This window comes from Balaenoptera acutorostrata, chromosome 10 (assembly GCF_949987535.1).
Source record: "Balaenoptera acutorostrata chromosome 10, mBalAcu1.1, whole genome shotgun sequence".
Lineage (NCBI taxonomy): Eukaryota > Metazoa > Chordata > Mammalia > Artiodactyla > Balaenopteridae > Balaenoptera > Balaenoptera acutorostrata.
The window spans coordinates 41,568,455-41,707,771 of record NC_080073.1 but is presented as its reverse complement, the minus strand read 5'-3'; the positions used below and the strand labels follow the sequence as shown (position 1 = coordinate 41,707,771).

The window sequence follows — 139,317 nt, the reverse complement described above, 5'->3', positions numbered from 1 at the left end:
AGGAAAAAAATTTTGGTGAGAATTCTAAACTACAGTCATGTCTACAAGTCTAAATCAGAATCCCCTACCCTAACACGGTTTCCAGTAAATACATCAGGACTATGTCGTCTTGTATATGGTGAAGTCTCTTGAATAAGTTGCCCAGAATTTGGCACTGCTTGGAGTACTTAGGATTGACTTTTTTTTCCCTTCACTGTTGCGGGGAGGGAGTATTCTTTGTTGTATTTCCTGGCTCAGGCTAGGAGGCGCAATTTGTTTTCCTTTGGAGCTTCTCAAAGACCTAGTCCACGCCCGCTCCACCTTCCCTTTTAGAAAGTAAGGCTGAAATGTAACGCTGAGTCAGCCACAAATGTGGCAGATGGAATAAGATTTAGCCAAAAGGAAACCAGCACAGGCAGACACTGCACTAGAGGCTGGGGAAGCGAGATTTCCAGAAGACCAGGTTTCTGGATCTCCCAGTCTGAGGGATAAGGCATAGGGGGAGGGGCTGGTGAAAGACAAGAAAACCAGCAATTTACCACAGTGTTGACAAAATGAGGGAAACTCCAGTTCAAGTTCCCTCTAAGAACCACCTGCCAGTCCCCAGAAAAAGAAATACAAGCATCCAATAAACGTAACAGTGCAAATCCAAACAACAACAGGATACTATCTTCACATATAGAATTGGCAAAAATTAAGATGCTTCCTGCAGCCAGCTGGTAAGGACCTGGAGGATATGTGGGGAAGGGAGGAGAAGGGAGGGACAGGAGACCGGTGCTGCCTTCTAGGAAAATAATTTGGAAATGTCCACCCTTTAACCAAGCAATTCCAGTGCCAGAAGTTTATCGGCTAGATATATTCCCAAGCAATCACCAGGATATACATATAAGGGAGTTCACTGCAGAACACAGAAACACACCAAGTGATTCCTGATAAGATAGTTTATGATATGTCTACATAGAAGTTCATATGATACAGTGCCCACCCCCTGCACACACATACACAAATGGAGCCCCATCTTAAGCCCTTCTCTGTCCCTCTGACCCAATTTCTGTAACAGTATAGCTCTAAAATGGCTCGTTTGAGCAGTCTTCCCTACTGAGATTGAAGATTTTTGAGAGCAAGAATCTATTCTTCCAAAACCCACACAGAGGTCCGGAGCAAATACAGAATAGGTTTCCAGCCGCACAACACAGAATAGGGTTTGTTAACTGGTGAAAACAGAAAGCCATTCACTTGATGAACGGGCGAGGGCTCCACTTCTGACAGAGTGTTACTTGAGTTTTATCAGAAGCTGTTGGGCGCTGAGCTTGGTGGGATAAGAGGCCCCGCATTCCTCAGCTGGAGAAATTCCCCAGCCTGGCTTGCCGCTCTCCCCCATCCTCTGGCCTGAGGGGACAATGACAGGAGCAAGACACAACGTGTCCCTAGGAACCCTATGATAGAAGTAGGCTTTGACCTTAAAACCTCCTCATTGTGCTACAGAAATGGCTGCTCTGTTTATTAACTATTCAGTTGGGGTTTAATTCTAAATGGTCTCGACCACTGAAATGTTCGAATTGGCTTTCTAAAACTATCCTACCTCCAAATGTGTTTTCTTCCTTGAATTTGAGACACACACTGGAAGTTTCTCTTTTGATTACGATGTTTTTTGGTTTCGACTATTCTTGGTTGGTTGCATGGTTTTAAGGCAAATTCTTACTTGTGTATTTTAAACACACACAACTCTGTCTCTCTTGCCCCAGTGTTTAACACAGGACAGCTCAGAGTTGTCGAAGCCAAGTTCGTGTGCCCAATGCATGTTTCGGTCTGTTTGGCCCCTTTGTGCGTTGGCACACAAACTTGGGTTTGACAACAAGAGGGCAATACCGAACCGTCCTGAGACCAAGACCATTTGTTTTTCAGTGCCCTCCATAAGGGAGGAGGTGGGCTGCCGGTGACTGGAGAACCCGCATTCCAGGGTCTCCCATCCCCAGGCCCTCCATGGGTCTCTAACACAGTACTCACTGGCCAGATGCTGGGTGGCATCTGTCAGTCAGCAGTGACTGAGCAGAGGTGTCCAGTGGCCGTCCTAGAGTCACCAATCAACTCCCCACCCAAAGACAGCCGCACAACTACCATCATTGATTATCGTCCTTTATGCCCCCACTATACAGTGGGGTCACCTCTCACCACTGTGTCCCCAGAGCCCAGCCCTTGACCGGTAACATAGTAGACTCATCAAATACTTGTCGAAGGAACAGTCTGCGGGCCGCCAGCCGGATAGCAAATGTCTGGCCATTCAGGCACCTCTGCCCTCCCCTCTCCCTCATCTTCTTCCTAACTCAAAAGTTTGCCCAGATTCTGTCTAGTGCATACACTTGCCTTTCTCTGCCCTCTGTGCCCATGGGGAATGCAGATCTTTTCAGTGAGTTCCAGTCTTTGGGTACGCAGAGATTCTGTGTGGGCTGCAGGCTGAACACACCAGCCATGCAGACTCAGGGCCTTGGTTCCCTCCTGAAAGTGGGGAGGTGATTTCCAGGGATCCTAATTCAAGTTCTAAAAGTTCCACAAGAGCCCCTTTAAATAAGGAAGTGCCAATGCAGGGGTGGTGTCCTGCTGCCAGTTCTGCCACAGACCTGCCCAGCCTCTGTGGAAAAAGACATTAAATACACAGACGGGATTCTTTGTTTCATCCATAAAATGAGACTAATATTGCCAATGCTGTTATCTACTTAGCACACCGGATTGTTGAGGACTGTGAAGCACAAAGTGCACTAAGAATGTACTGTACTTTCTTTAAGCCTCCGTGCAACTCCTGGGGTTGGGTGATTAGCTTTCTCCTCTGCACTGGCCTTCCCCATATCCAGCTTCTAGAGCTTCAGGCCAAGTTCCCCATTCTCTCTGAATCTCAGCGTGACACTTGAAGCTTTTTAACAAGTTGAAGGGCCACACAGGGAGTTGAAGCACAGCAGGAATTAGTGAGCTGCTGTGGAGTAAAAATGCCACCAGCTATAAGTAAATGGGCTGCATCGCATCCCACCATTGCTTTGATGGAGACCTACCTCCCATTAAAAATAATTTAAAGTTTAATTCTCCCAAGATGCAGGTGTAGAAGCAAATAACGGCTCTTCTTTAGCACCTGTGGACCTGTTGCCTTCACAGAGGTAGACACTGATGCTGAAATGGCTTCAGATGCTGCTGCCAATTCGTTTTGCCACGGTGTAAATCCAATGGACAGAGATGGGTGACAAGAGAACTGAAACAGGAGGGAAGGGGGCAGGGCACAACCCTTCAAGAATACCACAGTGGTCGAGAAAAGCTGGAGATGACAAAAACTGGTTAGATAAAGATGCAGATGTAGAGAATGGACTTGAGGTCACAGGGAGGGGGAAGGGTAAGCTGGGACGAAGTGAGAGAGTGGCATGGACTCTCTCTATATACACTACCAAATGTAAAATAGATAGCTAGTGGGAAGCAGCTGCACAACACAGGGAGACTAGCTTGGTGCTCTGTGACCACCTAGAGGGGTGGGATAGGGAGGGTGGGAGGGAGACGCAAGAGGGAGGGGATATGGGGATATAAGTATACGTATAGCTGATTCACTTTGTTTTACAGCAGAAACTAACACAACATTGTAAAGCAATTATACTCCAATAAAGATGTTAAAAAACAAAAAAAAACTGGTTAGAGCCGACCAGGCCCAAGATGGCAGAAGATCTGACTCCGGTAGACCTTGAGCTCATTATGCACTCATTGTAAACATTAGCATATGCTAAATGTCACACCCACAGGCGCCATGACAGTTCCAAGGCTGACCATAAAAGGCCAAAATGTGGGCAGTGGCCCAACTCCTGGAAATCCCTGCCTCTTCCCCACTCGTTAGCCTGTGAAATTACCCAGCCCATAAAAACTAACCAACCCATATTTCGGGGCCCTCTCGCCTTTTGAAATGGACTGCATTCTGCCTATGGAATGTGTATCTCTGCTTTCACTTTACTATGGTTCGCCCTTGAATTCCTTCCTGCTCAAAGCCAAGCACTCTCACTCGGTGGCCCATCCCGAGACCTGGGACATGACCATCCTTTCTAGCTCCGTTTTCCTGCAACCTCTTTACATTAATAAGTCTACTTCTTACCTATCACTTTGCCTCTCGCTGAATTCCTTCTGCGCTAAGACATAAAGAACCTGAGCTTCATTAAGTCCTGAGACAAGTTGTGCCATTTCAGCACCAGATAAAAGCTCCACACTTGTGTGCCTGGCAATATTAGGTAAACACTGGGCTTTTACTTTAGAAATTAGGAGTGAATGATATTGAGAAACTACTTATGACTTTGGACATGTTTAATAACGAACTAAATGATCTGGAGCACTCAGATGTTAGGTGAGAGTGCTACCAAACCCAGGCTCCGTGGCTCGTTGCTCAAGAGTCCAGTACTGAAAGACAAGTGTAGGGTAAAAGGAAAGATAGCCTTATTGAGGAAGCCAGAAACCCTGGGGAGATGGTAGACTCATGTCACAAAGACCTAAACCCCCAGGTTTTGCTCGGGAAAAGAGGGAAAGGGGTTACGTGCAGGGGAGGGGTCAGTCTTCTATTTTCAGAGATGATTGTCTCCATCACGTGGTTCCAAGTAGCCGTCAGGTCTCGCTTGTGGTTGGAACATTATCTGACCCATAAATCTTTGGTCACTTAGTCCTGGAGAATAAGGAACAAGGGTGAAGCCTATAGAAAAACTAATCCTCAATCTCGATACACATCAACAGCTTTCTCTATCAGCAGCAAGCTAAGCTAAGCTAATGGTAGAAGTCAGGCATAGTAATAATTAAGAAATATATTGGGGGGAACTCCCTGGCAGTCCAGTGGTTAGGACTACATGCTTCCACTGTTGGGGTCATGGGTTTGATCCCTGGTCGGGGAACTAAGATCCCACCAGCCTTGTGGTGTGGCAAAAAAAAGAGAAAGAAATAGATTTGGAACAATGCTGAGTTGCTGACAGTCCCTAGTTACAGTCTCATCTCCTCAGTTACAATCCCCACTGCCAGATTTTCCTTCCATGTCTAGGGAAAAGGGGTGAAGACGTCTTCTGTAACTTCAAGCTGAGCATGGGCGACGAAGGATTCTTAGAGTGGAAGGACCTGATATGGTGTAAGAAATATTCTTTTGTTCCCTTACGTGCCTGTTGACATTCCAAAAGAGGCATCTCATTACTAATGTTTTAAGTAACTGTTTTGCAAAGAGTTGGCGTGCCAATTATGATCCCTTGACTAGAAGATAAAATCCCAACTTAAGGATTCCTTCAAGCATTGACCTAATCCCAGAGGGAATCCAAGAAAATAGGTTCATAAACCAATCTCATCCACCTTGAAATAGGGGAAGTATGGTGGGCTAAGATCTGTTGGAGCCAGGTAGCCTGTTGTGTCAGCATCATCTTGATTGTTTTAAGCACAGTTAATCTTCAACTCCAGGGTCAGTTTTTTCCCATTCTCTTGAGGCCAGTTCTTGGAATTGTGCTAGCCATAGATTCAGTGCTGCTCAAGACAGAGCAGCTTACGTCATGGCTACAGTCTGGTCATCATCATGCAGTTAGCTTGTACCCTCTGGTGGCAGTTATAGTATCTGCAACACAGCTCAGGAATGTGCATCAGACACGGTGTCCTTCAGGGAGGAACTGAAGATTCTGTGACTCTATTGTCCTAATCATTAACTGCTTGAGCCTGCTCCTTTGTGACTCAACAGGAGACAAGGGACATGGAGGGGCTTTTTGTACCTGGGAAGGCCCCTCAGGGTCCTGCTTGGTTTCAAGAGGCCATGGGCTAAGTGACATGCCTCTCCAGCAGCAGCGTCTGGGGCTTCAGGGAACCACCAAATAAATGCTTATAGGGTAACAGGGGACACAGCTGAATCTGGGGTTAATTCCCGTGTTGTTGGGGGCAGGGCGGAGAAGGGATGGAAGAGGCCACACTGTGGGCGCTGGGAGACTGTTAAAATGCAGTGAAACCCAGTGGCAAGGCTGAAGTGGCCTCCCAGGCCGGACTGCCATGTTTCCAGAACTTTTTCCTAGAGCAGGCCTGGCACCCCGATGCGCAGGCCACCAAGAAGGCACAGGCCCTGGACGCACACTCGCGCCTCCCTGCCCGCCTCCCCTCGCCCCACACCCCACCCCTGGCGCCGGCTCCGCTTCCTTCCAGTTTCGCTTGCAAATTCAGGTGCTCCTGGAATTTACACCCACTCACTCCTGAGAGGGAAGGAACCCCCTCCTGACCCTGAACTTCTATTTGGACTACCTGCTTCCTCGCCTTTCCCTCCCACCCACTGAGACACACCCTTCTCGACCACCTGAGTCCGCCTGGGGCGGAGCACGGGCTCAACACACCTTTCTTGGAAAACCAAAGATGAAAGCAAATTTCGGGAAATAAAACTTTTCAATAAAATATCAAACGCCTTGGGAGAACCATACATGGTGTTCAGGTTTTCCCGATTACAGCAATACTTTCCACCACTCCTCTAACTTGGAATCACCACCCCGATAAGAGTAATTGGTTTGCTCTTTTTTTTTTTTCTTTCTTTCTTTCTTTCTTTCTTTCAAAGAGTAAATCTGATCTTTTTAACTCGAAACTAATGATAGAGACATTAGGGCTAATTAACAACAGTTTTACAAGAATGGCCTTTTCCATTCTTTGTTTGGCCGCTTCACCACCTCTCACCTCCACCCCAGAGTGTTAACGCATTGTAATGCGAATAGGCCTCCGCCTCCCCGCCCACCAGCGGGCTGTCCCCGCCACCCAGGGGCTTGTGGCTGAGGAAGGAGAATCTCCCTGAAGGTTTTAATCAAAGCGTTTATTAGGACCGACCTGTCTGAGGAACACCCCAGTTTCTTCCGACATCCTGGCTCCTGCTTCTGAGACCTTCTGGGGAGACCATATTTCTCATCTGGGATATTTTTCTCATTAAATGCCCATTTTCACTTCAAGAAATTAACATTTTCCTTTGGGTGTTTTGGCAATGACTGCGAATTAAAGCCAGGCTAATATCTTTTTCTTTCTAAATTGTTAGGAGCCATGGACCAAAGAAAGATGGAGCGCTTTTCTTCCAGGTATGAACCAATCTTGAGTGTGAGCTTTTGATTACTAGTTTCCCAGCTTAGGAAACATGTCCTACACCTCTCTGTTGTTTGATTTCATCTCGTTCAAACCTTAAAGAGCTGCCAACAGTGCTGCTGTTTTTCTAAAAGACCTGGAACTTAAAGTTGCATCCACCTTTGCTATTGGCTTTTAACATCTTCAAACAGGTTATTGGCTCTGCCTCTGAAATGACTAGTGTTTTCCTACTCTTTTGTGAGAAAAGGTCAATATTACAACGAAATTAAGAAACTGCTTCTGAGAAGGTTAAAGGTATAGGCAGGTTTTCAATATTTGGGAACCGTTAAGAATAATGGGAAATTTTTTTAAACCTTGAATATCTTTTAAATGACTGGTTTAAATGAAATAGTTTGTAAAATGTGATTCATAAATTACATAGCATGTCATCCAGGCATTTAAAATTCCTATATGAAAACTATGTGCAGGAGAAAAAACATGTGAAATAGAAGATAAAAGATTTATACCTACTTAAAATTATGTGCATATGAGGACAGAGCCTAAGAAGTAATAATACATGTTGGAAAGAGTTGGAGATTAGGTGGACTTTATTCTCATCATCTTTCTTTGTGTTGTTACATGAATTAGTCAGCCATTTTAAAAGAAAGGAAAAGAAAAAAAGGAAAGTGGTGCTCTACGATTTCTCCCTAGTGGTCTGTGGTCCTGTGATGAGAAGACCCAGGTGTTAACTCAAAGGGATTTTATTTGCTTTGTTTTGCTAATGGAGGTCTGATTTCCTCTTCCTAGTGTGATTTGGATCCTGGCCCTTTCCAGAGCATTTGAACTGGGATTAGTCACTGGTAAGAGACTTTGTTTTTTTGATCACTAGCAATTTTCACATGGCCTGAAATAGAGATGCAAGGAGTTAATTTTGTCATTCAGGATTGGGCCACTGTGAACTTGCCCGTCCGTCACAGGGAGACCTGACTTTCAGAGACGATGGCCTTCAGTCCCGGGAGGAGCCTGCAATTCGTCATCGGCCTTCCCAGTTTGTACCATCCACGGGAATCCAGAACAGTAAGACGTACCTGCCTTAGATCTACAGTGCGGTATTGCTATCCTGGTCCTTCACATGTTTCCTGAGTATCTTTTAGACCCTCTTTCACCTAAGAGAGTGGGCACCTGATTCTGGAGCTGGGCAGATGAATAGTTGGACTGGTTTTGATTCTGGGGGCCAGACAGGCATTGTGTACTTCACCTCCGCAGAATGCAGTTTCCCTCACCTGATCCCACTTCATGCTGGGGACTCCAGGTACCACCACTGGCTTATGCGTGAAAAAAGATTTCTCTGATCAAAAGCACAGGTAGCCAAAGGAACACTAAAAAGGAGAGTCTTATTCTGTGAGGTTTACAATGTTTATAGACATCTGTCAACACTTTGGGGAAATTAAGTCCTTACCGCCATATTAACCTTGGCTTACGGGAACTCAGTTTTTCAGTCCTTCCACCCTCAGCCACCCTTTCCTACATTTCAGGTAAGGAGCTAAACAGAACCTGCTGTCTGAATGGGGGAACCTGCATGCTGGGGTCCTTTTGTGCCTGCCCTCCCTCTTTCTATGGACGGAACTGTGAGCATGACATGCGCAAACAGTAAGCCACTGAAAGGGGCTGGGGGTGGAGAGGAGAGGGAAGGAGAGGTGGGGATTTAAACTCCGCATGTCCGTTCATCCTCAGGAACTGTGGGTCTGTGCTCCATGACACCTGGCTGCCCAGGAAGTGTTCCATGTGTAAATGCTGGCACGGCCAGCTCCGCTGCTTTCCTCAGCCGTTCCTACCTGGTTGTGGTAAGTGGAGGGTTGCCTCTTTTGCCCTCTCAGGTTAGTTAGTTGCCTGTGGACACTTAATTAACAGGGTCTCTCCTCTTACCTCATGGCTTGCTGAAGACTGGCAGCCAAAGCTCTGCTTGTAAAAGCATCGAGGACTCCAGATGGGATGGTCGCCCTGGTGTCCTTGATATTTACTTCCTCAATATGTAGCCAGTCGTGCTGCCTTTCAGGTGGAGAGTTATTTCAAGTCTATCTGACGTTCTACAGTATGTGAAATTCTATAGAGGCAAATAAACAAGAAAAGACTTGGCCTCTTAAACACGAAGAGACACTCTCTGGCGTTCCTTTCTTTGGGCAGGGAGACCCAGACAGGCTCTAGGGGGGCAGCTCAGTTAGTGCCCACCCCACAGCAGGGTTGGGGGCACCCAACTCCAATTATTGCCCTTAAATTCCACCAGAGGAATTGACCCCACTCTCCTTTCTTAGGAACTTCTTCAGGGATCCTAAAAGGCCCCTCTAGGGCGCCCCCTGGTGATTGGTCTCATAACTCTTTCACCTCATTGATTTTTACTGATTTGAGGAAAACAATGACAAGGGCAGGGACCTAGAAGAGAACAAGAGGAGAGGGTTTGCTCCCTACCCCAACCTGAGCCAGATTTCTAGGGCCAACTCAGTTCAGAGGCCTCTCCTACTTCTGACCCTGCAGATGTCAGAAATTGAAAATGTTCAACAAATTGAAAATGAAAACAAATGCTTCACTGAGTACAAGATGGGACCCCAATCCAGGCAGGGATTGTCTTTTCCTTTTGCATTGGGTATCAGGCCCAGGATAGGAGACTGGAAGGCGTGGGTGGAATGGCTGGATAGGTGGGGACCATATTTTCTCCCTGGAACTCGGGACGCAAAATGTGCTGTCTCCTTAGCATCAGAGCCTAACCAAGTTCTGCCACACGCCAGCAATTATAGGCGTCACCGGCTGGGATAGGTTACCAGGTGTGAGAGCATGTATCCAGGGAAGATCAAGTTAACAGTCTGTCAAAATATTTTCTCGGGGGAGTCTAATCGCACATAATCGGTACTATTGATCCCATAAGCACATTGTACTCATCAAATCTTGGGCCCTAACTGCTTTTGGGTTCGTGTAGATGTGCCACGTGTGTGGGCAACAGGATGGAGTGCCAGAGGGATTTCCTTTAATGACCAAGTGTCCCTACCTTCCAGATGGCCATGTGATGGATGAGCACCTCACAGCTTCCGGGACTCCAGAATTAACACTGTCTGCATGTGCTCTTATGCTACCTGGCATCTGCCTTGCTATACAAAGTTATTATTAACCCACATTTGTGTGCAGCATTTGCCATGCAGGTTTCATGACCTTTAAAGGCTGTCTCTCCAATGTCCCAACTGAGAGATGATCATTTGTTAGTAGCCTTGAAATGGTGACTAGATTTCCCTATGGTCCCTAACATTTCCTTGAAGTACCAACTACTTTCCTCTTCCCTGCCCTCTCCAAAACACTACTTTAAAAAAAAAAAAAAATGCCATATCTTGTTCCCAAGTCCTGTGTTTCTTGATACATGTAACTCTACCAGGGCTTATTAATAGTTTCCTTTAAACAATTGAATTCTATCTTCAGATTATTAAAGGTTACTCCCAATGTGGAACTGAGCATAAAGCATTGAATAGAGTTGTGATCAGAATCAATTAAGACAGTATCTTAAGGGCTTCCCTGGTGGCGCAGTGGTTAAGAATCTGCCTGCCAATGCAGGCGACACGGGTTCAAGCCCTGGTCCTGGAAGATCCCACATGCCGCAGAGCAACTAAGCCTGTGCGCCACAACTACTGAGCCCAGGTGCCACAACTACTGAAGTCCGCGCGCCTAGAGCCCGGGCTCTGCAACAAGAGAAGCCACCTCAATGAGAGGCCCGCGCACCGCAACGAAGACCCAATGCAGCCAAAAATAAACAAAATAAAATAAATTAATTTTAAAAAAAGATAGTATCTTGAAAAGGAAAGGAAAGGAAGCATTTGTAAGGGGAGCAAAGGAGAAGGGAGGGGGCAGACATCAGAGGTGAGAGACAGGATGCTGAAGTAATGGAAATGTGTGTGTATCACTGGGAGACTAGGTAGAAAAGTGGGAGCAAATGAGAGATTTGAGAAAATAAAATGCATTACTTGATTGATCAGATGGGTACAGAGAAGCAGATTAAAAAGCTAAGTTGAAGGGCAAGTTTCTATCATCAGTAGGAATCTGTATAAGACAAGGACACCTCTTTTCTCAAGGATTTGGAAAGAGAATAAAGTTTCCTTGAAAAAAAATTATATCTAAATTCCCTCAATGTATTAAGAGTGCTTAATACCTTATGATTTCTCCATACTATGCAATTATTTTAACAGTGGTAAAAGAGAAAATGTTCACAATATATTTAGTTGTAAGCCAGGTGATAAAACTATACATTGTAAAGCCCATTTTAAAAATATGTATCTGATGTATCTGGTCTGCCCAGTAAAAGTGGGAAGTACATTGACCAATGTGTGAACTGTGGTTATTTCTAGGTGGTGGGATTTTTCCTCTGCACTTCTCTGTTTTCCACGGTGAGGGCGTATTTTTGTTTTCATATGGAACGAGATGACTACAACAGGCTTAAAACTGAGGAAACTGGAAGAGCCAAGAGCTCAGAGTGGTGCCCAGTTTTGTTTCTGGCTTTAGTGTGTGTGTTCTGCTGTGAGGGACAAGATTTGGTTCCGTTATTTATGTACTGCTGGATCCACAATTCATGTTTTTCCAAATTAATGCCCTGCAGATGGAAAATTCCAAATGAGTGGAATTTTTTTTTTCAATGTCCAGTGACAGAAGGTGAAAATGGGATAGGCAGAGAAGCAGTGAGGGATACCCCAGAGAGCTCAGAGCGTGAGGGTGGGCCGCCCAGTGGGGAGGGCTGTTCTGTCCACTTACTGGCAGTGGGGCCCAGTTTCCCAGTTTGAACCCGGTTAGTCCCTACACCACAGTGTTGTTAGAATGAAGTGAACAAAATAAAACACTAGCACAAAAAGTTTCTCAACAAATGTCACATTTCTTCTCTTTCTACCTTCTTATTTACCACAAAGTAGTGTAAAACATTTTTTAGCCCAGAAATGGAACAATTTTTTTTAAAACTTCAGAGTATTGAAAGAAGGCTTCTCATTTGCATGCAACTACTGTAATCCCTAACCACACTGTGGGCAAGGCTGGACTGTGTTTTCCAAAGTTGGGCATTCACACTCTACCTTATACGGGCCACATCACCTGTGCTTAATTTTTTTCTTTACATCAACTCATTTGTGTATTGCAGTAAAATATACATAACATAAAACTTATCGTTTCAACCATTTTTAAGTATAAAGTTCAGTGGCATTACGTACATTCACATTGTTGGGCAACCATCACCACCATCCATTTCCACAACTTTTTCACCTTTTCGAACTGAAACTCATTAAACACTAACTCCCCATTCCTCCTCCCCACAACCCCTGGCAACCACTAGTCTACTTTCTGTGTCCATGAATTTATTCTAGCCACTTCACATAAGTAGAGTCATATATACCCTTTTGCGACTGGTATATTTCACTTAGCATACTGTCTTCAGGTTCATGCATGTTGTAGCATGTGTCAGAACTTCATTCCTTTTAAAGGCTAAATAATATTCCATTGTATGTATATGCCACATTTTGTTATCCATCCATTGATGGCATTTGGGTTGTTTCCACCTTTTGGCTATTGTAAATAATGTGCTATGAACATTGGTGTATAAATATCTCTTCCAGTCATTGCTTTCAGTTCTTTGATCTATATACTCACAAGTGGAATTGTTGGATCAAATGGTAATTCTATGTTTTAATTTTGTGAAGAACCACCATACCGTTTCTCATAACAGCTGCACCATTTTGCATTCCCACCAGCAGTGCCCAAGGGTTCCAATTTCCCCACACATCCTCACCAACACTCACTGCTTTCTGGGCTTTGCTTTTATTCTTTCAAAACAGCTATCATAGTGGGTGTAGAGTAGTATCTTACATGGTTTTGATTTGCATTTCCCTAATGACTGGTGATGTTGAACATCTATCCACTTAAGTGCTTTTTACTCATCCCAAACAATAGCATTTGTGAAGCCCTGGATAATTTACACCAGTCTTAAAATTAAAAAAAATAATAATCAATAATAATAACGTTCACCTGTGTGCCATCTAAAATCATGAACCAGAGGTACATTTTGGGAAATGGTGTGCAAGGGATGCAAAAGACTCTAGATTCTACCCTCAAAAGCCTTACAGACTTCTCAAAGCAAAGTGTCCACATGGGAACCAATAAAGACACACCTGGATCCACACCGACTGGAAAGCATTTTGGCCTTTGACCCTGTTACTCCATGTGGGTGGACTTGCCCTGGGTCACTCAAATCACTGTTGCTGACCTAGAGGCCTGACATCAGAGAACGGTTTATTGCACAAGGACTCAGCCTTAACCTTGGAATACGACCACCTTTAAAATACCATCTTTAGAAAGAATTTTTAATGACATGAAATGTATAAAACACAATGTCAGGTGAGAAAGGCAGGGCACAGTGTGACCTTAACCAGAATTCTTAAAAGGTAGGAAACATGGAAATACTGAAGTGGTCATTTCCAAGTAGGGGGATTATGAGTAACTTTTCATCCTATTTTCTAAGCTATCTACAATTGCATATAATTGATTTTATAACTGGGAAATCAAGGTTTTGTAAAGAGGAAAGGCAAGCGTTCTTTATGATGTTTGTATTTGTGAGGTTACAAATAATCCTAGTGAGGTCCATGGAGGTGTTCATGGGAGAGTGAGGCAGTTAGCCAGGGACAACTATGAAATTACAAGGAAAGAAAATCAACTTCAAGATGAATGGCTAGATGGAGAAGAGTTGTCTCTTTTTCAGTGAAAATGATGACAGAATTATGCTATGATGATGTCAATAAATAAAAGGAAACAGTGTAGGGGAAAATGGTTGCTCTGGGATGAGTCTTAGGTTCCCAGGAAGCTGCGCTGTTGGTGTGCAGGAGGGGATTCCTGGGGGGAGCTCCCGGGAGTAACACTTGAAGGGAGAAGGGAGCTGCCTCCAGGAAGGAGAAGTTAATTGCGATGTTGCAGCACAGCAGCGATGCTACGTGTAACGGAGGCCTCGGCTGATGCCATGGGAGCTCCAGGGCTGGTTGACCCTTCAGAGCCATTCCCAGGTGAAGCAAGGGGCTGGGCCTTTGGACTCCTGAGTCAACAAGTCAGTATGGAGGTTCCTCAAAAAACTAAAAATAGAGTTGCCATATGATCCAACAATCCCACTCCTGGGCATATATCCTGAGTAAACCATACTTCAAAAAGATACACGCACCCCTATGTTCATAGCAGCACTATTTACAATAGCCAAGACATGAAAACAACCTAAATGTCCATCGACAGATGAATGGATAAAGAAGATGTGGTACATATACACAACGGAATACTACTCATAAAAAAAGAACAGGGCTTCCCTGGTGGCGCAGTGGTTGAGAGTCTGCCTGCCAATGCGGGGGACACAGGTTCAAGCCCTGGTCTGGGAAGATCCCACATGCCACGGAGCAACTAGGCCCGTGAGCCACAAATACTGAGCCTGCGCGTCCGGAGCTTGTGCTCCACAACAAGAGAGGCCGCGACAGTGATCGGCCTGCGCACCGCGATGAAAAGTGGCCCCCACTCGCCGCAACTAGAGAAAGCCCTCGCACAGAAATGAAGACCCAACACCGCCAAAAAAAAAAAAGAACAGAACAATGCCATTTGCAGCAACATGGATGGACCTAGAGATGATCATATTAAGTGAAGTAAGTCAGAAAGAGAAAGACAAACACCATATGATCTCACTTATATGAAATTTAAAATATGACACGAACTTATCTACAAAACAGAAACAGGCTCACAGATGTAGAGAATAGACTTGTGGTTGCCAAGGGGGCAGGGTGGGGGAGGGATGGATTGGGAGTTGGGATTAGCAGATGCAAACTATTATACATAGAATGGATAAACAAGAAGGTCTTACTGTACTAACTATAGGGAACTATATTCAATATCCTGTAATAATCCATAATGGAAAGGAAAAAAAAAATGTAACACCCACCTTGGCAGAGATAGAGCTGTGCCTGTATAATACAAGTATCTTGCATGAGGGGTGGTGGTGAACACAATCTGAGCCTCCACCCTTCCTCCCCCTCCCACTTTTCCTATCTCCCCACCCCCACTCCAACTACTGTGGGGGAAGGACCACTCTGTGAGCTGAATCCCCCCACAGGTCTCTCATAGATCCCATAATACTCCAACACCCTGATTTGTTTTCATGTCTGTCTCCCCCGCTGGTCTGTCAGCATCCTCAGCCCCTGGGTGCCAACCTCCAGGGATCCTAGAGCTGGTCTGTGGATGCTGTAGATGGAGGAGGGAGGACAGGAGAGGGAGGGAGGGAGAAGGAGGAGGGAGGGAAGGAGGGAAGAAGAGGGGGAGGAAGGCAGGAAGGGAGCTAGTTCCTTATCTTCTCGTTTCTCATTAATGGCTGTGTTAAAGACAATTAACACTTCTTGAGACCATCTCCTACATCCCCACATAGAGGGAAGATGATAAAGAGAGGAAGAAGAAAGCAGCCTGCTGTTTGACAAAACTGTCATCAGCATGGTCTGGGGCTCCTTCAGAGGAGAGGGTCCTCTCCAGTTCTGGTTGCTTCCAGGAGCCTCGGCATCTCCCAGGAGACTTGGGCAACTTTACCCACTATGTCAACTCTGAGAAAGAAAGGAAGGAAGGAAGGAAGGAAGGAAGAAAGAAAGAAAGAAAGAAAGGAAGGAAGGAAGGAAGGAAGGAAGGAAGGAAAGAAAAGGAAGGAAGGAAGGAAGGTAGGAAGAAAGAAAGAAAGAGTGAGAGAGAGAGAGCGAGGGAGGGATGGAGGGAGGGAGGGAGGGAGGGAGAGAGAGAGAGAGAGAAAGAAAGAAAGAAAGAAAGAAAGAAAGAAAGAAAGAAAGAAAGAAAGAAAGAAATGAAAGCAGAAGAGGGAGCTCACAAATCTTCTAAGTGATACAGCACTTCTAAGCCACACAATTATGTCTTATGCTCAATGTGTGATGTAAACGAACCCATCACAGATTAGTCCCAGTTGCACAAGGAGCCCTCCATGCACGAGGAATCAAAAGACAAGGGAGAGGGCTTCCCTGGTGGCGCAGTGGTTGAGAATCTGCCTGCCAATGCAGGGGACATGGGTTCGAGCCCTGGTCTGGGAAGATCCCGTTGCCGTGGAGCAACTAGGCCCGTGAGCCACAACTACTGAGTCCGCGCGTCTGGAGCCTGTGCTCCGCAACAAGAGAGGCCGCGATAGTGAGAGGCCCGCGCACCGCGATGGAGTGGCCCCCGCTCGCCACAACTAGAGAAAGCCCTCGCACAGAAACGAAGACCCAACACAGCCAAAAATAAAATAAAATAAATTAATTAATAAAAAAAAAAAAGACAAGGAGAGATTATCTATTGTAATTCCAAATCACTCTGGTCTGTTTTTATTTGGAAAAAGAAAAAAAAAAAAGCCGTGATAAATCATGTAATCAACATCAATCAGAAAAACTGACATTATTACAGGATTTACCAGACTAGCCCATCAAAATAAAATCCATGTGCTATGAAAAGAAAATCAAATCTTGTTTGGTATTGTGAAAAGTAAGATGTTCATTTTTCTATAGTACTTGGACATTTGGATAAAGGGTGTTTCCCCCTCTAAAGTGTGTCCCGGTTGTACAAATGCATCAGTTATAAACAGAAATGTCGACAGTCCCACCAGATAAAAGATGGTTAGATCCTTTGCATAAGACCCTTACCTTGAAGCTTCGGCTCTCTCTCCACTCACAGCTGCTGAGTCTTGGCTCCATCTCTGTCAGCACAGGCACAGCCTAGCCAAGGGTCAGTGTCGTCCCCAAGTCCAAGACTCCTCCGTCTCTGGGCAGGGGAAGGAGGAGGGAAGTCCACAGAGGGAGATAAGACTAATTGCTTTGTAACTCCATGAGCCCCTAAAAGCCCCAAGTGAGAAGCATCAGGCGATTGCAACGGGTGATGTGCCCTCCAGCCTGGGAAATGCATGGAAGCTTACTCTTTTCTCTGCAAGGGTCACTCAGAGCAGCTCTTTGGAGCTAGTTCTGAATTCAGCTGTGCCTCATCTCACTTCTTAGGAGAGGGCATAACAGCTGCCAGGTGTGCGCTGGTCTGCAGGGCAAGCAAGCACGCCTAGTGTGCAGAGTTGGAAAGACTGCACCTTCTCCCCATATGGCCATGTTACCAGTCCCTAGCCTCCTTCCAACTTGAAACTGCTAGGTGGCCAGACCTGACTGATGTTCTTTGAGATGGATGTGGTCCTTCCCTTGGCGTCTGTCAATCACTGGGGCAGGTGCTCTCACTGGGAAGCAAGTTGTTCCAACCGCCCATTGAAAAATGGCCAAAAGGAGGTTCAGAGCCATAGGCAGCTCAACAGATACATACATACACCCATTCAAGCGTGCTCCTGGAGATCATGTAGCGGCTCGGATAATTTTTTTGAAGGGCCAGTTTCCCCTTTGGACCTGGAAGAAATCAAGTGAGCCCTTTCCTGGCACGCAGGGAGAAAAGCCTCCTTCTTAGGTGGGGCCTCTGCTGGGAAGAGGAGGAGTGGTGAGAAAGAAGGGCCTTTAAACAGGATGGAGGAGAGCAGGAAACCGCAGACACACCTTTTCAGGCTGCCAAGAGCTGGCCATCCAAACCTTGGTCTTTTTCCCAACACAGTGGGTTTGGACTCTGACAGCCTAGAAGCAAGTCTCAGCCCCGCCCATTGCCAGCAAGTCACCTTAAAGGCCTGTGCCTCCAGGTGCTGTGGGCAGAATGAGGGCCCGGGCAGTCTGTTCATCGTTGTCCCCGTGGTACTGGTACCAGCATGTAAGTGGTGCTCAAGAAATGTTTTGGAAGGGAGTGGGGGAGGTCCTACCACCATGCTTCCCAGTAATCACCTCTCTTCCTGTAAGTCTCTTCCAAATATTTCCCCTGGGCTGCCTTGCTGCAGCGTGTGCTAAACACTCCTCGCCAAACCACAGGGCAGTGCTGAGCACGTGGCCTGGTTCTAAAGCAATGGCTTTAGAAAGTAGGCAGATTAAAGGGGGGAAAGTGGCGGGGGGGGTGGTGGTGGGATGAACTGGGAGATTGGGATTGACATATATACACTAATATGTATAAAATGGGTAACTAATAAGAACCTGCTGTATAAAAAAATAAATAAAATAAAATTCAAAAAAAAAGAAAGTAGGCAGATTAGGTTCTCATTTTAATTGGATTATTAAGAGGGTTGTATCCCTTTCTACTTTCCTTCCTTTTGTTTATTTATTCTTCTGCAGTTGTTTTGGCAAAACATTTGAGCTCAACCCCCACAGAGCAGTGCTGAGTAACTTGAGTTCACACCTCAGGGCAACTCATTCAGCTCCCAGCGCCCTTCTGCTCCGCTCCTGAGCCGGAAACGTGGCGTGGCAGGAGGTGGCCAGGCTCACCCAAGCCTTTCTGTGCCCCGCCTCCACCTCGGGAGATATTTGGATTAAAATCCAATAGCTGATTTCCCTGAATATGTCAGGGGTAGCTCACTCTTTGTTGCTCTTGCCTGAAAACAATGTTTGCACCTGCCCAAGGTGGTGGCCCCAGCAGGTAGAGGGGTTCATCCTTCCCCAAGGTGAGGGCAAAGACCAGGCCCACCTCCTGGCTCCCAGGCTGGAGGCAGGAGGAACAGCAGCTGCCTGGGACCCCACTCTCTGCCCCAGCTGGTCTCTTCTGACCCACCAGGATAGCAGCCCTGTGTCCCGGAGCCTGAAAGCCCAGCCATTCCCTCCCTGAACTCAGCACCCCAACTGTGGGCTCCCCCATTTTGACGTGAATGGGGGTCCCCTCAATGAGGGCTCACCCTCACCATTTGGGGCCCCACTGAGAGGTTTTCTTTTCAGAGACCCCTGGCCTCTCTAAGGTCACCCCTCCCGACACCTTCCATCACAAGGTCTTTCTCATCCTAGTGTTGGTTTATTGTCGTCATACTTACTTGTGTGTTGTCTGTGTTGCTCCACAAGGACAGGGATTTGAGTTCCATGAGGCTGAGATCTCTTGTGCTTTGTTCACTGCTGTATCTAGAAAAATGCTTAGCACATAGTAATGTAACCAAGCAGGACCCTATGGGGCCTTCCCGGTACAGACCCTCCCCCATGTCCTCCACCTGCCTCTTGTTTGTAGTAAAACTTTAGGCTCCCAGGCCTTCCCCGAGTTCCAAAGAATAAATTTAATCAGAGAAGTGAGAAAATGCAGAAACAAAGGAAAACAGTCAAGCAAGACAAAATAATAATAGTTTAGCCATTAAACAGTCAGGGAACTTTAGTTCCTTCTCAAGGGCTATAGATAGTATTCTGAGCCATGTCCTTTGAGCTGTTTTGCAGACATTGAAAACCTCACCAGGGGGAAGAAGTTAACTCTATGCTGACTACCAGCACATAGACCCTAGACCCATAGGAACCAGAAGGTTGATGATGTTGACTCCCAATTACCTCACCACCAACCAATCAGAAGAATGTCCATGAGCTGACCACACACCCCTCAACCCTCTCCCTCACCCTGTCTTTAAAAACCTTTCCCTGGGGGCTTCCATGGTGGCGCAGTGGTTGAGAATCTGCCTGCCAACGCAGGCGACATGGGTTCGAGCCCTGGTCTGGGAAGATCCCACATGCCGCGGAGCAACTGGGCCCGTGAGTCACAACTACTGAGCCTGCGCGTCTGGAGCCTGTGCTCCGCAACAAGAGAGGCCGCGACAGTGAGAGGCCCGCGCACCGCGATGAAGAGTGGCCCCCACTCGCTGCAACTAGAGAAAGCCCTCGCACAGAAACGAAGACCCAACACAGCCAAAAATAAATAAATAAATAAATAAATAAATAAATAAGCTTTAAAAAAAAAAAAAAAAAAACCTTTCCCTGGGGCTTCCCTGGTGGTGCAGTGGTTGAGAGTCCGCCTGCCAATGCAGGGGACACGGGTTCGAGCCCTGGTCTGGGAAGATCCCACATGCCACGGAGCAGCTGGGCCCGTGAGCCACAACTACTGAGCCTGCGCGTCTGGAGCCTGTGCTCCCAACAAGAGAGGCCGCGATAGTGAGAGGCCCACGCACCACAATGACGAGTGGCCCCCACTTGCCGCAACTAGAGAAAGCCCTCGCACAGAAACGAAGACCCAACACAGCCAAAAATTTTTTTTAATTAATTAATTAATTAATTTAAAAACAAAAAACAAAAAACCTTTCCCTGAAAGCCTTCGGGGAGTTTGGGTTTTTTAAGCACTAGCTGCCTAGACTCTTTGTTTGGCACCCTGCAATAAACGTTGCACTTTCCTTCATCAGTGTCAGTAGATTGGCTTTACCGTGCAAGGGCACGGCTTTACCGTGCAAGGGCAAGTGGACCCAAGTTTGGTTCGTTAACACTAGGTGACAAACAAATCATTGAAAGAGCAAATGAAGGAACCCCGTCCCATATTGTTATCTTGAAAGGTTTTGTGTTTGGGGCTCTTACTTCTTTAATCAGGGTTTCAGCTGTTTATTCAGCTACCTTATAAAACAGTGTTAGGCCCCACCAGAGCCCTCAGCCAGCTGAAGGGGCAAGGCAGGTGGCCTAAGCTCATACTCAGAGTCACACGTTACCTTTCCTCCAGCTGCTGTCATGACAACGGTACAGCAGTGACTGAGCATCCACCAAGTCCCCTGGGACCCTGGAGAGGCCTGGACCAGGCACAGGTGAGGAGTAAGGAAGTTGGCCAGATCCTGAGCCCACCTGGCCTCCAGGGCTCGGTACTGCCTGCTGCTTCTGAGCTGAGTGGCTCAAGGTAACTGCCGGAGCTGCTGCTGTCACCTGCTGAGGGAAGATGAGATGTGCCCAGCAGGGAAAGTGCCTGGGGTTGCCATCGGTCATCGGTAAACCAGCTGTCCTTGTCTTTATCTTCATTGCACATAAAACCAGTCTTTATTAGGCAAATGCCATGGATAAAATGTGTGGTATCACAAATATATAACCAGGCATACAGCCAAGGAGGCATTCGGTCACCAAGCGGCCAGGCAGTGGTGACTGATCAGAGTTTCGAGTCTGTACTGCCTAGTACGGAAACTTTCTTAACAAGGCAAACCACCTCTAGAAACTCTGAACAGTAATGGGTTCGCTGTGGAGAAAACCCAGTGGCTCCGTGACCGTGGACAGACATTAATTCTCTAGATCTCACTTTCCTTGTGTCTATACTGTGGATGATACCAATATCCACGATCGAAGGATTATTGTGAGGATGACGTGAGAGCAAGAGCAGGCAGGGGCCCCACTAGACTGAGTCCTGCACCCAGTAAGGACACAATGCCTCATTCAGAGTCACGACTCAGGACAGTGCAGGGCAGGGACTTCATGCCCAGCAATGCCCAGGATCCGCCTCCAACGCAAGAGACATGGGGGTGGGAGGAAGTGACTCAAAACCTAAAACCAGTTCACGACCCCTCTGTCCCTCCCTGGCCATGAGGCCCCAGGGCACATCACATCACTTCTCAATCTCTTACCAGTGAGTTGAGACCAGCTGACACACGGGCTCCAAAATCGCTGTGGCTCTGACTTTTTGCATTTCACAAAGCGTTTGGAACTAAGTGCAAGATGGTTTCTGACTTGTCGCCCAAGAGCCCAAAGCCAACGCCAAGTGACCCCAAGTGACCTTCACAGACCCCTTTCTGCCTTCTCCCCAAGTTCCTGAACCTGACAAGCTTTCTCACTGCTTCCCAAGGCTTATTTTCTTTCTGTTTCCTTCCTGACTTCTTCGGCTGCTCAACTTTCCTACTTGATGTGCTTTTCCCAAACTCTCATGTTAGCACCTTCATGGCCCCAACTCCTCTCATTGGAGTTTTCCATCCACATTACACTTTTCCCCCTTCTTTTTCAGAGTGAGATCGAGATGCTGTTCTCACCCTCGAGATCCTGTTTCAGCTCTTTGACTGCTCCTCTCTTGAAGCGCCTGGTGTTTGGACCACATTCTAGGCGTCTCTGGTTCGTGCCGACTCCTTTAAGATATGCCGTAAAATATGAACTAGAAGGGGATCAGCTGGCAAGTGGGTTTTGCGGTTTCCTTTTCCTTCTGTGGTCTGTAGTTCTCCCAGTCAGCTTTCTGTAGGTTTGCTGAACGTGGCCTGGCAAACTGGGACCTGTGCTGGAGGACCAGAAGGAGCACCCTGGGGGTGAGGACCAGGGGCTGCTGTCCTAGCAGTGAGGTCCTGGAGCAAGTCAGTCCAGCCCCGCAGGCCCCTCCAGGTCCCCCAGGGTCACCAAGGCCCCTCTGGGCAGCAGATAGTTTGTCTCCTGTCAGGGAGAGACATGGTCTGACCAGCTTGGACTTTGCCCCACACCCAGAGGAGGGGCAAGCCCCCCCCCTCATGGTTTCTGGTCAACTGCCTTCACCTGGAAGTTTAGAGAATGAAGCCCAGATCCACTCCATTCCCTGTGCATCTCAGGAGAACATGATGCCCAGATAGCCTTCAAGGTAGCGGTGTTACCCAAAAAAAGTGCAGAGAGGACAAGGAAGGCAGGACAAACATGTGTGCCACCATCTTCCCAGAATCCAGGGCTGCCGTCTGTATTCTTCAGGGCAAACTGACCACCCACCTACCTCACCACCCTGGTGTCTTGCCCAGACTGCACGGTGAGACTGGTCTTTTCATTCTCTGGGGCAGGTGAGGCCCAGGTACCTGAGGAAGTCCTGGTTTGCTCCTCCTCTAGGCCTTGCAATGTGATGGGAGATAAAGACAAATTATTTAAGTTCCTAACACCCTCTCTCCCCACATATTTTAAGGTAGAACTTCATAGACTAACTAATGAGAGTGCTCTTCATTTATTTATTCTTAGGGTCAGGGCTTTCTTTATGTGCCTGTTGCATTTTTCCTACTTCCCTTCTTTTTTAAAATTACAAAAAAACTTGTGCCTGCCCAACACTATTTGCAGTGCGCGGTTGTACGCGAGGCAGGACTGCAAGGCAGAGCGGGGAGGCTTCCACAAGCCGTATGGACTCTACTCCTAGTGGATTTGGGTTTGTAGAGTGCTTTCACCACTTTCCCTGCCGTGTTGCTGCGGCAAACCCCGAGGAAGGGACCGTGGAAATAGGACAGGTGGTGCTCCTACCGCAGGTGAGCCCGACCCTCTGTTTGTTCTCACACCACAGGGGCCTCTGCAGCTCTGCGAATCCACAGTTCCCGGAGAGCTGGATTGAACCCCTGCCCAGGCTTCATCTGCCCAGTCCTGAGCCCACCCAACAAGTCACCAAACTGTGGCCCCTGATGGCTGGTGTGGGATCTACACTGGGTTGGCCCCATGCCCCCATCTCAGCATAGAGGGTACTGGGCGTGTTCAGGGAGAGACCCAGAGGCGCTGGGATTCTGTGAAGTTCAGCACAACGAGGGTAAGGTGCACGGGCTTAAACAACCCCTCCCTACCCTGGGGCTCTCCTGACACATCTAACCATCCTTACCCTGCACACAGGACAGAGGCTCCTGGAATTTTTATCTTTTGTGGGGTGTTTGGTTGGTTTCCAGCTCTTCACTGTCTCTGCAAAGATCATCCTTGTGCCTGTATATTTGTACACTTGTGTAATTGCTTTAGTGGAATTGTAAAAGTTGGACACGAACTACCAAATTATCCTTAAAAATATTTTTTTGATTATAAAAGTAGGCCTTCTTATAAGTCTGTGGTGAAAATAAGTTCCTAGAGCCTTTGTTTGGACAACCTGGTGGGATTGCCCCCAATTTACGTGGGCTACACTTTGAATTTATCCCCCCCCCCAAAAGAATTGCACATGTACGTATAAAATTCTAGGAATAACCTAAATGCTTATAAATAAGGGAACGATTAAACAGGTATCGTGTATCCATAACAAGGTATATGGTACATCTTAACATGTACCGGTTAAAAAGACAGCATGAATCTATATGCATAGACTTGGAAAGAACTTAAGGGTAAAACATGTGTGTATAACATTGCACTTATATTTAAAAAGCCACATGTCTTATTTCTACATATATTTGTACATATACCTAGAAAAAGGACCAGGAGACACATCAAATTCAGGAGTGGTTGTACCTGAAAAGGAAAGCGGGATTGAGTTGGGGCAAAGGGATGTGGTGGTGAAGGGGGGCATTCATGTCTAATTCTAGTTATCTCTGTGTTCTTTCAACATTTATACCAACACAACAAAACAAAAAACAAACAAAAAAAGCATGCATATATTACTTATTATAAAAATAAAGCAACTCATTAACCCTAATAAATTGATGTAATAGTATGTTTTTAAGCTTACTTTTCCACCAAATGACTCTGAAAGTGCCTGTTTTCCCACATCATCTCAACATTGGGCATCAGCCCTTTTAATCTTCAGCAAATACTTTAGTCTAATATTACATTATTATTGTCATTAGCATTGTTTGAAAATGAGGCTGAACGTCTTTTTGTGTGTTTATTGACTACCCGTACGTATTTCTCCTTCATGTCCTTTGCTTAATTTTGTATTAGATTATCTCTTAAGGATTTACATTAACCTTCTGTCTGTGTATATGTAGCCTCCAGGCCTGTGCTGCTTTTCTATTGGCTTTTTATCCCCACAATGCAGTGTAATGAAACAAATACTACTCATTGGGGCAATTCATTTAACCCCTCTGGTTCTTAATGTTCTCATAATTGCTTCTAATACGCATCCATCTATTGTGGGCTTACTCTGCTAGGAACTTTGCTAGAAAACTTGTACACACATGATCCCATTTGATGCTTTCAACGATAGTGTTGGGTAACTATTATTACCTCTATTTCACAGAAAAAGAAACTGAAACTCAGAGAGGGTGACTAACCTGCCCAAGACCACACAGCTGGTAGGTGAAGATAGATTCCAACATTGATTCCACATTCTAGGCCTTTAAATCCCATACTACATTATAACTCTTCATCCCCAGCCCCATCTCATCCCAAACATGTGGGCTTGGATCAAAGTAAATCTACTGTTATTAATTTTCTTTAAGCTAAAAACATTTAGTAGGGGGAAAAATAAAACATGCTCACTATATGCAAAGCATTGTCCTAGGTGCCTGGGGCAAACACACCAGGACACACAAGACATAACCCCCACAGACCATGGTGCCCGTAGCCTGGGGTGTGAAGAGACAACTACACAAAGGGAAAAAGCACAGAGCAGGAGGTGCTGAGTATGGAGCAACTGGAAATAGTCAAGTTCACCATTCAAATCTGAAACAATAGTATTATCGCTCTGTGGGGTATAAAGCCCCATTTCATGCAGCAGGTCACATCTCATCACTACAGTGAGCAGACCATTGACAGGAAATCCTGGAGAGCACACGGTCCTGACTGTGGGTGGAGGGAGGGCCTCAGGTCCAACTGCTGGCATCACCACTGTGCAGAGGCAGCCCTGGCTGAGTGCTGGCTCACGGATCACCAGCTGCACTCCTGACAGAGGGCATCAGCACGCTGCTCCCCGCACACATGTTCTCACTCACCCACATCCTGGGCGGGGAGTGGAGGAGGAGTTCCATCACACTGTTACCAGCCCGACCCCCTCTCCATGCAGCCAGCCTAGGGGCTTTTTAAATATAAGCTGATTTAGCATCAGCTCTCTAGCTGCTGCTCTGTGGGCCGCCTCCACCTTTCCCGAGCTGTACCCTTGAAACAGTAAGGACGTGCTTGGCAAGAGGTGCCTGGACTCAGCAGCCTCATTTTTAGTGTCTGGAAAGACCTCATAAAATCCTTGCCCAAAATAATCTTCCCCATGCCACTGCCAGAAAATCTTCCCCTACTCTCATTTTTCTTTAGAGGATGACAGGGAAGACTGGTGAAAATGCTGGTGTAATCCAGGCAGCTCACTCACTGGCACCCCCTCCCTGCCAAGTAAGAACAGCTTCTCTGAAGGTGATGGAATATGGATCAGATTCATAAAGGGGTGGAAAAGGTCAGGCCAAGAGAGACACAAGCCCAGGCCCTGTCAATTTCACAACTCTTATCTTCTGCAAGGCATGTTTCTAAATGAGGTTCTTAAAGGTAAACCTCCAGGGGGACAGATAAATGCATCACAAAGCGAGCCCGTGGTCCTGACCACATGAAGGCATTTGAAGCCTCAGAGGGAAACTTCTGTCAGCATTTGCCGTGGATGTCTCTTAGAGAAATTCCAGTTCCCGGCTCTGTATCAGTTGGCGTCTGCTGTGCGCAAGGGTCTTGGAAAATCACTGACCTATGGGTCAGTGATTGTCAAGTCCTGTTCTGCTTCTGCCCAGGCTGCCTGGCACTCAGGGGCCAGCTCACAAACATTATCCTCCTTCACCAGAGGAGCGGCATCGTTTAGGTCACTTCCCAAGCTCATCTTACGCCTTTTGTCATCTTTGCCACACTTCTTATCACTTCTCCTCACCCTTGTTGATAACCCATTAGACAATGTGATTGAAAGCACTTTGTAAATTAAAAAATGTCCTACAAAACCAGTATTAAGCGCTTAGCTATGCAGGATCACAATCATGACTCAGGGCTCCTGACTGCTCCACTAGGTCAAGTGGAGCCTGGAAGTAAGGAATCAAGCCTGGGAAAGGAATTGCTGAGAGAAGATAGAGGGAGATGAAAGATGTTCAGCTGCTTCCTATTTAACAACCCATGGGTCCTGGTAAAGGAGCACAGGTTTAAGGTTAAAGCCACCCAGAGATGGCAGAGTCAGGGACAGAGCCCTGCAGTAGACTCCTAACACAACCTCCAGACTTCTTTTGGATTTGGCCCAGCCATACAGAGACCTCTTTGCTTATGGTGACCATATTTCACAAACTGAAAAAAGACAGATCATAATCTTTAAGTAGCATCATCCTCAAGGGATAATAGGCTGGAATATTTGCAGTCAGGACTTTCCTCAAGATGCTGTGTGGGAAAGTCATCATACCTTTGTAATCTTGGCCATGTGCACCCCTTTTAACTGTCTGTGCTTGGTGGTATGGTCTTTGGGCTGTACACTCATCAGAGTTTCTTGTTTCCCATTCAATGCTCGGCCATAACGGAGATTGCACAGCTAATGGAGATGAGCTGTCAGGAATCACTTGGAATAAACTGGATTCCAGAACCCACAGTGTTAGAATCCAAGCCCTCACTTTCTGTTGATCAAACCCCAACAATCCCACTCTATTTGGACATTTATTTGGTCATCTGTTTTTTAAATTGACCACATTGGCTAGAGTCGTTTTCTATTTAAGTAACAAAGATTTAACTTTGAATCCCCTACCCTCCTCCCTATGAAGATGCCCAGGGATGTTGACATGTCTTAGTCAAGTATGGCTCAAATGACACAATGTTAATCATGTTTTATAAGGCTAGTTACTATTTATATTCTGTGTGCCTAATATATGGCCCAATTTCAACCAGATACAAACATACCAGCTTTAAGAGCACCTGCAGGCTTTGAGGTCAGACTGCCATAGGTTTGAGCCTCAGCTCTGCCACTTACAGCTGTGGGATCATGGTCATGTTGTTCAGTCTTTCCCAGACTCAGTTTTCATGTCTATAAAACAGGGACAAGAACCTCATGTGAGGACAGTCAGTGAAGAACCACAATATAACATCAAATGCTTCACAATATAACATACATAAATATTAGTTTCATCTTCCCCTACCCTCTCTCATAGAAAATTAGTCTCCTCTACTTAAATTCAAACATTCTATCTTCTTACTAATTTTACATTCCTTCCAAATAGTAAACAACGGGATAACTAATATGTCATGTGTAAAGCATTGTGAGCTTTTGCAGGGAATGGAACTCACTCCATGGAGCATTAGGAAGAGAGACCATCATTACGTTAACAGGAAAGTTCGGGGCTACCAGCCCTGGGAAGGCCTTTCCTGGTCCAGTCAGCTTAACCCAGAAAAGCAGCCAAATAAGGGCTAGAAACATCATGCAACCGACATAAATACTTCCAGTGTTGCAAAACCCAGGTTAGTAAGAGGTTGGGATCAGCTAAAGAAATGCGTTGGCTCCCCAATTTCTGCCTTATTGACCTTGAACTTGCCTGTAAAAGGCCTAACATTGTTGAGGGGCAGTACTTGCAGCTCAGCGTTGAATGAAAGCACCTTCCACTAACGAGGGGCTTCTTAGAGCCCCATTGCAAATGACAGAGATGGCCCTTCCTGGGGGCTCTGCCACTTCCTCAGTCTGGGCTGCAAGTGTGTTTCCTGCCAGCCCTCTTCTGACGGATGACTCATAACTTCTTTGCTTCCACTCAGCCTCCAAGCTTAGTAAAGCAGCCCCCTTCCTTATAAATGGGGTGTCTCACAAAGTCTCATTTGTGAACCTGATGGCTGGACCAGGTCCCCACTTGCCTGGAGCTGAATGACTCTTGATGGTTAGGGTTCCTGGTGTGCAGCCTGGTCTCTCTAACTGGGTTTCCCTTGGACTGTTTGGCGGGAGGGTTTTTTAAGCTGGGTTGTTATCTCCTGCAGGAGAGGCATGTTTTCATGCTATTTATTTCGCTCTCTCCCTGCCCATCCCCACCACATCTAATAACACAGTTCTCAGAGCCAAGACTATATGCTGCACAGAATGCAAACATCTCAAGATTCAGTTGGGCCCTGACAACCCCTGGAATTCTCCTTCACCATTTTGGGACAACCCATCTCAAAAACTGAATCAGTACAAATCCCTTGTTTCCAAGAAAGGAGAAAGACTGTGTACGATGATAGCGGAAGCAAAAACATCTCCATCTATCAGGGTCTCCTCTGGGACAAGAGCTATGTGAGGAGCAAAGCAGCTGCATTTTCCAAATGCTCTGCCTGGTGGCAGAGTCTTCTCCTAGGACTGTGGCCTCTGCTTCTCTCCTGTCCTCCAAGGACTGCTTCAGGCACACGGCTCTTGCAGTTGCCCTACTAGGTCAGGCCAAGTTCAAGGAGGGAGTTGTTCAAACCCTCAACTCAGAAAATGTCCCATTTCCACTGTATTGGGCTGTCTTAGGAATAAATGCAACTAGAAACCAACCAAGCAGCATCAGGCTCTGCAGCGTCCCCACGACTCGCTTCAGAAAGCCTGAAACCTGGGTGCTGAGAGGGCTCGGAAGCTGTGACTCTTCCACTGCAAGCACACCCAGCACCCAGGTCTTGGTGCATCAACACCTTTCTCCAGAAAAGGAGCCAGGGCTGCAAAGAGAAATGGCTGATTCCAGTGCAGGGGCAGGAAAGGTACAAGATGAGCCAAAAAGTAAGGAGGTCCTCAAAGAAGGATGGGGACATGTCAAAAGACACAGAAGCCAGCTTGAAGAGGCTCCCCCTGGCCAAATCTGCAACAATCTGGGCATCAAAGTTTTAAATGGTAGTATGGATTATAATCCATTGAATAAAATAATAATCTATGAATCCATACTGACGATATATAGACAGACCAATAGACTGAGAGATAGTTGAGAAGAGCAAACTCTACTGTAGAATGCCAACTAATACATGTAGAAGGAAAGATGGTATTAGAAAATTACAGTTGCAACCATTATAATAAAAAATGTTTCAGGCAGGAGTCATCAGTGGGTGCTAAAACTGGAGGCTGAAAGTTTGATGAGCAACAGGATATTTACAGTCTCCTACTTGTTCCCCACAAAATACTTATTAATTAAGGGAGAAATAATAACTTTACAGTGGATAAAACTGGCAGACACTACGTTAATCAATGATCAACAGAGACACCACCAACGTAGAAACAAATGGCTATCTGTGCGTCCTGCTAGGGTGCCCTGAGCAGGAAACATCACTCCAGTGGTACTTATGCCAAAAACCCATAATCTGATTCTAACGATGACAGGAGAGCAAACAAAACCAAGTTGAAGGGTATTCTACAAAATACTGACCTATAGAATTAAAAACTGTCAGTGTGACGAAAGACCCAAATAAATAAATTAATTAAAAGTTTGAGGAAGTGTTCCAGATTAATGGAGATGTGACAAGTGAATGCAGTATACACACGATCTGGGATTGGATTCCAAATTGCTATCAGTTGCATTGAGAAAATCTGAAAAACATTTGTAGGTAAGATAATAATTTTAAATTTCCTCATTTTGACCACTATATGGTGGTTATATAAGTGAACGTCCTTGTTCTTAGGAAATACACACTGAAGTATGAAGTATTTAAGAGTAAAGGGGCAGGATGTCTGCAACTCACTTTTAAACAGTTCAGAAAGGAGATGATGTATGGATGGATGGATGGATGGATGGATAGAGATGATAGGTATAGAGAGAGACAGATGCAGGAAATGCTACAGCAAATGTGGCAAAATGAACATTTGGTTAATCTTGGTGATGATATGGAATTCTCTGTACTATTCTTACAAAGTTTCTGTTAAGTGTGAAATTATTTTAAAACAAAAAGTTTTTAAAAATCAAAGCAAAACATGACAAGTGAAAAGGAAGATACTAAAAAAATATATGCAGGATGGGAATATAAAGTGGTACAGCCACTCCAGAAAGTAGTTTGGCAGTTTCCTAAAAACCTAAACATGTACTTACCATATGACCCAGCAATTGAACTCTTGGGTATTTATTCCAGAAAAAGAAAACTTCTGTTCATAAAAAGCCTGTACACAGATGTTCATAGAAGCTTTGTGTATAACAGCCCCAAACTGGAAAGCACCAAAACATCCTTCAATAGGTAAATAATTAAAGAAGCTGATGCAGTCACATCATGGAGTACTACTCAGCAAAGGAACAAACTATTGATACACACAACAGTTTAAATGGATCTCAAGGAAATAAGGCTGAGTGCAGAAAGTCAATGTCAAAAATTTACACACTGCATGATTTCCATTTATATAGCATTATCGAAATGACAAAATTGTAGAGATGAAGAACAAATTAGTGGTTGCCAGAGGTTGTGGGTGGAGGGAAGGAAGGAAGTGGCTGTGAGTATAAAAGGACAACACAAGGGATCCTTACGATGGAACAAGTCTGTATCTTGACTGCGATGGTGGACACATAATCTGCACATATGATAAAACTGCACAGAGCTACACACACACACACACACACACACACACACACAAGTGCGTGTGAAATGGGTGAAACTTGAAGAAGCTGTGTGGATGGTACCAATGACAGTTTCCTGGTTTTGCTATTGTACTATAGTTATGCAACGTGCTAACTCTGGGGGAAACTGGGTGAAGGATGTGCAGTACCACCCCGTACATTTCTTTGCAACTCTCTGTGAATCTATAATTATTCCAAAATAAAAAGTTCAAACCAAGAAAACAGCAAGCCCCCGACAGAGCTTGTATGGGCTGCCCTGCTGACACTGCCATGACCTCTGCTCCCAAGAGATGTCCCTTGGGGAGTCTGGCCTGTGTGGTGTCCTTTCTTCTCACTTTATCTGGCAGCCCCACAGCTTTGCATGAAGTCTCAACCCCCTTCACTGTGTAACTTATCGCTGGGGAACAGATGATGGAAGCATAGGGCAGAGACCCAGAGAAATCTGGGTATGACCTTTAACAATACTGGAGCTCACATTGGATTAAGGGCTTTGAAGTCAGGCTGCTTGGGTTCAAACCCCAATCTGTCTCTTACTATCCATATGGCCTCAGATAAGATGCTTAACCTGTTGTGCCACAGCTTTCTTATCTATGAAGTGGGAGTGATGATAGTCCCTGATCATAGGTATATGATGTATATCATACTGTGTTTCTACCTATAAATCTTAGAACAGTACCAGACACCTAGAAAGAGTTAATAAATGTTAGTTGTTATTTATAATACAAATAAAAACAATTGTTTACCATTATTATATCTCTCTACAGGTTTACTCATTCCTATTTTACAATGAAGAAGCTGGGACTTAGCAAAACTAATTAGCTAGTGTGGGTTGACTAGTGACAGAGCTGAGATCCAAATCCAGAGCCTCCAAGTGCATGCCCTTTCCAATACGTCTGTCTGAGTCAGTGTGTGTGGAAGCCTTACCAGAAAGAGGAGGAGGGGAAAAATTCAGAAAGCAGAGAAAAGGAGAAAGAATAGATTATATTCTAGGAAGAAAGATGTGAAAGAACATCTCAACTGACTGAGACTATAAAGGAAATTTACGTTCCCACTTATTATGAGTTCCTAAGGTAGGGAGCCTCTAGGGTTGGTGAATTCAGTGGCTCAGCAATGTCATGGATCATATGGGTCTATCTTTCAACTCTGTGCTGTCAATTCAAAATTCAGTCAAATTAGGAAAATCATAAATGTTTGTCCTTTGGAGTAAACAAATTATAGAGGCTGTGAAATTCCACGCCAGGGCATTAAGTAGGTTTTCAGATCACTTGTGAGCACAGAGGAAATAGAAACATTTCAGAAGCTTAGTTTGATAAGTTTTTTTTTTTTTTTTTTTTTAATTTATTTATTTATTATTATTTTTGTCTGTATTGGGTCTTCGGTTCGTGCGAGGGCTTTCTCCAGTTGCGGCAAGCTGGGGCCACTCTTCATCGCGGTGCGGGGACCGCTCTTCATCGCGGTGCGCGGGCCTTTCTCTATCGCGGCCCCTCCCGTTGCGGGGCACAGGCTCCAGACGCGCAGGCTCAGCAATTGTGGCTCACGGGCCCAGCTGCTCCGTGGCATGTGGGATCTTCCCAGACCAGGGCTCGAACCCGTGTCCCCTGCATTAGCAGGCAGATTCTCAACCACTGCGCCACCAGGGAAGCCCTGATAAGTTTTTTCTTAAAGGACTTGCTAATGGCTTCACTAAAATTTGAGGAAGCTCATGTAACCAAAAAGGTTTTCCCAGCATATAACATGTCTGTAAAGAACAACAACAACAACACTTTCAAGTTAATCTTTCACCTATTAAATATTGTTCCACTGTGGATTTCTCTTAAAGAGGAAAACGGTATTAAAAACTTACAGTAGAAATATTTTACTAGCTTTTTTACCCTATCCTCTCTGTTTGCATATAACATGTATCAAGAGAAAAACACTAAAAGCAAAATGGGTATTTTTACTTTACATATAATCCAGTGATATCAGCATTGCTCTTGCTATCATCTTGAATAGGTGATGCTTTGAGGGGTTGCTTCCAACTCTACCTCCCTCTTTCCCCGATGAGAAAACTTCCACTGCACTATCTGGTTCTGCTGCTCCATGAGGCATTCATATTCAGAGAGAAAAGACTTATTAAAATACCTCTGCAGATTCAACATCAGCAATTCCACTTGCTTCACTGCCCTCAGATTTTGCAGTGGAGGTTTGAGCTTTGACACTGAAACTCATGTAACTAAGTTATAAGCATGCTTACTAGTAGCCTAGCAGGGTTTGATGATGACCTGACTGTTCTCAGACAGGGACCATCCCAGATGTTTAACCCAAGAACACAACAAGCTCCTTGAAATGGCTTGAAGGCCCCTTTCAACTGAGAAGCCCTTCTCGGTTTAATGCCTTTGCTGGAAGATGGTCATGGGTGTCCAGTTCTTGCTCCTGCTGGGGGACAACTAAGCAAACTGTGAAATGTTATCACCAAGCTCCCCGAGTGGATTAGCAGCTCCAAAGGGCAACACACATCTCTAAGTCGTCCTGTAAAGTGACCCCAAAGTGTGACTTGTCACACCATCCTGGGCTCATTTACCCTCTGAAGGGCAGAGGGCCGCTTTGCCTGATGCACAGCAGGTTTAAGCTCACGGATAATCCAGAGAATGTTCTGAACAATAACTGTGGTTCCAGCCAAGTCATGGTCCCTGCAGGGTCTGCCAGGGCAGAAGCTCGCCTGCCCTTGGGTGGGCAGGGGAAACAGGCAATGGGAGCTATTTTTCAACAGGAAGCAGGTCACCATGTCCCTGGAATGAGACCTCTGTGATTCTGCTACTAATTTGGTGCCTGTAACCTTGAAAGGCTGAGGCATTTCTGAAACACCTTCACTCGGCATATAAAGGGTTGAGGCCCTGAGGTTTCAGGACAGGCCGTGGACTTTGCAAACTCTAGAGCTGCAATACTCACCCTCCTTGACACTGTATCAAGACAGCAGCAGATTCATCTCAAAGGTAAAGGATTTTGAACTTGAGTGTGCCAGGGATGGAAGTTCATCTTGAACTTCTTGGGGGAAGCAAATGGATAGACTCCTTGTAACCCTGTCTTTTTCAGCCACTGGGGTTCATCTTTCCCTCTGAACGCTCACCTTGCATCTGCTTGGGAATGACTTAGAAATCTTAATGGGGCTTTTCCATATCTAATTTATATATTTAAGTGATGCATTCAAAACAAGCTAAACTCTGTGAGAGCGCCAGAAATCAGTGCCAGTGTTCATTTAACACGGCACTGATAAGATGAAATCTTGTAAATGAAAACAGTGCATATGGAGGGAGAGATGCTAAAACCCCCAGAGGAACCAGCATCCTCAAGGAATGTTCAGATAGAGACCCTCAACCACAGTCGGCTCCTCAGAAGACTGATGCTTAAGAGGATGTGCTAAATTCTGGTCTTTGTAATTCTGAAGCAGAGCTTCTTGAACTTTCCTATGCACGTGAATCATCTAGGGATCAGCTTAAAATGCAAATTTTGATTCAGATTTTGGTCTTGATAAACTCTGCATTCATAACAACTCCTAGGTGACGCCAGTGCTGCTGGCCCATGCGACAACTGAGAAGCAGGGTTCAGTGGTGTTTCAGGGATGGTAAATAATCTTTAGACTTTGCAATGACTGAAATCTTATCAAACAGCAAAAAGTCAAAAATATTTCCGCTCTGTTTTTAAATTTTGATTTTTATATTAACATAGAGCAAAATGACTCTTTTGTGTGTTCCCAGTTCTAAGAATTTACCACACATTCAGCTCTGTGTAACCACCATCACAATCAGGATACAGAACAATTACATCACCCCTTCCCCCCACCCCACCAGTTTCCTCATGCTATGGCTTTGCATTTATACTCTCCCCCTACCTCTAACCCCAGGCAATTATTATAGCCTTGTCTTTTTGAGAATGTCATATAAATGGAATCATAGAGGGTATAGAGTCTACTGAGATTGGCTTCTTCCACTCAGCATGAATGCCTTTGAGGTTCATCTAAGTTATTGAAAGTAGCAACAGTTTGTTCCTTTTTATTACTGCACAGTATTCCATTCTATGGATGTTCAACAGTTATTCACACATTCAATGACTATTGGTTGTCTCCACATTTTGGCAATGACAGATAGAACTGTGTGTGGGTGTATAGGTTTTTGCTAGAACGTAAGTTTGCATTTCTCTAAGTTAAATAACTAGCAACGGGATTGCTGGGTCATATGGTGGGAATATGTTTAACTTTATAAGTTATAACGTATGAGAGTTCCAATTGCTCCATACCTCTCCTCTCTAGCACTTGATATTGTCAATATATAAATTTTTATTTTGGCCATTCTTATAAGGATGTAGCAGTATCTCTGCACTTTCCATTTAATTTGTATTTCCCTAGTGGCTAATGATGTTCAACATCTTTTAACATGCTTAATTGATATCTGTGCATCCTCTTTGGTGAAGTGTCTGCTAAAGTGTTTTGCCCATCTTTTAACTGGGTTGCTTGCTTTCAAATTGTTGAGGTTTGAAAGTTCTTCATATATTCTGGACACAAATCCTTTATCATATACGTGATTTGCAAATATTATTTTCTCAGTTTGTATCTTGTCTTTTCATTCCTTTTGGAGAGCAAAGTTTTCTAATTTTGGTGAAGCCTAATTTATTAATTTTTCTTTCATGAAGTGTGCTTTTTGTCATGTCTAAGAATTCTTTGCCTAGCCTCAAGCCACAAAAAAAATTTCTCCTATATTTTCTCTTAAAAGTTTTATAGCTTTACATTTTATATTTGATCTATAATCCATTTGAGTTAATTTTTATATAAGGTGTGGGGTTTAGGGGGGTTTTGGTTTGGGTTTTTTTTTTTTTTTTTGCATATTGGTATCTTGTTCCAACACTATTTGCTGAGACATATCTCTGTTGTGTCTTTCTTTTTTTTGCCGATATCACACATCTTCATTATTGTAGTTTTATAGTAAGACTTAAAATCAGGTAGTGTAATTCCTTCAACTTCATTCTTCATTTTCAAAAGGGCTTTAGTTACTCTAGTCCTTTTGCCTTTCCATAAGTTTTATAATCAGTTTGTCTTCATCTATTTTTAAAAATCCAATTTGGATTTTTATTAGAACTGCAATAAATCTATAGATTAATTTCGGGAGAACTGATATCTCTGCTATGTTGTCTTCCAATCCATTAACATGATATGTCTCTGCATTTATTTAAGTTTTCTTTTATGTCATTCATCAGCATTTTGCAGTTTTTAGCAACCATATTTTGCACACGTTTTGTTAGATTTATATCTAAGTATTTAACTTGGGGGGAGTTATTGTAAATGGTATTGTCTTTTTTTTTTTTTAATATTATTCCTCCCCATATTTATTTATTTATTTATAAGCAGATGTTCATTTTAAATTAATTATTTATTTATTTTTGGCTGTGTTGGGTCTTCGTTTCTGTGCGAGGGCTTTCTCCAGTTGTGGCAAGTGGGGGCCACTCTTCATCGCGGTGCGCGGGCCTCTCACTATCGCGGTCTCTCTTGTTGCGGAGCACAGGCTCCAGACGCGCAGGCTCAGTAGTTCTGGCTCACGGGCGTAGTTGCTCCGCGGCATGTGGGATCTTCCCAGACCAGGGCTCGAACCCGTGTCCTCTGCATTAGCAGGCAGATTCTCAACCACTGCGCCACCAGGGAAGCCCGGTATTGTCTTTTTAATGTCAATTTCCAATTGTCCACTGGTAGCATATACTAATTTCCATGTATTAAACTCATATCCTGCATCTTCGCTAAACTCACGTACTAGTTCCAGGAATTTGTTTTTTGTGATTTGCTTCATGGACACTTGAAAAGAATCTGTATTCTGTCGTCACTGGGTAGAGATCTACCAACTACACTTAGATCTAGGAGGCTGCTGCTGCTGCTGAATTTTTCTATATTGGTGATTTTCTCTCTACTAAGTTCTGCTGTTTGGGATCAGATCCACACATGTGCAGCCCACAGGCCAGCCTAGGAGCTCATGAGCAATTTTTAAGGATACCCACCTCCGTGGTATCCCTGGTAATTTCCAATTCCCTGGACTCCCCTTTTTCAATCCTCCGGCCAGAAACTTAGGGCTTTAGTTACCTGCTCTGCTGTGCACTTCTGGTGGCTGCACCCACACCTGGGTCGTGTGCTGAGAGGATAGAGAGAGAGAGAGAAAAGCAGCGAGGGTCTGCTCCATCCAGTAGGACCACAGCTCCTCCTATCAGAGCAGGTGGGTTTTGCGTCTCTGCAGGCCCTGCTGCTGGTCAATTCCATTGCTGCTGCCAAGCTCCCTCGCCTTGGAATATCCTGGAGACCCGCAAGAGTGGGGAAAAGGAAAACTAGTGATTTCCCTCATTCTCTGAGCATCAGGAGTCTCCTTCTTCCTAGAATCAGAGGACTGCTTGGAGCTCTCTCTGTCCACGTTCCCACTTCTGAGTTTCCTGTTGACTTGAGTCTAAACTGGGGATACCAGGATAAAAACAGAAAACTTAGTGCCATTCAATGGTAATTGGAATTCTGGCCTTCTTCTCCAATCTACCTGCTACTGTTTACGTCTTGGAGTCCACAAGCAGTTGCACTGAGTATTCTGTCCAGGCTTTGGAGCTGCGTTCTTTGGAGAGACGGGCAGAGTGTGCCTTCCTCCATTTTATCTGGAACTGGAACCCTATTTCAAACCATGATCTTTATGAAGCTTTTTGAAATGTTGTTAAAAAAAAAAAGAACCATGAAATAGTTGCTCTTAGGAGGTGTTGGGTATGCAAGACGTACATTGGTGGCACACACAGTCGGCTGGGATGCAGTAAGCCACACTAGCCGAGAGTCACAGGAATAATTGATACGTCAAAATTCTTCTTAAAATAACGCTCACATTCCTCAATTTGGGTTTAATACTCTGAGTGACCAGAGACTTAGGAGATTAAATGGTTGGCACAGCAATTAGCGCTCACAATGGACAAATGTGCCTTTGTTTCAGTTGACTCACTAACATCATTTGGCACTTTGTGCAGCACAAATGCCTCACAGACGGTGACAAGTTCAACACACTTTGTTTAACTGAATTCTGTGAAGGTGTTACACACTGTCGTTCTCTTTAAGCACTCATTAATTTTGTGAAGTAAAGTTCATAATTGTCATTGAAGTTATGGCTTTTCTGGGTTGGTGGTGATTGACTGGAAGGAATACTATTGATTCTCTTGAGAGGAGTGCAGTCTGGTGGATGGTATTCTTGGCTGAGCAGATACAGACGAATAGAGCCATTTATTTATCAAGGACAATCACCTGTGTTTCCAAAAGGCTTTCCAACTATTGATATCTTCCTCATCACATTTCTGCAAGGTGGAGTAGTTGTCCACATTTTAGAAGCCAGAAAACCAAAACACAAATGCTCCCAGAAACATGTATTACCCGTGAAGGAGTGGGCTAAACCCTAACAATGAGATGCTGGGTCTCCCAGGAGGTTAGAGCTGGGGAGCTTGGATGAATCTCCAGTCCAAAGACAGAAGACAATTTTTCTCTACGCTTATTTTATTTTATTTTTAAAATATTTATTTTATTTTATTTCTTTTATTTTTGCTGTGCCGGGTCTTATTTGCAGCACACAGGATCTTTTTGTTGCAGCATGAGGACTTCTTAGTTGCGGCATGCATGCAGGATCTAGTTCCCCGACCAGGGATCGAACCCAGGTCCCCTGCATTGGGAGCACGGAGTCTTACCCACTGGACCACCAGGGAAGTCCCTTCCTACGTTTATTTAGGCATAACTTGTGTGTAATAAAATCCACCTGCTTTAGATGTACAGTTTGATAAGTTTTGGCAGTTGTATACAGTTGTTTAACCATCATGAGAAGCAAGATACAGAACATTTCCACAAGCTTAAAAGGCTCCCCAGGCCCCTTTGCAGTCAGTCCCCTCCCTCACCTCGACCCCAGGCCACCCCATCTGCTTCTGTCACTCTGGTTCTGTGGGGCTCCCACCACAGGCCTCTGCACAGTCCACTTCCTGCACCCTGGGTGCTCCTACCCACTCATCCTGCGTGTCCCTGCCCTGAGGAAGCACCCCGAAGCCCTCAGACCAGGCCAGGTGACTCCAGGGTGCCCCTCACTGGCCCCACAGACTTTCCCTCAATGCCTGAAGCACTGCCACAGGGATCACTGCCACTTCCAGGCCAGCTCTTCAGGATAAAGATAACTTGGAGACGGGGGCGCATTTATTCAATTCAACAAATATTTATTGAGCACCAGTACATGCTTTAATATATTTAAATAAAACATAGGATAATCACATTTCCTAAAAACTCTGGGGGCTTACTGCAAGGTCAGTTGGATCTCTGCTCTTTTGCCAGGAAAGTATGAGATCACTGAGCACTTCCAGGGGATAAGAAAGTCACTTTCCTCCTCCCTAGGGGACAGTTGGGGGCAGTGGATGGGGCCTGGGCCCTGAGTACGACAGCTGCCCCACTTACCAGCTGTATGACCTCGATAAAGCCAAATTGCTACTCAACTTTCTTACCTGCAGAATAGTGCTTACCTTGCAAGATGGCTGTTGCTGTGACCTCCCTATGCTCAGCCCTCACTACCTCAGCATCCCTGGGGCCAGCTCTGACCCAGACGTGACCATCGCATAAGAGGACAGGATCAAAGACCGAGTTCTCACCTTGGCTGCACATTAGAATCACAGGGGGCGCTTTTAAAAATCCTGACACCCAGGCCACATCCCAGGCTGATGAAATCAGACTCCCTGGGGACTGGCATTTGTTTTTTGTAAAGCTCCCCAAGTGATTCCAAGGTCAGCCAAGGTCAACAGACACTGATCCAGAAAGAAAAGAGAAGAGAAGTAAAATTATTTCATGTCTATAGAAAGAAAGTTGGGGGAGGTTGTGATAATTACTTATTGTTAATTATTACACTATGTCCTATACAGTTTGAGGTTTTAGAACTACAAAAGTTATATTTATTCAGAACTTTATAAACTGAGAAACAATTGAATATTCATGATCAAATTTAATCTTCAGAGAAATTTTAAAGATGAGGAGTCTGAGGCCTGGAGAACTTATTGTCAAACAGAAGGTGCATCAAGTTAATGGACAAATAGGTCTGCAGTGAATGTCTGGCTTCAAATCCCTCTCCGCTTCCACCCTGCCCTTGTCAGTCCCTCTGGGAGAGCTGTGATCCAGACCTTCATGTTGATTCCAGACCCTGGTGTCCAGACGCCCCTTCAGTACTTCCCCTTGGATGTTAGCGCCCAGGCAACTCAAACTCTGTCCAGTACTGCTCAAGGTCACTCTGCACGGCCCTCCTCCTCTGGTTGCCCATCTTTGCACAGGCACAGCCAGTGCAGCTCCACTGACATCCCTCACCTTTTTTTACCACATGGCGCTGACCACCTCCAGAATGCCTTCATTACCCTTGCCTCTACCACCTGGTCATAGCTCCTCCCTGGACATTTCCAGTAGCCCACTAACTCCTTTCCCCGCACCCACTCTCACCCTCCAGCCCCTGCTTTTGACCTGTCTGCTAGACCAACCAAGGTCTAGGAGTTGGGCAGGGGTTTCTTCATGTAAAAAAGTGAGCATTTTTGAGTATCTGATATGTATGATTTCACACACAAGCGTGTGCACACACACAGGTATGCACAAACCTCAAAGCTGCTTGGTTGGTTGTGTCAGATGTTGGGACCATTTTCTGTGACAAACCTCTTTAGTAAAGGGCTTGAAAACATTCAGAAGTGTGAAGCCTGCCTTCTGCCAGTTACAGTTGTGGGACCACAAGCAAATTCTATCACTCCTCAAATGTCTCACCTATAAAATGAGGAAGGGAATGTTGACTCATGAGGATGTGGTGATAACTAAAGGCACAAAATGCCTGTCACACACTACTTGCTGATAAAAAGCTGAGGGGTCATTCATCTGTAAGGAGGAAGGAAGGACAGAGATATTTGCTAGGTGCCTGTGACATGCCAGGCTCCAGCAGGGAGCTTCTGCCTTCACATCCCTGGATCCTGTCAACAAACCAGTGTATCCCCCCATGAGGTTCTGTGCCTGACCTGGGTCTCCCTCAGGTAAATAGCAGGGTCTGTACCTTCCAGAGTCCAAGAGAACGTGTTCTACAGGGGTTCGACTGGTATTTTCTTTTTCAGGGGATGAACAATCAGTACGTCCGCCGGGAGGTCTTCTGCCGGAACACCTGTCACGAGCTCAAACGCTTCTGGGAAAGAGAAATTGGCAAACAGACTTATTACCGAGAATCAGAAGAGCATCGCCTGGGAAGAAGTGCACTGGGAAAGTATGTGGCTTGTCTATTTTTTATTATTGATAATTAATTTTTAAAAATAGACTTTAATTTTTAGGGCAGCTTTAGGTTCACAGAAAGACTGAGCAGAAAGTAGAGAGCTTTCATACACCCCCTCCCTGCCATACACAGCCTCCCCTACCAGCAACATGCCCCACCAGAGAGGTGCATCTGTTACAATCCATGAACCCACATGGACACATCATACCCACCCTTATTTGTCTGTTTTTTAAAAGCAAAATTGATTTCCCCAGAAGAATGTCAGATGGGCATCCTAAAGGACATAATTATTTTGATTTTCCATGCATATGGTCCTGTCACCATCTATGGTTATGGGTAGTAATTTTAAAAATTCTTTAGGACTTCCCCGGTGACTCCGTGTTTCCACTGCAGGGGGTGCAGGTTCAATCCCTGGTGGGGGAACTGAGATCCCACATGCCGCACGACAGCAAAAAATAAATAAATAAATAAATAAATAAATAAATAATAATAATAAATTCTTCTAAGCTAACAAATGTACACTCTAGTTCTTATCTGTATAAACAGAAAAATCTCTCCTCTCTGTCACCATTTCTAGTGTGTGAGGGTTACACTAAATTTGGGGAGCAGATCAGCAGATGTATCCGTGAAGAGCAATCAAGCAAAGGAGACAATGACCAATTAATTCTCAGTGCTCGTTTGGGTAAAGACACAGGATGTCCTGCGTGTTCTAGGAGGAGGGCCAATGGGCTCTCAGTCCTCTGGTGTGCATCCCTGTTCTAGCCAAGCAAGTCGAGTGGAGAGCAGTAACTCACGTGAGCAGACCAGGGTTGCTGTCTCTGGAAACAGTGGCACCTCACCACCCTCACACATACTGCCTCTCGATGACTGCAGGGGGTCACCCACAGGACACAGGGAAGGACAGGCCGGGTCGTCTACCCCCTCATAGGGAACAGCTCAGCCACTGTCTGTTCACTAAGACCACAGCTAGTGTGTGGCCAGTTGCTGGTGGGGCAGGTGTGTCCTGGCCCAACGGCAGGGCCCATGACCCCATACTGTCAGTCCATGGTTGCTGGGCTGAGAACATGCATGAACTCACAAGAGTTAAATTCACTGTTACCTTCCAAAACCCCGTCCTGAGCCCTAGAGGCGAACCCAGCCTCTTCCACATGCAGAGACCTGCTCAGCCATATTCCTGGCCACAGGCAAGAAAAAGCAGACTGTCCTACCTGCTGAGGCGTTGTGTTAGGGCATCTTGTCCAGGGATTCTCAGAGAAGCTGAGTCAGGTGGCCAGTCATCTGGGGAGTCCCTGCCATCTTCTTCCCCCGAGGCCAGGCCACTCAGCATGCTGCACACCAGAGGCCACACTGAGGCCTGTACCACGTGTGTGTGTCCCGGGACAGTACACAGAAGGCCTCAGGTGGAGTGAAACTGACCTGCGGAAGATGCAAAAACCTTGTCTCTAAGCAAGGAGTAAGCCAAGGGGTGAATAAAATAGGCTCTGAAACAAACTGGGTTTATTAAAACATTAAAATATATGTGTGGGGCTTCCCTGGTGGCGCAGTGGTTGCGAGTCTGCCTGCCAATGCAGGAGACACGGGTTCGAGCCCTGGTCTGGGGAGATCCCACGTGCCGCGGAGCAGCTGGGCCCGTGAGCCACAATTACTGAGCCTGCGCGTCTGGAGCCTGTGCTCCACAAGGAGAGGCCGCGATAGTGAGAGGCCCGCGCACCGCGATGAAGAGTGGTCCCCGCTTGCCACAACTGGAGAAAGCCCTCGCACAGAAACGAAGACCCAACACAGCCATAAGTAAATAAAAAAACAAATACTTTAAAAAAAAAAAAAGTAAAAGTCTATAAAAAAAAAAAATGTGTGCAGGATCTCTCCATGCACATAAAAAAGACTGCAGGAAAGACACTTTCTGGTTGGTGGGGTCGCAAGACTCTAATTTCTTATTTATCCTTCTCCTGCCTCTTCTAATCTGAACCTGGGTAGTCTGGCTCCAGAGGGTCTCTGCTCCTCACCACTACTCCATGTTGTCCCTTCATAAATTGTAGAAGACAGTTCTGGTTCATTAGGTTGTTCTGAGGCTTGAAAAAGAAAATGTGCCTAGAGACTTCCCTGATGGTCCACTGGTTAAGACTTTGCCTTCCAATGCAGGGGGTGCGGGTTTGATCCCTGGTCCGGGAGCTAAGATTCCACATGCCTCGTGGCCAAAAAACCAAAACATAAAACAAAACCAATATTGTAACAAATTCAATAAAGACTTTAAAAATGGTCCACATCAAAAAAATCTTAAAAAAAAAAAAAGAAAATGTGCCTAAAGCACCCAGCATGGGGCAGGGCCCAAGGTCAGGGCTCACAAATGTCAGGCCCCCTGCCTCCTCCACACTCCCACTTAATCCAGGATTGAATATAGCAGCAGCAAGATGCTAAAGGAAGAGCCCTCCGGATGAGTAGCAAGTCTCCCTGTGCCTCAGTTTCCTCCTTGTTATTTTTATCATAGAGAAACAAACACTGACAGAAGAGGGATGTTGGGGAGTTACTGCCTTTAATTAGTGGGGAGCAGTAGGTTGATAGTGTTGTTCAACTATATCCTTACTGATTTCTTGTGTTTTACTGATGGTTGAAGTATCGGTACTGAAGATTTGCAGATTTGTCTATTTCTCCTTACAGATCTATCACATTTTGTTTCATGTATTTTGAAACTCTATATTAGGTACATAAATGTTGAGGATTATTATATACTCTTGATGAATCAAACCTTTTATTACAAAACAACCCTCTTTCTCTTTGGTAATATTCTTTGCTATGAACTCTACCTTGTCTGTTGTTAATATAACCACTCCAGCCTTCGTTGATTAGGGTTAAGATGGGATATTTTTCCACCCTTTTACTTTTAACCTATTTGTGTCTTCATATTTAAAATGAGTTTCTTATAGGCAACATATATTTGGATATTTTTTAATGCAATCTGTCAACCTTTGCATTTCAATTGGATTACTTATGTCATTAACATTAATTGGTATGATTGGGTTTAAATCTACCATCTTGTTATTTGTCACCCGTTTCTCTCAACAGTTATTTACTCCCTTTCTTTTTCTGCCTACTTTTGAATTAAATATTTTTTATGATTCCATTTTATCTCCTCTTTTGGCTTTTTAACTATATCTCTGTGTGTTATTTTAGTGGTTGCTTTAACATTTACATATACATCTTTAACAGTGATACTGTCTACGTTCAAGTGATACATTATTTCCTGTAGAGGGTAAGAACCTTACAATCATATAGTCCCATCTCTCCGCTCCTGGTCTTTGTGTTATTATACAAAGTACAATTTGACTTCCACATACGTTATAAACACCATATTACATCATTAACAGTTTTGCTTTGAACTGATTATCTTTTTTTTTGGCTGTGCCGTGCGGCTTGAGGGATCCTAGTTCACTGACCAGGGATAGAACTCGTGCCCCCTGCAGTGGGAGCGCAGAGTCCCAACCACTGGACCGCCAGGGAACTCCCATGAACCACTGACTATCTTTTAAAGAGATTTAAATAGTAAGAAAAAAAAAGTATTAATACGCACACACACAGCTGTCTTTCCAGGTGCTCTTCATTCCACTGTGCAGATTTCCATGTGGTGTCATTTTTCCATCTGCTTGAAGGACTTCCTTTAACATGTCATATGTGACAGTCTGCTGGTAGTGAATTCTTCCAGTTTTTGCATATCTGAAAACAACTTTATCTCACCTCTGTTTTTGAAAGATAGCTTTGCTGGGTAAATAATTCTAGATTTAAGGTTATTTTCCCCCTCCTGTACTTTAAAGATACTGCACTTTCAAGGGAAATTTCAGAGAATTAAGACTAGAATAGTGCTCAAACAGAAGTGAGAGTTCAAATATGTATATATTTAAATTTGCAAGTCTTCTGCACACCTTTTAAAACCTGAACACATGCATGCACACACATGCATACACAGAAACCTTCAGAATAAAAAGGAAGGAAGCTTCCCTGAACCAAAAGCCATGGAGATGAATACTCCGTTTGTGTATATTTTGTTTCTATTTTCAGGCTCAGAGAAGAATGGAAGCAGAAACTGGAAACAAAGCTGAGACTACAGAACAATTCAGATGAGACAGAAAAGCGGGCCAATGTTGGCCAAGAGCTTCACTGACACAAGAGGATACAAAGCACGGAGGTCACTCTGCCAGGACAAGCCAGTGCAAATCCCTGAGTCCCTTTGCTACACCATACAGATCCCATACTATTGTTTCCCCCACCTGTAAATCCTGTGGGGATTTACCTGTGAATCCTTCCCCACTGCTGAGTGGAGATTATTAGCCAAGGCAGTCCTCTCTGCATGGGGACCAGAATATTATCCCCAACATGTCTAAAGATGAGATTATCTAACAGCAAAGCTCCATGCAGCATACTTTATTTCCATATAATTATCTTCTAATTTTGAAATCCCGATATTTGAAATTCTAAGCACATGAGGGGGGATGATTTTCACGGTCATACTTTAAACATCGCACATTAGTTTTGCTCCACATTTCTCCTAGGAAACAGCACCATGTAATCCTTTCTCTTGTTTTCTCTTTATGAGAAGAGATATGCACCTATCTGCAGAAATAAAAATATTGTAAATAGTCATTAAAATAAGGTTTGCAAATTAACTGATCTAATATTATTTTTCTCCACATGAATTTAATAGGCTTATTCAAAAACATGTTTACGTAGAACCATTCAATAAGATCGGGATAATTTTAATAAAACTTGGTTGCCATGCCATCACTGGTATACGTGCTCTTCATTTTGTTGCTTTCTTTTAAATCTCCACATGCTGGCACTGGTTGGCTCTCTGTCAGCTCAGCTAAAGTATATCTGGCCACCCCAACAAAGTGCTTGTCACGTAGATTCTGGACTTTGAAATATCATTGTCACTGCCCAGCAATCTCTCAGGTCCCCATACAGGGTTGCTGCTTCTAAAAGTGCAAACTGTAACTAGGCCTGGTGCAACATTTCCCAACCAGGGCAAAGGAGCAGAGAGATACATGCTGTAAAGTACTTGATGGTTGTAGGCAGTGCCTGCAAAGCCTTACATATTCAAGGGGCAGTGTTACCAGGAGACACAGAGAGCAAGGCAGAGGCAATTCTGAACAGAGCAAGTGTGGTGTTCCAGTCCTCTAAATGCCCTGATGTGCCCTAAGGTGCTTCCATCCACATCTCCAGGGAGCCCAGATGGGAGCCACCAGGAGGCAAGAAGAGTTGGGGGAGCATTTCCTCAGGTTCCACACTTATATGATTCAGGAAACAGGGCTTAGAGCCCTCCTTCCTGCTATGGTCTCTCATTCAACCTGGGATTCAATTCAACTAATAAACCATGAATCCCAGCTGGGTTCATTTGAGATTGATGAAAGAGGAATTTTTGTTGGGTATAAGAGGGAAATAGGAATTAAATAGAAGGAGAAGAAAAGACAGAGCTTTCAGGCTGAGAGGCTCTCAGAAGAAAAGGCCTACCATCATGAACTGCAAAACGCTGCTGCTGGAATCTAAATGCAGTCAAGTGGGGCAGATAATGCCTGTGAAGATTCGTTGTGCATTAATTCATTCACCGCATACCTGGCACTGTGCTGTATGACCAAATACAGCAGAGTAAACCAGAAGTGATGACTCTGGAGGCTACAGTCTAGGGAAGATGGCAGAAAAGCCAAGGCAATAAGTGTGAGGGACTAAATAGCACTGGGAGCCACAGCAGGCAAAGGTGCCCACCTGATATGGGGACCCATTCTGGTCTAGGGAGGGCTTCTTAAGAACAGGGTAGTTAAACCCAAGTAAGCATGATCCAGTGAAGGCAAGATTCAGGCCTCAGGTCCTGGGTGCCTTGAGGGAATACATTTAGCTAAGCTAGAATGGGAGTGAGGAGAAGGTGTAGCAAGAGCTGAATCTGCAGAAATCAGCATTCAGGGCCTTGCTGGCTGAGAGTATGAGCTTTTCCCAAGGGCACAGGAAGCCACTGTAGGGTGTTGGCCAGGGGAGAGCCACAGTGGCCATGGTTCAGGATGATTACTTTGCACAGAAAGATGGGAGGACAAAGGTGGGAAGGCCAGCCAGGAGGTTCTGCAGATGCCTCCCAAGAGGTAAGAAGGCCCACAGAAGAAGAAGGTCCTCAGTGCCCTGGCAGCAGGGACTGGGGGGGGGAAAGAGACAGGGAGAGAAGCATGAGTGCCTTTTCTCACAATACTAGAGGCTTGAGGTCAAAGATCAAAGTGGCAGCATGGTCGGTTTCTGGTGAGAGCTCTTTCCTGTCTTGTAGATGGCCGCTTCTCACTGTGTCCTCACATGGCATGAGGAGAGACGGAGAGAAAGGGAGAGAGGGAGAGGGGGAGAGAGAGACAGAGAGAACAAGCTCTCTGGCGTCTCTTCTTATAAGGACACTAATCCCATCACAAGGGCCCCACCTGCATGACCTTATCTAAACCTAATTACCCCCCAAAGGCCTCATTTCCAAATACCATCACATGAAGGGTTAGGGCTTCAGCATATAAATTTGGGGCAGGGTAGGTTTTGAGGGGCAGGGAGGACACAATTCAGTCCATAGCAGAATGGGATGCTTTCAAACTATGTATCAAGTCCTGGACACATCACATTTATAAAATTGACCAGGCTCAAACAGCAAAAACTTTGAGAGCTGAACTATGGTGTGGAATACCATAGGTTTCAAACTGGCCTCTGGGTAGCACACAAGCAACAGACCACAAAAGCAAAGGCTTTGAAAAGTAATTGACATTTAAAGTGTAGCCCACGAAAGTGGGCCAGGACATGCGTTCTTAACATAAACAGATTGACTGCCTACTAAAATAGATACATAAAAAGGAGAGTCTCCTAGCCTTGTACTCAAAATGTCCAGGATACAGTCCAAAATGACTCATACCAAAAGCCAAGAAAATCTCAACTCAAATGAGAAAGGATAATCAACAGACACTTAGTACTGAGATGACACAGGGGTTGAAATTATATGACAAGGATTTTAAAGCAGTTATATAAATGCTTCAACAAGCAACTACAAGCACTCTTTAAGCAAACAGAAAAAGTAAAAATATCAGCAAAGAAACAAAAGATGTAAAGAAAAATCGAATGGAACTTCTAGAAATGAATGCTACAATAACCAAAGTAAACAAACAGACAACAAAAATAACAGTGGATGAGCTCAACAGTAAAATGGAAAATACAGAAAAAAGGATCAGTGAAGTTTCAGATAGTTAATAAAATTATCTACTTTGAATGAGAAAGAGAAAATAGTTTTCTTTAAAAAAAAAGAAAGAGTGTCAGGACCTGTGGGACAATAAGAGAAGATCTTAAATTTGTGTCACTGGAGTCCCAAAAGAAGAGGATGTCCACTTTCACCACTTCTATTCAACATAGTACTGGACGTCTAGCCAGAGCAATTAGGCAAGAAAAAGAAAATAAAAGGTTTATCTCTGTTCACAGGTGACATGATCTTATATACAGATAACCCTAAAGATTACATACACATACAAAAGAAAGTGTTAGAATAACAAATGAATTCAGAAAAGTTGCAGGATACAAAATAAACACACAAAACAAAACGTATTAGTTGCATTTCTAATACACCAACAGTGAAATATCTGAAAAAGATTATGAAAAAAATTCCATTTGTAATAGCATCAAAAAGAATAAAATACTTAGGAATTAACCAAAGAGGCAAAAGACTTGTACACTGAAAACTACAAAGCACTGCTGAAGGAAATTAAAGAAGATGCAAGTAAATGGAAAGACATCCCATGTTTACGGATTGGAAAATTTAATATTGTTAAGATGTCAACACCACCCATAGCAATCTACAGATTCAATGCAATCCTATCAAAATCCCAATGGTGATTTTTACAGAAATAGAAAAACCTGCCCTAAAATTCACATGGAATCTCAAGGAACTCCAAATAACCAAAACAATCTTGGAAAAGAAGAAGAAAGTTGGAGTTCTCATACTTGCTGATTTCAAAACTTTCTACAAAGCTAAAATAATCAAAACAATGTGGTGCTGGACACATAGGCCAATGGAATAGAATAGAGAGCCAAGAAATAAACTCTTGCATATGTGGTCAGATGATTTTCAACAAGGGTGGGAAGACCATTCAATAGGGAAAGGACAGTCTTTTCAGCAAATGGTGCTGGGAAAACTGGATACCCACATGGAAAAGAATGAAGTTGGACACATACCTTATACCATTTACAAAAATAAACTCAAAATGGATCAAAGACCTAAACATAAGGGCTAAAACTATAAAAATCTTAGAAGAAAACAGGGGGAATCTTTATGACATTGAATTTGACAATGATTTCTTGGATTTGACTTGGATATCCTAACAAATAAAAATAGATAAATTGGACTACATCAAAATTAAAAACTTCTCTACATCAAAGGACACAATCGACAGAGTGAAAAGGCAACCCATGTGATGGGAGAAATCATTTACAAATCATATATCTGAAAAGGGATTCATATCTAGAACATATACAGAACTCCTAGAACTCAACAAAAAATAAACAACTTAATTCAAAAATGGGTAATGGATTTGAGTAGACATATTTAAGTAGAAATTCAATAGAAATCTCCAAAGAAAATATGCAAGTGGCCAATAAGCATGTGAAAATGTGCTCAACGTCATTAATCATTAGGGAAATGCAAATCAAAATTACAATGAGAGGGCTTCCCTGGTGGCGCAGTGGTTGAGAATCTGCCTGCCAATGCAGGGCACACGGGTTCGAGCCCTGGCCTGGGAGGATCCCACATGCCGCGGAGCAACTAGGCCCATGAGGCACAATTACTGAGCCTGCGCGTCTGGAGCCCGTGCTCCACAACAAGAGAGGCCACAATAGTGAAGAGGCCCGCGCACCGCAATGAAGAGTGGCCCCCACTTGCCACAAATGGAGAAAGCCCTCGCACAGAAACGAAGACCCAACACAGCCATAAAAATTAAAAAAAAATAAAAAAAAAAATTACAATGAGATACCACCTCACACCCATAAGATGGCTACTATCAAAAAAAGCAGAAAATAAGAAGTGTTGGGGGGCTTCCCTGGTGGCGCAGTGGTTGAGAATCTGCCTGCCAATGCAGGGGACACAGGTTCGAGCCCTGGTCTGGGAAGATCCCACATGCCGCGGAGCAACTAGGCCCGTGAGCCACAATTACTGAGCCTGCGCGTCTGGAGCCTGTGCTCCGCAACAAGAGAGGCCGCGATAATGAGAGGCCCGAGCACCGCGATGAAGAGTGGCCCCCACTTGCCACAACTAGAGAAAGACCTTGCACAGAAACAAAGACCCAACACAGCCATAAATAAATAAATTAATTAAATAAACCCAAAGTTTAAAAAAAAAAAAAAGTAAGCTGAAATATTTAAAAAAAAAAAAAAAAAGAAGTGTTGGTGAGGATGTGGAGAAATTGAAAGCCTGTGTACTATTAGTGGGAATGTAAAATGGTGCAATTGTTGTGGAAAATATATATCAGTTCCTCAGAAAATTAAACATAGAATTATCATATGATCCAGCAATTCCACTTCTGTGTATACACCCAAAAACTGAAAGCAGGATCTTGAAGTGATGTTTGTACACTTATGTTCATAGCAGCATTATTCACAATAGCCAAAAGGTGGAAGCAACCCAAGTATCCTTCAATGAATGAATGGATAAGCAAAATGTGGTATATCCATACAATGGAACACGATGGAGCCTTAAAAAGGAAGGGATGTCTGACACATACTACAATATGGATAAATCCTGAGGACATTAGGCTAAGTGGAATAAGCCAGTCATGAAGGAACAAATACTGTATGATTCCCACCAGGCCTACATGGAATGGGGAAGGATCAGTTTCTCAAATAAAAAGTGAAGAGTGTACTGAGTAGAAAATAATTAGCCCCCATAGATCCAAGGGGACCATGACCAAATGGCAAACACCCACAGGACCTCAACAGACCTCCTGTTGGAACCCAGTCACGCTTCCACCCTTAACTGTTCTGAGCACCGTCTGCCCAGAGCTAAACTCAGAGGAGAAGTTTCTTTCTGGCTATTCCTCTCCAGATCTGTGGTCCCCACAACAGCCATGCTTGTACCACAAAATCCTGTCCTGACTCGGGTTCAGAAGAGAGAATGGCACAGATCCAGCAGACATTTCCCCAGGGTGGGGTGGGGTGGGGCCAAGGAAGAATCCATTTCCTTCCGAGCATCTGAACTAATAGCATGGAGATCTGAGAGCTCCAGGGGCCACCACTGCCCTCAGACTGGAAAGTCTAACTGCTAGGAAATGAGAGGGAAGTAGACACCTGGTGAAAAACATATGGGTAACAAAAGCGCCCTCCATGGTTCTTGGCAGCCTTCCACTCCCACTTCTGGCCCTTCTCAGGGTCTGGCCGCTTTCCCAACTTGGGCTCCACGAGGTACTGCTGCATTTGTATAATAAATTCCCTTACTGGGGCTTCCTTCAGGGCGCAGTGGTTGGGAATCCGCCTGCCAATGCAGGGGACACGGGTTCAAGCCCTGGTCCAGGAAGATCCCACATGCCGCGGAGCAACTAAGTCCGTGCGCCACAACTACTGAGCCTGCGCTCTAGAGACCACGAGCCACAACTACTGAAGCCCGCACGCCTAGAGCCCATGCTCCACAACAAGAGAAGCCACGGCAATGAGAAGCCTGGGCACTGCAACAAAGAGTAGCCCCGCTCGCCACAACTTGAGAAAGCCAGCATGTAGCAATGAAGACCCAGTGCAGCCAAAAATAAATAAATAAATAAGGGAATTTATTTACTTATTTTTTAAAGTTTTAAATAATTTATTTAAAAGTTTTAAAATAGTTTACTTAAAAATTTTTTATAAATTTATTTATTTAAAAAATTTTAAATACATTTATTTTTTACAATTTTAGATAGATTTATTTATTTATTTATTTTTGGCTGCTTTGAGTCTTCATTGCTACACACGGGCTTTCTCTAGTTGCAGAGAGCGGAGGCTACTCTGCTGCGGTGCATGGGCTTCTCATTGCGGTGGCTTCTCTTGTTTCTGAGCATGGGCTCTAGGCACGTGGGCTTCAGTAGTTTTGGCGTGCAGGCTCAGTAGTTGTGCTGCATGGGCTTAATTGCTCCAAGGCATGTGGGATCTTCCCAGACCAGGGCTCAAACCCGTGTCCCCTGCACTGGCAGGCGGATTCCCAACCACTGCACCACCAGAGATAAATTCCCTTTTTTAAGCTGCCTGCACATTTCTCTTATTCACAAAGAAGGTTACAAATAATATGGATTAAAAGGAGATTTCAGAGTCTGCATCAGGGAATGGGGTTGTTCTTTAGAGACAGGGCCTCCCACATCACCTGTAAAGTCTGCTGGGACCTGAGGCCCCAGATGTGAGCAATGCTCTAGAATGCCAAGTTACACCTCTAGGGGAAAGCATCAGTCTGAGAAGTTAGATACTGGGTTACTTACTGGGAGGAGAGCACCCAGAATCCACTCAACTCAAGGACTAAATTCTGCAAAAAAACCGCTCCCAGTTTTATCTCAAGGGCAGCCTAATAACCTGGGCTCTCCGGAGCAGTCCCAATTTCAAATGTGCTGCCAATATCTGATCCCGTGTCACCATTTTTGGTGAAGAAATGTGGTCATCATAAATATACTCCAACAGGAGTCCAAGAATTTTTCAAAGACATCTCTCTTAGATTCTCTTTGCTCAGCAAGTTAAGTACTGTGCACTCACTGGATAAAGGATTTAGTGACCAGGAAGCTACTGGATGAGGAAGCACATATTCCACAGGGACCAGGGAGCTGGTGCTGTTTGTTTTGAAGCCACAAAGCACCTACTGTGCTGGGCTAACTTTCCATGTAACATATTAACTATACAGAAAGAGAATTCTACTGTGCATAATTCTAGCTAGGTAACCTTAGTCAAGTTATTTAAAATGTGAGCTTCAGTTTCCTCATCTTTATAATACAGTTAATAATTACCTTCCTCATAAGTAAAATACAGTGCCTGACACATAGTAAGTTATGGTAGGCAAATAGATGGTGCAAATGGTGGTGTAAAACAACTGAATAGATTGCTAAGCTTCTAAGAGTGATAATTTCTAGAATTACAAATGGGCTTCAAGTGAGTGCACTTAAAGGCTGTTCCTACATTTAAAATTTCAAGATCAAAGCATTCCTTCTTCTAAGATTTTTCCAGAAGGCTTCTCCATACCCACCCCCATCTTCCACCACCCCCCAATCTCATTATCTCCATAAATGTTGCCCCATTCACCCTGTTACTCAGATTAAAACCTAGTCACCCCGTCTCCTCTCTTTTTCTTAAACCTTCCATCTAAGCCACTCACAAATCCTGCCAGTTCTACCTTCAAAATTCACAAGGTTTAGAATCAGACCACTACACCCTAGTTCAAGGGTGACAGTAATTTTAACACAATTAAAATTTATCGTCTTTATACTGCTTAATTTATGAGGTCAGAGTCTCCCCCCCTCCCCAAGGTCACCTCCTCCAGGCAGTTGCTGCCCCCTTTCCATGAACGATGGCTCACTCAGGGTGGGTACAAGGGAGCTGGGTTGATGGGTTGTAGGTCACTCAGAAAGCTTGGTGGAAGTGGTACTTTTTAAATGGAGTGTGAAACATAGAAGGAATTCTATTCCCAGGTCACTGCTCAGATATTCCGGAGCACTACCTCCTCAGGACTTTTTAGATACTGTAAAAGTGGCTATCTTAGGACCCTCTGTTCTGATGTCTATCTGGTCTTCTAAATGGGGGATAGAGACTTGGTAGAAATCTTGGCTGATTCCATGCTGGTCTCCACCCAGCCGAGAGAATGACGAATTCATGGTCAAGGAGGTGATGAGTGGGAAGAAGAGGTTTTGGACTTGGAGATCCCATTTCCAAGGGGAGAGGTTTTATGGGTGTGCTGGCAGGTGAAACAGTCTGTGAATGTCTCATCTCCGAGTATTAAAAAGGGATGTCTCTCCTTGGAAATACCCAAGTGTTACTGACTGGGTGGGGCTCTATCCTATTCCCAGGCTGAATATGTCCTGAAGAAATTTTTATTGATTGGTGTGTTTTAGTTTAGTGTTTTTGTAAAGCACGTGAATACAAACAGAATGAAACTCTTCTTTTAGGATTGATCATAAAATCAACTTGTCATGTCCACCTATACAGATGTAACTCATCATTTTTAAAACTCCAATGGAATTCTCTTCTAGGAAAAACATGTGATTTTGGAACCTTGTTTAGTCCTTGAAAATAACAGATGTATGACATAGGATTAGTTTGTTCAAGGTCAAAAAAGAGCCTTAGGGGATGAATCAGGCCTTGAAGCTCAGCTCTCAATCCATTCTTCCCCAGTGGCTTGGTGTCCTCTCAGAGATCTGAATAGTCCTAGTTGTTGTTCCTTGGAAATGAGCAGACACTGCTTCCTTTTCTCTAATCTATGGAAAGGTCACCAGGATAATGCATCCACTAGGCTGGAGACCAGCTTTGGGAGAACTTGAGAAAGGCAACGGGAGAAGACCATGAAAGGAAGGTTCCAGCTACACAGTCTGGCTATGGGAAAGGGTAAGATAAGTTAGGGCCAGGAAGACCCCGGACCCACCTCAGGGGGCTCAGAGGCTGAATATGAAGGCAGAAACCTTGGCATCTGGTACAGCCCTAGGATCTGGAACAACACTCATAATATGTTATGAGACATGAAACTTATCTGTTGGATGAATGAATGGAGGGTTTGCACAAGCACACTGCTCTATGAGAAACTCCTCAACAATACCCCATTCACAGCAGGGCAGAGGAGACTGAACAGTTGTCACCCCAGGCTTATTTCCTCCCCCTTTTAGCAGAGAACTAGCTCAGCTTGTCTGAATTAGTCCACATAAAACAGGCTGATGTCAGTGGCTAAGCTTCAGAGGCTTCTTTTTACAAGGGCACTTCCTGACCAGGAAGATTTCATAATTTCATAATTGTCCAAGTGTTTCCATTCGGCCTATAAAATGAAGGGCATTACAGGGGTGTGGTGCTTCTGGAACCTTCTCACATGTGTCCAGTCCAGCTGTGCCAGGCCTGAGCCCACCTCTGGGTGTGCTCTGTGGCTTCTCTGCTGGTAGTTTCTCCCTAATAAACATTAATTGTATATGTATGCCCTGAGTCGCTTTACTGATGGGTGGTCCCTGCCCCTTGTTCATGACAGTGGCCCCATTCAGATCCTCCCAGCCCCAGAAGGCTATCTTGGAGGACAGCTCCAGAGTCTACAGAAGACTTGGGACAAGAAGAGGGAGGGATACAAAGAAGGCAGAGAACGAACCGAGGGAAGTAAAACCCACAAACGAGAGAGACAGAATAGTTTTTTGGAAAGAATCATGCAAAGGGTTTAGAAGAATTTATTCCTGATCTGATACATCTGACTGACAGGCCAGCCAAATGCATTTTGTTTGATTCACACAGCAGTTAATTAAGCCAACTGTGAACAGGACCTCAAGCTGCAGGATGAAACTCTCCTACAGTATTGACTCAACCATGTACCCCAGGGTCCAGGATCCCACCAGCTGAACAAATCCCACCAACCATGACAGATCTGTACTCTAGAAAGCCAGGTGGCTTCCCCCTTAAGTCTCTGTATTGACCTTTCCTCTTGGCCCAAGGCATTAATCCAGGTGGGCAGGGTGTATTAGCGATTGCAGACCCCACTTTCTCCTATAAGGAGGAAGCCTAGGGAGATTCTGTCATCCATAACAACCTGGCCTGTGAGCTGAGGCTGCCCTGAATGCCTTCCAGAGCCGAGGTGGTGTCGTTGGTCACTTCAGCTGAAATCAGGGACAAATTTTCACACCACCTTTTCTAATTGGATGATTCCCATTGCGGGGAAAATGCCCTCAGGGTGCACATACATAGTGAGTCTGAGAAAACAATGGTAGCCTCATTTTGAAGAGCTCTTGGCAGTTGTCTGAGGGCTACAGGAGCCACTGGTGGCATTTCTTTAAGCACTCAAAGGTCTCTTATGACACCCCCAAGATACAAGTCACCTACGGGCCTGACAGGATGGAGACAGGTGTCTGTATCCAACAGAACTATGAAAGATTAAGTCTTTCCCTTCCCTGAGTTTCCCCAGCATACTTGGAGAGGTGTGTATAGCCTTTGATCCCTCTTGGGGAAAGGGAGACCTCTGCCCCACCCCTAAGAATCTTTCTCCTTAAAGGAGCTTCAGTGAGGACAGAGGGGGATAGAGGGATCAATATCATGTCTCACTGAAATGCAAATCAAAACTACAATGAGTCATCACCTCACAACAGTTAGAATGGGCATCATCAGAAAATCTACAAACAATAAATGCTGGAGAGGGTGTGGAGAAAAGGGAACCCTCTTATGGCTGTTGGTGGGAATGTAAATTGATACAGCCACTACAGAGAACAGTATGGAGGGTCCTTAAAAAAATAAAAATAGAATTACCATATGACCCAGCAGAGAAAACCATAATTCAAAAAGACACATGCACCCCAATGTTCATTGCAGCACTATTTACAATAGCCAGGTCAAGGAATCAATCTAAATGTCCATCAACAGATGAATGGATAAAGAAGATGTGGTACATATATACAGTGGCATATTACTCGCCATAAAAAGGAATGAAATTGGGTCATTTGTAGAGACGTGGATGGACCTAGAGACTGTCATACAGAGTGAAGTAAGTCAGAAAGAGAAAAACAAATATCGTATAGTAAAGCATATTTGTGGAATCTAGAAAAATGGTACAGATGAACCAGTTTGCAAGGCAGAACCAGTTTGCAAGGTAGAGAACAAACGTATGGACACCAAGGGGGGAAAAGGGGGACGGGATGAATTGGGAGATTGGGATTAACTTATATACACTAATATGCATAAAATAGATAAATAATGAGAACCTGCTATATAGCACAGGGAACGCCACTTTGCTGTACAGTAGAAACTAACACAACATTGTAAAACAACTATACCCCACTTAAAAAAAAAAAAAAAGCATGTCTCATTGATTTACTCCTGGTTTGCTGGTTTCCTGTGGTGGCAATCTTGGTGCTTTATTAACATTATTTTTGTAGACTTTTAAATTCTATCCTGTATTTTCTGATGGATTCTTGGATGAAAGACTCAAGTAACATACACTGATTATCAAGTGCATAATTTATCAGCAGAAATTTAGTTGTATAATATGTAAGAGACACAAAGGACTTGAAGCAGTGTAGGTAGACAGACATAAAAAAAGTTAATAAAAGTGGGCCTGTCTTATGTCAGTTTATGACAGATAACATTAAAACCTGGAATAACTGTGTGCCTACTTTTAAAGGAATTTTGTGTTATTTTAACTCAGTGCTTAAATTTGGGGCTCTGGAATGAATTAACAATTTTCCACTGAAATTAAACTTAATTATGATTTTAACTTAGGAGAATTTGCCCCAAATGATGTCTATGGTTTTTTTCCTCTTCTGATCTTTATGTTACAAGCATTTTCAAATTTAAAGTATAATGAATATGCATATATATGTGATTAAAATTTTAACTGCTAACATTTTGCCATGTTTGCTTCACTTATTACTGTTCTGCAAATGTTTTTGAGAATAAATTACAGATATATTGACATTTCACTCCTTAGGTTTCTCTGAAAACTTCTCTGAAAATATGACATTTTCCTATATAACTAGTACAAAATTATCACACCTAACAAAACCAACAGTCATTCCTTAAACTTACCTAATACTCAGTAAAAACATGTTTCTCAAGAATAAATTACTCACCTAAAGTGGGGAAACACTGTAATCCGGGATATAACCTGAAGATATAATATTTATATCTCTAAGAATCTATAATAGTTTTCCTGTGAAAAGAAACAAAATAGCTCCCTTACACATAGGAAATGATAAGTGACAGAAATTTTCATTTTGTCCAAAAAATCTTTAGACAGCATCAATGGAAAATTGTAAATTTCACTGCTATTGTCTGAATGTGCATCAGGATGGACAATATGTCCAAAGTTCCCAAAGGGGACTCTTTTTCTTAGGACTTAGTAGGAGTCCCTGAACTGGAGACACTGCACATCTTTTCTCTTCTCGTCAGATACACACCAGTGTGTGAGGTGCCCAGACCATCAGTACTCAAACCCAAATCAAAACCACTGTCTCCCAAAGAAGGTGACTTCCCTACCTTATCAAGACCCACTGAGGATGGCTCTGGCCTGCACTGCTCTGTGCTTCTCTGTTCTCACAGCTGTGGTCCTTGGGGTCTCTGGGAAGCACAGAGACACTCCCATCATCAAGGCCAACAACCAACCCACAGCTACATCCTGCTCACCTCCTTCCTGGGTTCCCTCTGTTTCTTACTCTCCATTGGCCTTCCCAACACAGGCATTTGCATACCTCAGCAAACAACATTTGCATTTGTGTTTACTGTGGCTACTTCCACTGTTTTGGGTAAAATCATTACTGTGGTTTTGGCTTTCAAAACAAAGGGAAAAGGATGAGGCAGTGGTTGATATCAGGCGCACCTGACTCTGTCCTTCCCATCTGTGCCTTGATCCAAGTCACTATCTAGAACCAGATTGGGACTCTCTCCTCCTTTCATTGAAATGAACACACACTCTGACCCTACACACATCACTGGTTGCATTAAGGGCTCTGTCACTGCCTTCTACTGTGTCCTGGGGTACATGGGATCCTTGACCCTGGGGAGCACTGCCGTGGCTTTCCGGGCCAGGAATCTACCTGACACCTTCAACGAAGTCAAGTTCAAGCACTCTGGTGTTCTGCAGTGTCTGGGTCACATCCTTCTCTGTCTATCACAGCACCATGGTGGCCGTGGAGATCTTTTCCATCTCGGCCTCCAGGGCAGGACTACTAGGCTGAATCTTTGCCCCCAAGTGCTACATTAGTCTTCTGCTGAGTCCTGATAAGAACATCTTGCAAGGGATAAGGAGTAAAACAGGTCCTAGAGCCAATAAGCATTCCAAAGATTTAACTCATGGCTCTCAAATAGATGAGTAACAGACGCATGAAAATGAATCACTGTTTTTATAGAGACAGCGAATCAAAGCCAAATTTATAATTTCTCTTTCTCAATTAACAAAGGTTTTTTTTCTATGTTCTCTAGTAATACCAGGGGCACAGCCATGCTCAGTCAACAGTTCCTGAAACTTCAAGGTCATCTTGGATATTCTGCTCACCAACATTAAATCTATTGTCTATTTACATGTACAAGAACTTCATTTTACCCTCCACTTCTTGAATGAATTTTCTAGCTTATGCACTGATAGTTGGTACAGTCTACCAGGTGGTCTACTATTTTAACTTGGTCCCCAAAACCATTAGGCAGCATCAACAGGAGTTCATGCTCATACTTAAATAAAATGATCTTTCGCATACTAATTTGGGGACTTATTCTGCTATCTCTTCTTCTAATATATTTAGTTTTATTTTTACCTTTTAACTATTCAGTTTATCTGGTGCTTGTTTTTGTGGTCTGTGGAGGAAGGTACACCATCCCTTTTTATGAGAGAGAACTGGAGGGCGTGTGATTTGTTACCTGCCCTGAGTGAGTTGGGTCTACGTGACCAGAAGGGCCTAAAGTGAAAGGCTGAAGAGGGTTTGGGGCCAAAAGCCCCAACTCTGGGGAGGCCCTACATGATGACAGGGTACTTTATAAGTTGAAGATGTCACAAGCAAGGAGGGAATAGAATCTTAGCTTCCTGGGAGCCTGGCAATCCTGTGGGGTCTGCGCCATCCAGGGGCCAGTTATAGGACACACAAGATTAGAGACACACAGAGCCTCATCAGAGGGAAGAATTTCCTGCACGTCAGAGCCACTCAGCATGAGAGATAGAGGTAGGAGAGATGGGATCTGCCCTGAGCTCACACTGCCCACCATCTGGAGTGACAGGAACATGCAGGACGTGAGGGAGTTGGAGGGAGTCTCTGAATTAGCCCAGGGCAGGGAGGATGAAACCTCACCAGTTATTAACAAAGAGAATTTAATATAAGAGCATTAACCAGTTATGTGTTTTTTATTGCTGCGAGAGCAAATTATCACAAATTTGGTCACTTAAAACAACACAAATGCATTCTCTTTCATTTCTGTAGGTTAGAAATCCAACACGGCTCTCACTGGGCTGTGTTCCTTTCTGGAAGCTCTAGGAGAGAATCCATTTCTTTGCCTTTTCCAGTTTCTAGAGGCTCTCACATTCCCGTGCTCCACCCCTGCATCTCCCAGGCCATTCCTCGGTGGTCACATCTCCCTCTGATTCTCTTCTGTCTCCCTCCTCAACTTCTAAGGACCCACATAATTAGATTGAACCCACCCAGGTAACCCAGGATCAGCTCCCCATCACAAGGTCCTCAACTTAACCACATTTACAAAGTCCCTTCTGCCATGTAAGGTGACCTATTCTCAGCTTCCAGGGATTAGGTTGTGGACATCTTCGGAGGACAATTATTCTGCCTACCACACCCAGCAACTGAAGAACTAAAAAGGCAAAAAAAAGAATGCTCAAACAGTTATATAAAGCAGCTTCCTCTCCCTAGGGCTGAAGGAAGAAATGGGGGAGGCTAAAGATAACGAAAACATAGAAACTTGGAAGATGGGCCCTATGGGGAAGGAACCCAGAACTCTGAGAAGGGGGTGCCTCCCTCGGGCATCAAGAAAAGAACTGCTGTCCCTCACAAGGTGGAGGAACCTATGTTTCTGATGCAGAAGCTATCACTGTGTGCTGGATTTGTAACTCCAGTCAGAAGGTTGTCTTAACAGGGAAAAAAGCCACACTCCACGGGGCTGTGGCCCTATATGCTCCTGATGAGATCTCTGGCCGCTCCTCTCCAGGCAAGGATAGTGCTTTAGGCTGTCCTTTTTAGGTTACAAAGGTGCCGTTTCAGCCAACACTGGCCCTACCACGTGCTTGAAACTAACCTGTGTTGTTTCATTTGGTGGACATTCCACACACCCAGGTAGCTGACCCTGCTGAATAATGCCTTGTGGAAATAGAGGTTTTAGGATGAGAACTACTTCTCCTTACTGTGAGGGATGCTGCCATTGGGGAAAGGCCACAGTTAGGACAGTGACATTGGGACTGGTGCCCAATAGGTGCCCTCCAGGCTCCCCGGCCCAGCCACGTGGTGGCAGTAAAGCAGTTTAGAAGACAAGGGTGGACGGGGAAGGAGATCACCACACACCAACTAAAGAGCTGTGGACGCAGAAGTGCTTAAAGAAAGCAACCAGCAGGCTGTACAGACTGCCTCCCGCTCAGGCCAATTTGTCCTAAAGAGCCTTTCCAATGACAGTGTGCGGGACTGAGATATGCAACCTGAAGCCTGGGGCAGAAGGAAGTTGACACGCAGCAAAGGCGACCCCTGGTGTTTTGAGTGGCAGTTGCCTGACAGTCACGGCTCAGCATACCCCATGTGAGGGCCAATTAACTTGGCTTCTAACTGGGCATAGGTGGACAATGAGAGACCAGCTCCCCTGTGTTGCTCCTCCCCGGCACATCTGTTATGGGATAAAGTGGGCCCTGCCCAGCAAGCACCTGTTATTAAATGAAACTGGTACATCCAAGAAAGGAGTAAACCAGCCATCAACGGACTCTCTCACCTGCGTGAATGGGTGACCCTCAGACGTGGGGTCTTCAGTACACCAAGGTCCCAGAGGATGCCTGGGCCCGATGCACAGTCAGACCAGTTATATTAAACAGTCCACTGTGGCTGGGCAGCCACAGGAAAAAGCCAAAGCATGCAGAAAGGAAAAAACTCTGCCCTTGGACAGAGATGCAGACTGGTGCTTGTCCTGGAAGACACCCCCTGAACACATCTTGTTACATTTTCACCAACTTGCAGCCAGTAGCCAATGGACATCAGTGTAGCACCTGACAACCGAACAACCTGGATCGAATCCCAGCCCCTTAGGGACAAACACTGTGGCAGCAGACTGCACAGGACCCATGCACTCTGTCCATGACCCATGGAAAAGGATGCTTTGGCAATGAACATCAGTGGAACTGACATGCTGACCAATTCTGCATCACACAGGTAAAGACCACAGCCACCTGGATACATCATCACAAAGGGCATGGCAATCAAGCCATAGATCAAAGCCTGGCAATGCCAGCACCTGAGGCCAAGGAGGCCTGGCTAATGTGCCTGACTGGCAGCTCCACCAGCAAGTAACAAAGAGAACTCTGGGGTGCACGGTCCAGTGCACTAGACCCGGCCAGTCCTGGCAAATAGACTCTAGAAATCCTTTACCCTTGTCCCAGGGGTACCACTGGGTGTTGACTACAGTGATACCATTTCTGGGTACAACACAACAATTCCCACTTGCAGAGCAAACGCAGGCCATACCATTTGAGAACTCCTAAATGTGCTGCTACATATTTGAACTCCCTGAACACATCTAGTCAGACAGTGATGCCAGCCTCATGGTCACGAGTGCCAACAGCAGACAACTATCTGGCACTCATGGGACCTTTCATGTAATGCGCCTTCTCCCGCTTCCCTTTTCCCCTGCTGTGCCCACCTTCAGCTCTGCTCTGCCACCCACAGGTCCTGTAGCCTGGTTTCCTGAAGGCAGTAGTGATGGTCTGGGACGAGGTTGCCCAAACATTCTGAGATGACAAGCCTGGGGCTTCCCTTACCTCATGCCTATGCTTGCTGGATCAGGCAATTGTGGACATTGCTGATAATGAGCATGAGTATGAGATGACAGCTCCTAAGGTGGTCCTGCCAGCATGGCCACCACGTTCTGGGATGCCACACAGGAATCTCCCAGGGATGAATCCAGCCAGAGTAAGAAATGGCGAGGACTTCTAAAAGGGTAAAGTCCCTGTGCTGCAGGGACAGGTCATACATATACTGACCGTGCAGCCGTGAAAGGACAGCTGCTCCGCTGGTGGGGAAGGAGCACCTCGGACTCCCGAAGGTCAGAGACATTGGGAAGGGGGGCGTTAGCGACTTGGCTCTCACCTGCAGGACACCTGGACCAGCCTGTTGTCTCAGAATGCTTTGGCAACCTCGTCCCAGACCATCACCACTGCCTTTGATCTAAGTCCTGGACACCCACTCTCGCGACACTCTGAACTGAGGACTACTGACTCGGGAGGCAGGATGGCCTCCACCAAAATGACAAAGTAAGATTAATTTTCTAGTTGCTGATATGATCTCCCTTAGCGTCATCTTATTACTGCTGGTGCCCTGTGGTCTCCCTCTACTGTCAGAACAGAACAAGAACAAAACCAAACTTCTCTTGTGTGCTTCCTCCAGACCACAGCTAGTGCTCTAAACTGAACTGATTGCTGGATCTGTCACCCCCAACCTGGTCCTGCTGATGGGACCACCTCCCCCTCTCCTGGTCTCTTGCCAGCCCCCCTTGGATCTGAGGGGGCAGGCCTCATCCAGGGGCACATGCAGAGGTGGCTTTGGGAAAGACTTGCCCATCTCGAGGCACCTCCTGTGCATGTGGGGAGAGGGGAGGTGGCCCCGACTCCTGAGCTCCAGCTCACCCCCCAGGTGGAGCTTGGGCTCTGGTGTGAGGCTGTCTGGGTTCAGTTCCCATCCTGACCTAGCCGCTCAGTCCTGTGTTTCTCCAGGAGCAGAACATATGTTCCTCCGCTCCAGGTCTCCTCCTCCTTCCTAGATGGCAGAACAATAGTGCCTAGCAGCAACCTTCCTTATACACAGCGCAGAGGACCCAGTTAGGGGAAGGACTTGGCCGAGGTCATGGACAGGTCAAGGCCTTGGCAGCCTGGTCCCCATCCCTGGTTCTTGCTCACAGTGAGATAAAAGCCAGAGCTCACTTCTGCACAACTCTTGACCAAGCCAACCAGGAAAGCCCTGACCTGCACTAGGACCCTGAGCTGACCTGAACCTGACCTTGACTCTCACTCTCACTTCAATCCTAACCCCTAACCCTAACCTGACACTGACCCTGACTCTGACCTTGACCCTAACCCTGAACTTATCCCTTCCCCAGTGCCCACAGGAGGGCAGTCCCTGCCATTCGCTGACCCCACAGTAAGCAGCTATCCCTCTAGGAGCCCCAACAGCTGAGGCCATGTGGCCCTCACTCAGGTCCCTGCTCGGGTTACACAGCATTGCTCTGACTGCTCTCTCACCCCCCACCTCAACTCCTTCCAGCCTTCTCTGGGGCTGCAGTGGGCAAGGGGCTGCCCAGACTGTGCCCTAGCTCCCAGCACCCTCAGGGGTGGTCTGAATAAACAGAGACTTGGTCAGAACTCGGATCCGGTTCCCCCTTCTCTCGGCCAAGCAAGTACAGTGAGCTGTGTGCCTGGTGAACTGGGGGGAAGCAGGCACCCACCAGTCACACACCAGTAACGTGATGAGGCCGGGGAAGGGGCCCTGGAGAAGGGCTGGGGAGCGGGGAGACTCCCGCCCTGGGACACGGGGCTTCATGAGAGCCGGGCCTGCGAGGATGGAGCAGCCTGGGACCCAGTGGGACTGGAGGAGGACATTTCTAGGGGACAGAACAAGGAGGGGCAGGAGCTGGAGAGCAGGAGGTGGCAGCTGACAGGTTTGACTGTTGAAGGGAAGTAAAGGGTGGGGGGGGAAGCAGGGGTTGAGAGGTTGCATGAGAGACTGCATGCAGGACCAGGGCTGCACTGGGGGAGAAAAGTGGGGGGGTTGGGGCGTGTGACTCGGACACATCTGCTCACTGAGAGGCCATTTAATAACTCTCAGGTGTCTCTGTCTTTCTCAGCCCCAAGTCCAGGCCCTTGAGGGCAGGGCCAGTGTGGCTTTTTGTAGCCTGTCAGAATGCCGTCAGTGAAAAGCATCTCCCTTGGCCTCTCTCCTCTCAGGCCCTGGTGATCATGAAGTCCTGATTGAGATTGATTGTGAAGAATTTTACCACTTCCTCACGATCACTGCTGAAAGCAGAATCCTCATCCTGAAGAAGAGATGGGGACCAGAAGGACGGAGGACAGAGGCTGCTTTTGACGTCAGCTGGATCACCCGAGGCGCGAGAGTTCCTGGTTCCCAGCCAGACTCACAGAGTGGACACCAGTGCTCTCACTGCAGCGAAGGGGCTCCTGCAGCAGCCGGGGGAGGCCATCACTGGAGCGGGGACTCACCTGCCCGCAGGTGGCCATCTCCATCAGCCTCCCCAGGCACCCACACGGCAGGTGGTTACCTGGCTCCAGGTGTCTCTTCTGTAAATGAAGAACTGACCTCAGTTGTCAATTCACTCGCTGTCTAATTCGAAGGCCCCTGCTGGCTCTATGGCTGTGCTGAAAGGGTCTGACACAGCAGCCCAAGCTGCCCTGGGAATCTCCTGAAGCCCTGTCCAGGGGCCCCAATTCAGTAGGTGTTGGGGAGGCCCAGCAAGAGGACGGGTGAAAGGTCCTGGTGAATCTGCACTGCGGTGAGCGTGCACTGATCCTGATGGAGCCGGGGAGTGTGCGGTGCTCTCTGGAGTGAGGCTGCAGCATCGCACCAACTCAGGGCTGCCCTTGGGCAAGGCTGTTGTCACTTGTTAAGGGACAAGAACTACCTGACAACTCCTGGAGAGTTGCCATAGTCCTGGGTGAGGTGCATGCCCACGGCATCCTGGATATCCTTACCCTTCCTCAGTTCAACCCTCTTCCAGGGACTCTGCGGGGACACCACAGGAGTGTCTGGCAAAACCAGAGCCCAGGACCTTTCTCCATTCAAGCTGCCACATTTGGCGGAACGAGCCAGGGAAAGCTCACCCCCGCCCCTTCCTCTGGAGGCGGCAGTGCATGGAGGCAGCTGAGTCTCTCCACTCAGTGCCCCACAGTATCTCTGAGGGTCCTTGGATCGCCCCCTGCTAAATCCTTGGGGATTCGGCCTTGGGCCCAGGCTTTCTTGGAGCCTCCCTCAGGGTTCTTTCTATGGAAGGCACACCCAGAGCCAAGATGTGTGACCCAATTTGCTGACAGTCCAAGGCATGGGCCCGGCAGCTGGGGCCAGCTGGTCCTCCAGGGCTACGCCCCTGCATAAACCCACCCCCTCCCCATGCTTTGCCCTTGGACCACTTCAGAACACAGTCACCCTGCCTGTCACACATCTCCTGTTAGGGCAGGGGGAGCCCCCGCAGGCCACCTGGCCCAAACTCCTCCATGTGGGGAGGAGAAACTGAGGCCCGGCAGGGATGAAGCTGCCCCGAGACCCAGTTCTGTGTTTCTTGGTTCCACACTAGAACCACTATTTAAATAAACTCCTCCCCTCCCAAAGGCTAAGGAGCTCCCAATGCCTCCCTCCCCAACTCCTGTTGGGGTCCTGAGGCAGAGGTGCTTATCGGTCAGGGCATAGGCCAAACTCATGCCTCCGTTGTCCCTCCTGCACGCAGGCCCACAGAGGTCATAGGTGTGTAATTCCCTTGGCACCTGCTGGCAGTGAGGCAAGCAAGGTGAGTTTCCTCCCCTGCCCCCAGCCTGCTCCAGCACGGCCATGATATGCGGACTGTAGTTCAGAGACCTCCAAGCCCACGCTCTCAACTGCATACCCAGCAAGGGGAAGGGCCTTGCCAGAGGCCACCCAGCAGGTCAGGGTGGAGCTGGAGCTGTTCCTGCCTTGCAGCCCTGAGAGGCCAGCTCTGCCCTGGGGCAGTCGGGAAGAAGGCAGGTCCACAGGAGACAACTCATGGGAAAAAAGCCCAATAAACGGAGCCATCACTAGCAGCTTGGAGCCTCTGACCAGGAGAGGAGAAATGGAATGACACAACCCGAGACACAAGAACTTCAGTTACAGCCCAACAGACCAAAGTCAGACTTACGGAAGGATGCCAGAAGTCAGCAAGATGGATGGAAGGCCCTTTACAGACCATGTAGTCCACCATTTTACAGATGGCAACACTGAGGCCCAGAGAGGCTCAATAACTTGGAGGCAAGGATGAGGCAAAGAGAAGCCAGGGGCTCCTTGTCCCCAGTCCATGAGCTGCTGCAGGTCAAGAAGGTCATCCGAGGCTGGCCTAGAGAGTGGCAGGGGGCAGCGGAGGGGAAACCACCAGCTCTGGGGCCACACCCATCGCCCTCACCCTCCTCCCAGTCAGGACAGCAGCAGCATCTCCCTGCGAGAAATTAAACGCTCATCTCCTCCAAGAGCCACCTCCAGGGCTCATCCTGCCTTCTGTCCTGTGGGCCACAAGGGCCAGACTGGGCCACGCTCACTCCACGGGAATTCCACGGTGGCCCCTCTCAGCTCTGCGGTTTGTCCAGGAGAAGCTGAGCTACCACGGTTCCCTGGAGTTCTAGCGGCTGGGCAAGCGATGCAGCCTCATGTCCTCCTTCTGGATGTGCTCGTAACAGGACTGGCGGGAGAGAGGCGAGGCTGAAGCCAGCTGGCCTGCCTGCTTCAGCCACATGCACAGGCTCTAGGGCCTGACACTGGGGTGCACCCACCTCCCGGGCCTGGACCACTGTGTCTCCAACTCAGCCCTCAGCCACAGTCTGCAAGGAAATGGGTCCTTCCCTCTCCTATTGTGCTCAGGGATGCAGCCAGGAACACACTCAGCCCTGGGGATCCGAGGGCCAGGATGCACTGTGCCCACCTCCCCCCACCCAGCCCTTTTAACAAGGGCAAGAGCAGTGGCTCTGTGAGGACCCTTCCCATGGAGACACACAGAAGCTGTGAATTTGAGCTCATCCCCGTGATGGTGTCTGGGGTGAAAGGGGTCTGCCCCAGTGACCGGGGCATTTCTGCCTGGGCCCACCGCCTCTGTCCCTCACCTCCAGGGCCGTGAGCAAGAAGTCATACAGGCCTCCTGTGTGGATAGGGGCCATCATATCACGGATCAGGTGGATCTCGGCTCCCAGGTGCTGGATTCTGGAGAACCACCGCCACCACAACGAGAGGGAAAAGGGGACCTATCAGGGACAGGCACTGAGCGGCCGGGAAGGAGCTCTGGCCTGGGTGGCTGGACACCTGGGGTGTGGTCCCTGCTCTGAGTTTGGCACCCACAGGACCCTGGGTGGGCCTCTCTGGGCCTCAGCTTCCCCATGTGTACCAAGAAAGGCTGTGTCCATAAACCCCCATGCAAAGACTTTGGAGTATGTCTTGGTTGGGGGTGGGCAGGGTGGGAAGGGAAGCTCCGGCAGCCCACCCCCAGCTGGGGCTCACTGGGCACGCGACACCACGTAGATGAGCAGCGGCAGTAGGTCGTCCATGGGCAGCTTGTGCTCCTGGCCGAGCACCCGCGACACAGTGGCCTCAATTTCCCCATATGTCCTCTCCAGCACCTCCAGCTTCTCCCGGGGGTCCACCGTGGTGCTGCAGCAGGGTAGCTGGCTCCAGATCAAGGCCCTCAGGTTCAGTCCCAACCAGGGGCCCCAACACTCCTGCCACCCACGCCCACCCTCCCTGGGCTGTGGACTCACATCATCTTCTGCAGACATTCCGTGGCTGACAGGAAGCACTTGTCTCTGACCAGGGAGTATCTCTGCGTGGTTGGGGGAGTGGGTTAGATGAGGCCGCAGCCCCCCAGCTCTGTCACCTCCTCTTTCCCAGGGTCAGGGCTGGCCCCCGAGCCCCTCACCACCCACCCCTTCCCCATCACTGGCTTCACAACAGCTCTGCCCAGAGGGTTGAGTGACCCAGGGCAAGTCACAGAGCCACTGTAAGCCTCAGTTTACTCAACTGTAAAGTGGGGTAAATGGACTCCAGGAGGCTGGGAGGATCAAAATGAAAAAAGAAGATAAGAATCATAGCAGCCAATGGTCACTGGGTGCCACCCAGTTCTATGTCAATGGCTCTTGAGTCCCAGGGCTTGCTGAAACACCAACTCCAAGTTCACTCCCTGAGTCTCTGACTCAGTAGGTCTGGGATGGGTCCAAGAATCTGCTTTTCTAACAGGCTCCCAGACAATGCTGATGTTGCCAATCCAGCAAACACAATTTGAGAACCAATGTCCCTTGTGTTCTGGCCCACATCTCCCGACAACAATCACGAGGTAGTACTAGTACTGCATCAGGGACTACTTCTACAGATGGGAAAACTGAGGCACGGAGATCAAGTATCTCACCCAAGGTCGTACAGCCAGTAAAAGGGTGGAACCTATGCTTGAAACCTGGTCACTGTGGCTGTACACTCACCCACATGGGAAATCAGAACAGTGCAGAAAGCCTGCCATCTCCTCCCTCACCCGCTTCTGCAGCTTCTGACCAGTGACCATGAGGCAGAGAGCTGCTCGGAAGCCTGGGCAAACCTGGGGGCCCAGCTCAGGCTCAGGCCTCCCTCTCCTGGGCAGGTAATGGGCCCACACTCTCACCTGATTGGTCGTCAGCGTGAGGTCCTTGAGGGGCCACAGGTGCCTGAAATTAAAGCAAGATGGGAAGCTTTGCCAGGACCAGGGTGCGGGGTCTGAGGTCAGAGGGCAAATTCCCTGCATCTCCATGTCCCCCAGGAGGGCTGAGCAGGGGAAAGGGGCAGGGGATGCACAATGGCATCTGGGAACGCTTGTGTGAAGCCCAGGCAAGAGGAGGGCAGGAGGGATTCCCTGAGAGGGCAGCCCTCCATGCAGCCCCAAAACACGAGTGGGACTGGGACACAATGAGGAGACAGACGGGCAGTGCTGCAGGCCAGGGCACCCTCCTGGGCAAAGTCCTGGGGGTCAGGCCAGAGAGCTCAGTGGTGGAAACTGCTCCAGGGGTTCAGTGAGCTGGCCCAGGCTGGCGAGAAGTAGGGATGCCACGCAAAGCAAGTAGAGCCAATGGAGCAGGGAGGCCAGCATGGAGGAGGCGGCACTGAGGCAGCAGGAGGGGTGGGGAGGAGGGACACTTGCCAAGCCATGGACAACCAGGTCTCTGGGTTGGTGCCTGGTCAGATACAGGAAACATTCACCACATCGGAAGGGGAAACAAGGTTTTTTGGCAGGAGGGGGAATGGGAAGCACCATCACCTTGAGACAAAGGGGACCAGGTGTGGGAGGAGAGAGTGTGTTCATGCCCTCAACACTGGTAGTATCAATGGATCAAAGGGGCATGGAGGAGAAAGAATATTTTGATGACTGAGGGCAGAAGGGAGGCCCTGACCTACTTCCAGAACAGTCCTCGGTTTCCCCTTGAGGATCTCCCCTCTCCCACTCTCAGTCCAAGAGCTGGGAGCAGGCGACCTTGCCCCAGCCCCAGTGGTAGATATTGAGGCCAGCCTGGCCAATCTGGGCCGCAGCCAGCATTCAGGGGCACATTCAAGACCCCAGCCAAGCCAGGGAGGAACTTCAGAGGCTCTGCTGGAGCTGTTGGGAAGCAGACACCAGCTCCCTGTGGGGCCTGAGCTGGGGGAATATAAACCTCGAGTGGCTGGTGCCCTATTTGTCACCATACGGGGGAGCCAGAGACAGCCCAACAGAGGAAGAGAAGTTCCTTCCTTTATCATGCAGCTGGCCACCCAGATCCAGCCACACCTGAATCCAGCCACACCTTAGCACTTCATGGGTACACAAGCCAATTAACCTCCCCGCTTTTTTGCTGAAGACAATTTGGGTTTGTACCCTCTGCTACACAATAACTCTGGCAAACGTGGCGTGGTAGGGAGGCTTACTTCTGTACGTCCAGGAACTCAAGCAGCTTGGTGTCGGGGAAGAGGCTAAGGTTGGCAATGCCCTGGCTGTAGAGGCTGTCCTCCCTCTCATGAAGAAGCAGGTAGAGAGTGAAGAGCTCCGAGTAGAAGCTGGGCAGGACAAGGGGTAGCACCAATCTGTGCACGTGCAGTTCCCTGAGTGAGAGCCACCAGGACAGGTCAGGGTCAGCAGGGTGGGCGTGGGGATCTACTTGAGCTGCCCCTCAAAGAGCCCACAGAACTCCTCGTCCCACCACAGTGTTCCTGCCTCCAGCCTCCTCCATCCCGGAGAAAACCCTTCCCAGCCTGTTCTCAGTCATTTCACAACCAATTGTCATCTGTGACTACCTCAGGCTCTCAGTTGACTTTGAGAACCAATATGGCAGCTGAGGCAGAATTTTGATCCCCATTTGATTGAAAGCAAAACCAGGGCCCTGATAGATGAGTGACCTGCAGCAAAGCTCTCAGCAGCCGTTCCAAGCTAGTCCAGTTCTGCCTCCTAGTTTTCTGTGCTTCCTAGGACTCAGGGGGAAGTTCTCCCTACTGTCTAACCCCATTTCCCATGCCTCCTGCAATGCAGTAACAGAAAGACCTCTCTGATCAGGATCTCTGGGCCTGGAATCTGAAGGCAAATTGTAAGGTTTGGTCTCGGGGGACTGGGGAGACAGATTTAGTGACCCACTTAATTCCTGCTCTGTGTGACCTCAGGCTCAGTCCCTGCCAGGCCTCAGTTTCCACATCTGTGCACAGGGAGAAGGAGGTGCCTGAGGCAGCTGCTGACCTGCCATACACCCAAGAGATGAGGGTGGGATAACATGTTTAGAACAAAGATGCATTTGATGCACTGTGGCAGTGCCCCTCCCCAGGTTGCTCAAGGAAGAGAGGTCATGGATCATTCTGATTCTTGAATGGTCAATGAACAATATTTGGTCAACAGCATGAACCCCTAACATTTCCCAAGAAATACCCTTTTCCCCCGAGGGAGGGCCCAGGAGCAAAGGTATAAGGACTCCCAGGACCCGAGCCTGGCTGCACCAGGGCAGAGAACCCCACAGACCTAAATGGGGGCAGTCACCTTGTCTCTGCATCTTCATCTTCCTCTGGGGCCTGGCCCTTGCACTGTAAGGCAACCTGCAGCAGACCCCTGCAAACCAAAGGGAGGGGCGGCGTGGCTGCCATCTCCCACAGGATGGGAGTCACCAAAGGCCAGGCAGGTGGGCTCCGCCCCCAGAACCATGGAGCCTGAGGCCTGCAGAGCCCAGCGGCCCAAACCCCAGCAGTGAGGTTGTGAGTACGGGACGTCCGCCTGAGTGTCCTGGAACCCTACAACAGAACTAACTGCAGCATCTAAGGTTTCAGTTTATAGTGTTTGAAGAGGTCACAGCTCAGCCGGGACAGGACAGGAGATGGTGTCTGAGCCCAGGTCAGGCTCAGCTTGCAGTGGGGTTAGAGTTCTCCTGGGGTCAGGGCTAGCCCAGGGCCTGGCTGGGGCTTGGACTCTGGCTGCAGTCAGGCCTTGCTATCACCTCCCCACCCTCTAACCCCTATGCTCACCAGCTGCATATTAACCAACCCACCCTGTTTCTCTCTCGATCCAGACCCAAGGCAAAGGCACCCTTCCTACCCAGGGTACCAGGCAGAGCTGATGCGTGGAAAGGGCAGAGCTCCCCCCACCCCCCCGCCCTGGGGTCACAGGGCAGTGGTTGTCCCCATGTGCCACCAAGCTCACCTGTAGGCGGCCCAGAGTTCCTGGGCGTGCTGCTTCACCTCCTCCTGCGCCAGCCCCTGCAGGTGCTTGTTGGCCCCAATGCCTGAGTATGTCGCCTGGAAGGTCAGCATCAGAGTCCGGAGCAGCTTTCCCAGGGGATGCAGAGAGTTGTTCAGGGCCTGGGCAGGTGCAAAGGCAACAAAGAGATACTCAGCACCGTGGGCTGGAGCACAGCATGCCCACGCAAGACCCCACTTCTTAGATGGGAGCACCAAGGCCCTCTCAGCAAGGGCCCACAGGCAGGCCTGTCCCCTCTGGTCAGCACCCTCCCCTGGAGCCCTTACCTTCCTGAGGCACTGCTGCAGGGCCTCGGGCGCCCGGTGCTGCAGCAGCTCCTCCAGGATGTCCTCCATTCTGCCTGCGTGGTCCTCGGGGTGGGTCCTGGGGCACCACACACACACACGTCTCTCACCCACGCCCAGGCCTGCCCCCTCTGGGAAGCCTTCCTCCCCTGGCCCACTCAGAGCCCCACTGACCCCACACTGAGCTCTGGATGCCCTATGGGTGCACACGCCCACGCATGGCTGGGCCTCACCTCTCGCAGCACAGGTACTCCTGGGACTTGCGCAGCTCCCTTGAGCTCTGCACGTGGAAGCCCAGCAGGGCCTCCTGCAGGTCTCCAGGGCAGCCAGCTTGAACAAAGTCCTGGAAGGGGCCATAGACGCCCTGCCAGCGGTTCTCCACGGGGAAGACGCCCAGGCCCAGCTGCCTGCGATGGAGGCAGTGGGAGACATGGATAGGGATGGAGCCATGCTGGGCAGGACCCTGTCCAGCCCTTGGAGAGGTGGGGATATCCAGCCTGGGCCAGAGTCAGGGCCCAGGTGGGGTGGATGGAGTGGGGGATGCAGAGCGGCCTGACCTCCAAGGCTCCAGGAGGAGAAATGGGAGGCAGAGAAGGGTCAGAGAGAATCTACTCCGTGGTAGAGAAAAGAGACAGGGGCACACAGAGCACTGGAAAAGAAACAGAAAGATCTGGAGAGCTGAAGGCCAAGTCCAGAGAGTGGGGTCTCGGCCTAGAGAGACCAGGGCCCAAATCCAGGATTCCCCCGCCACGGGACCCCGCTCTCCCTCCTACCACACCTGGGTCCTTCCTGAGCTTGATCCTGTCTCAGCCAATAGGCCTAGGGGTCTGGCCGTGTGTGTGTCTGGTGCAGTGTCTAATGGAGCACTGCTCTCCCATGTCACGCTCACAGATTTTCCTACACCTGCACCCGACCTGGGCTCACACCCCTAGGGTTTGCCATCCACTTTTAGCTCCTGCTGTCAGGGAAAAGAAACATGCAGGGACAATGTGTCAAGTAATCAACATGTGAAATGCTGGCTGGCACCATTAGAACCACCACCCATACCTCAACAGACATAGTAAGAGTCACCACCTGAACAAGGAAGTTTTCCAAGGAAGTTTTCCAAGGAAGAACTCTGTCCCCATAGGGAAGAAGTCCATCCCCTTCTCAAATACCCCATGATAGGGACAGTGATTCCACTTAGTAAGTTTCCTTCTTTACCCTGGCTGCCAGGGAACTCAGAGCCAGGCTAATCCTTGATTATAAGGCTTATCTGCACCTCCCTTTCTTGTAAGCTCAACTCACACTTTAATTTTCTATCTTATTCTTGTTTGTTTTGTTTCATAAACTGTCTTGTACCCTTCCTACAACAAAAGCAGGGTCTAAGCAAAGCCTACACATAGTATTTTTCTCCAGTTTTGTGGCATGTGGAGTTACCGTCACATAGCCCTTAATTCCAAGAGTCTCTGACAAGGGTTATGTGACCTGAGCTCTCTGAACTCTCCAAAGAGCTAAGAGGAGGTACAGAAAAGCCGTTCTAATGAGACCTGAGTCTTTAGGGTAGAAACATAGACACACACAGACACACCCCCCCAGAAAGGCTGCAGAATACACAGGCCAGACGGTCAGTCTCTCACCTCTTGCGGGTACTGCCTGGATCTGGAGGGAGGGCAGCTGTGTCCAGCACACCCTGGGTATGCAGTCCTCTCCCTGCCCCACTGCCAAAAGAGCCCTCCAGGGTGAAGCCATTAGGGAAGGTGACCTTGCCCTGGAAGCCGGGAGACAGATGCAGGGATGTCTGTCCAGCTGCCCTTCCATCCCATCATGACAGGCCTCATGCCTGTCCATCCTGGGTCACAGAGGCTAGAAACTGATGGATGGCCTTCCCACCATCCATTCAATCTGCCCCACCCCAAGGGGCTCATAATCCTCCACCCCTGCAGGAGCCCCTGACTGTGCCCACCACCAAGGGGCTCATCTCTGAGGCAGGAAACGGCGAGGGACACAGAGAAGGGACTCACGGGTCAGAGTGGGGAGGACCACCACTGGGTCCAGAAGTAGGCAGAGGCCTAGGGAGGACATGAGGTATCACCAGCCTTGAGGAGGGGCAATTCCTTGCTGCATGGGACTGTCCCATTCACAGCATTCCTAGTCTCCATCCATTAGATGCCATAGTACCCTCCAGTCAAACAGCCCCCACATTTCCAAAGGCCCCAGCAGGGATACAACTGCCTTCTGCGAGGTCAGCTCAGGCAGAAACATACTGAAGCACAACGCCTCCAGGGGCACCTGTCCAAGGCACTGATGGTGGTGGTGGAGGGGGTGGATCCCTATCTTGGGGGCCAGGAGGGGACACAGCCAGGAGACCACCAGCACCCTCTGCACCCAAGGCAAGCCTACCTATCCCCTGTTGACTCACACCCCATCAAATCACACCTCCGCAGCAGGGAATGGTCGCTGCACCCACCCCCTAGATGTAGTGGAAATGGGAGAGGCCCTCCCTTACCTGCTCCACCTACCCTCAGCCCTGGATCCAAGCAGGGAGATTACAGACCCCAGCCAAGGTCTCAGCAGGGAGTGGAGTAGGGTCTCAGTGGCTCTCACCTTCCCCATGGGGGTCAGGTCCCTGGTGAAGGTGCCCTCATACAAGGAGTCGTCTTCAGAGAGAAGGACCCCTGGGCCCTAGGGAAGGAAGCGGGGAGGGTAGGAGCAGTGGGTTAGGAAGGGCCAGAAGACTGGCGGTGGGGAGGGGAGGTGGGCAGTGACCCATGGGCAGAAGGGTCCTGAGCCTTGCCATACCTCCCAGGACTGTGCCTAGGTGGGATGCCAGCCCCTGGCCTGCTGAGCACTGAGCACAAGGCCCATGGACCTCGACCCTGGGTTACCCTGACCGACACCCTGGGACCTGGCTCCTCCCCTCCAGCAGCCTCTCTCAAGAAGCCTCCTGGGGGACCCTTCCTTCCCACCTACAGCTCAGGAAGTACTGGGCTTTTCCTGAACCATCCCCACTTCCCTGTCACTGACCCCGGGGACAGCGGAACTGATCAGGCTCCTGTGCTGCATCGGCTGCCAGGAAGCTCAGAACCAAATGGGGTACAATTCGTGTTCTACTTATTTCTGAATCTATTTTATGTGCCTATTCTTACCTTTTCTTCCTCCTTCAATCCTTTCCAGGACAAAGTATAGATAAACAAACAAGCCACAATATCAATAACAGCCATCAGGCCAGAGCCTCACTATGTGCCAAGCACCTGGCAGGGTGTGGGTGAGGCAGAAGGTGAGGGCTATGCCCGGGCGCGGGAGACCTGGGCTTGAGCCTCAGTTCTGATACTCAACAGGATGCGACATTGGGCAGGTTCTCTGACCTCTCCAAGCCTCACGTTTGTCACTTTTACACTAGGGACAATAACATGACCCCAGGGCTACTGGGAGGATCCCACGAGATCATGTTGGGAGGCTTAGCCCAGAGCTGGACACCCAGTTAGGGGTCTATAAACATGGGTAGTAGAGGCTACTGGCATCCTCATTACTGTGCACTTCATTGTTGCTATTTTACTGAGTCATTATGATAAGTAGTTCACCTGAGCTGCTGATGGGAAAACTGAGGCTGGGAGGGGAAGGGACTTGGCCAAGGCCAGGGTAGGTGGGTGGCAGAACTGGATTCCTGCCCAGGTTCTGGCTCCCTCCAGCACATCGGAACCCCGCTTCCTGCCCCATCCACCCCTGACCAGTCTCAGTTCAGCTTTGGAGCCCCCAGAGCAGGGAAAGGGTAGCTCAGGACGCACGTGGGTCACTGCACTCACCACCATCTTGTCTGCCTGGAAGGTCCGCTGGCAGCAGACACCTGCCTGGGTGACCATGACCCCTGGGCCATGGCGTTGGTCAGCCTGCCACATGCCAATATAGCGCTCACCCCTGGGGGAGGAGAGAGTAGGGCCAGAGTTGGATCAGAATTGTTCCCATGTACCTTCTGTGTGTTCTGCTGGCATGGGACCGGAGTGGGGGGCAGGGGTCAGATAAGGAGCAATGACATGGCCTGAATCCACTCAAGTCAGACATAGGGCAGGTGAGGTCAGGACCTGCAAGAGGAATGAGGGTGGAGGAGGAAGGGAGCCTGCCTGGGGGAGGGCATCCTGGCAGGCTTCCCGGGAGGGGTGGCAGGAAGCACAGATGGAGTAAGGGTGCCATTTAACATATGCAAAGCCATTGAGGTAGGAGTGTACGATAGATACGTGGGGACGCTCAGCGGTCTAGAAGGCTGGGGGGTACACAGGTGGCATGGCAGGCATGAGGTCAGAGGAGCAGGCAAGGCCTCAAATGTCAGGCCAAGGACACTGGGCTCTGTCTCAGCCCAGAGAGCCTGGAAGGGCTGTGATCCTTTGATAGGACCAGATCAGGGGGTCAGAAACTCCTCTCTGAAAGCACAGGGAGGGGCCAGAGTGGGGGGGCTCCTGCAGTCAAGGTCAGGGTCCCTCATCCTGAGCCTCAGCAACAACCGAGGGAGTGGAAAGAAAGTGAGGGGCTTCAGAGAGACTCTGGGGGACAGACAGAATGGACCCAGTGATGACAGGGAACCCGTGCCCTGAGGCATTTAGTCTGTGAGGGCCCTCTCTGCCCCTCAATCCTGTTGCAGGGCTGCAGAGCACTCACCTGTCGCCGTCCTCCTCGATGCCATAGCCACTCCTCTGGCCCCTCTCCCAGTGGCCCGTGTACCTGCAGGGCTGAGGGGTCTGCGGGGTGCTCTCAAGGACCCCAAATCCATGCCGCAGGCCTTCCTGAAAGTAGCCCTTGTACACCTCGCTGGTGCTGTACCTGGGGAGGGTCACCAATGGCTGGCCCTGCCTCCCAGAGGACGAGCCTGTCCCACGAGCCTGTCCTGCCATCAGGCCAAGGGTCACTTACTCACAGATGCCATAGCCGCACATGCTGCCTTCCCGCCAGTGGCACTTGTAACAGTCAAACTTATCCTCGGAGGCCTGGGGCACCAGGCGGATGCCAAAGCTGTCAGTGTGGGTGGGCAGGGAGGGAAGTCAGCACTGGGGCCACAGCCATGGCCCAAGACACCTGTCACACCCCCTCCATGCCCAGGAGTGTCCCTGCTCTTCCAAAGGGGCTTCTCAGACAATGGGGAGAATCTGAGAGGTGCTGAGGCCCATCTTGCTCCCAAGGGCCCCTCAGGACACCCCATCTCCACCCCAACCCCCATGCACCCTGGGAGGGCCTTCTGGCCCTGGACCACTCCCTCCATGACCTGCCCCCCTCCTCAGGCCTAGTTTCCCCTTTAGGACAATGAGTGGAGCTGGGCCACATGGCCTCCAAGTTTCTGCTTGAGGTTTGGGAATGTAGGATGGGGCCAGGCTGGTGACAGTGGAGAGGGGTGGAAACCACTCCCTGCCTGCCCACCACACAGTCCCGTGTCAGCCCCAGCCTTACCCGTGCTCCAGGCCCTGGCAGAAATCCCCCACATGATTCCGCCCGTCTGGCCACTTCAGGGTTCCCCTGGAACACAGTCGAGGTCCACGGGCATCAGGTCCATGGGCACCAGACCCACCAGACCTTCAACACACACAAGACCCCCAGCCAGCCTCCACCGCAGACTCTCTCCAAGGCCTCGATCCCCCTTGGACTGGACTCTCTGCCCCAACTCGGCCTTCTTCTCCAAGCTTTATGACCCCACATGGGCTCTCAGCCCTTCTCTACTCCTGGCACAACGGCCCCAGCAGCCTCACAGAGTGCGCTCCACACCCAGCAGGGAGAGCTCTGGAAGCATCCAGGTTGCCTTTTTCCCTTGACCAACTGGAAGCTCAGAGCTAACCTTCAAGCTCAAGCCAAGTGCTAGTCAGTGGGGTTTCTACCATCCTTGTCTCCTCTTCTGACACAGCACTGCTTTTTCTGTGTTTTTGTTCATAAGCTTCCTCAAGCCCTTTCTGGAAGCAGGCAGGTTATCAGAAACGAGTGGAATGCTTGCAAGCGTAACCTTGGTGAGTCCTTTCTGCTTTCTGGGCCTTGGTTTCGCCAGCTGTAGCACAAGTTGGGGCCACGTTCTTCAAAAGTCTATCTGCCTGTGGGGACGTGTCGACCTGCAACTGAGGCCAGGCTCACCCTAGAACCTGCCCTGAGGCCTGGGGAAAGTCATGCCAGTCTCTGGGCCTCAGCTTCTGCACCTATAAAGGGGGTGATAACACTCCCCCAGAGCATTCTTGTAAGAACTGATGAAGACAGAATGTCTGCAAAACATTTCTACCATCACCAGACAATGCTATGTAGACACGAAAGTTTTCTTCCACCCGCCTGAGAACAGAATGGTAACCGTGGGCCCTGCAGGTCGGCTTCCTGATGTCTCCCCCACGCTCGGTAGCCTCACTGCCATCAAGACTGTATCTGGCACAAACCTACAATGGGCCAGGTCCTGTCCAAGAGGACTTAAGAGAGACTCTCGGGGGGCTTCCCTGGTGGCGCAGTGGTTGAGAATCTGCCTGCCAATGCAGGGGACACGGGTTCGAGCCCTGGTCTGGGAAGATCCCACACGCCACGGGGCAACTGGGCCCGTGAGCCACAACTACTGAGCCTGCGCGTCTGGAGCCTGTGCTCCGCAACAAGAGAGGCCACGATAGTGAGGGGCCCCGCACACCGCGATGAAAGAGTGGCCCCCGCTTGCCGCAACTAGAGAAAGCCCTCGCACAGAAACGAAGACCCAACACAGCCATAAATAAATAAATAAATAAATAAAAATAAAAAATAATAAAAAAAAATTTAAAAAAAAAAAAGAGAGAGACTCTGGGGGACAAACAGAATTCACCACAGCGGGTAACAGCCTTTGGTTCATGCCCCGAGGCAATTAGGTCCATATGGGTCCTGTCTGCCCCTCAGACTCCCAGGAGGATCCCTGCCTTGCTTGGCCCAGAGCCTTGGTCACTCACTTGCCATGGGGCCTGCCCCAGTACCACTCGCCCTCATAGGTGGCCTGGCTGAAGCGGCCCTCCGCACGGAAGGTGTATGCTCCACAGCGGCAGGTGGGGGGTTCAGAAGGCTCCAGGCCCGCCCCCAGCACCTGGAAGTCCCTCTTCCCACGCAAGGTCTGGCACACAGCCTGGGTAACCTTCCACTGCCAGGCCACCTGCGGGGGGACAGGGAAACATAGGACAGGCCACTGCTGCTGGAGGCAGCCCCTCTAGGAAGCCTCCTGGGGCGGCATCAGGTATCACCCTACCCACACGCCACTCTTATCACTTGCGGGGACCTCCAATGGCTCCCGCGCTGCTCCCTGGGGCCTAATCCAGACCTGAGATACTTGTTTGCAGCTTCGGGCCTGCCCAGAGAAGCCAAACAGAACCTTCGAACAGGCCCCAACTCCGGCTTCACAGAGAAAAACACCTGTTCTCTTCGGCATTCTGATGCCTGAGCCCAGGCTGACCCCTGACTCACTCTGACCATGACTCCAGAGGCTTGACATTCCCAATGAGCCTCCAGGGTTGTATACCTGTGCCCTCCCCTTACCCTCCTGTCACCTTCCCTCACTCCCCTGACCCCACTCCCCGAATTCACAGTCCGCCCACACTCACCCGGCCCTGCGGGTCCTTGGAGCAAAAGGAGAACTCTTCCTCAGGCGTGAGGAGGTGAAACATGCACCTAGACAGATGGAGCTGATGAGTAGGCCCCAGCTCTGTCCAGGAGGGTGCTGAGGGAGGGCCCAAGTCAGAGCCCTGGGGTGGGCAGGTTACATGGGGTAGAGGGAGGGAAGGCCTGGGGTGTCATTGGATGGGGGTGCTCACCCGTCCTGCCCAGGTTCCACCCACACCAGCTTCAGATCAAAGGTGTAGACACTGTGGCCCTGGAAGAAGATGGGGCACAGGTGGGCAAGATGCTCACCTATTCTCTGGTCTGGCCTTGCTCCCAAGCACCAGCTCGCTGGCACATCGCTGGGTGTCCCCAGCATGCTCAGCGCGGCACGCCCAGCACTGAGTCCCACACCACCCCTGCCGGTTCCCCATCTCCAGGGCAGCTCCTCCACCTCCCTTCCCACCCGAGGGCCTGGCCAGAAACCCAGGATCAGCCTCCTGCACTCCCGACATTCTGCTCCATCAGGGCCACCGGAGTGGTCCTCTGGAAATGCGTGGATCTTGTTAGCCCCTGCTGGAAACCTCTCTAAGGTCCCTACGGCTGAGCCTGACACCTGAGACCACACAGACCACTCCCCTCCACTGCCCGGGCCTCCTCCGTTTGCCACAAACTCTCCTCAGCCTGAACCTTTGCATGTGCTGTTCCTTCTACTTGGAATGTCATCCCTGCTCTGAGAGCCAGACCAAACCTCCCTTCCTCTGGAAGATTTTGCAGAGTGACCTTTCACCTGGCAACAGACACAGGTGGAAGCGGTACCAGGCCCAGGCCTGAAGGGGAGGAGGAGTGTGCCAGACATGGGCCAGGACAAGAGAGGGTCCAGCACAGACAACAGGACGTGCCAAGGTCCAGAGATGGGAAAGGGCTCAGCACCTTTTAGTGACAGTATCTCTTCAGTGTACCTGGAGCACAGAGGGTGAAATCGGGAGTGGAGGGAAACTCAAACTGAATCAAAACCCCCAAACCAGGCTTCAGGAGACACAAGTTTGGATGGGCAAGTAGCATCCCTTCTAGGCCTCAGCCTCCCTATCTGCAGGGGAGTTCCAGGCTGACACTCTAGGGGGAAAGAGAAGACAGTGCTCTGGCTATCACAAGGGCAATACAAGTTCAGGGGAAACTAGGCACAGCCAAGGTTACGGGCCACATAACAAATCCCAAACCCTAGTACTGGCTCCCTCCTGACTTCTGTAATGCCGAGAGCCCGGGCACTGCTGCTACATGGAACTCTTCTCTAGAAGCCTTGCATGTGCCCTGAATGGTTCATGCAGCCCTCCTCAGCCACTATGGGCCACCAATGACCATTGTCTGAGGTTCCTCTCCTATGGGAGGAAGAGAACTAGGAGTTGTCTGCCATCTGCTGAAGGACAAACTGACAACTGTCCCATCTTACAGATAAGGAAACTGAGGTGAAGACATTTAACAGGGATGCCAGCTGTGGAGAGTTGAGACTGGAAGAGCCCTTCTCCATAGCCCACACTCCTTCAGGAATGGCTCCACCTGCTGCCCCGACCCTAGCACTCTGCCTTTCTGTCCCCATCACCTCCCCAGGCCCAAGTTCTCGCTCCCAGCCACATGTCTCTTTCCTACTCCTTTTTTCAACCAGCTCCCAGACCCCCACTGTGACCCCAAGACCTCTGGCCAGCCCCACCCCCTACCTGTAGCAGGACAAGGGCATCATCAAAGAGCAGCACACGCTCTGCCCTCAGCGGGGTGACCGTCACAGGTATGTCCTGGCTGTCTTGCAAGAGTCGGTGAGCGGGGATACAGAGCACATCCTGGCGAGGCGAGGAGGGAGGTGCAAGGCTCAGGGACCTCTGTCCTGGATGCTGCCGGCCACTCCACTGCCCGCCTCTGCCCCAGGCACCTCCCCCCAACACTCTGAGCATCTCCTGGAGGCTCCCAGGTCAGTGATGGGCACTGGGGCTCCAAGGTGGGGTGGGTTCATTCCTGGCTATACCCAGCAGGACAGCACAACTTCTCTTGAAGCCTTACTTTGTCCTCCTCCACCCCATCTCAGGCCACAGCCCCAGCCAAGCCTCCATCAACTCTCACCCAGGGTTCTACAATCCCTGCCTCTCTCTGGCAATTTTTGTCCCCTTCACTTGTCCTCCTAATTCTCTGCACTGGGCCCCAAGCCTGTCACGCCCTGTCAGAGCACAGGGGACTCTCCTTCCTGCAGGGGCAATACAGGTAGTGACTCGGGGGTACAATCATTCAGTGACATCCCAGGAGAGAGGGTCGGTTCTGCTGACCACTCTTCCCCAGAGCCAGAAGCTCACATCCCAGCCCAGGAGGTGCTCAGCAAATGGGTGAGGATGGCTGGACAGGGGAACGTCACAGACACCTGCTTTAGCCACTGCCCCCCACCCAGGTGGGGAAGCTGAGGCATGGAGAATGCAGCAGGCAGCTCAAGCTACCCAACGGGCCCCTGCCGGACGGCAACCCCTTCCCTCACTGCCCCTCAGGCCTCAAACTCACCCTCAGCCGGCTGCTCAGAGTGTGCCAGAGGGCCTGTGTGGCCATGGCCTGGTCCAGCTCCTGCCTCATGAAGGACTGCAAGTTCCCAAAGACTGTGGCTGCGTGCACCAACAGCTCCCGGGCGGGGTGATGCTGTAGGGGGACAGAGCAGCCGGGGCGGGGTATTATCAGAATCCTCTCCCACCCTGTGATGACTGCCCCAGCCCTGGCCTGGCCCCAGCTGGCCAGGAGGTCTGGGTCTAAGTCTAAGCTTTCCCTTTTCTCCCTGCCGGCCCCTCCTCTGGTAGTAGGAGGATGCTTCCAGGGGATTTAGGACCATTCGATGACTCCCCCAGCTGGGGCTGGGCCATGTGTCCTCACACCCAGTACATGATTCTACATCTGTTCTCCGGGTCTCTGCTGGCTCCACCAGGGCAGGGCCATGTACCTCAGATACCCCAGGGCAAGGACATGTCCCTTCAAACCCCCCAGAACAACACCATGTCCCCAAGGCGTGGCCAGGTCCTTCTCAAACCAGGGTTCCTGAGTAGGCAGGTTCCCTGAGCCAGAGGCCCGTTTCTCCCGTCCCTCAGCTTCCCCACGGGAGACAGGCCTGATAACCAGCAACTCCCCGTCACCCCTGCTACCTACCTCCCCAACAGTGTCCCCGAGGCTCAGCAGGAGGAACACGTACTGCTGCACATGATGGGTGAGTGGCTGGCGGAGGGCCTGGACCAGCGCTGTGCCCACCGAGCCCTCTGAGTTCATGCCCGACAGGAGCTGCCGCAGCGCCTTCCGTTGGCCCTGCCAGTACTCTCTGAGTGGAGGGAGGGCCACACACCCCTTCACTCTCCCCTCCTCTGTTCCCGCACCTGCCACCATTGCCCCCTTGCCCTGGCTAAACCCCCAGATCCCAGGACCAGTCCCAGACCCCAAACCTCTCTCCCATCAGAAAAACAGTGGCTGAGTGACCCTCTTGGAGATTTGGTAGCAGTATCTCAGAGATTAAAGCCCACCCTGAGTAGCAATTAGGAATGCTTCCCCACCCCAGGGTCACTCCCGCTAGTTGGTATATGGATTCTGCTCACAGCCTCACTAGGCTTCCCTCCCTCTCTTCAGTGTGGATCAGCGTGTAATTGCTAGAGCCAGGATTGCTCAGGATGAGTCCCGGGCCGTGACACTCACTGCTCTGGGGACGTGGCTTCCCCAAGCCCTCCCTCCCAGACACCACCAACTCAGAGGCCCACTGCAGCACTCCGTGCTCACCTCCTCCTCTTTACTGCCTTCTGAAAGGCCTGCACTGCCACGCAGCTTGTGTAGGACTCGAGGTACCTGTAGGTAGCACAGGGGACACCCAGCAAGCCCAACCCTCAGCTCCAGACCCAAGCCCCTGCCCTTTTGGTGTCCCCAGATCCCACCCAGAGTGGCTGCAGCCCTGAGGGCCTGGCTCTGGGCACTGGTGACCTTGAGTCTTAACTGACCCAACTAGACAATTCTAACTCAAAGTCTCTTCTCCCTGGGAGGCCACCAGGCTCAGATCTGGGGTGCCTGAGCCTGCCACCAGGCTAACACCCAAACCCAGGGCTGAACCCAAACCTTTGCCGAAGCCCTGACCCAGGTGAGTCCCAGTGCCAGCCCCAGCCCCGCCTCGGCTATCTTACTCCAGGTGGACCTGCAGGACACGGTCAGCGCTGTGCAGCAGCAGCAGGGATTCCAGACTGATGGAGTCCGGGTGGCGCAGCCTTTTCTGCAATGAGTGCAGGCTTTCCTCCGTCACCTCCCACAGCTGCTGGGAGCTCCTGTGCAGCTGCTGCAGGAGCTGTAGGCACTCTCTGCCCCAGGGATCTGAGGGCTCTGGAGCTGGGGCAGGAGCACAAGCACACTGTGAGGGGAACAGGGCCGCTCCACCTTCCAGGGAGCACGCAGAGGCCCTGGGTGGTCACCTGACGGGCAGCAGCACCCCCGGCCCTGGAGCTGCAGCTAGGGTCCCACATCCCTGGGGTCCTTGGGACAGAACTGGAAGCCCATGTGTCCCCTTGAGCTCAGCAAGGGATGGGCAGGCTACAGCAGTGGGCAGCACCCTTGTGGATTCAACAGGGGCACGTGTCCACCTCCTCACTAAACAGGGACAGCACTGATGACCTAGGGCCACCAAGTACAAGAATTCCCCCTGAGTTTCAGAGCTTCCTCAGGTCCAGAATGTGGAGTCCATAGGGTTCTGTAGTCTCCTGCTATTCACAGATGCACCAACAGAGCCCCCAAGAGGAAGGCACCTGCCCAAGGTCATTTCGCAAACTGGGCATCCTGCCTTCCAGTCATGCCCTGGGTGAAAGCAAGATGAGAATTCAGGCAGATAATCCAGGCCTGTGCCCTGGGAGAGATGGAACATCGCCTCCGTTCACAGCAGGTGTGGGCTAGAATGGGGTTCACAGCCTGGTTCCCTGGGGTCCCTTTGAGAAGGAAGCAGCCAGCAACTGGGGGTGAGGGCCCTGGACCCATCCGAAGACACCCACACACCAAATGTCACCGCTCCCATTTGCAGCTGAGAAAGCTGTAGCTCAGAAGGTCCAACAAGGGAGGACTCCTGTCCCTAGGACGGTTCCTGCATCCCCCACCCTCCCCTCAACTCACCGGCCTCCAGAAGGGGCTGGAGGACAAAGCTGTTGATGCGTGCGAGTGTGGCTGAGAAGACCTCCTCCAGCCGCAGCAGGGCTGCCTCCTCAGGGCTGCACATGGCCAGGGTGCCAGACTCAGGGCCTGAGAACCAAGCACAGATTAGAGCGAATAGCAGCCATGGGAGCAGGGTGCCCTCTCAGGCCATATGCCCAAAAGCAAGACCCATGACCACCCTACCTCAGAACTGAGCAAGGAGCCCAGGTCACCCCGAAGGGGAGTTTCTGAACTGGCCAGTGACCCCTGCTCATGCTCCACTTGGGCCCAGCTGAGGGGAGCCTGAAGGAGTGGGAGAGAGGGCTCAGAACTGCCAAGGGAAGCATCTATTTTTTACCCAAAAGGCAGATGCTCCTTAAGCCCTCTGGCCTGCTCATTCCTCTGCTCAAACACCCACCATGGCTCCCAAGGGCTCAGAGTAACAGCTAGTAGTGCTCCGACCTAGCCCTCTCTCCACTGACTCTCTGGAAACAAGGATATACTCTCGGAGGAGCACAGCCTTTATCTCAAGGCCATGGCTCAGGACCCCGTCACCCAATAGGGCTATGTAGGAGAGGTCTGGGGGAAGTGGGAAATTTCCTGCTGGAGCCGTGAAGGATGGGCAAGAAATAAAGAGGCAGAAAGGAGGACAAGGCATGCAGGTGGGGGAACCATGAGAGCAAAGGCTCATGGGCATGAAGGCCCAGGCTCTGCAGGTGGCCCACCAAGAGCTGCCTAAGTGGCTAACAGAGGAGCCATGGAGGGCCTCAGAGTGGGGGAGTGATGGGATTCAAAGTCAGACTTGGGGACACGGACTTGGTGACAGTTGCAGAGGAGATGATTCCAAGCCATGAGAGGGTGAGGTGAGTGTGGGCAGGAGCCAGACCCTTCATGCCCCCCTGCAACCTGCAGGACAGGTTCTACTCCAGACATGGGGGCCATGGGGGTGGGCAGGTCTCCTGCCTGGACAGCGGGACCCTCCAAGAAAGCAGGATCACCTGAGAACGCAGCCTCCTGACTGGAGGGAGGGGGAGCAAGGGGCCTGCGTTCAAACCCACCCCCATAGCCAGGTTGCATCCTCCAATCAGACACAGCCCTCTCCTACCAGACCTGGCAAAGGAGGTCATCTGCCCAGATTACGTGACTGTACGTCTCAGGGTTGAGAATTAGAGTCTTTTAACCCCAGACCCTCAGACTCAGCCTCTCTCTGACTCTGACACTCTGAGGCTCTGAGTTGGTTGATCTGGGTGGGGCTGTAGACATAATATGAGGCGATAAAGACAGACCCAAAGGACCAAATGGGAAGGGGTCTCATCCCTCCCCACCCAACCCCAAAGACACCAAAGGGCATTCCAGGCCCCTGCCAGAGCCTACAATTCCCAGGGAATTGGCTCTGGGGCAGAGTGAGACGAGTGCCTCAGAACTCTGGCCAAGGGCCCAGGCCCAGGCATTCCTGCCCCACCTTTCCTGCTGTTGTTGCTTCAGGAGGGCGAGGCCTTGGGAGGGAGAAGCAGGAAGGAGAAATGGCTGGACACCCAACTGCAGGCTTCTCTTTCTGCTGGCCCCCTGCAGCAGCCCCAGCCCCCTGTGGAGGACTGGGGGAGGAGGGTTGCTCCAAGTCAGCTCAGACATACCAGGACAACACAGCCAAGGAGTTAGGGGTACAGCAAGTGCGGTCTGGGCCCATCTGACCCTCACCCATATCTCCAGAAACTGGTGGAATGGAAAGACCCTTTAGGAAGTGACCTTTCCACCCTCAGCTGGCAGTCTGTCGGGGTCTGAGCTGAGAGGTGAGGACACTAGCTAAAGGTGGAGGGGGGAGGGTGCAGCCAGGATGGGAGGTACAGACTAGGAACCAGATCAGGGTGAGCTGGGGACCTGCAGCAGATAACCCACTGTTGGGAGGCCTTGCAGATCAGATCCCCGACACTTACCTGGGGCCCACCCCAACCAATGCCACACCCAGGGCACTCCTCTCCCCCTTCGGCTTCCTCTCCTTGCCCCCATGGGGCTGGCAGAAACTCCCCTACCCTGGACCCATGGCTCACACCTCAGCAGCTCCCACAGGACCCCCTTCTGACCTCTGCCCAGCTATTCGGACCTGGCCATGCCCCAGCTTATCCAGAGCCCTGCTCTTCTCTGGGCTTCAATCACCTCCTCTGTGAAATGGAGGTCTGACTAAATCACAGCTTTTCAAACTATTTTAGGCCTCCCTAGAAAGGATAAACCGGTGGAGGGGAGCTCCTCTGGGTATGGGGACCTGCTCTTCAGTCTCCCTTATCTCTCAGTGCAGCCTGGGGCCCCTGAGTATGAGTCTTACCGACACAAACTGGCAACACTACTCTGGGACCCTTCCAGGTCTGTGGCCCCAAAAGGATCTCTAACCCTAGGAAACTGAGTCACACTGCCCAGAGGAAAGGCCAGAGGTTAAGCATGGCTGGTGCGACGGTGGGTGGGGAGAAGACTGCAGTTGAGGCTAGACATCTGGTCTGGTGGTCCCGAGAGCCTCTGCTCCCAGGCTAGGGAGTTCTGGGGCTTCATCCCGAAGGCAACGAGTAGAGTGTGAGGGCAGGGGCCAGGCCAGGCATGAGTGTGCCTGAGTGTGTACACTGGCGAGGGAGGAGGAAGAGGTGCTGAACCTAACACCACAGGGACCCGGCAGGAGTCTCCCCTTTCAAACCCCAGTCCCACCTCCAACCCACTCCTCTCTGGTTAAGGGCATGGCCTCCTTACCCTCTCACTCCATCCAGCTCTAAGGTTCCTTAGTAGTAGACTGCACATGATGTACATATGGGGAAACTGAGGCCCAGAAAGCAATGGGAGGGCCCAGAGGCACTAACTGTAGAGCATGTACAGGGCTCAGACCCAGGCCTCTGGCTCCCAGTCCCACCAAGCTCACCTGAAAGGCCGGGCGACTCACCTTAGGGCACACAGCAAGTACCTAGGCTTCCCAGGCAGCCTTCAGGTTCACCACGGGGCGGGGTGAGAACAGACTGGCTAGTCTTGGCGTGTCCAGGTGAGTCAGCTGCCAGTCCCCGTGGCAATCTAACCAGCAGCCAGACCTGCTCTCTCTCTCTCTCTCTCTCTCTCTTGCATTCTTGGCCTCTGTCCATGCTGGGTCCCTCTCTCCCTTGCCTCCTCCAAGGCCTGGCCCCTCAGGCCCCTGGGCCACACCCTGTCATGGTACTCACTCTGTTATTTCCTGGTCTGGACAGGCAAGGAAGTGCTGCTTGCTGTGGAGGCTTTTTCCTGGGCTGCCCTGGAACCCCCTTGATCATCCAGCAAACTCAGTGGTAGGCAGAGGAGGGAGGAGCTGCCCAAGGGAGGAGGCGCTGAACTGTCACAGCTGACGGGTCCCAGCCTCCACCTGGGCCCCTCCCCCCACACTCCCCCCGCACCCCTCCTCTGCCCTTCCGTGGCTCCAGGCTTCTTGTCCTAGACCCCACCCCCCACCTTCCCAATCTCTCTGGTCGCTTTTTTCACAGCTTTCCTTCCTCTTCCTGGCCAGGCACATGCAGTCACTGGAATTTCCCAAACATGGGATCCAGTTCCCACCACCAGGCATTTGCCCATGCCGTTCTCACTGCAAGCAACACTAGCCGGCGTCACCTCCTCCTGGCAGTCTCTCAGGCTGGGTGAGGCCCCGCGGGGTCGCCCCACAGCCCAGGCCAAGCCCCTGGGCACTGCCCACGTGTTTGTCTGCCCTCGTGTCAGGCACGGGCCCAGGGAGGCTGTCCCGTGGTGACAGGGTGACCAAGGGGCAGGGAGGACGAAGCTGAACCCCGCTGGGAGGGAGGGGCCTTCGGACAAACTCGGACGACCCGGGTGTGAGCGCTGCCGGGGACCGAGGAGTCGTGGAGCGCCGGAGCGCGGCGGCCCGAGGGGGCGCGGAGACTAAAGTCCCACCTGGAGCGAGGAGGGGCGGGGAGCAGAAGGGCTCTACCCCAGACGCGCGACCTCCACCCATCCCTTACCTGTGCGGCGCGGAGGCGCACGCCGGGAAAACCGCCGCGGTTGCTCTCTCGCGGACGCCCGCCCCACGTCGGCCCCGCCCCCGAAGGCCACTCCACCCCAACCCCGCGTCCCCGCCACGCCTCCCGGTACCGCTCCGAGTCGAGGGCGGGGGCCTGCCTGGAAGGAGGCGGGGTTTGGCGTCCATTCTCCCCCGCGCACTAGGGCTCTCCTGCGGTCTCAGTCTGCTGTCTTCCAGGGTCTGAAGTCTCCTGGGACGCAGTGGGGAGTGGGAGAAGGAGGAGAAGAGGTGGGAGCTTGACCCGCCCCCCGCTCCCCCCAACACACACACGCACACGCTCTTGCTCACGCCCAGGAGAGCCGGGGTGTGTCTAGGAAGCAGTCTTGGTTTCCTCGTCCCGGCGGGGTCTTTTACGATTCCCCTCCCCTCCCCTCCCCCCCGCCCCCATTCTGACTCCCTGCGGGCCTAGGTGCAGCCCGGTGACCTTCCTCCGCCCGCACCAGTCACAGGGGCCGGCACAAGAGGAGCACCAGGTGGGTTCATGAAACCTGTGGCCGAGAGTAGGGTAAACCGAGGCTGCCCCCGGTGGGCAGGGCGTCCGTGGCCAGCGGCCACTCCTGAGTAACCTTGGGAAAGTCCCCTGCCCGCACTCCTGAGTCTCAGCATGGTCCGGTAGAGCGTGAAGCCAGCGGTTGTCTGCGCGCCAGGGCCTGCGACCTTGGAAAAGGTGGTGTGAAGCCTTGTTCCAGCGGACGTCCCGGCAGGGGGAGGGCGCACGGTTCAAGGCTGTAACAAAGGAGTCTGCTGTCTGCCTCCGGTTCTCCATTCTCCACTCACTTACCGAGGCACGCGGATTCCAGGGAATGACCCACGTCACTGCCCCTTTCACAGCTGACAACACTGAGGCCGAGAGGCCCCATCCAGAGACAGGCAGTGGAAATGCAGAAAGGATGGCCCACCAATGCTCGACTCAAGTCTGAGCTGGTGGGAGGCATGCCCCGTCCTGCCAGGCTGAAGAGAGAGCCCCAGTGGAGTGGAGTACATGGCGGGTTGCAAGCGCTCCTTCACAGATGAGCAGGGTCTTGGCGGGTTTGTGAGTGGCCTGGCACATTGCGGTGGGCAGGCAAGAGGTCTCTGGGGCTTGGGAGGAAGGGCCAAGGGCTGAAGAGTGGCCATAGCCACATGTGGAGACAGCAAGGTGATCCAGGAGCATATGGTCCCACCACTTGGCAACAAACAGGGCAGGCAGGCCAGGCCCTGAGCAGGAGGGATCTAATCTTGTGCTGGGTGTCTCTGGGCCAGCCCTTCCCCCTCTCTGGGCCTCAGTTTCCTTATCTGTACCTGTAGCTGAGGGAAGGCAGTGCTGCCTAGGCTCAAGCAGGAAGAGAAGCGCCTTGTTGACTTCCTCCCCAGAGCCTAGATTTCCTGCTCAGCCACATCTAGGGGAATTGGAAGGCTGGGGGCTGGTCTTCCCTCACTCATTCCCCACTCACTGGGTAGCGTCACAGCCATTGCCAAGCCCAGTTTTACACCTGATAAATGGGGCAAGACCTGCCCAGCCTCTCTCCCAGCGTTGTTGGTAATTTGTTGTGCCCGGTAGTGCCCAAAAGACAGCCTCCACTTGGTCCACCTGCCCTTGTCCCCCTGCAGTACAGCCCAGGGCCCTTACCCAACCCCACCACAGATGTGCACACACCCACCTGCACCTCTCCTACACCCCCTGCACACATACATGACTCCACAGTCACGGGAATGTGGTGGTGTGTACACTTACCTGTGTCACACGGACGCATCTGCTATTGACCCACTGGCAGGGCCTCCATATCGCATAACTTGGGTGGCAGCTCTGTACATGTGCACATGTGTGCAGACTCACACACTGCTCCATGCAACGCGCACTGAGAGACCCAGGCATGCAGAGAGGCCAGTGCAGAGTGCGTGTGTATTCCCACGTACTCGAGCGCCCTGGGACATAAACGCATGCTGATGAACACACAGGTCTCACCCAGGCCCAGCTCAGCCCCAGAGCTATTCTGGGCCAGGCCCGAGGCCAACAAGGTCAGAGACTGCCAGCTCCCAACAGGCCCCAGCCACTGTGTCACAGGCCTAGGCCGCCCAGCCCCCACCCCCAGCCCAGGCTGAGTCCAAGATGCACTGGATCTCAGCCTGGCTCTGTGACTAGGCGGATCCTCGCTCCCTACCCCCTGCTTCCCCAGAGCTGAACCTTGAGCTCTGAGGTTTCAGGCTCCAGAAGAGAATGTCCACAGGGTCCCCTGGCCCCTGCCAAATGACTCTGCCCACAGCTTCCAACCCAGAGGCCCTGGAGGCTGGACTGGATCCCTACAGGAAACCCATAGGAGCTAAAAATAATACACAAGGGACAAACAGGATTCTGCAGGCCAGCATTCATGCCACGATGCATGGAGGGAACACTATCTTCCAGGGAAGCCAGGCTGGAGAGCGTGGGGGTCCAGAGCTCTGCCACCCCAGACCTGATGGGCCCAACTGGGAGTGGGGTGCAGGAATATATGGGGACCCTCATAAGAAGTAGAAACAGTACTGGACAGTGAGCAGAGCTATGGGTTAGGAGCTGAAAACTGAGTTTGAGGCCCCAGTTCCTGAGTGACCTTAGGTAGGACACAACCCCTCTCTGGGCCTCGATTCTTCACAAGTAAACAGGGGGGAGGAATAAAAAGGTGGAGTGAAGTAAGTCAGAAAGAGAAAAACAAATACAGTATGCTAACACATATATATGGAATCTAACAAAAACAAAACCAAAAAAGGTCATGAAGAACCTAGTGGCAAGACGGGAATAAAGACATAGACCTACTAGAGAATGGACTTGAGGATATGGGGAGGGGGAAGGGTAAGATGTGACAAAGAGAGAGAGTGGCATGGGAATATATACACTACCAAACGTAAAATAGATAGCTAGTGGGAAGCAACCGCATAGCACAGGAAGATCAGCTCTGTGCTTTGTGACCACCTAGAGGGGTGGGATAGGGAGGGTGGGAGGGAGGGAGATGCAAGAGGGAAGAGATATGGGAACATATGTATATGTATAACTGATTCACTTTGTTATAAAGCAGAAACTAACACCCATTGTAAAGCAATTATACTCCAATAAAGATGTTAAAAAAAAAAAAAAGGTGGAAAAGGCTTTAGCTTTCAGGATGTCCCTCTCACTATGGTGTTTAACACTGGAAAACTGGAAACACGCAAATATTCGAGAATAAGGAATTGATTGAACAAAGTATAGTTGGGTTTCATACAATGTAATTTCACACTGCCTTTAACAACAGTGACAGCAATAATCATAACGACTTGCATTTACTGAAGGCTTGTAATGTGCAGGTGCCATGATACTGTAGTTATACTCATTTTACAGATGAGGGATTGAAGCTTGGAGAGGTTCAATAGCCCACTGAGAGCTCACTGCTGTCAATATGACTATGACCCATAAGTCTTCGTTTTCAGCTTTAATAACTTCAGAAGTTATAAAGTATAAAACTACAAATTTACAAGAAACATAATTTGAAAGTTTCATTCCTTATATTTTCTTTATGCTAATTTCATCGTGAATTTTGGATAACTTTAATTCTTTTCTGTCAAGTTTTGCCATCTTCAAAGGGCAAAAAAGGAAATTTAAATAACTAAATTTCCAAATGGTGTCTCTTGTAAGTGTGTAGCTTTATACTTCTGAGGTTATTAAAGCTTAAAACTGCACTAAGCTTTTTGTGCCATCTTGTTATTTTAAGTCAGTTTGACTCCAAAGCCTGCATGACAGTATTGACACTGTGTTTGGGGGATGTGGGGATCTAGGATGTTGTATTGGGAAAAAGCTCTGGGAAAAAGGTATATGATAAATGGCATACAGTGAGATTTCAGCTGTGTTCAACAGCCTGCCGAGAGGTAAAGCCCACTTGGAGCAGAGACCATATCAGGGGACACTGGGGACACACATGATTGTATTCCCTTTCAGATTTCTTCACTGGGCTTTCCCTACCTTTTGGATGGAAAGAAGCAATGACACCCTCCCCTCCTGGGCTGAGCTGTCCCATCAAGGAGAGCCAGCTTGTACTCATCACTCCCATAATCGTTAGACCATATAATCCTCCCATCAGCCCTGTGATGAGAGTCTTGCCCTCTCCATTCCATAGATGAGGACATCAAAGCAGAGAGGAGTAATGGTTTACTCAAGGCCACTGTCAGGCTCACTAACCTCAGCCCAGTCCAGCCAAGGCTTCTCTGACCCCATTGTCCCAAGGGTGACCTCCCTGGCTGGTCAGTGTGGCTTTCATAACAGATGGCCTGAAGAAATGGTGGGCAGAGAGCTGCAGCAAGTGATTTGGGCTTCAGTGAAATTCTTGTTTGCCTGACGAGGGCAAGCCTGGGGAGGGTGGGGTGGCCCAGCCCAGCCCAGCCCACCCAGTCCCCAGACTTTGCCACCCACTGTCAAGGGTCTTCTTGATGGGCCAGCTGTCCTTTGCCAGTGGTTTTCTCATTTTCCTGCCTGCCCTGTCATCTAGCCCTGACGCCTGTAGGTATCCGCAGCTGGCCCTCTCCTCTCTGCTGCAGCCTCTGCCTTGGTCCTTGCCCATCTATGGCACCGCCAGGCAGGAGCCGCAAAAGACTCTGGATCTACAGGGTCCCCGGTTCTGAGGGCAGGCCCAAGGCCCAAAGCACCCCAGCCTGCACAGGTCTCCACTGGTGCCCTTGGTGATGAGGAATGCAGGGGTCCAACACCTGGGCTGCTTCTCAGATTAATAATAATGGAAGGAAGGAAGGAAAGGAGAGAGGGGGGAGGATGGATCAGAGGAGTCTCCCGATCGCAGGCCTCCCCACTCCTCTTCCGAAGTCCTCCCCAGGTCTCCACAGCTCCTCCGAGCCTCCCTCCCTCAATCCCTGGGTTGTCAAGGCTCACTCTGAGGTCAGGACCAGAGTGCAGTGTGGGCCAGGTTCAGTGTGAGGTCAGGGTCATGGCTCAGACTGGAGTGAGAGTCAGAGCTCAGGCTGGGGAAGAGGCTGAGGATCAGTCAGAAGCAGAGCATGGTCCTCCAGCCCTTCCAGGGGGAGCCCACCCTGTCCTGTGGGGTCACAGATGCTGGCTCCTTCAGGAACCTTCCATCACACCCGCAGCTGGCTCCTCTGACCATGCCATCCCCTGTTCCCCCTCTCCCTCCCCCCTGCTCTGGTGTCCAGAATGACCAGAGCTGCCTCTGGGCAGGAAGCCAGCCCAGAAAGCCCAGGACATCCCCGAGCACCTGTCACCATGGCAACCTGCCTGCCATGCCATTCCCAACCCCCCCAATCTGGGTCCAGTACAGTTTTTCAAATTCAGAACGTCAGAATGGGAAGGGCCTCCTAGATCAGCAGATTCCAGCCCCTCCCTTTTGTCCCAAATGAATAAACTGAGGCCGGAGTGGGGAAGGGAAGGTGGGACCTGTTGTTCAAGGACCTGACCCCAGCCTGTCCTCCCTCCCACCCACTCCCGGCCCTATGTCGGTCTCGGTCAGGGTAGGGGAGTGCGGAGTCTGGAGTGTGATCTCCGGAGAGGGGCGGGCCCTCCACCCAGAGTGGTGTGGGAGCGGGCAGCACAGGAACCAGACACCGACAATGAATAAATGATGCCCACTCGCAGCCTGCCTTCCACCAGATCGCCACCGCCGAGCGCCGGCTGGCCAGGGGGCAGTCACCGAGCCAAGGCGGCCCGGCCGGCATCCCTCGGCTCCCCTGACCTGCTGCCGAGCTGTGCGGAGCGCCGAAGATGGCGGGGCAGCGGCTAGGCGCGGGGCCGCTCTGGGCGCTGGGCGGCGGCGCCGCCCTGGGGGTTTGCCTCGCGGGGGTCGCCGGGCAGCTGGTGGAGGTGAGGCGGGGCGGCGCGGAGGGGCTCGGGGTGGCTGTCACCCTCCAGGCAGAGGGTTGGGGGGCGCCTTTCTGACCAGGAGCTGGTTTTTCCCTTCTTCTTGCCCTAGAGGTCCTGACTTAATGGGGAGACACAGCTCTATCCCAAGTGCTTCCAGGGTGTGGAGGAGACCCAGCCCCCAATCTTAGTGTCCTTGGTCGGATGGGAGGGCACAGCCTCTGATTTCAGGAACATTATTCTGATGGGGGAGACTCACTCTGACCTTAGGGATTCCCGGTCTGATTGGAGATACAGCCGGGCATCAGCGAGTGTCTGATGGGGGACGCTCAGCCCCTATATTCTAGTCTTTGGTCTAGTGAGGTTGAAGGTGGTGGGTGGGAGGCAGGAGGGTGAGGACACCCTTCCTAGAGCAGCCATGTGTTGAGTTAGACTCCATGCTGCACACTAGGCCCTGGAGGGGAGGGGCAAGCAGGGCAGGGCCCAAGGACTCAGGGTCTTACTTGGTCCTGGTGATAACTGGGAGCTAGCAAACATTTCTGAGCAGGCAAGAGCCATGAGAGTCCTGGTTTGGAAGGAGAATAAATCAGAAGAGGGCACATAGTTGGGAGAACGGTTAGTTGCTGCTAAGATAGCCCAGGAAGAGGTGAAGAGGACGGCTGGGGGGTTGGCCAGGAGCCTGGCTGGGGCCAGGGAGGGAAGAGTGGGGGCCATCTGCAGCCTCCTTGGCTGGCCCCTCTGTACCCCATTCCTGCTGAGCCAGGAAGGGGAGTCAAAGAGGCTGACCAGACCCAAAATTCTGGAGCATGAGGCCGGAGGGAGAAGGCCCAAGAGGCAGGACAAGGGAGGAGTGGGGTCGGAGCCTTGTAGGCAGTGGCAGAGTGGAGACAGCAGGGAAACAGAAGTGTAAGAGACAGCCAAGCGCCCAGGAGAGCCCTCAAGGGGCAGGTGCTGGGGGACAAGATGGGAGAGGGAGGACAGGGCCTTATCCTTGGGGTCTGAGGGGACACAGCCCTGAACTGGTGGGTCTGAGGTACATGGAGACAGAGCCCTGCATCCCCTGTTCCTGCTGCTGACCAGGGGGTGTGATCAGAAGGCTGGGCTGGAGTCAGATGTCAGCTCTAGTGTCCCTGTAAGGGGAGCCAGGCTGGCTTGAGCCCCATGGAGTGTACTTGGTCCCCTCACCAGCTGCCCTGAGGCCTCAGGCGCAGAAACTGAGCTGGTCTGGGTGTAGGAGAAGCCTGAGCGTGGGGGTCAACTCACTTCTGAGCCAAGGATTCTTCCCTCAGCCCCCAGGAAAACATCTTCTCCCAGCCCATCAAGGGAAACTGCATTTCAAGTCCATCTGCCTGCCATCTGCCTACAGCCTGAAGGAGGGCCTGGCTGAGTCCAGGCGATCCAGGGAAGCACCAGAAAGATGAGCAGGGCTGGGGTCCATGGCACCCCCCCCCCACCCACAGGCATCACCCTCCATCAGCCTGTGAGGTTCTGATGGAGGCCAGGCCTCCAAGCTTGAGTTCAGACCCCTAGCAGTGCCCACAAGGAGATGCCCGACTGTTACCTGTTTCCCTCTACCCAAGACCCCTATCAGGGTGTCTTGAACAAAGCTGAAACAAGAATGTGTAAGAAGTGAGCTCTTGGCTGCCCAGGCTCTGAATCTGAGATCTTTACCGTGGCCCTCAGAATCTTCCAGTTATACAATCCAACTGGGCCAACACACTGAGCCTTAGTTTCAGGGAACCCTGCCACTGCCCAGACCTTGGCTCTGACTCTACAGATGGGTGCCAAATCACATGCATGTGTATCCAACCGCACGTGCCCTATACCCACAGTGCCCAGCCCTAACCCCATATGTGTGCTCCAACCCCACACACATGTGCCAGACCCCACATACATGTGTCTGAGCCCACAAATGGGTCCAGGCCCCTGGGATGATGCTGAGGAAGGATATCTTGTCAGTTTTACCACTCAGGTTGTGTAGAGAGCTTCCCAGAGACCGCTGGAACCATCCCACTCAAGTTAACAGATGGAGAAACCGAGGCCTAGAGAAGAGAAGTCTCCTACCCCAGTTTGCCTTGGTTAAGAGAAAAGAGCCGGGAATCATGTACCGCTCCTGGGCACACAGATCCTCTGGGTTACCTGGGACAGGTTGCTGATCCTCTCCAAGTGTCCCCAATACATGCTGAAGGGTGGTGTCCATTAGATGAAGAAGTACCTGGCTTTGGGTAGGTGCCCCATCCATGCTTATGGACCAGAGGAAAGACTGGACAGATGGTTGAGCTGTAGGTTGCTTTTCCTTCCCAGAGAGCTGGAAGAGACTCCTCATGTCTGTCCTTATTTGGTTAATCAGGGGACAAGGCACTGCACAGATGCCCCAGGATCCCCTCTCCCTCCAAGTACTAACCCCTGTCCACACCCCTCAGCCAAACTTGGTGACAGAGATTGGTTCATATCCCTCTCAGCCCCACAGGTCAGGGATAGGTCTTGCTCCCACCCACCAGAGCAAGGTCATGTCCCCTCAGACCCCCAGGACAGGGTGGTGTCCTACTGGGAAAGTGGGAAGTGGTGCGCTATGCTCTGCTCACGATTGCTCCAGCCATGCTTACAGCTTTTGGCCTCCAGGTGTCGCTAATGCATTTCAGACAAATTATCTAGACCCATTTTGTGAGGATTCTGGCCTAGCCTTCTGGTCAGAGGCGGTGACTCAGGTAGGACAGGTGACTGCTGAGGCCACCTGGTGGGAGTCCTGGTCAAATAACAGAGTCACGGGGCCCTGACTCCAGTTCCACACCCCACCCCACACTGGAGGTACATGTGAGCAAAGTCCCACAGGACAGGACTCGCCTTGTCTCTGGCCTTGGTCCTGAGACCCCATCTGCCTGTGTGGAGGAGCCCAGGGCTGGAGCAGGAGGAGAGAAGGGTCCTTGAACCTGATTGGGACAAGCCATCCACCTTTGCCCCTTGGGCTTTGGTTTCCTCAAGCATCAACCACCCTTGCACTCCAAGTTCCCAGATCCATGGTTCTGGGGCTTCTACCCTCTTCTCATTCTAAATCTGGAACTTCCCAAGGTCTGAGGCATTGTTTATGAATGTCTAAGACACTTGATTCTAGGAGATTCTGAAATGTTTGGACTGAGTGAGTGCTTGCTGAGACCTGGGCCTCTCTCGGCCCCGTCCCAGCCCCTGGCCTCTGCCTGGCTCATTCCACTCTCTCCTGACCCACAGCCCAGCACGGCCCCACCCAAGCCCAAGCCGCCCCCGCTGACCAAGGAGACGGTGGTGTTCTGGGATATGCGCCTGTGGCACGTGGTGGGCATCTTCTCGCTCTTCGTGTTGTCCATCAGTGAGTAGCTGCTCCCCCCATCACCGCCCCCTGACGCTGCCACAACACAGCGGGAGCACGGCACCGCCTCACCCCCCCCCCACCCCCCCGCTCCACCCCCAGGGGCTCAGAGCAGCAATTCCGGGCAGTGCAGGCAGGCCAGGCGCCCACAGGAGGCCCGCTGTGGTTTCTGGCACCTCCTGATCCACACAAAGTCCCTGTGGAGGGCTGACAGGCCGGTGGTGACCTGAAGTATTCTGCCCGACCGGGGATGCAGCCACATGGCAATTATGGTAATTACAGGGGACTCCACTGAACCAGGACGAAGACGTGTCATTTTCCCCTATCGTTGGCCTCCTCATGCTTTTTCTGCAGTTTGGCCAGCTTAAAACACCCACACCCAGGGGCCCCAGCATAGGCCACCCTTGGCTGCAGCTCAGCCCAAAGGCTCCCCAGACGCCCAGCAAATGTGGCTCCCAGGCTGCAAACCCTGCATTGTCAAATACCATTTCCCTGGAATGACTCACACCCACCTCAGTCAAAAGCAGGAGACCCCTTCCTCTCTTGGACCTGGGAGTTGCTTGATGCGAAGTCGCAGCAGAAGCCGGTTTGGCATGCTCCCTTCAGTTGTCCTTCCAGAGGTGGGGTCTGGAGTTGGGGAAAAGGGGGCCGAGAAACGCCGACTGGATGGCAGAGGCCGCCAGGGTACAAAGCAGAGTCTGACAGAGGTTCCTACAGGCCAAAGGGAGGAGTGGGGCACAGGCAGTAAAGAGAAGGAAAGCACACTCTTCCAGCAAAGGGTTCATGGAGGAGGGGTCCTCCAAGCTGTAGATCGGTAGGATGGATGAGTGGTTTTGTGTTAGGCAGCTGGAAAGGCGTTACAGGCAGAGGTACAGTGTGGGCAGAGGTGCAAGGAAATGGCCTTCACACAGGTCTCAGATAACCCCTATAAGACGTTTACTGAGTGCACCCGGGTCAGGGGCTAAAGGAGCATTTAAGTTCTAGCTGGAGCTATCCTGGGGGCAGGGCTGATCACAAGGGCCCATCCAGATGCGGGGGCTCCAGGGGAGACAAGGACCTCTAATTTGCATGTGCTTCTCTTGGCACCAGAAGTGCCCTTCCACCCCCACCCCCCATGTCTTCCCGGCTGGAGTGGGAGCAAGATCTGAGCAAGAGGCTGCATTTTGTTCCTAGCTAAGGCCAACGATCAGTCAGGCTTCTGAGTGGAGGCCCCACAGAAAAACAGGTGTGGCTGCAGTCCCAGCTCAGGTGTCCAGAGAGGGGAATAACCCCCAGTACCAAGAGGCAGGGTTGGGGGAGGTATCTGCCCTGCAGGGGCCACAGGAGCAATCCAGGGTGCAGGTCCAAGGAGCAGCTCTGGGGCACCGCAAGAAGCAGGGACGAGGGCACCATGGGGCCTCAAGACACACAATGGTTTCTCCACGGCTCTGCTTGGCCCTAGATGGTAGAAGTACCTAGGGCCACATAGGGAAGTTGCAGTGTCAGGCCCAAAAAGGCACTTGGACCTCAACCACACAGACTGACTTCTACTCCTAAACCCATTTCCTAGAGAAAGGTAAGGGATAGTCCCAAAGGCCTCTGAGCAACAGGTTAGCATTTGTTACCCTCTATGCAGGGCTCTAGGGAGTAGGGAACGCCATCTCCTGGGGAGGAAACATCTTTCCCACTTCCCTGTCTGCTTGGGCCTAGGTGGTACAGCTGTTTGTGGAGCATCACCCCCAGAACCTTGTGGAGAGAGCTGGAGTTGGATAGGGTACCTCTTCGGGGTCCCCTCCAGCCTGGGGACTCCTATCCCAAGCCCCTGCCTGGGCCTGGAACTCGATCCAAGGAACTTTGTTCCTCTCCTCTTTGAAGAGAAGCAAACAGGCCAGGCTGGGTGGGGCAGGCCTGGAGTGAGGGGCAGTGCTTGAGTCCTGCTCTGACTGCCAAAAGCTGTGGCTGAGCTCCCTTTAAAGCCCAGGCCTCCAGCCTTTGCAGAGAGCATGGGCATGGTCCTGAGGAGGCACCTGGTGGGGTAGCTGGAAGAGGTGGTCCAAGCCAGTAGGGTGGAGGTCCAACATTGGACGTCTGGCATACAGGGGTCTGGAGAGGACCAGAACCCAGTTCTTTGGGTAAGAAAGGCAGACCTACTGCTGGGACCCTTGCACAATTAACCCCCCACCATGTGTTCCTGGATGCTGTTGACACCCCATCCATTTATTCAGGAGTCCAGTCCTGTCCTCAGCCACAAAGGCTTTGAAACCATCTCATTCATTTGTTTTCTTTCATTCTGTGAGTCTGGGGGAGATTCAGTGGGACCACAACATTGGCTGAAGGGGTTGCACAAGATGACCCCAAGGGGTGCTCCAGCCCAGGCCACATGGGTCTGATCTATCTTCCCCAAAATAGGCCTGACTTGTCCTGCCTGGCCCTCCTGCCCCTAGGAGTCTGTCAGGAAGTTATGTCTGGTCATCTGATTTATAATAGGAAGCAGCTCCATCCCCTCCCCTGAGGCTGGGGCCAAGGTGGTCAGACTGTAGGGGCCTTAGAAAAATAAACTCAGTCCAGCCGGGTCCTGCCAGCCCTGCCCTGCCCATCCCTAGACAGGCCAGCTCCATGCCTTGGCCCAGCTTGCGTGGGCACAGCTGCCCTGAGCCAGAAAACCACTCCTGGAATAACTCTGTCAGAGGTGAAGGCCCCGGGGCAAGGTCTGTGCCCTCTTTCAGGTTCTCACAGCCAGGAGCAGCCCTGGCTTGTCCTCAGGGAGGTTGAGGAGGATGCAGCCATGTCTCCCAGGGTCTGAGGTGCTCTCAGGAGCCTGGGGAGGAAAAACTAGGATGCACAGGAGCCCAGAGGCCTGGGTTAGAAGCACAGGACACCCTCCAGGAGGCTGCAGCTTGAGTCATGGTCTAGCCCACTGCCTGCCCTCCAGGGCCTCTCAGTCTAGTCAGAAAGACCCCCCAGAACCAGGACTGGTAACACAATATACGGGGCCAGTGAAAAATGAAATTGTGAGCCCCTCTGTTCAAAAATTATTAAGAATTTCAAGAAAGTGACAGCAGAATAACAAATCAAGCACAAGGCCCTCCTGAAAGTGGGCCTACTATGTGAAGCCAGCCCGGCTCAGGAAAGATATTCTGAAAATCCCAGAGCCCACAGGGGTTTTGTCAAAATGTGGAGCCTCCTGAGAGGGTCTCTTGGGTAGGACACACATAGGTAGATGGAGACAGGCCTGAAACTTGGGAACCATTCCTGGGGTGTCTGAGCTCTGGCCCTTGCCAAGCCTGCTCTGTCCTCCCCGTAGTTATCACTCTTTGCTGTGTCTTCAACTGCCGCGTGCCACGGACCCGGAAGGAGATTGAAGCCCGGTACCTACAGCGAAAGGCAGCCAAGATGTACACGGACAAACTAGAGACTGTGCCACCCCTCAATGAGCTCACAGAAATCCCTGGAGGTGAGCAGGCCTGGACCCCAGCCCCGCCACCCTCTGACTCTGCCAAGCTGGCCAGTTCCTCGATCCTGCCACCCAGAGTTGCCCTATTGCTCCCCTCCACCTGGTTCAGGGAGGGGACCCAGCCCTGTTTCTGGAGACCAGAGCAAAGAAATGGGTCAGAGTGAGGCAGGGAGAACAAGGAGCTATTCTGCAGGTAGGAGAGGTTTGGAAGGAAGAAGGCATGAAGGGCTGGACTGGGAGGCTCTGGTGCAGGCCCTAGAACCCTGTCTCACTCCTGTTGCACCCTTTTTCCTCTGCTCCACAGAGGATAAGAAGAAGAAGAAGAAGAAGGACAGTGTGGATACAGTGGCCATCAAGGTAGAGGAGGATGAGAAGAATGAGGCCAAGAAGAAGAAAGAAGAGAAATGAGGAGAGCTTCCTGGAGGTGGAGGCTGGGGCTAGCCGGCCCTGGGGCTCATAGTCCTGGCCAGAGTCCAGACATCTTAGACTCCAGGCTCATACATGGACCATAGAGGTTGCAGAACACCCTCTCCCTGCTCAGAGGGGGTTGCTGAGGCCCCGGACCCTGTCCTAGAGCCTACTGGGACAAGGATATGACTGCACCAAGTGTGCTGCCTCCCAGCCTGGACTCCACTCCTTTCACCCCATCCACATGGCCGCTCAGCAGAGGTGGTCTTGGGCCACTGTCCCTCTGTAGATCCAAAGTGGCCTCTACCCACCCAGACATGCCTCTGTCCCCTCTTCTGCCAGGAACAGCAGTGGCTAAAGGGGTAATGGGATGTGGGTTTCCTTCTGGAAGGGGATGGCTGACCTGGATGGGCTAGATGTGAGGCCACACCAGGCTGGCCATGAGGAGGGAGAGGGTCACTGGGGGAAGCAGGGGCAGCAGAAGGCTCTCGGACTTAGCTGGATAGCAGCTCTGGTGGTGAGGGGGCTGCCCCAAGCCTGGCAGGGGTTCTGGCCCAGGGCAGTGAGCAGAGGGAGACCAGAAGCAGAACCCCCAGCATAGCAGATACCGAGCTCTAAGCAATGGATACACTTGTCTTACACGCTGTGATGCAGCTGAGGCTGCTGGAGGGCCTAGCATGAGGCCCATGGGCTCAGGGCTAGGGGCTGCAGGGGTGCAGAAGGCTGAGGCCAGTGGGGCAGAGAGAGAAGGGCCCCATCTTGGGAATCCAGGGAAAATTTGAGAAGCCAAGGGGGACTTTGGGTTTTTCTGCTGGCCCTTTCTAGGCTCAGCTGTGGTAGCAGGTGTCAGGGCCCCAGGAGATCACCGCAGGGGGCAGTTAGGGATTGAGGCAGCAACCAGCCTTCCACCTGCTGAATATAACAGCACAGAGCTTCCTCTTCCATTCTTAACTACGGTGCCTAAAAGAAGCACTGCTAGCCAGAAGGTGAAGGCTCAAACTTGACCTGGGGACTGAATCCTTGGGGAGGGGAGATGCAGAGAGGGTTTCTAGATGGCAGCGAACATCAACTGAGGTACTCAGACCTTGGCCTGGAGACTAAGGAGACACCGGAGATTTCCGAGGCAGGGGGAGCTGCTGGCAAAGCTCATGCTGCCTCTGCAGCCTGCAGAGATTTGTAAATAAAGCTGAGTGCCTTCTCATACCCAAGTGACCTGAGATGACCCCTCAGGATGCCCCATCCCTGGAGCATTTACGTGGAGGGTGATGCAGTGATCAGTGATAGATGGTGTAGGCCAGGCTGACATTCCCTCTCCTGACTTTTCTCCCAGCCTGAATTCGGATGAGCTGGAGGGAGAGGTGGTGGCCAAGAGGCAGCGGGTCAGCTGCAGCCAGTGGGGCTTAGCCCTGAGGCAGGGCATCAGGACCAGGGAGGAAGCTACCTGCTGTCCACTTGCCTCTGCTCCACACCCTGGGTTTCAATAAGTGGGTGCTTGGGACACAGAGGAGTCAAACCTGGATTCTGATCTGGACCTGGACCATTATTACACAAGAAGAGGGAACCAGACTGACATGGGGGAAGGAGCATGGGGTCTTAGAGCCATGAGGGGGCAGAGAGATTACAGAAGGCCCTGCTGTGGAAGCTGAGTACTCACTGCGCCACCAAGTGGGAACCCTGACCCTGCCCTTGGGCTCCAGCCTATGGGCTTCTCATACATATGGCTGTGGCAAAGATCATTCTACTCATACAAGCCAGAGCCCTCCTGTTGGCTGGGCAGCAGAAGCCCAGAGGAGCAGGGGCCACTATAAGTCAGAGAAGCAGCTGGTAATGCCTGGGGTAAGTCCAGGCCCGGGCTACATCTGCCCTGCCAGCTGCCTCCCTGACCTCTGACCTGGGCCTCCACTAGCCCTTTATGGACAGGCTGGTGGGAATGGTGGGGATAATATCTGATCCCAGTGGGCATCTGCCCCAGTCTCCAGACAGCGGACAGGGCTGGAAGGTCAAAGTCCACTACAGTGCTTCAGGGCAATAACAGGATATGTTCTAGCCACTGGCCAGAAGATGGGCCAAAGTCAAGGAGAACACACTTACCTCCCCAGCCCAGACAGAGCTGCACCCTTATGCCCAGCCTCACATTGTGTCCTAGCAGCCCCAGCTTCAGCCTGACCCTCCATCATCTGACCCCAATATCTAGGCCCTCCATCAGCGGACCCCAATATCATCCCTACACACTCCCTCCACCTTCTGTGGGAGCCACCCTGAACCTTTGGATGGAGGCGGATCCTGGGGCTCTGTACTTTTCAGTATAAACTGCCCGGAGTCACCCATCCCACCCCTGTCTGGTTCTCTCATCTCCCACTGGAGCAGGCCCAGGAAGGAGGAAGCATGGGGAAGAGAAACATTTAATTCAGCACCTAGTCTCTGCCCTGCCTTGCGGGGCTGTGAGAGCTCCACCCATAGCATTCTAGGCACAGAGGGTGAGGAGGGGCCTGGGCAAGGGAGGGTGCACCCAGAGACAACGGCACGAGTATCAGAGGACAGCAAGGAGGTTGAGGGGCAGCAGGAGTGCCAGGAGCAGGGCCCTGGATGGGGCTGGCAGAGTCTGCCCGTTGAGGTGTTCCCACTGCTGGTAGGAGGAGATGTATAGGTAGATGGGCAGGGCCTTGCTCTTCTTGCAGCCTGGGCCCCAGCTCACCATTCCCACCAGGTACCATATGCTCTCCACAGGACAGGCCAAGGGCTCACCACTTATCTCCTGTGGGGAGGGGTGGGGGAAACAAAAAAGGAGGCCAGATGTGGTCCAAGGGAGACTTAATCCAGCTCAGGAAGAAGCAGGGTGCCCTCACATCAGAACTTCCCTGCAGCCCCCGAGTGTCACATAGCTGAGGGGTGCCCTTGAGGTACTGACCCAGGAGACCTTCCTCAAAGGGCTCTACCTCCCATCTCTCTCTTGCCAGTTCTCCATCCCCCATCACTTTAACACCCACCCTCCATCTTCCCACTACCTCCCATTCTTCTCCCTCATCTCCAACCTCCATCCCCACTCCCCCTCTCTCTCACCCCAACCGTCATCTCTTTCCTCCCAATCTCCATTCCTCATCAAATCTCCCCTCCCCCATCTTCCTATCTTCCCCCTCAGTCACCCCTGCTCATCCCCATCCCCTTCCCCACCTGCCCGCAGGTCCTGCCTTCCCTGTGCCCCCAGCCCCATTCCTCGCCAGGTGCCCTTGGAGGCAAGTGACCAAGGGGGAGAGATGCTCACATAGCAAAACTGTTCTTGTTGATGTCCTTTGCACAAATCATCTGGGAGTTGATGATCTGAATCAGAGAGGGGATTTTGGAGAACCTGTGGTAGACGCTTTCACACTCCGTGCTGTTCAGGATAGTGACTTCCTTCTCCTGGATGGTCCTGAACTGGGGCCACACACCTGTGGGACAGGGGCCCCCATTCAGGCTTGGCAGTTTCGCTCCTGCCCACTGCCGCCAGTCTTGTGTTCATCCTCCCTTTGTTCTTCGCCACTCCTCCAGCCTCTTCTCCTTGCCACACAGCAGCTCTGGAGATCTCTCCAGGCTTAGGCCACCCACCACTCCAGCTGATGCTTCCCAAGGGCCCCTTGACATAGAGACCTTGGGAGCAGGCTACCCATGATCTGGTCTTGTTGGACCTGGTCTCACATCCTGCAGAATACTATCCATTGAGTCCATTCTGATCTCAGCATCTTGGCTCTTGCGTTCCTTCTATCCCCAAAGCCTACCAGGCCCATCTAAGGTCCAAATCCTGCCTTTTCTTCAAGCTTTCCCCAAAGGCCTCTTCCTTCTCTAAGCTTCCCTAGACTCCCCTCCATGGGTCCCGGGCACTCTTAACTCCCCTCCCCGCTCTCTCAGTTGTATCTCTGTCCCTAGTCTGAGCTCCTAGGGGACAGGTGACTTCCAAACATTCCCAGACATTCCTCAGATAGGCCATGGCAGGCAAGACAAAAAGCCACCCCACCCCAGGCTGGAGACCCTGTGGGTGCTTTCAGGCAAGCTGACTCTATGAGGCCACAGGGAAGGGCGCCTCTCTTGTGGGAAAGGGATAGGGGTTCCCTGAAGGAAATGGACATTCTTGGGGCTCATAAGGAAATGGCCCCTTGGACGGCCCTGGGACAACACTCCTGCTCTTTGGGCTCCTAAATTGGGATGATGAGGGATTGAGGGCCACTCCTGGGGGAGGGAGCCATGAGTGGACCCTCAGTGACTCCCACCTTCTGCAGATTGCCCTTAGCCAGCCACATGGGATCTTCTGGGGAGCCTTTTACAGACACAGAACCCTGCTCCTCTCACCTTGGCTGTTCTGCTTCAAGACATGGATGCCCTGGGATTGTGTGCAGACAGCAAGATACTACTCTGTGCCCCCTCTACCTTCAAGGAAGTCCTATTTACAACCCTGGCCTGGGCCTGAGGGTTCAAGGGCAATCTGGGTCCCCTAAGGCCTAAATGGCCATGATACATTCATTGCTGAGACCCTCAAAGGGAAAGAGACCTCAGAGATGAGAGCCTGATGGGGGTGGGGATGGGGTCCCTGGGGGAGGTGTCTCAGAAATATCTGCCCATGGTAGACCCTGGCCTACACCCAGGTCCTCTCCCACACCACCCACCCTGCTGTAGGGAGGCTCCGACTTACCATCAACCCTGGGGAGTCCTCAGCCTGTCACAGTGCAGAGGGCATAGTCCTTTAGTGTATAGTCCAAGCCAGGCAGGCAGATGGGCCAGACATACTTGTTGTACTTGAGTGGCCGCTCAAGCTTAAGGAGGGCAATGTCATTGGCCCGGCCGACCCAGGACCAGTACCGATGGGACCGATAATGGCTGTTCACGATGACCTGCTGTGCCAGGATGTCAACAGTAGAGTTGGATATCTGGTCAACCCATGGACTCCCCACCCGCACTGAATAGGTAACATCACTCCTAGGGGAACAGTGAGGAGAGTCCTCCATCAGCTCCAAGAACCCCATGCCAGCCTACACCCCCTACCCTCCACCACACTGTTGCACCCTGAGCAAATCCTGGTAGGCCACCCACCTGCTTCAAGCCCCAGAGCCCACTCCTCACAACAGATGTGAATGGGGCCCTGCACACACACTGTGTGGTCCAGTCCTCACAACAACCCTTAATTTTATGGAGAGGGAAAATGGGGCTCAAGTGACTGACTCAGGCTACACAGCTAAGAAGTGTGGAGCTGGGACGTGGATCCAGTTTTCTCTGGTTCCAAACTCTGGACTCTGTCCAGCATCCCATGCTGGGCCCTGGAAGTGACAGAGACCTTGTGCAATCAGCCCTGCCTTGCCCTCCAGCCTCCTTTCTCAGCGTGTCCCTTAGGCTTGGAGCTCGCTTCTCCACTGGTCAGCCCTCATGGCCAGATGTGACCCTCAGGCCGCTCCCTGGCCCCAGAACATGGGCATGCCCACTCTCTCATGCCCACACTGACCAGACTCCCCTGTGAGCATCTATCTTCTTGTCTGTCTTCCCCAGCAACCTGAGAGGAGTGGTGCAGCCCTTTTCTGCCCCCAGTGCCCAGGCCAGGCCTGGCTTCAAAGAGTGGCAAGGCTGTTGGTTGAATGAAGGAAGGAATGAGCAAGTGAAACAAAGGGTGTGGAGCAGAAGAATTAGGACATTCTTTCTGCAGATAGGAGGAAGGAGGCCTAGACAGTGGCTGCAAGCCTCCGTTTCCTATCTATGGAATGACTGCTGCACAGGACTGAAGGGGGCTAGGTGAGGGGAGGAAACCCCCAGCTCCCAGGAAGGAATCTGCAGGACTCATCCCCCACCTGCTCAGAGCTAGGGTGAGGTGGGGCTAGGACTATGGTGTCTGCCACTGATGGGCCAGCTGACAAGATGACTGGGGCCCTGGTGGCTCCAATGACTTTCCACTCATCCATCTAGGCCCCGACTCACTGGATCATGCAGTGGGCCACGGTCAGCACCCACTCGGAGGCAATGAGGGTGCCTGCACAGATATGTGTGCCATTGGCCCGCACACTGACCATCCATGGCCACCACCGAGCCATGGCCTCCGGATCCCTGAGGGTGGGGTCCCGCTCATAGGAGAAGCCACAGGCTAATGAGAAAAATGAAAGGAGCTTGATAACGAATGGGCCCTTCCAGCCACATCCCACAGCACCTCTCCCTCCTCCCTCCCCTCAGCCTGATCTCCCACCTCTCTAGCTGGCCTGCACCCATCCAATGATTCTCCTTCTTCATTGGTCATCACATAATGATGTTGTTCACATGAGGACTGGGGTCTCCAGCCTCAGAAGGGCCTCAGCACTCCCCAGGTATCCCTCTCTCTGGTCCCACAGCTTAGGCCCCAGGGCGTTCCCAGCTGACCAGCCTGGTGCGCCACTAGCTCCTTTGTCCTGGTCAAGCAGACCTCAGCTCTGGCCAGGCCCTTCACAAACCCATCTGTGTTTCCATCTGGTTCCCTTACTTCAGCCAAGGAAGACCCCTCCCCCTCCTCTAGGATCCTTCTCCTGTGATTCAGTGAGAGAAAGGCAGGTGACCTAAGAGAAAAATGGGCAGTGTGCATGAACACATACATCTGAGGACGAAACCCCAATAGCAAACGAACGCAGAAGCTCTTCAGACCCAGTAGTCCTCAGGGAAGTGTGGACTTAAATCACAGTGAGGTTCTGCTCACCACCACCTGCCAGGCAAAACTAAATGTCCCTGATACCAAGTGTTGGTGAGGAGCACGGCCCCAGACTGCTCACTCACTGCTGGAGGGAGGGTCAATGGGTGCAGCCACTTTGGAAAAGCTTTCATGTAAAAAGTTCTTTAAACTGAAGATGCACATATCCAACACCACAGCAGTCCCGCTCCTACGTGTTCCAAATGGATTAGAGGATTGTGAGATCAATGTAAGTGGGCTGTCACCAGCGGCTGTAAGGGCTAACACAGAAGAGGGAATAGCGGCATGCACAGCAGGGTGCAGCTGGGTACTGTGTGTGACTTTCTGTGACAGTTAAATTCTGTGCACTCAGTTCCAGGATGAGAAGTATTTCTTATGTGGGTCTTACTTCAACATGCTTGGAAGCCACTGCTGGAGAGAATGCCTTGTGGGTGTGCCCCGAGACACACAAGGGAAGGCTCCCTGAAAGCCATGCTGGAGACCCCCAAAGGCCTTGGCTGGGAGCCTGGATCAGGGACTGGGCCGGATGGAGAGGCGCTGTCCCCATAGACCGTTCAGGGAGGCAGGACGTGAGCACACCCCAGGCTCCCCCCACCTTCCTTGCCTCCTACCTCAACAGCATGGGAGGCCCTTAAGGTCCTCAAGGATGCTTGGGCACCCTCCTCCCGCGTGGAGGCCACAGTACTCACGGGGAAGGAACTCATCCTCGTCGGCTTTAGAAGCAGAGTACTGCAGGGTCCTGGGCGGCTGGCTAGTGGCGGCCTGCCGGGGGAAGCGACGTCCGCCCGAGGGACAGGTGGCACTGGGGGCACAGGGGGCGCCAAGGTCGGCAGGGGCATCCGTGGACAGTGCCCCCGGCACTTCGCCAGCGCCCAAGCAACCTGTGGAAGGACGAAGAGGATCAGAGGTGGAGGCCAGGCCTGTGGGAGGAGGGGCGGGGGCGGGGCTCACCCGAGGGCTGCAGCAGCAGCAGTAACAGCAGTAGCATCAGCAGGAGCCCGGCGTGGGCAAGGGCGGACGTCCGGGGGCGCGGGGGGCTGTGCCTGCCGGCCGGCGCCCCACACCAGAACTCCATCCCCGAAAAGCAGCGAATAAGCCGCGGTGCTCCTCTCGCGACGCCGCTCCCAGGGCTCGCCCCACGACGGCGCCCCCCATTGGCAGCCAGCGGCAGCTTCTGCGGTGTGGTGGGCGCGGGCGCTCCCGGCCCTGTCCTCGCGGCGCCCCTCAGTGGCCCCCCGCGGTGGTGCTCCTGGTGTCCCGGCCGCCCTGTGTCTGGCTTGCTGGTGCTCAGGACTGCCTGGCTTCTGGCCACGCCTCTGCCCTCCTGGGACCCCGTGTCTCCCAGTCGGCCTGGCCAAGCAGTTTCCTGGAGTCCCTTAACCTCACCTCGGCCGGTTCTTGCACCTCCTCCTCCGGCAGCCCACTTCCATCCCTACCCGGTGAGATGAAGGCCCAACCCCTGGGGCTGGCATCCGGGATTTCCAAGCGGTCCCACCTGCCCTCCAGCCTGGTAATTACGGTGGGGCCTTGCCCTAGGGCACTGAAATTAAGCAGATAGAAATGTTTTCAATAATAATTTTTCAAGAGTGCATAATTATAAGCATTGTCGCCATTCAGCAAATGCCCTTCCCTCACAGATCCATCTGCTTAGAAAGATGACACAGGTGAGGTTTCCATAAACAGAGAAAGAGGGATAGTAACCATTGGGCCTTTCTGGGAGCAGAAGGCCACTTGGTATGTTGGAATTTGGGGAACACTTTGATGACTCAGTGACACAGATGGATAATACAATTAAAAAGTAGTCCGGGGAAATCCTATGAGAAGCTTTCGTTCAAAGCTGTTGGAAAATTCTAGCCTAATAAATGATAAGGTGAAAATTAAATCAAGCCAGGACAATCTAACATCTGCCAGGTCCTGCTGTCTTGGGAGAGACAATAGGGCTGGCCATTCAGTACTCCAATCTCCAGCAAACCACACCTACTACACTCTGGAGCCCGAGGGCAAGGGTAGCTGGCCACTGTGAACCTGAGGCCTACCAGGTCTGAGGGGCCCCCATGCTACCTTCCACAAGGGTGGCAGAGCTCTGCCCTCTCAGTCTGGCTAGCTTGCTCCTGTCCTTCCTCTTCAGAGTATGATGGAGGTCACTAAGGCAGCTCAGGAGCTCAGGGTGCAGTCACCTCACACAATCACCTAAGCAGGCACTCTGCCTTGCCCCTCCCTGCCGCCCATCATCACCAATCCCTGCCAGGGAGGGAGGAGGAACCAGTCAGGTTCTGTAGACTCCTAGGGTGATATGAGGGCTTGGGAGAGACCCACATGTTCTGGAACCAGGTCCACAAGTGCAGGTCTGGTCATTGTGAGTTTCTTGGGAAGAGGCCAACCCTCACAGTAAGGCCTGAGGGAAAACTGTTGGGTCAGAGACCCAGGAGAGGGTCATGGGGACCTGGGGATTGCTGGAGTGCTGGGATGACTAAGCAGGGAGTGAGATCACAAAGTCCAGCTCCATATTTGGCAGAAGAGGAAACTGTAGCCTAGAGACGGGAACATGATGAGCACAAGTACAAGGAGGACTATCAGGGAGGCTCCCCTTGAGAGGACAGCCAGGCCTCTTGGGGGTGGCGAGGCTTTGAAGGGTCTGGCTATAATCAAGAAGAAAGATGATGACTTCAGTGACACAAAGTTCAAGAGCATCTTCATTGAACAATTTAAAAAACAGTGGCTCTGGGACCCTCTCCCAGAGTACTCTGTCCTGATGTCCTGTGCTCCTCCAGTCTCCACTTCTCCTGAGGACAGACAGAGGGGAGGAAGAAGTGGCCTCCAGGAGGGACTGCCCTGGAAACATCACTCACAGGAGCCACAGGGAGCCCAAGGAAACCAGCAGAATGTAGCCAGTGAGGAAGACCAGGCTCAGGAAGTCTGGCCTGGCCCTACTGACGAACCTCATGTCACTGATCTGTTTCTTGATCCAGTCGGTGAAGTAGGAGGTGCTGGTGTAGATGCCCGGGAAGCAGCGCCGGCTGCAGCTAAAGCTCCAGCTCAGCACCCCCATCTGAATCCAGGTGTGGTTCACTTGGCAGACAAGGGAACTGCCAGAGTTACCCTGTGGAGGGGGAAGAAGGGAGGCATAAAGGAGGCAGCAGGAAGGCCTCCCTGCAAGTCCTGGACAAATAAACTTGCACCTTCCCGGGCCATATCCTTAGCACGAGCTGTGTTAGGCCCGTGCTGTCCCTGATATCGAGGCATGGCTATGAACCTGCTCTGTGACATGGAAGCATTGCACTGGGGCCCAAGCTCAGGATCACAATGGCCTCTCTCTGCATTCCCCTGCTAACTCTCTGACCATAACTACCGGTCCCCTCCTCTGCCTTCTCTTTAAATCGTGGTGGGCCTCCAAGGTGTTGCCCTTGACTTTTTTCTTTCCTACAATCCTGCTTACAGAATGAGCCATTTGAAATGCAAACCTGCCCCCTCTCTTTTTGTGCAAAGCAGGTGCATGTATAAGAATAATGTTTACGGGCTTCCCTGGTGGCGCAGTGGTTGAGAATCTGCCTGCTAATGCAGGGGACACGGGTTCGAGCCCTGGTCTGGGAAGATCCCACATGCCACGGAGCAGCTGGGCCCGTGAGCCACAACTACTGAGCCTGCGCGTCTGGAGCCTGTGCCCCGCAACGGGAGGGGCCGCGATAGTGAAAGGCCCGCGCACCGCGATGAAGAGCGGTCCCCGCACCGCGATGAAGAGTGGCCCCCACTTGCCGCAACTAGAGAAAGCCCTCGCACGAACCGAAGACCCAGCACAGCCAAAAATAAATAAATAAATTAAATTAAATAAAAGTAGCTAAAAAAAAAAAAAAAAAGAATAATGTTTACAACAGCATACATCAAAAGGTAGTAGCTGTTATTTCTGCTGATGGTGGGTTTATGATTTTCTTAAAACTTTCTTACATTCCTCTGTATTGTTGAAAAGTTTTATAAATCTGAAAAACAGCTCATGCTCTCCCTCCCTCCCCCACATATATGTATATTTTTTAATGTAGTGTAAACCAAGATTTATAAGACATAATCTAATGAAGAGTGCATAAGACATGTAAGGAAAAAATAATAAAACTATACTTAAGAACACAAAAGAAGACCTACATTAATGTACAGATATACCGTTGTTCTTAGATGAGGCAACTTAAAACAATGTAAAAAAGTCAGTTCTCAACATTTGGCTTCCTACAGTATGGAAGACTAGATCCCCTTTCCCACCTTGCTGAAGATAACTAAACATGTGAGATTTTAAATGCATGGGTGTGCTGGCAAGAAAATAAAGACTCCTCAGAGTGCAAAACCCAAGGGAGGGCTGAAACACAGAGAGCCATCAGCAAAGCCCAGAAGATGACTTTTGCCCCAAGGCCATAGGCCAAACCCAGTGAAACTGAGCTTTGGTTTTCACAGCCTCATTCGTGGGTACAGAAGACAAAAGGCAAAACCCAGGGCCTGCCCAAGGAGGGGAGCCTAAGAGGAAACCTCCTGCAAAAAACTATACCTCCCAGAAAGGACCACACCTTCCGAGTGAAGATAAACTAGGAACACCTGCCCTCATGTGAACTTGCAACTTGAATTCACACTGTCTGGGTGGTTAAAAAAACTTGAGCCAAGAACGTCGTTTAAAGAGGTCCTGGGTTGGTTTTATGTCCAGGTATCTGGCAGAAGCAAATATAGATTCTGACTGAAGGAACCCACCTTCAAGCCATGCTTCAGCGAACTCCCACAAAAAAACACTCTAAAGAACATGTCCTCACTCTTAAAACATCACCCTGCACACAGGGAAGCTGAGGCACCAAGAGCAAATGCTAGCCAGCAGAAAAAAACAAAAGCAGCATCAGAGCCTTCATGGTTTGAGATTCAGAAATCATCACGTGGAAGCCTCAAAGTTTCTGGTAATGCACTATTTTATAGGCTTGGTGCTGAGGGTGTGGGTGTTGGTTGTGTTATTCTTTATTCTCCATACACATTTTATAAATATTCTTTTATCTGTATTCAATAGAGAGTAAACGAGTCAAAAATTATAACAATGTCAGTTCTCTTTATGTTGACCTCTAAAGTTCAAGCGATTCCAAATAAAATGCCAGCAGGATTTTTTCAGGACCTTGACAATCGGATTCTAGAATTGATATTGAAGGATAATAGTCCATGAATTCTATGACAGGTTTGAGAAAAAAAGAGCAAATTGGAGAGGCTGGGGACCGGAGAAATATCTAAACAATGTTAGATATATTTCAAAGCTATAATTATAGAAAGCACGGTACTAGCATAGAAACAGAAAAATAGACCAATGGGGCAATGGAGAGCCAGCCAGATGCCTGCAGGTGGAGGAAACCTGGCACATGCTCCAGAAAGTGTCATGACTGTGAGAAAGGAGGTCTCTGTTGTAGATGGTGGAGAAACTGATGGAGAAAAATGAAATTGGACCCTATCATAACAAAACTCCAGAGGAAATAAAACTCTAAATGTGAAAAGTTAGAAAGATAAAGCTAATTAAAAATGTAGGGCCATGACTTTATGACTTGGGATGAAGCACATGTTTTAAAATAAAACCCCACAAACCTGAAGAGGGCAAATGTGTTAGGCTTAATTATATCAAAGTTAAGACCATCTGTTCAATGAAAGACACCAAATCTCATTGAAGATAGATGATGAATTAAGATAGGGCATTTTCTCTGTCTAAAACCAACTAGAGGTCAATTTTAGCATATCTAAGGAAACCCTGAAAATTAATAAGCAGAGAAAGAAAGTGGAGGGAGACTTGAAGGTTTCCATGTCTAGGCTGACCCAGTTGTCAGCTCCCAGTGTCCAGACCCCCATGCTCCAGAGGAAGGAGATGGAGTAGGGCTTGGTGAAGTTTAAATCAAATTGACTTTTATTTATTTATTTATTTATTTGGTTGCGTTGGGTCTTTGTTGCTGCACGTGGGCTTTCTCTAGTTGCCGCGAGCAGGGGCCACGCTTCACTGTGGTGCCTGGGCTTCTTATTGAGGTGGCTTCTCTTGTTGCAGAGCACCGGCTCTAGGTGCACGGGCTTCAGTAGTTGTGGCACGCAGGCTCAGTAGTTTTGGCTCACAGGCTCTAGAGTGCAGGCTCAGTAGTTGTGGCGCACGGGCTTAGTTGCTCCGCGGCATGTGGGATCTTCCTGGAGCAGGGCTTGAACCCGTGTCCCCTGCATTGGCAGGTGGATTCTTAACCACTGTGCCACCAGGGAAGTTCCAATCAAATTGATTTTTAAATTGAGACTTATAATAGACAAGGTATTTAATAACTGAAAGTAACTGAAAATTATGGGCTCTGCCCAAAATGATGTTTGGAGAAGGGAGGAAGATTTGACACAGGGCATATGGGGGCAATGACTGGAAAGAATAAAACTATTTAATGTGGATTCTCGAACAAATTGAGATTCCTCAACAAACAAATACAGGAGGGGACTGTAGCACAATATCATTTATGCAAAGTAAAATATACATATAGCAACACTATGCATTTTTCAAAGATACAGACGTCTTTAAAGACATGTATTAAACAGATTTCAGTAGGGGCCTTTTGTGGAGACAGAAAATGGTAGATGAAGGGGAAAATCAAGCCAGTGATAGTCAAGCTAGTGATAGAGATATGGTTGACTGGACTCTGGCAATCCAGAAAAAAAGAGAACTCAGAGGGAGAGAGAGAGAAAATAGAAGAGAGAGAGAAAGATCTTGTATGTGGACATTCTCTTACCACAGTGAAATTAAGCCAGAATCCAGTAACAAAATGTGAACCACCCCCATCAAAGAAAAAAAAATTAACTTTCAAAAATGTTAAAGTGAAAACAGAATTAAAATCTACAGTTAGAGTGTAGAAAGATAAGAAGGCCATACATTGCAAAGCCCATGGGATGTGGGCCTGAATTTCACACAGAAGAGTCTTAGTCTAAATACTTTAATACCAAACAAGAGAGAATGAAAATAAATTATTTATTATCATCATCAATTATTTATCACTGCATATTCAGCTGAAGACACTTGAAAAGGAATTAATAAAGACAAAAAGCAGATGTCATGCATTAGAAAGCAAAAAAATCATAGACTTGAGGAATAAAATCAATAAACTGTACTTAAAAAACAACAACAAAATAAATATCTTGTAAGTCCTACCAAGAAAAACTCAAAGAGAAGGAAAATTCAAATACTTTGTGGTATAAGTAGAAAAGAGACTAGAATCAGATCCAGGGAAAATACACTTTCTAGGATCTGAAGACTATTTATAACTTTCTCTTTATAGATTTAAAATCTGGATGAAATGAATAATTTCTAAGAAAATCCAATAATCATGGACAAAACACCTTAAAATATTGCTCAAGAACTACCCCTTCAAAGGAAAACAGGCCTATGTGGTTTCGCAAGCAACTTCTATCCAGCATTAAAGGAGCAGATAATTTATGTTATTTCAAATGTTCCAGAACATAGACTGTGCTTTCAAGTGAAGCATAGTTGTGATTCTATAACTTGACAAAGGGGGTGCCTTCCTCAACACACCTTCAGTGGAGCCCAGCCTCACTGGAGGAAGACAAAACAAAACGCAAAGGCTGCGTGGATGCTATCTCATAGGACTGCTGTTTCAGGGCCAGTACCTTTCCTGGGCCATGCACCAGCACTATCCTGTGCCTGGCCCAGAGCCCAGCACGGGGTGTCTTGTTGGATGAACAAATAAATTAAACATATTCTAAAAAAAGATATTATAAATCTGAATCCAACAGATGAATGAAACCAAAGTGCACCATGACCAGGGAGGGCTAATCCTGGCAGGCAGGGTAAATGGACATGAAGAATCTGTTCACAGAACCGACTCAGCACCCTGAGTCAGAGTGTAGAGTCATCGTGATAGCTGCAGAAAACACATTTTATGAAGCATAGCATTCATTCCTGAAATAAAATGCCACGGTGAAACAAAGGAATGGCTCTCTCCTCGACAGATGATATGCCATGTTAGCAACATGCTTCATGATGAAGTGTGTGAAGGACTTCCAGGAAGGTCAGCAACAAGAAGAAGCTACAATTCCAGGTTGCTTTTGGGGAGCAGTACCCAAAATAATGAAAAAAGTAAAAATCATGAAAATGAAAGAGGCAAAATCATCACTAATTGTAGCTCATATGGGCATAGACCTGGAAGGCCCAAGAGAGTCAACTAAAAACTCTTGGATATAATAGAAGGGTTCAGTGAGCTGAACTCCCAGATGTTTTCAACAAGATGAGTCTGGGGGATGGAAATGAGGCAAGTGAAAAGGAAGGAAGGCTCTTGTCCTGCTAAGGAGGAAGCAGTAGACGTTGATTAACTCTAGGTGTTAAGTCAACTTTAAATACGTGTGTGGAAAATATCTGTAGTAGAATGACATTGAGCTATGACAACTTTTAAACCACTACAGGGGAAAAGTGGAGTGGAAAAAAAAATCAAACCAATACATAAAGTAAGGGGATAAAAAGAAACATTCTTCTTGGTAAATGGATTAAAGGAAAGCCTCCCAAATGTGTTGAAAAATATAGCACTGAGCATTATACTGTTTATAAGAGACATACCTAAAACAAGATAGCACAGTGTCTCCTGGAAGACAGAGCAATTGTTCTGGAATATGATTCTTGACATTGCAATAAACAAGAAAAAGAAGTAAGAGGCATACATATTGAAAAGTAGGAGACAAATTTACCATTGTTTGCAGATGGTATGTCTCAAAATTAAAGAGAATCCATTATATCCACTATATCCAGGAATTTTGCTTATTACAAAGTAAATACACAAAAAATCAATATATAATACAAACAGAAAATACACTGAAAAAAACATTTTATATTACAATAGAGATGTAATATAAAATATCTAGGAATAAAGTTAAGAAGCAGCATGAAGTAATTATATGGAGAAAGCTATATAAACTCCTGCTCTAGGGACACAAATAAAATAGAGCAAAATAGAGTCTATTTTTCCTAAATCAAACTATCAATTTCTACCAAAATCACCACATGATTTTCCTTTTAATATTATACTGAGATTGTTCAAAAGAAAATGGGAAAAAAAACCGAAACACATGGAGACTAAACAACATGCTACTAAAAAACCAATGGGTCGGGCTTTCCTGGTGGCACAGTGGTTAAGAATCTGCCTGCCAATGCAGGGGATACGGGTTCCAGCCCTGGTTGGGGAAGATCCCACATGCCACGGAGCAACTAAGCCCGTGCGCCACAACTACTGAAGCCCACACGCCTAGAGCCTGTGCTCCTCAACAAGAGAAGCCACTGCAATGAGAACCCCATGCACTGCAATGAAGAGTAGCCCCCGCTCGCCACAACTAGAGAAAGGCCGCACACAGCAACAAAGACCCAATGCAGTAAAAAATAAATTAATTAATTTTAAAAAAATGGGTCAACAATGAAATCAAAGAAGAAATCAGAAAATACCTCGAGACAAAGATTGTTCAATTAGAATGACATGGGAGAAGAGCAAGGTAAATTCTTTAAAAGAAGAATAATGAAGGAGGACTTGCCTTACCACATACAAAAAGGAATTATAAAGCTACAATAATTTAAAAAGAGTCGTGGTGGCATACGAATGAGACTGCAAAGGGCAGAAATACACAAAAATAAGATGGGAATGTATGATATAATAAAGAGGGCATTTCTAATTCCTTGCCAAAAAAAAGTATTCAATAAAAATTATTGACATAACTGGCTACATTTGGAGAAAAATAAAACTGGTTTCCTCTTTCACCCTTCTAGGTGAATCAAAATTAAAATATTTAAAGAAAAGAATTAAGAACATGTATGAGTACAGAATTTTATAATCTTAGGATGGGAAAGATATTTCTAAGCACAGCACAGAAACTACAATCATTAAGGGAAATAACGATAAATACGAACATATGAAAATTTTAATAATTAACTCTATGGGAAGAAATCCACACCAAAAAAAGGTAAATCATGGACAAGTAGGGTAAAATATTGTAAAGCATTTCACAAAGGGTTAAAACTTCCGGTTCCTAAAGTTTTTTTTTTAACTTTTTATTTTGAAATAATTTAAGACTTACAGAAAAGATACAAGTATAATATTTTTACCCAGACTCACTAATTTAATGTTTAACCATATTTGTTTTATCTTCTCTCTCTCTCCATAAGTATGTGTGTGTGTATACACCTATACTTATGAACCACTTAAAATTAAGTTGAAAAAGACATGATGTTCCTTTACCAATTACCACAGCATATAATATCTACAGTTTTTACAAATCAATAAAAAGAAAAGTAGTTTAACAGAAAAACATGGGCGAAGGACAGGGAAAAGTGTAAATGGTACATTGAACACAACAGGCATCTTCATTGGAACCCCCTTTGTCCCTTTAAAATGTATTTAAGGGGTGAGTTCTTTCCCTGATCCTGGGTAAAAACTGGGCAGAGTCAGAACGTTTTGCTCATTGTGATTAATGTAATCATAATCAGTATGATTACATGGTCACATAAACATCTCAGTTCAGAAATCAGAATATCCATAGCCACACAATAATCACAAAGCTAGACTTGATTTAAAGTCAAACTTCTCAATAGATAACTAATTAGGACCTACTGTATAGCACAGGGAACTCTACTCAATACTCTGTAATGGCCTATATGGGAAAAGAATCTAAAAAAGAGTGGAGATATAGATATAGATATATAGATATAGATAACTGATTCACTTTGCTGTATACCTGAGACCAACACAACATTATAAATCAACTATATTCCAATTCAGCCCCATTTACTTCAGCACTCCCCTCCTTTGGGGCAAAAGTCCCAGTGAGGGGAGAAGGAAAAACACACACTTAAAGGCAACAGAGCTGGCTCAAGCCCGACCCCAGAGTTTCCGCTCTAGCAATGTGGGAGCAGACTCCACCCCTGACAGGGTGGCCACAGCCAGGGAGCAGAGAGGAAGTCCCACCTCACACCCTGTGCAGGCTCTAGCTCCTCCATCACCAGCCACACCCTCTATCAAGGTGATAGTGGCCAGCACACCATGAGGAAAGACGTGGCTGGCATCCGCATCAAATCCGGCCCTCACACCAAAGACACTGGGCACACACAGTCTATGTAGGGACACTCCCACATAAAAACACCACTTTAAGACCACAATAGATAACTGTTTCACCTAAATTCACAGAAACAGAGAAAGTTAAGTAAAATGAAAAGAAAGAGGAACTACTCCCAGCTGAAAGAGCAAAAGAAAACCCTTGAAAAAACAAATAATGAAACAGATAATCAGTCTACCAGATGCTGACTTCAAAAAGCTGCTAATACCTGCGTGCCACAACTACTGAAGCCCGCATGCCTAGAGCCCATGCTCGGCAACAAGAGAAGCCACCGCAATGAGAAGCCCGTGCACCACAATGAAGAGTAGCCCCTGCTCACCGCAACTAGAGAAAGTCTGTGTGCAGCAACGAAGACCCAACGCAGCCAAAAATAAATAAATTAAATAAATAAATTTATTTAAAAAAAAGAAAAGGAGGAAATTTCAAAAAATGTTGCTAATAAAAATGTTAAGTGAATTAAGAACGAGTATCAACATAAACATAGATGCTTTTTAACAAGGAACTAGAAACTATAAAGAAGACCTAATCAAAAGTAGATAATTCAATTTCTGAGATAAAAAACACTCTAGAAGCAATGAATAGCCAACTAAATGACAAAGAAGAACACATAAGAGATCTGGAAGATAGAATAATGGAAATCACCCAATCAGAACAGCAGACAGACAAATGGAAAAAAAAAAAAGAAAGCAAAATATGAGACCTATGGGATAATATAAAATGTGCCAACATATGCATAATAGGGGTTCTGGAAGGAGAAGGGAGAGAGAAGGGGATTGAAAATGTATTTGAAGAAATTATGACTGAAAACTTCCTAAGCCTAAAGGAGGAAACAGATATCAAGGTACAGAAAGAACAGAGGGTCCCAAACAAGATGAATCCAAACAGACCCACACCAAGACATATCATAGTTAAAATGTCAAAAGTTAAAAATAAAGAGAGACTCCTAAAAGCAGCAAGAGAAAAACGGAGTCATGTACAAGGGAACCCCCATAAAGCTATCAACTGATTTCTCTGCAAAAACTTTGCAGACCAGAAGGGAGTGGCATGTTATACTCAAACTCAGGAAAAGGAAAAACCTGAACCTAGGATACTCTACCCAACAAGATTATAATTTAGAACAGAAAGAGGGAGAAATAATTTCTCAGACAAGCAAAACTAAAAGAATTCAGCAATACCAAACCTAACCTAAAAGAAATGTTGAAGGATTCTCTAAATTGAAAAGAAGAAAGAATCTGTAGGAAAGGGAAAATCCCAATAGGAAAAACAAATATATAGTAAGGACTGAAGATAACTTAAGTAAGCCAGTACATAGAATAAAAAAACAAAAAATATTGTAAAAGCAACTATAACTACAATAAACAGTAAAGGGATAAGCATGAAGATATAAAATATGACATCAAAAACCCAGAATCTGGAGGAGGGGAGTAAAAAATGTAGATCTTTTAGAATGTATTTGAACTTGAATGACTTCAGTTTAAAGCAAATAGGTATAATTATGGGTCAATATACATAAACCCCATGGTAACCACAAATCAAAAACCTACCTATTGTAGGTTTTGTATACACAAAAACCAAAAAGAAAGGACCTCAAGAATACTATAAAAGAAAATAATCAAACCACAATGGGAAAAACAAAAAGAAGAGGAAAGGAAAAAATAAGAACCACAAAAACACTGGAAAGCAAGGAATAAAATGGCAATAAGTACATACCTGTCATTAATTACTTTAAATGTCAATGGACTAAATCCTCTGATCAAAAGACATAGGGTGACTGGATACAAACAAAACAAAACAAGACCCTTCATTATGTTGCCTACAAGGGACTCACTTCAGGGCAAAAGACACACACAGACTGAAAGTGAGGGGATAGAAAAAGATATTTCATGCAAATGTAAATGACAATAAGGTGGGGGTAACAATACTCATATCAGACAAAATCGACATTAAAACAAAGACCATAATGAAAGACAAAGAAGCATATTATATAATGATAAAGGGATCAATACAAGAAGAGGATATTACACTTGTTAACATATACACTCAATACAGGAGCAACTAAATATATAAAGCAAATACTAACAGACATAAAGGGAGAAATTAACAATAATACAATAATAGTAGGAGACTTTAACACCCTACTGACCTCAATGGACAGATCATCCAGAAAGAAAAACAGTAAGGCAACAGAGTTCATAAGCGACACCAAAGACCAGTTGGATTTAACTGATATCTATAGGACACTACATCCAAAAAAGAAAAAAAAAACGTAGAATACACACTCTTTTCAAGTGGGCATGAAATGTTCTCCAGGTTAGATCACACACTAGGTCACAAAACCAGCCTCAACAAATTTAAAAGAATAGAAATTATGTCAAGCATCTTTCTGACCACAGTGATATAAAACTAGGAATCAACTACAGAAAGAAAAATAGGAAAACAACAAACATGTGGAGACTAAACAACATGCTACTAAAAAACCAATGGGTCAATGATGAAATCAATGAGGAAATCAGAAAATACCTCAAGACAAATGAAAATGAAAACACAACTTTCCAAAATCTTCAGGATGTAGCAGAAGAGTTCTAAGAGGGAAGTTTATAGTGATACAGACCTTCCTCAAGAAAAAAAGAAAAATCTCAAATAAACAACCTAACCTACCACCTAAAAGAATTAGAAAAAAAAAAAACAAAGAAAGCCCAAAGTCGGCAGAAGGAAGGAAATCATAAAGACCAGACAGGAAATAAGTAAAATAGAGATTAAAAAAAAATATATATATATATATATATATAAAAGGATGATGAAACCAAGAGCTGGTTTTTTGAAAAGATAAACGAAATTGATAAACCTTTATCCAGGCTCACGAAGAAGAAAAGAGGACCCAAATAAACAAAATAAGAAAGAAAGAGGAGAAATAACAACCAATATCACAGAGATACAAAAAATCATAAGAGAATACTATGAACAGTTATATGCTAACAAATTGGACAATACAGAGGAAATGGACAAATTTCTAGAAACATATAGCCTGCCAAGAATAAGTCAAGAAGAAACAGACAATTTGAACAGACTGATCACTACAAGTGAAATAGAATCTGTAAAACAAATAAACAAACAAACAAACTCCCTGCAAACACAAGTCCAGGTCTGGACAGCTTCACTGGGGAATTCTATCAAGCATAGGAAGAACAGGTTACACCTATCCTTCTCAAACTATTCCAAAAAAGTGAAGAGGATACTCCCAAATTCATTCTATAAGGACACCATTACCCTGATACCAAAGCCAGAAAAAGACACTACCAAAAAAGAAAATTACACGCCAATATCTTTGATGAATATAGATGCAAACATCCTCAACAAAATATTAGCAAACTGAATCCAACAATACATAAAAAGGATCATACACCACAATCAACTTGGATTTATTCCAGGGTCCCACGGATGGTTTAACATACACAAATCAATCAATGTGATACACCACATTAACAAAAGGAAAGACAAAAACCACATGATCATCTCAGTAGACACAGAAAAAGCCTTTGATAAAATTCAACATCCATTCATGATAAAAACCCTCATCAAAGTGGGTATCTCAACAACACATGGGAACATATCTCAACATAATAAAGTCCATTTATAACAAACCCAGGGCCAACATAATATTCAACAGTGAAAAGCTGAAAGCCTTCCTCCTAAATTCAGAAACAAGATAAGGATGCCCACTCTTGTCACTGCTATTTAACATAGTATTGGAAGTCCTAGCCACAGCAATCAGACAAGAAAAATAAATAAAAGGTATCCAAATTGAAAGGGGAGAGGTAAAACTGTCACATTTGCAGATGACATGATACTCTCTAAACTTTAGAGAACCCTAAAGTTTCCATCCAAAACTATTAGAACTAATAAATGAATTCAGTAAGTTTGCAGGATACAAGTTTAATATACAGAAATTTGTTGCATTTTTATACTCTAATAATGAAATACCTGAAAGAGAAAGTTTTAAAAAATCCTGTTTAAAATAGTGTCAAAAAAAAAAAAAAAACACTAGGGATAATCTTAACCAAGGAGGTGAAAGACCTATACACTGAGAACCATAAAACATTAATGAAGGAAAATGAAGAAGACTGAAAGAAATGCAAAGATATCCTGTGTTATTAGATTTCAAAATTAATATTATTAAGGTGGCTATACTACTCAAAGCAATCTACAGATTTAATGCACTCCCTAAAAAAATACCCAGGAAATTTTTCACAGAACTAGAATAAATAATCCTAAAACTTATATGGAACCACAAAAGATATCAAATTGCCAAAGCAATCCTGAGAAAAAAGAACAAAACAGGAGATATAACTCGCCCAGACTTCAGACTATACTACAAAGCTACAGTAATCAAAACAGCATGGTATTGGCACAAAAATGGACACAGAGATCAATGGAACAGAAATAGAGCCCACAGAGAAACCCACAAACCTACAGTCAATCTATGACAAAGGAGGCAAGAATATACAATGGAGAAAACACATTCTCTTCAACAAGTGGTACTGAGAAAACTGGACAGCCACATGTAAAACAATGAAGTTAGAACATTCCCTCACATCATATATAAGAATAAATTCAAAATGATTTAAAGACCTAAATGTAAGACATGAAACCATAAAACTCCTCGAAGAGAACATAGGTGAAACACTCTTTGACATAAATCACAGCAATTTTTTTCTTGGATCAGTCTCCTAAGGCAAAAGAAATAAAAGCAAAAATAAACAAATGGAACCTTATTAAACTTAAAAACTTTTACACAGCAAAGGAAACCTTGACAAAACAAAAAGACAACCTATGGAATGGGAGAAAATACTTGCAAATGATGGGACTGACAAAGGGTTAATATCCAAAATATACAAAGAGCTCATACAACTCAATATCACAAAAACAAATAATCCAATCAAAATGGGCAGAAGACCTGAATAGGCATTTTTCCAAAGAAGACAGGCCAACAGGCACATGAAGAGATGCTCAACACTGCTAATTATTAGAGAAACACAAATCAAAACCACAATGAGGTACCACCTCACACCTGTCAGCAAGGTTATCATCAAAAAATCTAAGAATAACAAATATTAGAGAGGATGTGGATAAAAGGGAACCCTTGTACACCGTTGGTCGGAATGTAAATTGGTGCAGCCATTATGGAAAATAGTATGGAGGTTCCTTAAGAAACTAAAAATAGAGCTACCATATAATCCAGTAATTCCACTCCTGGGTATATACATTGAAAAAACAAAAACACTAATTTAAAAATATACATGCATCCCCAATATTCATAGCAGCACTATCTACAATAGTCAAGACATGGAAACAACCCAAGTACCCATCCACAGACAATTGGCTTAAGAAGATGTGAGATATATATACATATATATATATATATATATATATATATATATATATATATATATATATATATATTACAATGGAATATAACTCAGTCATAAAAAGAATGAAATACTGCCATCTGCAACATGGATGAACCTAGAGAATATTATGCTTAGTGAAATAAGTCAGATAAAGACAAATACTGCATGATATCACTTATATGTGGAATCTAAAAAATAATACAAATGAATGTATACACAAAACAGAAACAGAATCACGGATATAGAAAACAATCTTGTGGTTACCAAAGGGAAGAGGGAAGCAGTGAGGGACAAATTAGGTGTATGGGATTAACAGATACAAACTACTATTCAATATATATAAAATAAATAGGCAACAAGGATATATTGTAGAGCACAGAGAATTATATTGATTATCTTGTAATAACCTATAATGGAATATAATCTGCAAAAACACTGAATCACTATGCTATACACCTGAAACTAACACAATAAATCAACTATACTTCAGTTTTAAAAACCACAAGAAATACTTGTCTTAAAAATGAAAAAAAAATTTTTGAAGGTGTCCAACTCAAGAAATCATCCCCTGTGTATATAGAAATTTGATTTATGAGAGAAGTGGTGACAGCCAGTACAGGAAATGGTTTTTTCAGCGAATGACACTGGGACAATTTGTAGTCCATACGCAAAATAAATAAAAATAGACCCCTAAATTACACAGTTCACAAAATGAATGCACATGGATTCAAGACCCAAATGTGGAAACCAAAATTCCCAAACTTTTAGGAAAAAGAAAACATAGGAAAATGTCCTTATAACCTCAGGAAAATGAAGGATTTCTTAAATAAGCATAAACCAAAAAGGAAAAAAAGGATATATGTTTGATTGAAATAAAATATAAACTGCTAACACAACATTATGTCAACTATACTCCAATAAAAATTTTTTTTTAAAAATCTAAATTGCTGTTGAGCAAAGGAGAGTATATACAAAATGATCAAAAAGAAAGAAAATATTTGCAATATACACAATGAACATAAAATCAGTATCCAAAATATAAAAAGAAAATAAAAAGAAAATGACAAACAATAGAAAAATGTGTAAACTATCTGAACAAGTGATTCACAGAAAAAGAATTATGAATGGTGAATAAACATATGAAAGGATGCACAGTTGCACTAGTAACTGGGACAGGTACATGCAACCGCAATGGGATACTATTTCTCTAGTTCTCATCCTCAGAATGGAAAACATTTTACAGTCTGACCAGTATCAAAAGTTGGCAAGGATATGGAACAATGGAATTCTCAAACACTGCTGTAAGAATATAGATTAATACAATCACTTTGGAAAACAATTTGGCAATGACTATTAAAGATGAAAGTATGCACAGCCTATGACCCATCAGTTCCTTGCAGGATGCACCATACTGAGAAATTCTGGAACATGTAAATAGGGAGATGTGTGTAAGAATATTCAGAGCAGCAGAGTATGCGATATGAAAAAATTAGAAGCTACCTCAATGTTTATAAACAAGAGAATGAATAAACTGTGGACTATTCACAAAAGAGTATATTGTAGATAGAGCTGTTAATTAATGAATTACAGAGGCAGGTATCAATATGGATAAATCTCAAAAACAATGTTGACTAGAAGATGCAAGCAGCAGAAGCTTGCTTACAGAATGATGCCATTTATGCTAAACTCGTTCTGCCAGAATCTGGCCCAGATCTGGGCATGTGACTGATGTTCAGAAGTGCTCAAATAACGTGAGAAGTACTGCCATTATTAACCATAATTGTGGACAGGAGTGAAAAGTATTTTCACCCTTATTTTACAGATTGGGAAACTGAAGCCCAGGGAAAGGAGATTTTCATAAGGTCTCCCAGTGCCATGTGGAAAGGAATGCATGACCACTGAAAGTCTTCTTGCCCGGGTCTAGACACTGCACACCTGACAGGTGTCCATGCCCCACTGTAAGCTGGCACAAATCATGTCATTCCCGATTAACTTCTTCTGGCCCTTCAAGAAGAGGAACTTGTACTGTTGATTGCAGATCTCTTTGTTTACAATCTTGGCAGCTACCTCCTGAAGACTATAGGAGGGCTGTGGGGTCTCTGAAGAGAGAGAGAGATCCTGCCTCGTCATCCCTTCAGCTCTTTGGCACATTTCCATCTTGGAGCTATCCAGATTCGTAATGTGGGAGGCAGGGCCATTTCCTAGGATAGTGATGTATAAAGGCCCCAAACCACAATCTGACTTTTGAAAAAGCCCGAGCTCATTAAAAAGTCTCCCGAGGGGCTCAGACCAACATCCAGGCACTGAATGAAGCCAAGGAGAGATTACCCCAGTAATTCACGTTCCATGAGGGTGAATGGCTGGGCACTTCTTCATGGCTACCTGCCAATGTGGCAAGGCCCTACAGCCCAGAGTGAGCCACCCCCTGGAGGGAAGGACCCCACAAAGGCTCCTCAATTCTAGGACCTCAGAATGACACCAACAGGGGACAGGAATTATTGGTGCTCAAGGTAACAAGTGGGTACAATGGCTACCCAATGCCTAGGTACCCCTCTGAGGCCACAGTCCTTGTGCCACCTGCAGACAGGAAATCCCATTAATAGCCAAAGATTAATTTCCTTCCAGGCTGCAAGGTGAGAGCTTGACATTGGAGTTAACTTAACTTTGGGAATTGAGGTCCGTACACGTCATGAGTGTCTTTTACACCAGGGCACTGTGTATATCCTCCTATCAACAGAGTTCAGGGCAAAATGCAGCACGTGTAGGTGCTCAGGAAATATTTGCTGATGGAGTGAATGAGTGAATAAAGGAATGGATGAAGGAGCCCGTGGTGGAGTTATGTTCTGAAGAGGCAGGTGTCTTGGAACCTCGGCCTGCCTTCACTTACTTTGAGTATACGTTTGTCCCCACCCGATCATCCAGCACATGGATCCAAGAGATGGCTTGAGTTTAGGGTTAGGTAGACAGACAGGCTGGATGAGGGGGGACCAGGAGACAGAGTCCCTGAGCTTCAGGAGGGCAATATCCTGGACATGAGGTTGGTGAAATCCTCATGAATCACGATGCGAATGACTTGAGAGTTTGGTGCCATTTTCTGAGAGGCGTTGAATTCCCATCTTCACGGAGTATGATCTGGGGTCCTTGGATCTGCAGGGTCACGGGTAGGAGGCAGATCACCAGCAGTGGGGTCAAACATGGAATGGTTGGAGAGACACAGGCTGAGCACAGGGCTACCCAGCCAGGCCCCGACTCCCGGATCCCCAGATTCAGCAGGGGCTCCCAGGCCAGAAAGCAAAGCCCCTGAGACTGGCTGGCCACCCTGACTGACCTCTGAAAGCAGTGCATAGCTGTAAGGACCCACTGGTGGTGGATGACGGAGCCGTTGCAGTTGTTCGCACCCAGGAATAAGATGCTCACCTGCCATGGCCATTTGCCTACCTCTACTAGCTTCCCCTTCACATTCTTGCAGGAGATGTTAGTCTGACCACAGGCCTGGAACCAGGACCCTTAGGAAAAGGGTAGAGAGGGGGCCATGACAGCCCCATGCAGACTCTCAGGCAGCAAAGGGCAGCCCTCAGACTACCAGCCGTCACAAGCAGCCACTGCCACATGCACATGTGGGGAGGGGCTTTTCTCACCACCCCCGAAGTGGCAACCAAAGGCCCAGAGGCAGCAGGAGCCCCATGTTATAAAGAGAGCCTCCAAACAACGGGGACCAGACAACCCCTCCAGGGCTTCTTACAATCCATCAGCCCAGGATTCATCCCTTCTCCCTTGTTTACACAAGTGAAGGAGAAGAGAGAATCATCAGAGGGGTGACTGTCAGTAAGCGCTAAGTGATGGGGCACAATGAGCAGAGCTGTTGGTCAGTTGTAGCCAGAAAGCAATGGACAGTGATGTCACATTGTACAACTCCAGGGCCTGCCTCCATAGACCACCAGCGCTGGAGGTGCGCTCTCTGCGACCATACCAGGAAATGAGTAGAGATGCTTGTCAATTTCCTCCTTGCCCCTCACTGGCCCCAAAAGCAGGAGTGGGAGCAGTGGGGGCTGCATTGAACTGGATAGGAGATTGAGATTCTGAACTGGACCACCTTGGACTGGTATTTAATAACTGAACATCACTGAGGACAGGAAAGAGAGAAATTCTACAGCAAAGGTTGGAGACCAAGATTAAAGACAAATTAAAAGGTTCCTTATGTATAGCCTGCTGTAAAGTTTGGGCTGGCCAAGAAGCTGTCATAGGTGGTCACGGACCTCCTCATACAGGCAAAGTTGGACATGTGTTTACACTGTCTCAAGCAGATGTGGTTCCAGAAAGTGTTTCCCTCAGCAGTTCAGCATGCAGTGCCAACCAGAGCTTCAGGGACTCAGCAGCAGCAAGCAAGGCTCGTCCTTGCCTGGGAATGGGGGCGGGGGGCGAAGGAGGGGGGGCGGGGGCGCGTTCCATGGTGGTGGTGGAGAAGGTACAACAATCAACAGACCAGGCTAATAATCTATTGCGGCTCATACACATTAGCAGAAACATCTACTGGGCCCTGCCTCATAGCAGTCCCTCAGAGGGTCCCAAACCATTGATGTTTGGTCTTGTTCCACCATGTCCCAGGGCTCCTGGTACTGCTATCAGATGTGGATGGCTGGTTCCCTTGCCACACACTCCCATGGCTGGTCACCTTCACCCTCAACCAGTGGCTCCCCACAGGGATCCACAGGCACCTGCACAAGCCCCAACATCTCCATGGAGTTTTGTCTGCTTTGCCCTCTCGTTGCTCCATTCTTGCCCATGTTTCTGTCCAATGGCTTGCTGTCTTATTTTCTGTCTCCCCCAAGGGGGAGCCACATTTCCAGCCCTTCTCATATACTGTGGTGGGTTTATGGCTACCTTGTTTCAGATTACAGCCTGCTCCAATGGAGACTTTGGGAGGAAAGAGAGGGCTTCCAAAGCCTTGCCCTTGCCTCTCTCACAAAGCTTAGGCTCTGGGACCCAGGGTCCCACAGAATGAACTTCGCCACTTAAAAAGTGACAGCTCTAAGAGGTAGGGTTGGGCTTTGCTTCTGTGCTCCACACCCTCAGTGGGTTCCTCAGTTTCAGAGAACAGCACTCCTCAGAACTCACGTCCAGGACAACGTTGACTCTGATCTCCTTCCCCCAAACCTTATACAAGATGTGCAGGATTCAGCCTGGAGATGCCAGCACCAGATGCCAGCACCAAGAACAGCAACTGAATCTGGAGGGAGCCATAATGGATTAATTTGGGGGCATGAGGTGTTGCGGATCAAGCTTGTCATAGACACAGTGATACCATTCCACGCACAGGGGACACTCAGTGGCTCAAACAGATTCCACTGCGGACCACCTCTACCCCTTCTTGGAGTTCTAGAGTCCAAGCACTCCCACTCACGAGTGTATTCCGTGCACTCACACGTGGCAATGGGAATGCGTGTCTTGGCTCATGACCTCCGTCCCTACAAGGTCCCAGACCCTCACCCCACATCATCACAGGCACAGCAGTTAGCTACAAGGAGCAGTGCACATCCTCACCACCCCCAGACGTCACAGATGCCTGAGGACAGCACAGAGTAGGAAAGCGCTCATTCATTCACTCACTCACTCAAGGAACTGGTCTGGGAAGGGGAGTCACACAGTGAAGGAAAAGGACAAATTCCCTAAGTTGGGGAACACATCCCTACTAACAGATGCCACGCCAGCAAATTTTCTGCCTAGGGCAGAATGGACAGCTGGCAGGTAACCTGAATCAGGGCTGCCACCACAAGATTACATGTGGTCAGGTAGGGTGGGAGCCCAGAGACCTTGTCACATGGGGTCCCACACTTTTTAGCCCCGAAGAGTCTACGGAAAACTGGTATTGAATCCTGGCGCCACAAGCACTTAGTTCTCTGGGCCTCAGGTTCCTATTGTGAAATGGGGATATTGGTAAAGCCCACTTCAAGGGGTGTTGAGATATAAGCCATGTGAATGATGCCTTATGCGGGATGAGCAGTCACCCACATATCACATCTCCCTCATCACAAGTCCCAGTTCTCTGAGATTGTGCCTCCGAAATCCATTCCATGGATATTAGGTTTTCTTCCATTTTTTTTTTTTTTTAAATAAATTTATTTATTTTATTTATTTATTTTTGGCTGTGTTGGGTCTTCGTTGCTGTGTGCGGGCTTTCTCTAGTTGCGGCGAGCGGGGGCTACTCTTCATTGCGGTGCGCAGGCTTCTCATTGCGGTGGCTTCTCTTATTGTGGAGCACGGGCTCTAGGCGCATGGGCTTCAGTAGTTGTGGCACTTGGGCTCAGTAGTTGTGGCTCACAGGCTCTAGAGCGCAGGCTCAGTAGTTGTGGCGCACGAGCTTAGTTGCTCTGCGGCATGTGGGATCTTCCCGGACCAGGGCTCGAACCCGTGTCCCCTGCATTGGCAGGCGGATTCTTAACCACTGCGCCACCAGGGAAGCCCTTTTCTTCCATTTTTAATAAGGCTCTTTCCTCGTGTTCATGGTCACTGGCAAACAGGAACTGCCTCGACACTGTCTGGGCCCCAAGGTTTGGCACACCATGCAGTCTGACGAGGAGATGCCCATCAGGAACAAATGGAGGCCACGCAGGCATGAGGACAGTGGATATAGGCACCCAGGCAAACAAAGCCCTCCTGCCTCTCTCCCATGTTCCCAAAGCCCTACCTTCAACATAGAGATTATTCTCAGCCCTGGCAGAAGGAAATGGAGATGTGAGGCCCTGAAGATCTCCCTGCCCACATGCCATGGCAAGCAACTGCACGGCCCTCACTGGTCCTCATAATGGGACTTAGAGGCAGGGTGGGGCAGGGCATCTCTACTGTGTGAGAATTTTAGAACTCATGGTTTGTTTATGCAGGGCAGCAGGGAGTGAGCCTCTGCCCCAGGGTTGGGGGCTCACCCAGCTGGGGCAGCAGCAGGAGGCTAAGTAGACAATGTGGTCTGGGTCATGGCCTGCCAGAGCCACGATGTGATGCTGCTGCCAGACACCTCTCTGGAATGGTGCTGCTGATGCCTTGCCCTGAGCCTGTGACAGCATGTGCTGTCTGGACCGAGACAGTGCCTCCTGGGCTCAGCCTTGGCCTTGACGGGGCCCCTGTATCCCTAACCCTAAGTCTGTCATAGCGCCAGGTATCTGGCTTGTGACAGTGCCTAGTGCCTGGCCTGTGAGGCACTCGCAGTGCCCAGTTCAAGTTCCTTTATGAAGCCCTTCTCATGGCTCCCCTGGAGGTATGGAAACTGAGGCTCTGAGAGGGGGACAGCTAGTTCCTGCTGTGATTGATTGAGCTGGAACTGAAGTTTTCCTTTTTCCCACTCTGCATTTTTAAGAGAACAGCTCATGGGTAGAGGCCAGGTGTTTTGGACCTGGGAGGTGAATTCCTGAGAGGAAGCAGCTTGCAAGCCTGGGTCTTCATGAATCAGCAGAATAAATGACATTTTGGGACCCCTCCCCACCACTCCATTGAAGTCCTCACCCCAAGAATCCCATGAGGGACTGTCCATGAGGACGGCTCACTCCTGCTCCACCCCGTTGCCAGTGTTGTCAAGATCATGGGTAATGAGATTGATGCTCATTACACTGCTAGAGGAGATGGACTGGGGCCAGCACTGTGGAAAACTTTGGAATCATTTAGCAAAGCAGAAAATGTGCCTACCTCACAACCTGCAGTTCCACTCCTGGTTGTGAGCCCTAGAAACATCATGCACGTATGCAGGAGGAAAGACACGTGAGACTGTTGGCAGCAGCACTGTTGGGTAGAGCCCCAACTAGAAACTACCCAGCTGCCATCAAAGGCAGGATGAATGCACGGAATACTCGAGCAATGAGAACGGACCACTACATGTAGCAACATGGGAATCTCATAAAACATATTGCTGAGTGAAAGAATTCAGACACCAAATGGTACATATTGCATGAAATTCAAAAACAGGCAACACAAACTATTTTTAGGGATACATGGTAGAAAATCAGATTTCCTACAATCAGATTTCCTCTGGGGGAAAGAGGGAGAAAGAGGGAGGGAGAGAGAGAAGAAAGAAAATCCAGAGAAGTAAAACTCTCTCTACTCTTCTGCCTTTGTGGAAAGTAATGCTTTACGGGGGAATGATCAACCAATAAAACCAAGATAATTGAATAAAGACCAAGCATATCCGTTATCACTGCCAATGTGAATACAAAGAAAAACCTCTACTTTTACAAGTCAGAGATTCTTATATTGGGTAGAAAAAAATCCACTCACATGCTACTCAATAGAGACTCACCTAAAACAAAGTGATATGAAGCAGTTGAAAGTAAAAGATGGGCAAAAATATATTAAGTATATGTAAGCAAAAATAGAAATGACAATATTAATCTCTAAAGATGTAATTCAGGACAAAAGCTTTAAACAGAAAAATAAAATTACTCTCTGTTGAAAAAAGATAAAAATTATAATGACTATGTAACATTAAAGTTCTGTTCATCAGTAACAACATCAAACAGTGATACACGAGAAATGGAAAAACCTCACTTGCAGTGGGAGAGTGTTCTCCAGCTTTGTCTATCTTTGAGGGGTTGAACATCTATAAAAATCAACTGCACACTAGACTACTAAGAAAACCACAATAACTTCCCTAAAAGTGGAACTAGTTTGAGCCACATTTTTTACCATGATGCAATGAAACAAGGATTTAATAAGAATGAGTAAGTGAAATAAAACAAATGACTTGAAAATTTTAAAAATAAAGTTGGGGACTTCCCTGGTGGCGCAGTGGTTGAGAATCTGCCTGCCAATGCAGGGGACACGGGTTCGAGCCCTGGTCTGGGAAGATCCCACATGCCGCGGAGCAACTGGGCCCGTGAGCCACAATTACTAAGCCTGCACGTCTGGAGCCTGTGCTCCGCAACAAGAGAGGCCGCGATAGTGAGAGGTCCACGCACCGCGATGAAGAGTGGCCCCCGCTTGCCACAACTGGACAAAGCCCTCGCACAGAAACGAAGACCCAACACAGTCATAAATAAATAAAAATTTTAAAAAATAAATAAATAAATAAAGTTGGTTAACTTATTTCAAGGAAATAAAAACATTCTATAAACTATTTAGAAAATACTAATAATTAGAGCAATACATTAAAAAAACTTTTTGAGTGTGTTCAAGGCAAATCTATAACCTTAAAGGTATTTATTATTGAATAACAAAGAATGAAAATAAATGAAGTAAATGTTCAAAGCAAGAAACTGTAAAAGGTACAAAATAACCCCAAGGAAAATCTGTAAGAAACATGTACAAAATATAAAATTATACCCTAATCAATTATTACAGCAGAGTTAGGAATGAACTCTATGATCTGGATCTTTGTAAAAAGAAATAATATTAAATAGGACAACGGGCATATTTTACACTGATAGGGTATAACCCATCAAGATGGTACAGCAGGCATGAACCTTGTACTCCTAACAACACAGCTTTCAAACACAAAGCAAGAACTGTTAGAACTGCAGGAAGAAATAGACAAACTCTGAATTCTCATGATAAACTTCTCAGAAATCAACAGATTTATAGATATAAAATATTTGAAGTGTTGAGAGGATTTGAATAACACAATCAACAAGCCTGATCCAGTCAATTATAGCTAGAACTTTGTTTCAAAACACACATTTTACTTCAAACGCACATGAAATATTCAATAAAACTGACCAAATACTAGGCACAAAGAAAACCTCAATACATTCCAGAATGTGGAAATAATTAAATCCATACTGATATAATTTTTAATAGAGAAAAAGGAGAAGCCCCTATCCCTCCCCCAAACTATCCGTCAGGAGATTAAATAACACCCATATAGTACTCTTGGGTTAAGTAAGAAATACAGTGTGAAATAAAAAACAATATAGAAATGAATGGCAGTGAGGTCAGTACATATAAAATCCTGTGAAATACGGCCAAAGTGAGACTCACAGGAAATTTTATGGAATTAGTGAAAATATTAGAAATGAAAAAAGTCTATTAAAATGAACTAAGCATACTACTCAAGAAGTTAGAAAAAGAACAATAAAGTAAATCTCCCCAAAGGAGAAGATTGAATTACTAAAGCTAAAAGAACTTTCATGAAATAAACAAAAAGAAGCATATTTGATCACTAAAATCAAAAGGTAGTTTGTACCATTTAGGAGTTGACAAGTAAGAGAAACTTCCACTCAAACAGGCTTAAAATTTCTCTCCTCTCTTCAGTGATGGTGGCTTCATTCTGAGTTGATCCCCTTATTGAAAAATGGTTGCCAACATCCTTCTGCTTCCTCATCCACATTAAGAGAGACAGTATGGGGGCTTCCCTGGTGGCGCAGTGGTTGAGAATCTGCCTGCTAATGCAGGGGACACGGGTTCGAGCCCTGGTCTGGGAAGATCCCACATGCCGCGGAGCAGCTGGGCCCGTGAGCCACAACTACTGAGCCTGCGCGTCTGGAGCCTGTGCCCCGCAGCGGGAGGGGCCGCGATAGTGAAAGGCCCGCGCACCGCGATGAAGAGCGGTCCCTGCGCCGCGATGAAGAGTGGCCCCCACTTGCCGCAGCTGGAGAAAGCCCTCGCACGAACCGAAGACCCAGCACAGCCAAAAATAAATAAATAAATAAATAAATAAATAAATAAATAAATAAATAAATAAAAATAAAAGTAGCTATAAAATTAAAAAAAAAAAAAAAGAAAAAAAAAAAAAAAGAGAGACAGTATGGGGACTTCCCTGGTGGTGCAGTGGTTAAGAATCCGCCTGCCAATGCAGGGGACACGGGTTCGAGCCCTGGTCCGGGAAGATTCCCACATGCCGCAGAGCAACTAAGCCTGTGTGCCACAACTACTGAGCCTGTGTGCCTAGAGTCCATGCTCTGCAACAAGAGGAGCCACCACAATGAGAAGCCCGCGCACCACAAGGAAGAGTAGCCCCCACTCACCACAACTAGAGAAAGCCCGCGTGCAGCAACGAGGTCCCAACGCAGCCAAAAATAAATAAATAAATAAAAATTAAAAAGAAAAAAAGAGAGAGAGACAGTACGCATTTCTCTCCTCTAACCATACCTTATGCTTATTGCGATAACCTAACTGGGGTCAGGTGGCTGGGCACTGGACTATGCTAATTAGATCAAGCCAATGAGCTACCCACTTGGGAGCTGGGAGTGTGACAGCTTCTTCCTGAAGATGATGAGCAACATGGCAGACAGTGTGTACTAATGACTAGGACCTGTAGTAATATGAGGGAAGGATGGATAGCATAAAGCTAACCAATAACAGTACACCAGGTGTTTTTTTGGAAAATACCTATGAAATAGACAAAAATTTGGCAATTTTAATCTTTAATAATTAAGAAAAGTGGAAGAGTACACATGTAAATAATATTAAAAATAGGAAAGGAGCCATAGGTTCAAGTCTTACGTATCAGTTTAAAATTTTAAAATCTAAGCTAAATTGATTTATTTTACTAAAATTAATGCAAAAAGAGGTGGGAAACCCAACTAAGCCAATAACTATGAAAATTTTTTTTTAAATAGTCAAAGATTTGTCCCCTAAAAAAGACATCAGGCCCAATAAGTTTTATGTGCACAATCTACCAAACCTAAGGAACAGATAATGCTGGTGTTATATAAACTGCTCTAGGGCACAGGAAAAGACTAGAAAACTCCTCAACATGTTTTAAGATGCTAGCATAGCAATGGCACCAAGGGTGGAACAGAAAGGAAAATTGTAGGCCAATCCAATATTGGAACAAAAATTCTAAACAAAATGGTAGAAATTTAATCCAGAGTGTATTACAGGATTTACCTAAGAAACCTACCGGAGATCTAGTCATGTGTTTCACTAAGTAAACAAATTAAATAAGAATAATCATCTTAACAGTTCACAATTGTGTCACCTGGGCCCAAAACCGTGCCTGACACAGAGGAAATTCCAAGTATCTGGGGAATGAATGAAAGAATGAAGTCAGGGTCAGCACATGTACCCTCACCATTATTGCTACTATTTCATATTGTGCTGGAGTCTCCAGCAATGAGATAGCAAAAGAAATAAACGGTGTGACTTTCAAAAAGTACGAGAGGGAGCTGTCACCATTTTAGGTGATGTGATTACCCCAAAATAAGCCAAGAGAATCAACTGAAAAACTACTGAATTTAATACACAGTTTTGCAAGATGACCAGGAATCAAGATCACTGCTTTTTTAAAATTCATCAACAGCTTTAAAATACCTAATATGCAGAATTAGAAAAAGTGTAATGGGAAAAGATACCACCCATAACAGACATAATCAAAATTTGTAAACTACTTAGAAATAAACTCAATGGTTTTCCAGACATCCATGAATAGAAGAGCTGAATGAATGGAGACATATACCATATTCCTGGTTAGGAACTCAACACTGTAAAAATGACAGTTCTCCCCAAATTATTCTGTGTATTTAATTTCAGTTCAAATACCAATAACATTTTTAATGAAAACCGACAAACTGATTCTAAAGTTTATATGGAAGGCAAACTTTGTAGATTAGGCAATTTTTTTTTTTAAAAGAAGAGGAGAGTTTTTGCTACCATTTAACAAAACATAACATGAAGCTGATTGCAACAGAACAGCACTAGCCCAGGGACAGACAAACAGATTAGTGGGAAATAATAAAGGTTTCAAAAACATACCCACAAATATATTAGGATTTCGTTATTATAAATGTGGACATTCAAATCAGCAGGAAAAGGATGGACTCTATAAGAAATAATGTCAACCGAGTTGGTTCTCCAGTTGAAAACAGTTAGTGCCTGACTCACACTATACATAACAGAAATTTCAAAAGGATTACAGTTACACATAAAAAATAAATTTATCAAAATATTAAAAGAAATATGTGAAGATAGTTTTATAATCTGGAGATGAAGAAGGCCAAGTTAAGCAAGCCACAAAGTCTATAAAGAAAGTAAACACTGACTTCATTCAATAATAATTTTTAAAGTCTTTACAGGAAAATTACCCATATATTCCACATATTTGTAAAAGATAAGTGGCAACAACTGGAGAAAATATTTGTAAAATAATTGACAAAAGCTTAATATTCAGGAAAGATAAAGACCTTCCATGAGAAAAAGATAAACAAGCTAATTTCTAAAATAAGCATATGAATGGAGGATTTACTAGTGAAAAGGTATACCTTTTTTTCAATAAACACATGAAAAGATATTTTTCCAATCAAGAAAATGCAAATTAAAACAGCAATGATATAACTTTCTACCACTGGATGGAAAAAATTTTTGAAGATTAATAATATCCAATTTTAGCAAAAAGGAGAAGCATTCATTCTTGTATACTGCAGGTGTGAATGTATACTGGTTCAGTTTTTGGGAGGAGTAAATTGTATTCATCCAAAATTACTAAACTCGTGTTTCCTGTGATGGTCCTCCCCTGAGTCCACTCCTAGGAAGACCGCTGAAGAAATGCTTCAGACTGTGTTCTCCCCCACCCCACCCCCGAGCACGCAG

The 139,317-nt window shown here is 48.4% G+C and overlaps 6 protein-coding genes and 1 long non-coding RNA gene across 10 annotated transcripts; 3 read left to right on the top strand and 4 right to left on the bottom strand.

Moving 5' to 3' along the window:
• The first annotated feature begins 7,017 nt into the window (after positions 1-7,017).
• On the top strand, positions 7,018-10,195 carry CRIPTO (cripto, EGF-CFC family member). Its single transcript, XM_007168851.1, has 6 exons — positions 7,018-7,052; positions 7,843-7,895; positions 7,978-8,112; positions 8,571-8,685; positions 8,770-8,879; positions 10,083-10,195. Exons 1-6 carry the CDS (start codon positions 7,018-7,020, stop codon positions 10,193-10,195), a joined length of 561 nt encoding a protein of 186 aa, XP_007168913.1.
• A 17,185-nt stretch (positions 10,196-27,380) lies between these two features.
• On the bottom strand, positions 27,381-45,423 carry LOC130709113 (uncharacterized). 2 transcript variants are annotated; one of them, XR_009009621.1, is made up of 4 exons: positions 44,840-45,423; positions 42,483-42,690; positions 41,065-41,190; positions 27,381-27,495 (listed from the first exon to the last, which is right to left on the bottom strand). It is a non-coding gene; the product is annotated as an uncharacterized LOC130709113 (long non-coding RNA). The 2 variants fall into 2 exon arrangements; XR_009009620.1 differs by lacking the exon at positions 27,381-27,495 and adding an exon at positions 32,439-32,729.
• On the top strand, positions 41,016-45,448 carry FAM240A (family with sequence similarity 240 member A). The gene is made up of 2 exons (XM_028163184.2): positions 41,016-41,268; positions 45,325-45,448. Exons 1-2 carry the CDS (start codon positions 41,126-41,128, stop codon positions 45,425-45,427), a joined length of 246 nt encoding a protein of 81 aa, XP_028018985.2. The 5' UTR covers positions 41,016-41,125; the 3' UTR covers positions 45,428-45,448.
• A 13,937-nt stretch (positions 45,449-59,385) lies between these two features.
• ALS2CL (ALS2 C-terminal like) lies at positions 59,386-89,642 on the bottom strand. 3 transcript variants are annotated; one of them, XM_028163187.2, is made up of 28 exons: positions 89,570-89,642; positions 88,787-88,908; positions 85,578-85,703; positions 84,608-84,806; positions 84,213-84,278; positions 83,598-83,763; positions 82,968-83,099; positions 82,145-82,264; positions 80,645-80,703; positions 80,435-80,501; positions 79,793-79,989; positions 78,306-78,371; positions 77,775-77,873; positions 77,523-77,684; positions 76,676-76,787; positions 75,477-75,554; positions 74,510-74,640; positions 73,124-73,297; positions 72,873-72,969; positions 72,550-72,707; positions 71,896-71,964; positions 70,803-70,976; positions 69,532-69,574; positions 68,642-68,703; positions 68,385-68,548; positions 67,994-68,090; positions 67,042-67,575; positions 59,386-65,455 (listed from the first exon to the last, which is right to left on the bottom strand). In XM_028163187.2, the coding sequence occupies exons 3-26, from the start codon at positions 85,678-85,680 to the stop codon at positions 68,059-68,061; spliced, it is 2,730 nt and encodes a 909-aa protein (XP_028018988.2). In that variant the 5' UTR covers positions 85,681-85,703; positions 88,787-88,908; positions 89,570-89,642; the 3' UTR covers positions 59,386-65,455; positions 67,042-67,575; positions 67,994-68,058. The 3 variants fall into 3 exon arrangements, with proteins under 3 accessions (XP_028018988.2, XP_028018989.2, XP_028018987.2); XM_028163186.2 differs by having other exon boundaries at positions 59,387-65,455; positions 68,385-68,534; XM_028163188.2 differs by lacking the exon at positions 68,385-68,548.
• Positions 89,643-95,080: 5,438 nt separating this feature from the next.
• TMIE (transmembrane inner ear) lies at positions 95,081-103,093 on the top strand. The gene is made up of 4 exons (XM_007168849.2): positions 95,081-95,434; positions 98,657-98,774; positions 102,058-102,207; positions 102,512-103,093. Exons 1-4 carry the CDS (start codon positions 95,336-95,338, stop codon positions 102,613-102,615), a joined length of 471 nt encoding a protein of 156 aa, XP_007168911.1. The 5' UTR covers positions 95,081-95,335; the 3' UTR covers positions 102,616-103,093.
• A 2,052-nt stretch (positions 103,094-105,145) lies between these two features.
• On the bottom strand, positions 105,146-110,357 carry PRSS50 (serine protease 50). Its single transcript, XM_007168908.1, is given in 7 exon segments — positions 105,146-105,370; positions 105,878-105,900; positions 105,903-106,043; positions 107,279-107,562; positions 108,550-108,712; positions 109,972-110,163; positions 110,234-110,357. Coding segments are annotated over 7 exon segments (1,152 nt in total).
• Positions 110,358-112,127: 1,770 nt separating this feature from the next.
• Positions 112,128-132,578, bottom strand: LOC103000041 (serine protease 46-like). Its single transcript, XM_007168848.1, is given in 5 exon segments — positions 112,128-112,382; positions 127,747-127,910; positions 128,699-128,958; positions 129,140-129,317; positions 132,497-132,578. Coding segments are annotated over 5 exon segments (939 nt in total).
• Between the last annotated feature and the right edge of the window lie 6,739 nt (positions 132,579-139,317).

What these genes read in the sequence shown, in the direction of transcription:
- CRIPTO (XM_007168851.1), top strand. Translation starts at nt 7,018, where the DNA reads ATGGACCAAAGAAAGATGGAGCGCTTTTCTTCCAG. An exon ending in ATGGAGCGCTTTTCTTCCAG is followed by an intron (nt 7,053 to 7,842) that starts GTATGAACCAAT and finishes TCCTCTTCCTAG; the next exon opens with TGTGATTTGGATCCTGGCCC. An exon ending in GCCGTTCCTACCTGGTTGTG is followed by an intron (nt 8,880 to 10,082) that starts GTAAGTGGAGGG and finishes CCTACCTTCCAG; the next exon opens with ATGGCCATGTGATGGATGAG.
- FAM240A (XM_028163184.2), top strand. Translation starts at nt 41,126, where the DNA reads ATGAACAATCAGTACGTCCGCCGGGAGGTCTTCTGCCGGAACACCTGT. An exon ending in GGAAGAAGTGCACTGGGAAA is followed by an intron (nt 41,269 to 45,324) that starts GTATGTGGCTTG and finishes TTCTATTTTCAG; the next exon opens with GCTCAGAGAAGAATGGAAGC.
- ALS2CL (XM_028163186.2), bottom strand. Translation starts at nt 85,680, where the DNA reads ATGTGCAGCCCTGAGGAGGCAGCCCTGCTGCGGCTGGAGGAGGTCTTC. An exon ending in TCGGGGACACTGTTGGGGAG is followed by an intron (nt 83,100 to 83,597) that starts GTAGGTAGCAGG and finishes GTCCCCCTACAG; the next exon opens with CATCACCCCGCCCGGGAGCT. An exon ending in GAGTTCCTGGACGTACAGAA is followed by an intron (nt 69,575 to 70,802) that starts GTAAGCCTCCCT and finishes CTTTAATTTCAG; the next exon opens with GCACCTGTGGCCCCTCAAGG.
- TMIE (XM_007168849.2), top strand. Translation starts at nt 95,336, where the DNA reads ATGGCGGGGCAGCGGCTAGGCGCGGGGCCGCTCTGGGCGCTGGGCGGC. An exon ending in GCTCTTCGTGTTGTCCATCA is followed by an intron (nt 98,775 to 102,057) that starts GTGAGTAGCTGC and finishes TCCTCCCCGTAG; the next exon opens with TTATCACTCTTTGCTGTGTC. An exon ending in GCTCACAGAAATCCCTGGAG is followed by an intron (nt 102,208 to 102,511) that starts GTGAGCAGGCCT and finishes TCTGCTCCACAG; the next exon opens with AGGATAAGAAGAAGAAGAAG.